The sequence below is a fragment of the Maylandia zebra genome, linkage group LG16 (assembly GCF_041146795.1).
Source record: "Maylandia zebra isolate NMK-2024a linkage group LG16, Mzebra_GT3a, whole genome shotgun sequence".
Lineage (NCBI taxonomy): Eukaryota > Metazoa > Chordata > Actinopteri > Cichliformes > Cichlidae > Maylandia > Maylandia zebra.
In genome coordinates, this window is record NC_135182.1 from 16,575,754 (window position 1) to 16,715,779 (window position 140,026).

At 40.5% G+C, this 140,026-nt stretch overlaps 7 protein-coding genes across 15 annotated transcripts; 4 read left to right on the top strand and 3 right to left on the bottom strand.

The window, feature by feature from the left end:
• Nucleotides 1-228: 228 nt before the first annotated feature.
• Nucleotides 229-15,425, bottom strand: LOC106675481 (uncharacterized). 3 transcript variants are annotated; one of them, XM_024805475.2, is made up of 9 exons: nucleotides 15,100-15,425; nucleotides 11,911-12,243; nucleotides 11,566-11,829; nucleotides 3,820-4,146; nucleotides 3,472-3,738; nucleotides 1,316-1,642; nucleotides 968-1,234; nucleotides 673-792; nucleotides 229-502 (listed from the first exon to the last, which is right to left on the bottom strand). In XM_024805475.2, exons 1-9 carry the CDS (start codon nucleotides 15,140-15,142, stop codon nucleotides 432-434), a joined length of 2,019 nt encoding a protein of 672 aa, XP_024661243.2. In that variant the 5' UTR covers nucleotides 15,143-15,425; the 3' UTR covers nucleotides 229-431. The 3 variants fall into 3 exon arrangements, with proteins under 3 accessions (XP_024661243.2, XP_076730970.1, XP_076730971.1); XM_076874855.1 differs by lacking the exons at nucleotides 11,566-11,829; nucleotides 11,911-12,243; nucleotides 15,100-15,425 and adding exons at nucleotides 6,486-6,699; nucleotides 7,195-7,253; XM_076874856.1 differs by lacking the exons at nucleotides 229-502; nucleotides 673-792; nucleotides 968-1,234; ... (1 more) ...; nucleotides 3,472-3,738; nucleotides 3,820-4,146 and adding exons at nucleotides 9,887-11,089; nucleotides 11,261-11,392.
• Nucleotides 15,426-15,601: 176 nt separating this feature from the next.
• LOC101478308 (amyloid-beta A4 protein) lies at nucleotides 15,602-33,344 on the top strand. Of its 3 annotated transcripts, none has more exons than XM_004551341.5 (18): nucleotides 15,602-15,798; nucleotides 21,210-21,377; nucleotides 21,466-21,595; nucleotides 21,694-21,806; nucleotides 22,063-22,253; nucleotides 22,333-22,553; nucleotides 22,731-22,898; nucleotides 24,896-25,029; nucleotides 25,453-25,527; nucleotides 26,343-26,501; nucleotides 26,697-26,825; nucleotides 26,927-27,026; nucleotides 28,718-28,785; nucleotides 29,085-29,223; nucleotides 29,324-29,377; nucleotides 31,065-31,156; nucleotides 31,246-31,392; nucleotides 31,470-33,344. In XM_004551341.5, the coding sequence occupies exons 1-18, from the start codon at nucleotides 15,739-15,741 to the stop codon at nucleotides 31,569-31,571; spliced, it is 2,250 nt and encodes a 749-aa protein (XP_004551398.1). In that variant the 5' UTR covers nucleotides 15,602-15,738; the 3' UTR covers nucleotides 31,572-33,344. The 3 variants fall into 3 exon arrangements, with proteins under 3 accessions (XP_004551398.1, XP_076730969.1, XP_004551399.1); XM_076874854.1 differs by having other exon boundaries at nucleotides 21,697-21,806; XM_004551342.6 differs by lacking the exon at nucleotides 22,731-22,898.
• Nucleotides 33,345-33,399: 55 nt separating this feature from the next.
• Nucleotides 33,400-41,332, bottom strand: gabpa (GA binding protein transcription factor subunit alpha). Of its 3 annotated transcripts, none has more exons than XM_004551344.3 (10): nucleotides 41,195-41,332; nucleotides 38,785-38,862; nucleotides 38,549-38,693; nucleotides 38,347-38,431; nucleotides 38,030-38,254; nucleotides 37,726-37,920; nucleotides 37,581-37,637; nucleotides 36,386-36,511; nucleotides 35,800-35,992; nucleotides 33,400-34,133 (listed from the first exon to the last, which is right to left on the bottom strand). In XM_004551344.3, exons 2-10 carry the CDS (start codon nucleotides 38,859-38,861, stop codon nucleotides 33,911-33,913), a joined length of 1,326 nt encoding a protein of 441 aa, XP_004551401.1. In that variant the 5' UTR covers nucleotide 38,862; nucleotides 41,195-41,332; the 3' UTR covers nucleotides 33,400-33,910. The 3 variants fall into 3 exon arrangements, with proteins under 3 accessions (XP_004551401.1, XP_004551402.1, XP_004551400.1); XM_004551345.3 differs by having other exon boundaries at nucleotides 38,785-38,865; nucleotides 41,195-41,326; XM_004551343.3 differs by having other exon boundaries at nucleotides 40,821-41,325.
• Nucleotides 41,333-43,592: 2,260 nt separating this feature from the next.
• On the top strand, nucleotides 43,593-49,843 carry u2af1 (U2 small nuclear RNA auxiliary factor 1). Its single transcript, XM_014410175.2, has 8 exons — nucleotides 43,593-43,724; nucleotides 45,221-45,308; nucleotides 45,531-45,597; nucleotides 46,546-46,595; nucleotides 47,420-47,518; nucleotides 47,615-47,748; nucleotides 49,329-49,421; nucleotides 49,514-49,843. The coding sequence occupies exons 1-8, from the start codon at nucleotides 43,681-43,683 to the stop codon at nucleotides 49,653-49,655; spliced, it is 717 nt and encodes a 238-aa protein (XP_014265661.1). The 5' UTR covers nucleotides 43,593-43,680; the 3' UTR covers nucleotides 49,656-49,843.
• A 1,133-nt stretch (nucleotides 49,844-50,976) lies between these two features.
• LOC106674481 (cystathionine beta-synthase) lies at nucleotides 50,977-61,892 on the top strand. Of its 2 annotated transcripts, none has more exons than XM_014410176.3 (15): nucleotides 50,977-51,059; nucleotides 53,639-53,927; nucleotides 54,696-54,802; nucleotides 56,448-56,582; nucleotides 56,675-56,754; nucleotides 56,824-57,028; nucleotides 57,510-57,601; nucleotides 57,753-57,872; nucleotides 57,950-58,034; nucleotides 58,117-58,222; nucleotides 59,494-59,571; nucleotides 59,676-59,810; nucleotides 61,149-61,257; nucleotides 61,354-61,438; nucleotides 61,753-61,892. In XM_014410176.3, the coding sequence occupies exons 2-15, from the start codon at nucleotides 53,641-53,643 to the stop codon at nucleotides 61,875-61,877; spliced, it is 1,749 nt and encodes a 582-aa protein (XP_014265662.3). In that variant the 5' UTR covers nucleotides 50,977-51,059; nucleotides 53,639-53,640; the 3' UTR covers nucleotides 61,878-61,892. The 2 variants fall into 2 exon arrangements, with proteins under 2 accessions (XP_014265662.3, XP_014265663.3); XM_014410177.3 differs by lacking the exon at nucleotides 50,977-51,059 and adding an exon at nucleotides 52,147-52,260.
• Nucleotides 61,893-62,693: 801 nt separating this feature from the next.
• On the top strand, nucleotides 62,694-76,465 carry LOC101479719 (cystathionine beta-synthase). Of its 2 annotated transcripts, none has more exons than XM_004551347.5 (15): nucleotides 62,694-62,756; nucleotides 65,730-66,050; nucleotides 67,270-67,376; nucleotides 68,082-68,216; nucleotides 68,354-68,433; nucleotides 68,512-68,716; nucleotides 69,500-69,591; nucleotides 69,800-69,919; nucleotides 69,997-70,081; nucleotides 70,164-70,269; nucleotides 71,943-72,020; nucleotides 72,132-72,266; nucleotides 72,803-72,911; nucleotides 73,008-73,092; nucleotides 74,916-76,465. In XM_004551347.5, exons 2-15 carry the CDS (start codon nucleotides 65,737-65,739, stop codon nucleotides 75,038-75,040), a joined length of 1,776 nt encoding a protein of 591 aa, XP_004551404.3. In that variant the 5' UTR covers nucleotides 62,694-62,756; nucleotides 65,730-65,736; the 3' UTR covers nucleotides 75,041-76,465. The 2 variants fall into 2 exon arrangements, with proteins under 2 accessions (XP_004551404.3, XP_004551405.3); XM_004551348.5 differs by lacking the exon at nucleotides 62,694-62,756 and adding an exon at nucleotides 64,132-64,282.
• A 38,205-nt stretch (nucleotides 76,466-114,670) lies between these two features.
• sik1 (salt-inducible kinase 1) lies at nucleotides 114,671-125,112 on the bottom strand. The gene is made up of 14 exons (XM_004551350.6): nucleotides 124,804-125,112; nucleotides 124,099-124,294; nucleotides 123,869-123,985; nucleotides 120,970-121,033; nucleotides 120,613-120,774; nucleotides 119,986-120,110; nucleotides 119,765-119,888; nucleotides 119,456-119,676; nucleotides 118,940-119,089; nucleotides 118,738-118,848; nucleotides 118,398-118,623; nucleotides 118,065-118,319; nucleotides 117,745-117,934; nucleotides 114,671-117,630 (listed from the first exon to the last, which is right to left on the bottom strand). The coding sequence occupies exons 2-14, from the start codon at nucleotides 124,249-124,251 to the stop codon at nucleotides 117,114-117,116; spliced, it is 2,415 nt and encodes an 804-aa protein (XP_004551407.2). The 5' UTR covers nucleotides 124,252-124,294; nucleotides 124,804-125,112; the 3' UTR covers nucleotides 114,671-117,113.
• Between the last annotated feature and the right edge of the window lie 14,914 nt (nucleotides 125,113-140,026).

A 140,026-nucleotide genomic window follows, 5' to 3' on the forward strand; every position in this document is an offset into this window, starting at 1 on the left:
AAAGTATTGACTCAGGGGGCTGAATAATTACGCACACCCCACTTTGCAGTTATTTATTTGTAAAAAATGTTTGGAATCATGTATGACTTTTGTTCCACTTCTCACGTGTACACCACTTTGTGTTGGTCTTTCACGTGGAATTCCAATAAAATTGATTCATGTTTGTGGCTGTAATGTGACACAATGTGGAAAAGTTCAAGGGGGCCAAATACTTTTGCAAGCTACTGTATAGCTCAGACTTTACTCTTTACAAGGAAATCTGATAAATGGCATACAGAGAATAGACTCCTCCCCCTTTAGCTTCCAAAATAGATGTAGTTTCCATGAGCAGGAACAAAAGATGAAAACTAGATTTCGCAAACAGCCACTATTGCATCAGCAGTGATTAATCACCTCCTTTGGTTCAGAATAAAGTACATTCACATCCTCACTTAAAGCTCGTCTGAGTTTGATTTTGTCTGAGAGAAGTCACCATTTTGCACATTTCTGTCACTGGGAAATCCTTCACAAAGAGAAAATGAAAGATTAAATTATTGGAGAGACACAGTAACAAAGTCAAATGTCAACAAACACTAGCAAAACTGTTAGTGGCTGATAAAAAGCTGCAGCAAGAGCAACAGAGTCACTCTGGTTTAACCAGTAATGCAATAAATGTAGCATAAGGAAACTCACTGTGAGACGTTCCACGACAGTACCAAATCAGCAAAAATCCAAGCGCCAACACAACAGGGACCCCTTTAAATAATATCCTGAAAAGGGGGTCCAGGCTGGTTAATGAATATAGATAATTCCCTGGAAAAAGAAAAAAAAATACAATAACTGATATTATGAAATGTTCCACAGTTGTGTGTATCATGACTATTACCGTCTTTGCATTTAATGTCACAGCACATTTATTGTAGTAGAAGTACCAGGCAACACCTCAGATCAATCTTTGCTGAAATAACAATTTAAAATGAATAATTACCAGATGGGCATGTGACATTGACTTGACATCTAGGCTCTGAGAGGAAGTTGCTTTCAGTCTCGAGTCTACTGTGAAAGTAGTGGACGTCAGTTTCTTCATCCAGGCTGTATGTGGTAGAGATGTTAGTCGTGGTTGAATTTGACAGACACGTTCCATTGTTCAAAGTCCACTGAATGTTAGGCTCTTTGTAGCAGTGAAGCTTTACAACACATTGGTAAACGTTTCCACCATTTGGGCGAGTCTCACTGTGCTGACAAATATGTGTCCCTGGTGAGAGACGATTTTTGTTAAAATAATGAAATTACATGAGTATTCAAAAATTGCTGGTAATCACAAATTACAACTTACCACAAACCACAAGATTCACAACAAAACGTCTGTATAGTGGAGAATAAAAACGACAACTGTATTTTCCCTGGTCTTCTTTTGTGATGTTTTTTAATAGAACAGAACAATTACTGCTGTCCTTATGAAAAAATGTTTCATATCGGTGTGACAGGTTGTCTTTAAAATCTAAGGTCCCATCATTATATCTGAAGATCAATTTTGCCTCCACCCCTCTCTCCTCATCTTTTTCCACTTGCCACTTGAAGTCCTTATTCAAATCTCTATTAGGGCAGTCACATGGCAGGAGCACATCGTCTTTCTCAAAGCCTTTAACAGTGACGCCTTCACCTGCAACAGAAAAGATGACCAATCATAAGTCCAGTTATAAGAATCACAATGTCAGTTTTCCTGCTGCATTAAATTATCAAAAGTAAACTTGACAAAATAGGAAAACACAGAACTTGCTGCTTCTCAAAAGTTCAATAATCACAGAGAAACTGAGGAACAACTTGTGGGCTTTACAGCTCTGCTGTTAGAGTCATTTTCAGATGAAAGTATTTCTCGTGGGAATCCAACCAGTGACTCTCCACTGTGCATTATATGTAGGATTTTCTGTATCTTCTAAAAGACTTGGCATAATCATAAAAACACAATTCAGTGATTTGAGTTCATCAATAGTACAAAAACTACACCTACACCCCCCCCCCCCCCAATTTTTTTCCACATGTCGAGGAGCGTGTCAGGCTACATTTCACTGTGTGTTATACTTGTATAACTATGCATGTGACAAATAAAGAACCTTGAAAACAGCACAAAGTCAAGTGTTCTGAAGTGGCCGACCTCTTATTTGCAACCATCGATTTTATTTATTGAAAAATCTGGGCAGAAACATTTGGGGAAAATAGTAAAGATACCAATAAAGAGAACAAGAAACATATCTTTATATTGTTTTCTTTCATTGAAGAGTGTGGAAAGAGTGAATAAATGAAAGAATGCAGGAAATAAGTTATTCAGTTATGTAAATGATAATAAATCAAGTAAAATAAAAGTTTGTTGTGATTTCATATCAACTGTGTTTGAGTTAATGCCATCAGTCTGCTGTAAGTTGCCAGTTACTGTTTCACTTCTGGAGTTTATTTCTTTGACACTACAGAGGTGGTTTGTTATATTTATGTAGGTTATAGTGAGTATAATAAACTAAGTAAGTAACTAATAGTTAAAGCTGTACTAGTTGTTTTCACCTAGTTCTTGTGTAATGTTTAGCTTAGTACATTCCTCCCTGTGAAATATTAACAATCAGCATATTTCACAACTGTACATTTCAAACAATCATCCGGCAACTCCACATTTTTCATTTACCATTCACACAATCACTCATGTTTGTGTTTGTTACTCTTGTTTCACTTTCTGATAAATCTCCAGTACATCTGCACAGTTCTTTGTGCTTCATGTTTTCCATCTGGTATTCTTTTACACTTCCTGTGATAACTGCCTAAATACTTTTATATTCAAATTATAATCCCTTCCATCGTGACAATTGCAGCATGGAATTTTGCAACGTGTTCTGGTTTAGGCATGAAACTAAGATATGTTTGCACAACCACTCCTTGTTAGAGATTTGAGCCTCACTTTGTTTGCATTTCTTCAGATTAAATAAAGAAAGTAGGGCTGCAGCATTCATCGAGTATTTCGAAGAATTCGATAATTTAAAAAAAAAAATTATCGCCACAAATTCTTTGCTTTGATGATGTAGCGCGCCACTGTCACCATGGAAACCCACATTTGCGACTTAAACCAGACCTGCAATAGAAACGTATTTAGTAGCAGCGTTTGAATAAAAAGTCTGACCACATTAAGCCCACACAGCCTCCAGCTTTAAATAGAAAGCCTGGTAACACTGATATAACACTGATAACAGCAGAAGTGATGATGACCGCAAAGAGCAAAGGGGCGAAGCTGTTACCGAGACGAGGGCTGTGGAGACCGCACGCTTGAAGTACGGTGTGTACTATAAGTACGAGAAGTGCGGAAGTGAGAGGCTTGTGAAATGGGACGGTCTAGCCTTCGTCGCGCTGCCCAGGTTGCCTAGCAACCATGATACTAACCGGGAGAAACGTTTCATACAGCATCGTTTGACAGAAATGATGATGAAATAACAATTTAAAATGAATAATTACCAGATGGGCATGTGACATTGACTTGACATCTAGGCTCAGAGAGGAAGTTGCTTTCAGTCTCGAGTCTACTGTGAAAATAGTGGACGTCAGTTTCTTCATCCAGGCTGTATGTGGTAGAGATGTTAGTCGTGGTTGAATTTGACAGACACGTTCCATTGTTCAAAGTCCACTGAATGTTAGGCTCTTTGTAGCTGTCAAGCTTTACAACACATTGGTAAATGTTTCCACCATTTGGGCGAGTCTCACTGTGCTGACAAATATGTGTCCCTGGTGAGGGACGATTTTTGTTAAAATTATGAAATTTCATGAGTATTCAAAAATTGCTGGTAATCACAATGTACAACTTACCACAAACCACAAGATTCACATAAAAACGTTTGTATTTTAGAGAATTAAAACGACAACTGTATTTTCCCTGGTCTTCTTTTGTGATGTTTTTTAATAGAACAGAACAATTACTGCTGTCCTTATGAAAAAATGTTTCATATCGGTGTGACAGGTTGTCTTTAAAATCTAAGGTCCCATCATTATATCTGAAGATCAATTTTGTCTCCACCCCTCTCTCCTCATCTTCTTCCACTTGCCACTTGAAGTCCTTATTCAAATCTCTATTAGGGCAGTCACATGGCAGGAGCACATCGTCTTTCTCAAAGCCTTTAACAGTGACGCCTTCACCTGCAACAGAAAAGATGACCAATCATAAGTCCAGTTATAAGAATCACAATGTCAGTTTTCCTGCTGCATTAAATTATCAAAAGTAAACTTGACAAAATAGGAAAACACAGAACTTGCTGCTTCACAAAGGTTCAATAATCACAGAGAAACTGAGGAACAACTTGTGGGCTTTACAGCTCTGCTGTTAGAGTCATTTTCAGATGAAAGTATTTCTCGTGGGAATCCAACCAGTGACTCTCCACTGTGCATTATATGTAGGATTTGCTGTATCTTCTAAAAGACTTGGCATAATCATAAAAACACAATTCAGTGATTTGAGTTCATCAATAGTACAAAAACAGCACAAAGTCAAGTGTTCTGAAGTGGCTGACCTCTTATTTGCAACCATCGATTTTATTTATTGAAAAATCTGGGCAGAAACATTTGGGGAAAATAGTAAAGATACCAATAAAGAGAACAAGAAACATATCTTTATATTGTTTTCTTTCATTGAAGAGTGTGGAAAGAGTGAATAAATGAAAGAATGCAGGAAATAAGTTATTCAGTTATGTAAATGATAATAAATCAAGTAAAATAAAAGTTTGTTGTGATTTCATATCAACTGTGTTTGAGTTAATGCCATCAGTCTGCTGTAAGTTGCCAGTTACTGTTTCACTTCTGGAGTTTATTTCTTTGACACTACAGAGCTGGTTTGTTATATTTATGTAGGTTATAGTGAGTATAATAAACTAAGTAAGTATCTAATAGTTAAAGCTGTACTAGTTGTTTTCACCTAGTTCTTGTGTAATGTTTAGCTGAGTACATTCCTCCCTGTGAAATATTAACAATCAGCATATTTCACAACTGTACATTTCAAACAATCATCCGGCAACTCCACATTTTTCATTTACCATTCACACAATCACTCATGTTTGTGTTTGTTACTCTTGTTTCACTTTCTGATAAATCTCCAGTACATCTGCACAGTTCTTTGTGTGCAGATTAAATGTGAACACAAAGTGCAAATCCCCCGTTCACTTGAGGGCACGTACACAGACATGCCGTCGGGTGCTGAAAGATGACATCTGACAGATTCCTAAGCTGCAGGTTCCGTCACTCTCAGACCAAAATTCACTCACAGTTAAAAAAACAAAACAAAAACAAAAAACAACTTTACGTAATTTTACACATTTCTTATAATTTAACTCCAAAGAGTCATGCTGACAGATTTCTTTCTTTGTTACAGGAGCTTTTTCTTTATATTGAAAAACAGTTAAATATGCAACTTCTTTACACTGACAGAATAGGAAACTTCACCGATCCAGCCCGCTGACACCAAAGTGGGCTTTTTGTGGCCTGCAGTGTAAAATGAGTTTGACACCTCGAGTTTGGACATTAATGAATACTAAAAGCCTATGAGTTTGAATTGAATATAACTTTGCCACATTTAACACATAAGATTAAACAATCAATACTAATAAAAAAATTGAATAAAATAAAATGAAAGAACTAAACACAAATTTTATGCCTTCCTATATAGGTTAGACTTGAACTCAACCTTTTTTCTTTTTCTTTTTAAACACTCTAGGCTGTTTAAACAGTGGTTTAGTGGAATGATATGGTTGATGAAGAACACATTTCCAATCACGAGACATTAGCGGTAAATGTCTATAGAAAGTTTTGCCACTAAAAAGGAAAAGAATGTGCACTGCTGTGTTTTGCAAATTTTATGAGTCCATTTTTTTTTTATCACAGATAAGGCGTGGACTAGAAATGTTTTGCAATGAAGCTCTGTTAGTCTTTTAGTCCAGGGTTAGCTTTAATCTACATCTGAGAAACTGGGTGAACGAGTCAAGGTTGAACTAACCTTGATACGGCTTTTAGGATGTCATTTGTTACAAAATGTATTCCTTTGCATTTCTATCCATTCAAGTGTTTAATGTTTTGACTATTAGATAAGAGCTGTGCAAAGTTAATATAATTATGCAACTGTCTTAATAAGACTAATAGGAGATTATTTGACATTGGTTGGATGTGGTTTTCATAGGATAATAATGTGTGTACAAAAAAATATGTGTGAGATATTTTTAATCCAGCAGCTCTGCAAACCTCTCTTATTTACGTGTCACAGAAGACAAGTTTTTACTGTACACTGACTTAAAGATTGACTGACTTTGTTGATTTATACTGAGCAGTGTCAACAATATTCTACAACTGTGTTAGGGTTAGAAATTTAACACTAAGTAGTCCTGATTTTCTAACATTGAAAAATCAACACTGGCATTTCTGTGCACATTTTCAGGAAAAGACATATATCTCTTTGCATTTAAATAATTTGACTGACATGGAGACGTGCATACCTGCAGACACCGCAAAAAACGCGGAGAGAAGGAAAAAACGCATGATTCCTCCACGGGTAGACTGATGCTCGAGGTAGTTTGTACTTCCCAGCATGTGATTTATAATATGTGTGTTAGTCTGCTCTTCTAACTTTTATCCTCTTCTCCGTGCACCTCGAAGCACTTGAAAGGTCACAAATCCCCACTAGGGTCCACCTGTCCTGAACCATGGTTGCTGTTCATTGATAGGGCGGCCAAAACATTATCAACACCCAATAATCTCACCACACGTCAACACTTCTCAAACACTGTCAACAAAACCGCACATCGGAAACTTTGCAGAAGATTTGTAGCTGAGTTTTTGCATTTTATGTAACATTTAAAAAAGTTCGAATATGAAGAAACCTTTTGCTTTTATCATATTCATCCAAAGTAACCTTTACAGCGCAGTCTGAATATCATCACATACATGTTTGCACAGTGTGCCATATCAGCTCATAGACAACCCCAAACCGTGAGTACTGCCATGTGTATAAGTTTCCTACTCCTACCCATAACACCAGCCGAATCAAAACACTTGTACAGATTTGCTGATGTGAGGTAGCAAACTCCTCTAAAGCGTAAATGCACTGAAGCTTACACCTGTTATGTTTAAATCATGGCGACAAACGCCCTTTCGCATTTAACCTTAAAAAGCATCTGACCACTTTCCCAGTCCAAACTGCCTTACCCAGGGTGGAAAGTCAGTCTTTTTCCAGATGTGGTTTCATTTCTACATGCTAGCCACTTTGCCGCTTGTGCTACTTCCTGGTGTTCTCTACATCACTTGAAACGTAGCAACTGGCATGTGGTTTAACGGTGTGTACCGCCAGATCTTTAGGAGAGACCGGGGATAGTTGTAACATTTTTGACATTTCTGGTTGTAGCTTGGAGCTCTTTTAAGGTGTGGATTCAAAATGTAATGCAAAGTATTTACATGTCTCTGCTATTAAATAGTGCAGCTATTTTCTCTGCAGCACAATTACTTATTGCATGGTGTGGTCTCAAACACAAAGAGTGAAATATTACAACTAACCCCATTGTCTGGGTTAGTTGTAACATATGCTGGGATGAAATGTAACACAATGAAATAAGGGTTCTGACAAAATCTTAACATCTAACCTTTTTTATTCAACACCAGAATACACTTAGAACTATTTATGTAGCTCTGTGTGTGTGTGTGTGTGTGTGTGTGTGTGTGTGTGTGTGTGTGTGTGTGTGTGTGTGTGTGTGTGTGTCAGAATGCAGAAATCTAGCTTTTGAACATATTCCAACCCCCAAAAAAGACAAATTATGGAATTTTCAACAATTGAATATTTCATTCATTTTGGTTGGTCTTCCTTGAGTTTGGCCTCATTGGCTCAATGGGCATTGTAACCTACAACTCTTGCACCAACTTTTGAATATAACAATGAAGCTGAAAAAATTTAGTTGTGCATCAGTTGTGTAGTTGTGCAATTCCATTGCAATGTCCATGAGAAGAATTACTTTTTTTCATGGCTTACATTGGTGTGGTTTGCAAAGTGCTTCAGAAAGATGAGGAAATCTGTTTCTTGCACCCACCCTGATTTATTTCCACTACCAATACTTCCTACTGGCCCATCTCTGACAAAGTGGTCTGCATAACGTATGCGTCGGAACACAAACATTGGAGGAATTGTGTTGCCAGTGGCATTAACCGCATATACAAAGGTGACCAGTGAACCTCTCTCTGCTGATGTCATTGCCCTAACTTGTTTAAAATAAGTTAAAGTAATAGTGTGGTAAGTTGTAACATCTGCATTATTGTTACAGCTGACCCAGACTCCTATAGCCATGAACTAACTAATATTACAGACAACTGCTAAAACATTAGCACTAAAGACCTACACAGAATATATCACCATATAGAAGGTCCTGAGTTCGATTCCATCATCAGGCTGGGGTTTTCTGTGTAGAGTTTGCATGTTCTCCCCGTGTTTGCGTGGGTTCCCTCCGGGTACTCCGGCTTCCTCCCACCGTCCAAAGACATGCAGCTTGTGGGGATAGGTTAATTGATTAATCCAAATTGCCACTAGGTGTGAATGTGAGCGCGAATGGTTGTCTGACTCTGTGTGTTAGCCCTGCGACAGACTGGCGACCTGTCCAGGGTGTACCCCGCCTCTCGCCCTATGACAGCTGGGATAGGCTCCAGCGCCCCCTGTGACCCTGAAAAGGACAAGCGGAAGGGAATGGATGGAGTTTAACTGCAAAGTAGATAATGCTATTAGAAATTGAAATACATTTTTTAAAAATTACTTTTTGGCATAAAAATTACTTTTCTTCTTCTTAAATTGTCTGTGTTTGCCAAAATTTGCTCATTTTTCACATGTGATAGAAGAACTGAATTGGGCATGTATAGAATGAATCACATCATTTGAAACTTGATGTTTCCCTGATTGGAGAAATTGGAAGTGTTACAACTGACCCACGTTACAACTATCCGGTCTCCCTATAGACGTGTGGTATCTACAGATTAACTGAGCCTCAGAGAGCGAGAGCAAAGACTAGAGCAATTTGCTGGTCTGGAGCATTCAGGTGTGCTCAGACACACACCTGAAGAAACCACAAGACTTCTGGAGGAATGTCCTTTGGATAGATAAGACCAAAGTGAAGACGTTTGACCGCCTCATACTCAGTGAAAAGTACAGTGATGGAGGGACAATCAATTCAGCTTGCTTTGCACCCACAGAACCTGGGCACCTTGAACTCCTCCATATACTAGAGTCAAATGTGAGGCCATCTGATTCCAAACACAAGAGGAAATCTAGAAAGGAGTGGTTTAAAAAGAAAAGAATAAATATGTTGTAATGGCTCAGTCGAAAGTTCCGCCCTCATCTCGACTCACTGGCTGTGGCAGGACCTCAAAAGAGCCATGGACGAATGACTCCCTGCAAACCTCAATGAATGGAAACAATTTTCAACAAACAGACGGTCAAATATTTCTTCATGATGTGAGAGACTGATAAAGTCACAATGATAAACTGGTTATACAATCTTTTGAATCTTAGTGTCTACTTAAAAATGAAACGGTTTAATATCTGAGGTTTTATTTACTTCATTTTAGAACCATCTTTTTTTTTTTATTATGTCCTGATGTGATTGTGTCACATGACTGTACATTAGCTACAGCAGGCATCCACTGCATGATGTTTCTTTGTCACAACTAGAACAATTTTCAGTGGATCCTGCAGTTTTCCATGCAGGACTTTCATGTGATGGAGTACTCTGAAAGTGTGCTACACCGGACAAAAAAAAAAAACAGGATCTGTGTTCTTCTTGAAGCATGTGGTGTGCATGTGTTCATTAAAGAGAAAAAGGAGAAATGAAAGCTCTTAAATAGACAAAAATTACCCATCATGCAGTTTAAAAAAAACAACTTTAAAAAACTTTATTGCTGAATTTAATTTTACAAATCAATCTTGAAAAAATATAGAAAGGTGTTGCAAAATATCTGACCAGATCTCAGGTAGATTGTGTGGATGTAAATCACACTCAGTTTCTATTGTCAGTATTGTGTGAACAACACTTCAACCTTATTGTATGTGGTTATTAAACATGTTAGAATTGACATTAAAAATCATACGTCAATATATCAGGATACAAAACTATACAGGGTGTTAAACAAAAACAAACATTATCAGCAACTTTGTAAAAAACAAGACAAAAATGTTTATTTTACTCTTGTTTATACACTTTTCTTTTTGGTGCTGAAAAAGGCCACACATTCACATTTCATTACACTCCATTCTTCAGATTTTGGCGTACTGTCCTGACTGCGGTCACAGTTTCAAGGCTGATGAACTAATTCCCAAAAAGCCAGAGCTGCACGGCGACTTAGTACAGTGATGTTTCACAGTTGAGTTAAGCAACATCATTTACAAATTTCTTGCATGGCACCTGAATGGGTTTTTTTCTATTAACTATACATTATACACATTACCCTAAACCTACTTGTTTATAAAAGTGAAAAAAAAAAACAAGTATTAAAAAAAAAAAAAAAACATTCACAGTGCTCCATGTACCAAAAAGACAGTTACAGAAGAACAAATTACACCTTTCCATGTCATCAAAGAAAAGAAGCCTTTACACAGAAACTTACGTTTGGTAATAAAATATATACATTTCATACATAACAAATTAGTATTTAAGTACATTGAGATAAACAACGAGAAAATATTTTGGTACAAATATTAGACTTAGGGAAAATAAAGCCCATAACCGATTAGTGCAGCAATGTCAGAATAATGTTGAGTAAACTAGTTATGGTACATATATAAAATATGTAAATATGGCACTTAGCATCTGTTATATATAATTCAGAGTTTACAAGGAAATCTGATGAATGGAATAGTCTCCTCCTCCTTTAGCTTCCAAAATAGATGTACTTTCCATAAGCAGGAACAAAAGATGAAAACTAGATTTCGCAAACAGCCACTATTGCATCAGCAGTGAGTAATCACCTCCTTTGGCTCAGAAGAAAGTACTTTCCCATTTTCACTTTGGAGCTCGTCTGAGAGAAGTCACTATTTTACACCCATTTTACACATCTTCCCTCACCGGAAAATCTTTAACAAAGAGAAAATGAAAGATTAAATTATTGGAGAGACACAGTAACAAAGCCAAATGTCAACAAACACTAGCAAAACTGTTAGTGGCTGATAAAAAGCTGCAGCAAGAGCAACAGAGTCACTCTGGTTTAACCAGTAATGCAGTTCACGTGGCGTTACGAAACTCACTGTGAGACGTTCCACGACGGCACCAAATCAGCAAAAATCCAAGCACCAACACAACAGGGACCCCTTTACACAATATCCTGAAATAGGGGTCTGGGTTGGGGTCTTTGCTGGTACCTGACATTGAACTCATCGCTGGAAATAAAAAAAATTATAATAATTGATATTATGAAATGTTCCACAGTGACCTGTATAATAAGTGTTACTATCTTTGCATTTAATGTCACAGCACATTTATTGTAGTAGAAGTACCAGGCAACACCTCAGATCAATCTTTGCTGAAATAACAATTTAAAATGAATAATTACCAGATGGGCATGTGACATTGACTTGACATCTAGGCTCTGAGAGGAAGTTGCTTTCAGTCTCGAGTCTACTGTGAAAATAGTGGACGTCAGTTTCTTCATCCAGGCTGTATGTGGTAGAGATGTTAGTCGTGGTTGAATTTGACAGACACGTTCCATTCAAAGTCCACTGAATGTTAGGCTCTTTGTAGCTGTCAAGCTTTACAACACATTGGTAAACGTCTTCGCCATTTGGAAGAGTCTTGTTGTGCTGAAAAATATGTGTCCCTGGTGAGAGATGATTTTTGTTAAAATTATGAAATTACATGAGTATTAAAATACTGTTGGTATCCACAATGGATGACTTACCAAAAACCACAAGATTCACATAAAAACGTCTGTATTGTGGAGAATTAAAACGACAACTGTATTTTCCCTGGTCTTCTTTTGTGATGTTTTTTAATAGAACAGAACAATTACTGCTGTCCTTATGAAAAAATGTTTCATATCGGTGGGACAGGTTGTCTTTAAAATCTAAGGTCCCATCATTATATCTGAAGATCAATTTTCTCTCCACCCCTCTCTCCTCATCTTTTTCCACTTGCCACTTGAAGTCCTTATTCAAATCTCTATTAGGGCAGTCACATGGCAGGAGCACATCGTCTTTCTCAAAGCCTTTGACAGTGACAGGAATGCCTTCACCTGCAACAGAAAAGATGACCAATCATAAGTCCAGTTATGAGAATCACAATGTCAGTTTTCCTGCTGCATTAAATTATCAAAAGTAAACTTGACAAAATAGGAAAACACAGAACTTGCTGCTTCTCAAAAGTTCAATAATCACAGAGAAACTGAGGAACAACTTGTGGGCTTTACAGCTCTGCTGTTAGAGTCAATTTCAGATGAAAGTATTTCTCGTGAGGATATGTAGGATTTGCTTTATCTTCTAAAAGACCTGGCATAATCATAAAAATACAATTCAGTGATTTGGGTTCATCAATAGTACAAAAAGAGCAGAAAGTCAAGTGCCTATAGCTTAATAAAGTGTTATATTTATGTAGGCTATAGTGAGTATAACGAACTAAATAACTAACTACTAGTTAAAACTAGTTGTTTTCATGTAGTTCTTGTGTAATGTTTAGCTGAGTACATTCCTCCCTGTGAAATATTAACAATCATCATATTTAACAACTGTACATTTAAAACAATCCACCCGGGAACGCCACATTTTTATTTACCATCCACACAATCACTCATGTTTGCTTTTGTTGCTCTTGTTTCACTTTCTGATAAATCTCCAGTACATCTGCACAGTTGTTTGTGTGTTTCATGTTTTCCATCTGTTGTTCTTTGGCACTTCAAGTGATAACTGCCTAAATATTTCTATATTCAAATTATAATCCCTTCTATTGTGCCAATTGCTACATGGAATTTAGCAACATGTTCTGGGCATGAAACTATACATGATTGCACAACCACTCCTTGTTAGAGATTTGAGCCTCAATTTGTTTGCATTTCTTCAGATTGAATAAAGAAAAGACATCGAAAGAAAAGAGCTGAAAGAGCTGATGATAACCAGACGATGTAAACAGACAGCTCTGACCTGACAGTTCAGGTCATCTCCAATAAACTAAAATAATTAAAACAGTCAAGGCAAAGGTCTTCTGTGACTTTTTACTGGATTTTACAAAGTAGGCGTGTTTGTTTCTGTATCTATAAATAATCAAATTCTTTTAATCAAAGTATTTCTCGATTCTGATGAGAAAGGTTTCAGATTTTTTGGGGAGAATGTATATTTGTGCATTCAAATTGCATCTCTGAAGATTCGCATTAGGTTTAGTCATTACTAAATACTAAAAATGTATGAGTTTTATATATATAACTACATGTAATTGTACCATATTTAACACATAATTTGATTTTTATTATTGATTGTTTAATCTTACGTACAAATTGAATTAAAACAAATACTAAAATGAAAGAACTAAAAACAAATGATTGCCTTCCTATACAGGTTAGACCTGAACTTGACCTTGTTGTTTTAACACCCTAGGCTGTTTTAACAGTGGTTTACGGTTGAAGAAGAACACATTTCCAATCACGTGACATTAGTGAAAAAACTTTCTATGAACATTCGCTGCTAAAAAGGAAAACAAAGTGTAACTTTTATGAGTGTTAAAAGATGTGAACCTTAAGTAATCTAATAGACTTTACCACAGCAGCCCAGTAGTTACTCCCACTTTAGCTCATAGCTAAAAGTATGATTTAAAAAAACAAAAAATGATTGCAATGTCTTTGATAAAGGAAGAGCTAAAGCTTTCATAAGTCTTAAAACTTAAGTTTCACAGATTAAGGCATGAACTAGAAATGTTTTAGTCTTTTAGTTCAGAGTTAGTTTTAATCCACGTCTGGGAATCTGGGTGAATGAGTCAAGGTTGAACTGACTTGATACGTCTTTTAGGATGTCACGCACTACAGATTTTATTGCTTTGCATTTCTACCCACGCAAGTGATTCACCTTTCTGATTTTTAGGTAAGAGCTGTGCGAAAATTAACATGATTATGTAACTGTCTTAATAAGACTATTAGAAATTGTATGATGTAGTTTTCATAAGGTGATAATGTGTGTACAAAAAAAAATGTGTGTGAGCTTTTTTAATCCAGTTTTGATTATAAAAGAACAGCTTTTCAAACAGCTCTTACACTGTGGTATTTTTAATTGCTGTAGCAGAACATGTAATTGAATTGTTTAAACTATTTATGATTTGGTTACTCATTGAATGTGGTCTTAACTTCATCTAGTTCACACATTAGTACTTTTGGCTACTCCCCAGGTGGACGGATCTGTGTTTGATTTGGCACAAATTCTTCACTGGATTTTCTGATCCAGGCTGCCAAGAGTGAGCTCCTGCAATCAAACTGGGGATCTTTGCACATAAAGCAAACATGTGGAGCACTATCATTGTAAGTGTGATAGAATTGCTCCACCCAAGAATAAGTCTCATAACATCTTGACCAAAGATGTCTTAATGGACCGTTGATGCGACTCAGAATAAACAAGCAAACTGGGAGTGTGTTGCTGAATACCTCCAAGAGGGGTCAAGGGAACCCAGCTATGAGCTGAAACAGGGAGGGAAGCATAAAACTCACGACTAGCATTAAGTCTTAACTTCTTAAGTTCAAGAGTTTACTTTTGTGTTAAAAGCTGACATGAAAGTGTGACCTGGGAACGGACAACCGATTAACAGATGAAGGTCTTTTAAGCATTTACAGCAAATATAATGCAGAATTAACACTCAAGAAACATCGTGAAGATTTTTTGTGTTAAATCAACACTTTTGAAGTTGAAGATTGACTGACCTACTTAATTGATTAACACTGAGCAGTGCCAATAATATTTCTACACCGGTCTTAGCGTTATAAATTTAACACTAAGTCGTGCTGATTTGCTAACATTGAAGAATCAACACTGGCATTTCTGATGTGTACCCTTTTTATGAGAAGAGAACGACATAAATCTCTTTGCATTTAAATGTTTTGCTTGGCATGAAGACTTACCTGCGGACACCACAAAAAACGCGGAGAGCAGGAAAAAACGCATAATTCCTCCACGGGTGGACTGCTGCTAGAGGTAATCTGTACTTCCCAGATTGCGATTGATAATCTGTGTTAGTCTGCTGTCCTGATCTGCTCCTTCTGACAACACTTTCTGATGCTACATTTTCGAGAGCTCTGTAACTTCTGTGCGCCTCGAGCCAAACCACTCCACTTAGACGTCGTGTTATTGGGAAATGAAAGTCCTCTCCGGAATACCGTCACACTACGCCTATAAAAGGAAATCAATCACTAACGCGGCGAAAGTCTCGCCACCTACTGAGGACAAAGAATATTAAAACACTCGTGGGTTTGGACATTAGAGACTTGCAGCATAAATGTATGAAACACAATCTTATTTGAAATGGGTGATGTTGTAGTTGTTATTGTAAAGGTTCTCAATGACCTGTAAGCGCGTGCGCACACACACACGCGCTCCCTCCGCCCGCTCCCACCAATCCAAACACATCCTCCAGCCTCGCGCCGTCACCGGGAGCTGGATCAGCAGGATCAGGACTGCGTCGACGCATATTCCGACATTTCTCTTTGTGCAAACGGACAAATCGTGAACATAACGGCGCTGCTGGACACCGGGAGGACGGTATGGGGGAGCACGCGGCGTTTCTGCTGTTACTCGCGGCGACCTTGACGCTTTCATCCGAGGTGAGTTTAGCGGAGAAACCGCAGCCTGTGGCGGCTAACCGTTACCTGGGCCAGACTCTTATGCCACCGTAGCTGTCAAACACTAACCCCGACACCCCCTCTCCATACACACACCGTGTTTAATCTTCATAACGACTATTAAAAAATAACATATGCAGATTAGATGGAGTCATAACAACACGGCGTGGCTGCTAATGGATGACATAAGAGCTATTAGAAGGTGCTGCTGCCAAAGATAACGCGATGTAAGGGCTTGTGAGCGGCCCACGCAGCCTTTAATCCTATAAATGGATGTCCTCTGTTTTTAACAGAGGTGAAAATATGCCCTGTGAATCCACCTTAATCGCAGACCTGCAGTGTACACACACAGAGTCGCTGCGCAAAATAAACCACCAAACCAGGAATGTCAGCAATGCTACCGCGGCCTACCGTTAGATGTCAGTGGTTGGTATCTTGGCCCTGTCATGTCGGATGTTATTAATCACGGAGTGTTTTTTTTTTCATTCTTCTACTACTCATTAATGTTTGATTTTTACGTTAAGAGAAGTATTAACAGTTTAACCGCTACGCCTTTCGCCGGGTTATAGCACCGAGAAGGGTGTAGGGAGCTAACGGTGGCTAGCTTTTTTCTAGAAAATGACAACACAGCTGTAAATGTCAAGTCCACTGTTAAATACCTGGACGGATTTAAACCCAGTACCATTCTAGAAAAACAAGAAGGGTTGTGTGTAAATAACCCAGCTGTGTCCGGTGACACCAGCCTTTTATTTATTTATTTATTTTTATATAGCGTAGATAATATCGCGCTGGGCCGCCTGGTCCAGCGGAGCTGCGGGGCGGTGAAACTGCTGAGGAGAATGGAAAAAGGATGCAGCCTTATTAGTTTCACACAAGCAAGATGGCGCCTGCAGCTTGGTGTTCCTCTGATGGACCACAGAGGAATATGTTGCCCAGGACAGCTGGAAAAAAAGGATGAATGGGCACCTGTAAATCAATTAGTGCATTTTTCCTCATTGTCACGTTACATTCACGGCGAAGGGGTTGTTTTTCACGCTGCAGGCTCACCAGCCCCTGTGTGTGGTGCAGTGAAAATGTCTCCACAGCAAAATTATGCGGTACACACTATCGACACCATACCCGTGTCTGTCGTGACATTTGAGCTGCATTTGTTTTGTAACGTTGAAATCAGCATTGTGCTGCCTTTTACGCACCAAGCCTCCGGCGATATAGAGATTATAATTTTCCACGAGGTTTGTCACGGTAAGCATACCGAGGATTGTTTTACTCTCTTGCCAGTTTAGTTTACCCCAGCACACACAAGCCTATTATGCTGTAGTGATTTCGCTTTCTCTATTTTTGTTTTATTGTTTGTTTTGTTTTTTTTGTCGTAATGTGAAAATGATATACAAGCCCTGCAGCACCAAAATACATTAAGTTATTTTAGGGTAATCTTGGATTGGTTTACTAGTAACATGCGGCTTTATGAAAAACTGGTTGAGGCTTAAATATGAAAACAGGCAGCGTCACTTTGAAAGACATAAATAAGTAATGGAGTATATGGTAGTGCTGTGATAACGCAAATTTGATATCAATGTGATACCAAGTAAATCAAGGGCCAGTGTTGCCTATACTTTTAACCAGGGAAGGCAGTGTGTCATGATTTATCAGAGTCAGAGAGACTTTATTTATCCCCAAGGGGCAATTAAGATACAACAGAGCAGCATGACGTTTAAGAACGCAAAACTGTTCAGCTGACTGGCCGGTCGACCACACGAGCAGCGACCCAGAAGGAGGAGAACTCCCCCCAGACTGAGCTCCAACAGGAAATCAGTTTGAGAAGGGAGGGGGCGGGAAGCGGGGGGTGGGTCTGTGTCAGTGTACATGCGTACGTGTGCGTGTATGGGCTCAAATTGTGGTTAGAAATATTTTGTACTTGTAAATCAGGATTTGTATGTGTAAAAAGAATTTGTGTGTGCGTAAAAAAAGATTTGTGTGTGGGCTTAGCCAAAAAAATATGTGTGAAACTGCATTCAAGTTGCAAGTTACAAGTATGAATTTTGACCCTATTTTTCTTCTGTTTGTCCAATGTCATGTCAATCACAAATTTAACTATCCAATCAGAGAACAGATGGGTTTGGCTATTGGAGGGGTGCTTTATGGAGCTTCAGGTCCTTGAAGGGAATAAATGCCCTTTTACATGCTAGCAGTGCAGCACAGCGTTTTCCTTCATCACCACGAAGGAAAACAGTCTGTGGTGGTCCGAGTTTTGTGTCACAGGTTTACGTGCTTAATACAGGGACCTCCAGAGCCTTTTCAACAGCGTCAGAGTCAGAGATAGAAACGACAAGGAGCAGGTGCATCTAGTACAGGTAGAGCTGCTGCAAAAACCCACAGAGCTCAGCAGCCGGGTCAGCCCTGACTTTGTGTTAAACTCATCCTAAAGTAATAATGGTATTTCTAACCACTGATATACCACAACTTTATCCTTTCAACAGCTACTGAAAGTTAGGGGACCTAGCTTCTATCGGATATTTACATAGAGATCCTCTAGCTTCCAACTGTATTACCCTTCAAGGACCTGCAGTTCAAAAAAGTGCCCCTCTGACAGACAAACCCATCTATTCTCTGATTGGATAGTTAAATTTGTGATTGACATGACATTGACCAACCAGATGAAAGGAAGAAAAATAGGGTCAAAATTCGTACTTGTAACTTGAAACAAATCTTTTTTACGCACGCACAAATTCTTTTTACATATACAAATCCTGATTTAAAAGTACAAAATATTTATGACCACAATTTGAGCCCATATGCGTGTGTGTGTGTTTTCTCCGTGTTCAGCCGAGAGAAAGTCTCCCTTTACTCGATTAGGCAAAAGTCCACAATCTTTGGTCAACACGGGTGGCCTTGAAGGAGGTGGGAGAAAGTCACAAAAACAGTTTTGTTATCTAAGGGAGAATTTTGTTATTCCTATCAGCTTTTGCCTTGAGCATCCAGCTGGTGCCAGGGGGCAGAATGAGGTGAGATGGTAGTTGTTTTGGTCAGTGCGAACAAACTGCATCCAATTTTGCAGTTGGTCTAATGTCCATCACTGGCCACCAGGTCTCTCAATTCCCGTTGCAGTGTCACCTCAAGATCTTATCCATATTGCAGAGCCATGAGCTTCTCCAAGATCTTATCCATGTTGCGTTCAGTAAACACAGTCTGAGTACTCACAGCCCTGCCCATTGTCTATCATGTTGGCCAGCCTTATGGGAAACGTCTCCGCAGGACAATCGGGCTCTCCCAAGCCCCGGCTTCTCACCGAGAAGAGGTTGCTTTATGATCTAAAGCATCATCAATCTGCAAATTGTACAATGCAATACAGTTTTATGTGTATAGCAAATTTAAAATCAGAGGTACACCAAAGTGCTTCACAAAATCCAGTAAAAGTACCGGTAGTAGCAAAATACAAATGCAAATAAGCTAGCAGGTAGAAAGCATTGATTAATTAAGCATACAAGGTAAGCAGATATCAAAATAAAACTTCAAAGGTAAAATCAATACAAAACATTGTTCAACAAAACAGAAGAAAAGGGGTTCCATGAGAGTATACTTACAAGAAGCGTACTCTAGATAGCCAGGAAGGCTAAACCAAATAGATACGTTTTCAATTGAGATTTAAAAGTCTGGATCGAATCAGACACGCAAATAGCTTGAGGTAGATTGTTCCAGATGTTAGGTGCAACTGGAGCGAAAGCACGGTCACCTCTGGTCTTTAGCTGTGACCTAGGTTGCACCAAGAGCAATAAGCCTGTTGATCTCAGTGCTCTCCTGGGAATATAGAGGCTGAGAAGATCAGTAAGGTAGCTAGGTGCAATATTTTTTATGATTTTAAAAGTAAGCAATAAGATTTTAAAATCAATGCGATATTTAATGGGAAGCCATTGTAGGTCAAAGAGAATTGGGGTAATAGACTCAAACCTACCAGTTCCATTTAAGAGGCGTGCCGCAGCATTTTGAGAAAGTTGCAGTCTATGTAGAAGGGCAGATTGGAGACCAGTGTATAGGGAGTTGCAGTAGTCTAATCTAGATGTGACAAAGGCATGAATATGTTTTTCAAGATCCTCATGTGGTAAGTATGGCTTGGCTTTAGAGATTAGACCTAGTTGGTAAAAACTAGGTTTAACTACAGAGGACACAAGAAGGTTTTTGAACACATTTTGATGACCACTAAATCATGATTTTCACAGCTTTCAGCTTTTCATGTAGTTTGAGACTGCTTTTTTGGGGTGAGACCTGGAATGCACATCTGCCCCTCTCTGAAGTGCTTTGGGTGAACTTCTGTTGTTTAAACGTGCTATAAGCTGGAATAAAGTAAATGTGACAGTCAACACAAAAAGTTTCAGACATTTTTTAAAATTAATATTTGAGCTTTATTCTTACATTTCCAAAAGAAAATATTTTTTTAACACAATTCAGTGGGCTGTATACTGAACTCGGAGGGTAGAAACAAAGTATCGATCCTATTGCGCTCGTATCGATCCAATACTAGTACCAGCGTTAGTATTGATGCTACAGATATTTGGAGCGAGACACCCACCTAGTATATGGGGTGAATAGCTATGAGTGGAATGATGTGCCCTTCAGCAGATATTAAACCACACACATCCTCAGTTGATATGCCCCAAGAAGATGTAATTAGAAATATAAATAAGTGAGTAATTGGGTAACATAATGCAGACCAGGCAGAACAGCTACTAGAAACAATGGGTTATGACATGCATATTCACAGGAGTCTAATTATGTGCTGTTATTCACAGGCAAACGCATCATAATGTCAGAATTAGTCATTTAATAATTGGCAACAGTTGGCTCAGAGGCTAGCGTTTTGTCAGTGTGCACCATCAGCTTTTTTGTGTTATCTGCCAGAAAATCAAGGCCTCACAAAGGCAAAAACACATAGAGACTTCCACCAATTGTGTCCCAAACAAAAAGGATGGAAAAATATGCTGATAGCAGTATCCTATGAAATCGACTGCCAAACCCGGTTCTATGGAAAGACATTATTTATACCTTATGGGGGGTTTTTCGTAGCTAGAATTTAATACCTTGTAGATTACTTTTATTTTCCCTTCTGAACACTCCCATTGTACTTTAACTAATGGAGTAAAGCCAGACTTGACAGACAGATTAAGAAAACAAAAAATGTGCTGTTCTATGGCAGTAGTATTGTTGAGGAATTTAAAAGCATTCATCTTTATGACTTACTAATCTCACTACTTTATATTTGAAGTATGCAGTAGAATGACTTCAGAGGAACTTGGTACATACAGTATAAGCTGCATGATGAGATATTTATGGATAAGCTATACTTTAGGGAGTTTGGTAGTTTTCGTTATTGTTCTGTTTTATACTTTTTCTCTGTCCAGGTGCCAGATGATGACTCGGTGGGTTTGCTAACCGAGCCCCAGGTGGCCATGTTCTGCGGGAAGCTCAACATGCACATCAATGTGCAGAGCGGCAAATGGGAGTCCGACCCTTCTGGTACCAAGAGCTGCATTGGCACCAAGGAGGGCATCCTGCAGTACTGCCAGGAGGTATTTCAACCGAGTAAAACAGCACTGCAGAGAGAGAGAGGTATGAAGTATTGCAGCAATAACATTCAAATCTCCCATGTTTGCACAGGTGTACCCAGAGCTGCAGATTACAAATGTTGTGGAGGCCAACCAGCCTGTCAGTATCTCCAACTGGTGCAAGAAGGACCGCAGGCAATGCCGCAGTCATGCACATATTGTGGTGCCACACCGCTGTCTGGGTGAGCTTTTTTTAGTCCCTTTGTTACTGAGTGTGTTTATGCATGGTTGCATCTTTAAAAGTGTACAATACATGCAAAAAGGTGTATTTCTGTTGCAGTAGGAGAGTTTGTGAGTGACGCCCTGCTCGTTCCCGACAAGTGTAAGTTTCTGCACCAGGAGCGTATGGATCAATGCGAGAGCCACCTGTACTGGCACACTGTAGCCAAAGAGGTGAGGAGGGTGGCTTTTTGTGTCTGTTTGCTTCCCTCATTGTCCTTCTGTTTCTGTGGTAGCGCCACTGTATGACTCAGTGCTGTCAGCCTTCCCTGGCACTTTCTTCTGAGTTATTCTTGTCCTTTTCTGTGCTGTTTATATTCAGTAAGCCATAGTTCAGGTTTCTGGGTTTGCCGCAATTAGCTCTCATAAGGATTAAACCGATTGAACATTATGGTGTTTGATTTTGGATGCTGTGTGCTGTTAAAATTAGTACTGCGGAGACCGCTCCATGAATCTCCACGACTATGGGATGCTGCTGCCATGTGGTATAGACCGTTTTCGAGGGGTGGAGTTTGTGTGCTGCCCGGCCTGGGCTGAACGGGAGTCAGACAGCGCACAGCTTCAGGGGGAGGAATCCGATGTGTGGTGGGGCGGAGCTGAGAGCGAATACTCTGATAACAGGTACGATCACAGGTGGACTTTGACTCGTTTCTGTGCACGCCTGTTGATACAAAGGCTGAACCACCCGTTCTGACCGCAGCATGACCCGCCCAACGGACATACAGCTGGCCGCCAGGGAGGATGACGAGGATGTGGACGAAGAGGTGGAAACGTTTGAAAGGGATGACAACGGGGATGGAGAAGAAGATGACGAGGAAGTCGATATGACGGATGACCGAGATGGCGATGAGCCCAACGCTAACATCGCCATGACAACAACGACAACCACCACCACTGAGTCAGTTGAAGAGGTCGTTAGAGGTGAGAAATGAAGCAGTTCTGCCCTCTTCTCACTCTCCTTAAGTTTTTTTGTTTGTTTTTGGTTCATGGTTTGATTTCCATCATGTGTCGCTATGTTGAGTTACTTCTGTCTCCCATAAAATTCCAAACCTCACCTTTTGCATTCATGTTTAATTTGCCTATGTGTACATGTCTCAGCGGTTTGTTGGGCTCGTGCTGAGTCAGGCCCATGTCACGCCATGCTGGAGCGTTGGTACTTCATGCCTGAGACGGGCCGCTGCGCCCCCTTCTTGTTTGGGGGCTGTGGGGGCAACAGGAATAACTTTGAGTCGGAGGAGTACTGCCTCGCTGTCTGCAGCAGCTCGTGTAAGTCCCGGGACTGAAGCTACAATCTGAAGTGTCCACATCAGGAGCCTGATTCCTGTCCTCAGGCTGCTACAGACTGTTTCTCTGGCTCGCTCGTTCTTTCTGTCTCTCACTGACCTTATCGTCTGAGGCCTGTTAACCTTTCAGAGCACTGACAACTGGCTGTAGTTTCATTCATTTCATCATTTTTTCCATCAAGATAGAAACTGTATTTTTGAATTGGAAAGCAAAAGTAGACACAAGAAGAAGAAAAAAGAGAGCCACAACATTACAAGGCTGTGAGCAAACCTAGTTCAAAAGGACCAAATCATTGTTAGTTCTACCGGAGAAAAAAAAGTCTTTCAAAAGTGAAAATGTGGCACACATACAGTGTACCAAATAACTGCTGACACTCTGGGGAATATTGCTCATTTTGTTTTTTAGGTAAAAAGAGAAACCCCCCCCCTAACTCTAACATTAACCCTCTCAGGCTCAAATTAAACCTTTTGTTGCTAATGCACAACCAAGTCCTGCAGTGGTACTTCTGAGTAAAAAAAACTCATAAAATATGTATGTGGGGTAATCAGAATGTTAGTTGCAAATCGGCAACGCCTGCCTCGAGAGAGTTTAGCTGCTGCCTTTGTTATAGATTTCACTGTAGCACACACGGTTCAAACACAGCGTTAAACAAACACATGTGGGGTTTTTGGCTAAGAGTGCAGCTCAAATGTTTACATAATTTTCAATAACATTCTTTTGTGTTCTTAACAGGTGTAGCTTGCACAATAGTGTACTCACCTGTGGTAGCTCGATGTTGAAATACATCCTTGCTGGCGTTAACAACAGATAACGTGGCATGTAGATTTTTTTTTTTTTTTTTTTTTTTTGGAAATCCTATTTTCCTAGTTAGTTTTAATGTGTGAAATCCTACAAATCAAACTAATTTGCATTGAAAAGTGACTTTAACATTATATAAGTAATATTGTTAACGTGTCAGCAGGCTTCACAGATCTGTGATTTCACTGCTTCTTTGCAATTCAGATACCTCTTTATGAGAACTCCCTTATAAGTCAAACCCACATATGAAATATGAAAAAAATAAATTTCATTATTTAAAAAGGCTGATTACTCCCTGAAACCTCTGGACACTGTGGGTTTAAGCAAATCACTAAAACAGGGTTAATTCTGCTTAATTAGAATGATAAACGAGGGATTAAATGAAGATAAACTGCAGTTTTATTAGTGCGTGACTCAGTGCCAGCAGTGTTTTGTTTTTCTTGTTTGTTTGTTTTTGTTTAGTTTAGTTTAGTTTTTTAAATCCTACTGGCCAACGGGAGAGTTTCCATGGTGCAGAGTGGCCATGACACAGTCGTTCACCTCCAAACCATTTAATCACTCATTGAATCATTTCTAACCCGCACCGCCGTCATAACAGTGTGAAGACCCAACGGTGAATGCCACCTTGTGTCTGCATGCGTTTCTATACCCGTGTGTGTCTGCATGCTTCACACTGCAGTGTGTGTTTGTAAAAGAAAAAAAAAATTGTGCCTGCAGCTCTGTAGTAGTGAAGATTCCATCGGTGTGTCTTAACCAGATGTGTGTTGGTGGTGTGTGTGGAAAAAGGGAATGCACTCTTTTAAGTTTTAAGCTGGTTTCCGTTTCCTCACGGCGAAATCATCAGCGATACAGTCGGCCCTCATCCTGACTGAGCAGTCCTTATCTCCATGGTCCCACATTCAACAGACACACAAAACTGTGGGAAACACTTCACTTTCTGTCCCCTGAAATCCTGCTTATCTCTTATGTAAATATTTACATAGAATTTCCATTAATTTTCTGTGTGTACCTAATCTCTCAAGTCCCTAACCCACCCTTTCATCAAACAAGTGGAATTGTTTATAACTGAATGCATTGTGGGTTTCCAGCTGACCGATTTCAGTGTTTTTCCTGCATTTAAACATCTGTCTATCTCTGTTCTGCTCTGTGTTTAATTCCCATCTCCCCGTACTCTCATCCAGTACCAACAATGGCCCCCAGTCCTCCAGACGCTGTGGATCGCTACCTGGAATCACCCGGTGACGACAGCGAACACACAGACTTCCAGAAGGCCAAAGAAAGCCTGGAAGCCAAACACCGTGAAAAGATGTCCCAGGTGTGTGTTTGTGTGTTTTCTTATCGTAAGCATTCCTCTCAATGTGATGTAGACCAGCGGTCTCCAACCTTTTTTCGCGCCACGGACCGGTTTATGCCCGACAATATTTTCACGGACCGGCCTTTAAGGTGTCGCGGATAAATACAACAAAATAAAACTAGTACCGGTACCGAAAAACAAAAAAAAGATGACACACGTAAAAAGACCCAGGAAAACCGAGTTAACGATAAAAACGATAACAAAATAACGCTGAAAACCGATTAAAACCCTGAAAACCATACATTTCACACCTGAGCCTCAACTCTCGCGGCCCGGTACCAAATGACTCACGGACCGGTCCGAGGCCCGGGGGTTGGGGACCGCTGATGTAGACCATGACAGAAGCTTAAACGTCTTGCTTTTTCTTTCAATCTGACACTTCAGGTTATGAAGGAGTGGGAGGAGGCTGAGAGGCAGGCCAAGAATCTGCCTCGTGCAGACAAGAAAGCAGTCATCCAGGTAGGAATCAGGCCACAGTGTCTGCTGTAAATGTCTAATTGCCAAAAAGAGTTACATTACATACATATACATTACATAACTGAGATTTATATTATCCAGGACAAATTTGGCAAAAGTTGAAGAGAAATAGAATTTAGAGTTTCTTGGTTACGGGTGCATTTATAAGGGAGATTACATTTAAAGCCAGTTAAGTGAGTTATTATATCTTAATTAACCCTAATGAATTGAATGGATTTAAATGTCCATGGAGTTTGCGATGGGGAGCTAAAAATAAGATTTAATAATTGTAATTGACGATGTGTCAGCTGATATTCTGAAAAGGGTCAGCGAGAGGTTAAACTTACACTTGAGCAGTAAAAGGACGATGGGGTGCTGTCGTCATCCCGATGGGTGGCTGGGCGAGCAGCATGGACATCCAAGTTTATGAACAAGACAATTCAAGAATGAGGCAACGTAAAATTTGAAAATTGATACCATATGTGCATCTACTAAAATACTTGACCTCAAGGTCCACATGTCAAGTCTTCTGAAAATCTTGTAAATGTGATAACTCAAGAAGGCTGAGGAGTAGCATTGGAGGTCGTCAGTATTTTTAACCCTGTAGAATACATTTCAGATAAATAAATGATGATGGCCAATATCAGCCTGTGATACTTGTTAGCCAATATATCTGCCAGGCCTGAGGTTGAAAGTGTATCATTGTATTTAATGGTGGAAATAAGACAGACCTCTTCTTTCCAAACACATGTTTCTACCGTAATGCAGTGTGGGTATTTGTTCATATACCGACTGTGTAAAAAGTACTGTATCTGCAGCACTTCCAGATAAAGGTGGAGGCTTTGGAGCAGGAGGCAGCGGGGGAGAGGCAGCAGCTGGTGGAAACCCACATGGCCCGGGTGGAAGCTCTGCTGAACAGCCGCCGACGCCGGGCTCTCGAAAATTACCTAAGCGCCCTGCAGGCCAATCCTCCACGGGTACGTGCACGTCCCCACACACCTAACAACATCCTAATAACAGGAACGCTACATTGATTTAATACTCTAAATTGGTGCCAAACAGTTTCGATCAATGAGTCTTTTGAAGTTGTTTATCAGCAAGGCGCACATGTTTAAGAAGCGTATCCAACGTGTTATAATTCCACTTATTACATAACCCTGTGCCACCACCAGCCCCGTCAAGTTTTGAGCCTGCTGAAAAAGTACATCCGCGCAGAGCAAAAGGACAGGCAGCACACGCTGAAGCATTATGAGCATGTCCGCACAGTCGATCCCAAGAAGGCTGCTCAGATCCGCCCTCAGGTATCTGGATCAAACAGTCAAAGTCTTTAAGCATCATAAAAATAAGTTACGGCTTTTAAAATAGACACAATCACAAAGTGGGGTTTTTTTCTCATCTCCAGGTGTTGACTCATCTTCGTGTCATTGATGAGAGGATGAATCAGTCGTTGGGTCTGCTCTACAAGGTGCCAAGTGTGGCAAATGAGATCCAAAACCAAGTCGGTATGTGTTTATTCATGTCTTATTCTTAAAAGTCAAAGGTTGAGGACACTCATCACAGTAAATCCCCGAAACATCTATTACTGAGAATTCATCCAAATGTCATTTGTAGCTTCCAGTGCCTCACTGGTTTTAGGCAGTTGGTATTAAAATTAGGTCATAGGTTGCGAAATCTATGAAAGTATTCTTGTTGTTTTATTCACATGCTAAACGCGATTGCTCACTCAGCAAGAGGTACAAGTGCTCAGCAGACATAAAGGGATTATTTTGACAGTCCTATTAAATGGCTGTTTTGTTGCCTTCAGAATGGGAAAAACCTTCCAGCGCTATATAAATACAGGCCATTTGCCATTTACCATTACCATAATAGCATGTTTGTTTAATTGTTGTGAAAGCCGATGACTAAAGTTTTTCACTTATATTTTATGTTGTTTGTTTGTTTGGTTTGTTTGACGGGGCAGTTTACCTGCTGGGAGAAAGTCTTTCTCAATTCGTTCCTAAGGCATGCTGTTCAGGCATGGGTCAAAGGGACCATGCTGGAACAGAATGTAATATTAAAAAGAAATAAAGGCGAGCATGGTTCATCGAAAGACTGATAGCTTAGTTTTGATTTGCGTTTTAACCAAGAAAGGTGAAGCAGAGGAGATCTCATGTAGATATGCCAGTTACAGCATGAGGTGTGTACCAACTCCTACAGATTATATGTAACTGCAAAAGCCTGTATTTGACAATGGCAGAAATGTGAATATGCCTTTCAACATTAGTGTAGGGCAAAGCATAAGTCCAGCCACAGTGACAGTAATATTCAACGGACAGAGTCTCAGCTCATAAAAGAGAGTGAAAAAGTCAGATAATAAATGTTGCATCTTTCATCGGGTTTTTTGCAGTTCCCCTGTTTCACCGTTGTAGTCCACTACAGATGGCTACATATCGAATCAGACCAGTTTTGGCCGTTATTAAGAAAACAAGTGTAATTGCGTTCATCAAAAAAAGTGTGGGAAGCTTGTCTTTTAGGCCCCAAGGTCCCAAGATTCATTCCCTCTACCTGTCCCAAAGGGTCATGCGGAATTTGGAATTTCCTCCTGAAATAAGTGAGAATCAACTAAAACTTGAGGGACTGCTCTAACTTCATGAATTTAAGGCAATTTTTAAATTCCTCGGATGCAAATGTTTCGCCTGAGTATTATTACCTTTGTTTCCAGCATTATCCAGTTACTTTTACTGAGGTATTCATTTTTTATTGACAACAAAGTTTATAAATTTTGGTTGTTTCTCTGTTTTTATGTATGTTTATTTTCTAATTGCAAGTACTTAACTGTTGTTATGTATGTGCTGCTACTTTGGGCAGCATATGTAAAAAGAGATTCTGAGATCTTATGTTGTCCTGATTAAATAGAAAACTTGAGATTATACAATCTGTGTTATGCAACAACCATCCAAACCACACTTATTCAGTACCCTTTAACTCCCTGTAGTGTGAATTAAAGCGATGCTTTTAACATGTGTTTGAAGTCCACTGATTACAGGACACTAAAACACTGATAATGCAGTTTCATTCCGCCATGATTACTTTCACCACTTTAGGCTATTGTGTAGCCTTGATTTGTTTTTCCCTCTAACCGCCACATTCCTTTCTCGGATTTGTCATCACTTAACCATCTGCTTCATTCTCATTTTGTTCCTTTTCTTTGTAGCAATTATAATGCAGCGAGTTCAGGCGGAGCTGTTTCAGCAAGTCTCTTCACTGCAGAGCGATGGTCGGGTGAGTCAAGTTGCACCAACTCACAAATGCAAAGTCTTCTTTGTGAACGTGGACATTCTGGCATAAATATTGGAATCACATAGACTGACATGACAAAACAAAGTCACTGTAACCACTGACGTGATGGGAGTAGTGTAATTAAAGCGATTAACAAAGAAAATGATGTTGTGATACTGCGCCTGTTTAAATGAGGTTTTATTAGTGATCTTTTCCACATAGACATCATAATTTGATCGGGTTATAAATAAAAAGCCACCCAAACGCCACGTATCCTGATTAACATTCCTCTGTGTTTGCAGATGGATGGCAGGGTGAGTTATGGCAACGACGCTCTGATGCCTGATCAGGCCTACAGCTCGGCTCCTATGGACCCTGGCCTGGATGGGCTGGGGTTCATTCACCCTGAGAGCTTCAATCAGCCCAACACAGAGAACCATGGTAACACACACTACATTTTGTGACATAAATTGAATTTTATTAACTTTTTAAAAATGTGGTTTGATATTGAATATTTTTGTTACACGCTGTATTTCTGTAGTTGAACCCGTCGATGCTCGTCCAATTCCAGACAGAGGACTCCCCACACGGCCTGGTATGTATGTGAAGTCCAAACGGAAACACAAGTACATACTTACATCCTCACTCGTATACATTTACTGCATATTAAGGACAGGTTTCAAAATTCAGGTCGTTTCTAACATTGCACTTGCCAGACCTCATGCTAAGAGTCAGTCGAAACAGCAGCACAGGTGCAACTTGTGCTCCTCTTAAGCAGATGAGAGAAGGAGACTGAAGAGAGAAACCTCAGGGAGTATGAACATAATATAACACTGGCTATATTCAGTTTCACTCAATTCCTGTTATTTAATAAGCACCAGTTCAACAACAGTTGTTATAAGGTGCTTTATACTATATGAAAAAGAGCCTAATATATTAGAGAGAATCCCCTGTGAGGACACACATGATGAAGAGACCTCTGGCAGAACCAGGCTAAAGGAGGGGGAAGCGTTCTGGCACGATTGGTTTGGGGATGAGGGAAATGAGAGGAGGAAGAAGAGTGGCGTCTAAAAGCATCGGGAGCGAAAAGCTAACCTTAAATGAGTGATTTTAAACTGTTAGTTGGAGAGCTGAAAGACAGCAATAAGTTATTACAGTTTCCTGAGTCTTTATAATTCCACTAAAGCTTTCAGGCTTTCTTTAATATTAGGTTGTAGCCTTTTTGATCCTTTTGGAAAAAAAAACATTTAGTGTTTGATAGAGAAGTGTCTCATAGATAAACATAAGTGAGCTCCATAACGGCAGCGACATCATCACCAAGAATCGGAGCACCACAGTGTGACAGGAGACTCACACCTAATGATGGTGGGATCATGAGGTGAGAAGAATATCTGAGAAATTTTAAAAAAGGTGGTACCCTGTACTCCTGACATTATGGTAGTAACTCATATTTCCCATAAAGAGGGTGAGACAGAGTAGACCGTGACTCACATGCTGTGGTGCTGATTGTGGTTTTGCAGTCTTACTGCACACATGTTCTCATAACACTAAACACACACAAACAAGATACTGGGCAGTAAAGTGATTGAAATACTCTACAATGTTACATTAATAAGTGGTGTGCATATGTCCATATCAGTGTTGCAACATCTGCACAAAGCTGTTGTAATCCTTTCCTGTAAATGATTTGTATTTGAATCACACGCAAGTTTTCTATCAGTTGCTGTTGGTGAAGGATTAATGATTATAATTGGATAATAGCAGTTGACACTTATGCCAAATAAAAACATCTCAAACTTACAAGGCAGGTCTATATCCAGTTTCGAGATTCATTTGAGATGTGGTTGGCTCCTGGGTTTCGATGAGACTCTTTTAAGTGTCCTTTGATCCACCAAAAATTGTTCAACTACTTGATAGATTAATACGGGGGCAAATAATCCCACGTACTCTGAGGACTTTACAGGAATCCAGTGTCAAATGAAATCACCTCCTCCCGCTGTTTGTGTATTAAAAGACAGTTTGGGGTTTTATTTCACCTCTAAATGTCTTTCTACTGCTTCATTTCCTATAAGACTAAGGATAAGAATCTTTTTTTTTTTTTTTTAAATCCCAGAGGGAAATTCATATGTCTTAAATAGCTCATCTGCTATTTGGATGAGAATTAAAAGGTCGATGGCTGTGGGTGCAAATGATTTTCTGTTTCTCTCTGTTTTAGGAGAGATGCAGAAATCCATGTGCTCGATTTCTGGGATTAATTTGGGTGATTGATTCTGTGGTTTCAGTGTCTGCCCTGAAGCCGGAGGAGATGCCAGAAGTGCGGATGGACACTGAAGAGAGGCAGAGTGCTGGATATGAAGTTTATCATGAAAAACTGGTAGGAAAACCCAGCAAACCCAGTCATCAAATATCATCTCCTTCAGGGATTTATGACTGACTTACTATTATTATTTTCTTTAATGTCAGGTGTTTTTCGCTAATGACGCTGGATCCAATAAAGGCGCCATTATCGGGCTGATGGTTGGTGGGGTGGTCATAGCAACAGTCATTGTCATTACCTTGGTGATGCTGAGGAAGAAACAGTACACTTCAATTCACCACGGCGTGATCGAGGTAAAAGGCTCACCAGTTTCTGCTCATAGATCAAACACGGTTCGCGTGTTAGTAACTCCTCATCCTCTTGTCCAAAGGTGGATGCAGCTGTGACGCCAGAGGAGCGTCACCTGGCCAAGATGCAGCAGAACGGCTACGAGAATCCCACCTACAAATTCTTCGAGCAGATGCAGAACTAAAAAGCTGCACAACAACATTTCCCCCACAGTGTCAGCCTGCGCTCTGTTCCATTCAGCTCCTTTGCCCTCAGCCCCAGCACCTTCAGCGCCCTGTTCAGGAGGTGAAGGGTGCGAGGATGACTGCATAGCCTGGTTTGTGTCTTTGAAAGTAAGGAAAGGAGACATTTTTGTCAGGGGTTTGGGCCAAAGAAAACTGATATGGAACAAAGCCTCCTTAAATCCCTTGATTGTACAGAGCTAAGCATTACCCAGCAGCCCAGTTAGACAAAGGTATCCTGTTACACCTACACATTTCAGTCAGCCCCTGGAGTTCTCATAGCATTTGTACTGGAAAACCCCTCGTCGACTGTTTATACGACATCACGGCAGTAAGACACCCACAGCCGAAACTTGTAATTTACCAATTACTCCCTCACTGCTCCTCAAACCGGTCCGACGAGAGCTCTCAGAGCGACCCGTCGCACGAATAGTGTTTCAGGTTTATTTTTCAAAAAATGAGAAAAAAATGAAGAAAAAAATACATAAATATATACAATCAAAAATATGTAAAAGCAGGAAAAACTTTTTTTTTTTAAACGTGTAATATATTAAGACAGAGATTAGCTGTAAGTATATGTAGTGCATGGCAATATTGATGACTGATTAAAAGTATACTGTATGTGAAGGTCCTCAGGACGAGGAGGGGAAGGGGGGGGGGTCCTCTCCCTAGATATTTTAGAAGGATTGTACATTTCTGGCGTCTTCTTTGTGACATGAAGAAAAAAACGAGTATTCAGAATCCGGTCTGCTTTGTCGTCACAGACTTGCTTTAACTGAATCTTGGCTCTTTATTGCTCATCTCCATGCTTCACTGTTGTGTTAGCTGCATGGGCAGAAAAAAAAGCTCTATGTATGTAATATATGAAGTGTAATAGTATCCGAAAGGAAGATGATTGTGTTACTTGTTTGCGTTCTATGCACTCTTGTCATTTTTGGGAGTTTTGATTATTGCCACCAAATATTGCTGTTACAGTCTCTGATGCCAACTGTCGCTGCACTTTGGATTTTTCTTAGAAAGAGGCTCGAGGTTCAAACCTTTTAAGATGGAAAGTTTTTATGAAAGCCTATCATTCCACTGTCTTTGCTGTAAATAATTCAGATGACGACACCTTCCTTCACTTCCATTCCCACTGCCAGTCATTTCTTTCCCAACCCCCCTTCCCTCATGTTTATCCTCTCCTTCTTGCTGTGTCAGCAATATTGTACATTGCGGCACTTTGGGACGTCGTATGTGAGCATTTCATAAATAGGACTGTTTGGGCGTGGGGAAATCAGACATTTTCTCCTCTCTGGACACATTCCTCCACCAAATGTCACATTCTATTTTTCTACATCACCAATGTATACGTGTACAGCGCTTCTGTTTGTCCTGTGCTCAATATTTCAGCTCCTGTCGAATCTGTAACTTATTAGGAGGAAACATGGCCCTCTCTCTAAATTATTAACCATGAATGTGACATATTGTGCATTTCTATGAGAAATACAACACATATCACCTGCACATTGCACCCACACGTGGATAGACACTGACTGAAGCTCTTAATCAGGCAAATGTTTCAATTTGTATTGATGCTCACTCTGGGTATCTTTGGAGCCTAGTGATGAAACAAACTCTTTGTCCCTCTGCTCATTGATTCAGTGACCTTTCTCTGTGTGTAGTTAAATGAACAATTTGCTTAGAAAAAGCTTTCTACACTCACTATACCATCAATAAAATTTTGAATGTACATAGAAGCATTTGGGTGTCTGTCAATGTGAGTCTTAAAAAGAGAAACTTCTCACACAGCTATTAAGAAAATGCTTGCCACTTTATTCCCCCAGTGGACAAAAAGGGTCCAATAATTCAGGGAACAAACACTAAATAAAATACAAAACGGGTCCTCTATAAATGGAAAATATGAAAATACACTTGCCCTTGTGGCTATCAAAAACATGAAATACCGGTATATACAGTGGAAATGGTCCTAACTACAGACAAGGAACACACAACACAAAGCTCTTAACTGGATTTTTCAGTCACACTCAAGCATTCAATGACATGCACGCAACAATCAGTAATCAGAAAGACATTCTCCCTTCATCCTGAACACTCTTCTCTTGGTTAGAGTAACAGAAAAGCTAAAAAAAACTTCACCTGTCTCAGTCTAACTTGAATCAAACTGTAATGACAATAATAAAGGTGGTAATCCACGCTGATCAGAGACCAGCTTTGCATTTCTGTGTCTGAGAGACGTTTTTTATCAGCAGTGGAGCGCACGTTTTGTCCGCAACACCTGACAAGCGCTATAATGTGACGACCTTCAGCTGTCCTTGTCTAGCGTCGTGGTGGCCAGGGTCACTGTAGTGATCGGCTGCCCGATGCCGTGCATCTGCATGCGAGCCAGTTTCTTCTGCTCGCACTCGGTCACCAGGCTGTTGAGCTCAGCAGCGCTGTAGCCAATCAGAGTCCTCAGGTCACACACAAACTTGTAGACAAAGCGCTTTCCCTGCACCTTGCAGATCATGTCCCCGTCGTAGTAGTATCTGAATGAAAATACAAAACTCAGAATCACACCAAAGTATATCAACTGATGAGAGACAACAGATATGCAGATGGCTTTCAACAAATGAATAATGGACAATACATCAGTGTATCCGTTCTTTTATATTACAGCAGCTTTACATTTTAAAATATCAGAATAATCAGGTTTGTTCTAAGTTCTCTTAGTAGCAGAAAGAACCTCTCTTCTTCCTCTTCATATCCTCCTATCTTGGATCGTCACTCCTGCCTACAGGCCATCACTACTAGGGTGACAGTCAATCAGCTAAATATCAATGGCAATAAAACTTATCCTGACTTCACAAAATAAACCATTTTGTTGTCTCTAAAGATGGTTGTCAGGTCCACACTTCCCAAAGCGTCAAAAGTCTTAAAGTCATCTTGAACAATACTCTTTATCGTCCACATCACATTCGGCCTACTACCACCCACTTAAGATTTCTAGACTTCTTTCTCAACACAGCACTCAAGTCCTGGTTGCCTCCCATTTGGATTCCTGCAATACCACTCTCTCTGGTCTCCCAGAAAATCTCCTTAATCAGCTCCAGACGGTACAGAACTCTGACCATATTACAGCCATTCTCATCCAGCTTCATTGGCTCCCTATTCCTCAGCATATCCAATGCAAGATTTTCCTTCTCGGTGACTTGGCAGCCCCATATCTTTCAGACCTCCTTCATCCTTACACCCCTTCCCTTTGCTCAGCTTGAGCTGCTCTCCTGCTGAGCGATGAGTGCCAGAGCCTTTAGGTGTGATGCACTTTGTCTTTGGAATTTACTTCCACTTCACTTTTATCGCCTAAATTCTTTGACACAGTTCAAATCGCACCTCAAAACCCTGCTATAACTAAGCTACGACCATTTCATTTATAAAGTGGGCATGTTGCACTACATGTATAAAGGCTCATTTACACCATGGTGCCCTGCTCTCAAAAACCTGACAGATGTCACGCTGTCTGTGAAGCTGGATTTAAGATAAGTGTTTAAAGTTTTGAGCGCCATCTTGTGTCAGTACAGAATGTGTCATCTCCAGGTTAATTGGTTAATTACTGCTAATAGACTTACAGTAGTTTATTTTAGCTAACTAATAAAAAACCCCAAAAAAACCCAATAACTCAGTCAGAAAAAAGGGCACTGAAACTGAAAATAAGGGGATCACTCTTCTGCTGTCCCTGGCTGCAACAATGACATTTTTGTTAAGAAATCAAGGCTCTACTGTCCACTTTCACTCTGTCTCTTAAGCAGTAAGTGGTTCTCCGTTGTTTGGCTAGCTACACTGACAGGAAAATCCCCCTTTTAGCTGTAATGTTCAGGCTTGCAAAGGGTGTGTTTGAAGGGCGCCAAAAAATAAAATGTACTATTGTTTTTATTATTGTTATTACCACATAAGGGAAACAGTCAGCATCATCGGCCTACTACTGGAAATATTATGTTTTAAGAAGACTGCTGTCTGCGTCTGCAGGAGGAAGCCTTGCTAACTTGCAGCTACACTCTAAATCGACTTTGTACTGGAAAGTTGGCAGCATGTTTAAAGTCAATCTCACTGCACCAGACATTTGTCTGCGGTGCCTGTGAGGTAATGGCTTATGTCTGGCTCCAAACTTTAGATAGAGTGCCACAAAAAGTTGCCATTAAACAAAAACACACAAACCTGAGGGCTCGACTGAGCTTCTCATAGTTCATGGTAGGCTTGTTCTTGCGTTGCCCCCATTTCTGTGCCACGAGCTCAGGCTGGTTGAGTTTGAACTCTCCCTCCTCGCCTACCCAGGAGATGCAGTCTCTTGCGTCCTTGTCGGTCAGCAGCTCGAGCAGAAACTGCCACAGCTGGATCTGACCATTGTTACCTGACAACAGAAAAACAACACAAAGTATTTGAAAAAGATTATTCAAATAAAATGTGTGTATCTGTAATAAAAAGACAATTTAACAGCCACAACTGATTAGAACATAACATTAGAAATGGTAATAGGAGTATTTTGTACCATTACTAAATCTGCCAATTCTAAATGTATTCAACTATTTAGTCTAAAATAGCGCATTAAGGAAGGTTTTGTCAGACAAAATGGCTAAAAACGTTGCATTTTCAGTTTGAATGCAAAGCAACATTACTGTCAGATTGTAAATTTAAAAACTAAAACCTAAAATTGGTGACAAAACTATCCCTGAACACTTTTGAAAACTTTCTGACTTTACAAAAAGTGAGTTGCCTAGAGAGCGGCTGTGTGCGTGTGTCCTACCTGTACGGTTCCCAGGTGAGCTGCGCTCCTCCCCTCCTGAAATGCGAGGTGCTCTGGGACCACGGTTCTGTTTCAACACCTTTATAGCAGTGGGTGTGCTCACTTGAGCTGGGATTATCTGCACAGCTGGAGGAACAGATGGGAAAACTCTTCATTAACATGTGTTTTGGATCTGAATCTATTTAATAAATAACTTCCTGTTAAATATATGGATTTTGTCCAGAGTTTAACGAGCAGAACTATGTGGAGGGCATGGTCATGTATAATCAGACAAGATAACCCAAACAACCGAGGGAATTTACAAAGTTTAAACATAGCACAATAAAGTTGATTATCTTTATCTGGACGTTGGTGATGAAATGTCTCTCACTGAAAACACAATGTTCCCTCTAATTTTTCACGTGTCTGAGCGAACACACAAACTCCCTGAGCGGTCCCTTGGACCACTGTGAGCAACAGCAGACTTGTACACTGTGGTCACGCCAGCATCGAATCCATCCAAGTTACATGGTTTATTAAAATAATCAAATTACAGCATTTACATTTATGTTAGACTGGTTTTAATTAACTGCTTTAGCCCACTTACAATGAAAATTAATAAATAAATCTTGTCCATGACCTGTTTAGTATGTTAACACTATTGGAACTCCAATTTTGAAAACAAAATTTTCTTTCTTCTTTTTTTTTTTTAAATAAAGTTGACTTGTATTATGAGTCAGTGGTCTGGGACAGAGTCCTGTAACTCTGTCTGCAAAATACAGTATATAATGACCAATGTTGGGCAATTAATTATATAGTTCTTCAAAAAAGAGTTATGCAAACAAAGTTTTTTGCAGCTGTTTACCTAAAAATGCGGCCAAGGCGGGGTTTTTTTTTTTTTTTTTTTTTTAAATAAACATTGCAAACTATTTACAGAACATCGTTCTAATTCCATACGGGAGCAGACAGTCACTTACTGACTAACACTGCAAAAGAGAATTGTCAGAGTATTAATTTTAATTTCAATTCAGGTTAGATTTTATTTTGTGCGCAACGCAGATTTTCTGTGCGCAGAGACCGTGCCAGCAGTGCGCAATTGCGCACACGCGCAGCTTAGAGGGAACATTTGTTCATCACTCATCCATTTGAGTTCTTCAGTGTAAGGTAAACAGTTATTTTAATTGTCTTTTGGATGATTTTTCACGCTAACACTTACGCTGATCAATCGTGACGGTGGCGTCTCCTCCAGACTGGTCCTGGCTGGCCAACACGTCTGAAATTAGCACAAAATATTAGTTTCATTTTGGCATGAAAACACATTTTATTCCATCAGCTGAAACAAACATTTGAGTCAGACCTACATTTGCGAAGGAGTTCCAGGTGACTCCAGAGTATCTCTCCATTGGGCACTTTCTGAAGGAACTCCTCCTGAGTGAAAGTGCAGAGGTCTCGCCCCTGGATGTGAATGCTTCCTATTTCCATCTCATCAATGTTAAACTCTTTCATTACCCACACAGCCCAGTGGATCACCTGATCAGCAGACCAGAGCATAGGGTCTGAGGAGAGAAACCTCACACATTACCAACCGTGTTTGTGTCTTTGTTTGTTAGCACAATAATGATTGTTTTCCACTACAATAAGGTAGTTCATTCAAGTATTCCTCACCATACGGTATGCCCAGGCGGACTTGCTCTTTCCGGTAGCCTTCGAGAGCTGCGGCCCAACGTGTAACCTGCTCTGAGGTCTCATCAGACAGGGAAGACCGCTCTACAGCAATAAGCTGTCCCTCCTCCACCAGAGCACCCTCTTCCCCTGCTGCATCTGGATCAATCACTACTTCAACTGTTTCTACTGGCTTTACAATCTCCAAGATGTTCAACCTCTCCTCTCCTAGAAACAAAAGTAAAAACAATGCATTTTAAAATGTACTCTCTCTTTACTAACTTGAGTACTTGATATGAAATGTGTCACGCTTTTGGTACCTGGTTTGGTTATTATCTGCAGGCTGAGCTGCACTGTGCCATCGGTCTTTACTCCCTGATCGAAGAGACTGTGATCAGGGTGGAGCTAAGAGGAAAAGAACAGATAAAGCGAGACAGCAGTGAGAAACAGTTCAACCCAGGACCAAACAAAAATCATTTAATCATGAACAGATTATGAAAGGTGTCATTATCTAATTCTTACCTGAATGTCCTGCAAACAAATTTCATAAGCATCCAATGAGATTTGGATACGAGGCTCCAAAAGCTTCTTCAGATTACCAATTGGTTCGTTTATGTCGATATCTTGCTGAATCAAGTCTGACGCAGTGATGGTCTGCTCCTCAACACTACAAATCAAATAACATGAGACAGAAATGTAAAAACACAGCTGCTGCATGAACAAATTAATTGTTTTATTTATGCAATCATCTCTCTCACCCTTCTTCCAGGCATGCCTGTTTCTCCCGTTCATCTATCTCGATCTCTATCATCTCTTCTGGCTCACTTTTAGACATTCTGCTGGGAGATAACGTTTTACCAACACGAATATAAAGTGACACATTAAACAAAAATTACTGTCAACCAGATAATCAGCATAAAAGAAAAGAACCAATAAACTCTTAATTAGGTAGCTGGTCACACTACCTAATTAATCACTTAAAAAATGCTAAAATTAAACTAAAACTATAATTAGCTTCTATCCTCCTCCTCACTGTTAAATTAAACAGCTAATTTTAATTAGAAAACCCAAAAATCTATCCAGCACATCAAATTGATGTTTGTAGTGATTATTAATGGCATTCCATCCATCCATCTCCTCTTGCTTATCCAGTTTACGTTCACAGCTGGGCGGGAGTCCAACCCAGGTGATGGTGCTAACCAACACAACACCATGCTGCACTGACTTATCAATGCATGTGCTTTTGTTTTGGGTTTTTTGGAATAACTTTATAACATGAGATGCACCATTATTTTTTTTTCCAAAGTAGGCCTCTGGGGGTCACTACACATGTAAGAAGGACTGGTCCACATATATTTATATGGGGAAAGAGTCTTTGTTACCTTAGTTACTTTTAGACAATCCATAAACAAAAATATATTTTAATCAGAATTTAATTAACCCATTTGTAAAGACTAATATTAATTAAATTTATTTTTAAATCACAAAAATTATATTAAACAGCCAAAGTTGGTGCAAGCAAATTTTGGTTTTGTAAAACAAAATTATAACAAATACAGTATGAAATCATTAAACAAAATTTATCTTTTTAATCAACTAATAAATAAATCAAGTAATATTTTTTACCTAAAATTGTAAAAATAAATAAATAAAAAAGTTGATTTTTGATAGAACTAATAATCATTTAAAATACTAATTTAAAGTTAAAAAGAACTAAATAAAAGTGGATATTTAATTGATCTTTTATTCTTCTACTAAATTTCTAAACTTACTTTCTTAAAAATATTTAAGTAAAAATAAAGTGAAAATAAACATAAAAGTGGTTGTTTTGATATAGCTTGTAATCTTCTAATAAATTCCTAAAATAAAACATACTTGAAAAACGATATTTAATAGATCTTTTAAACTAATAAATTATTAAACGAATAATTACGTTCTTTAAAAAAGTTTAAAAATAAATATGAAACTAGGTATTAACAGGGCAATATCACTACAATAACACCTTTCTGTTGTAATTTCTTTAATCGAAGTAATACAAACAACTAATACATACTACAGTGTAAATAACTAACGACTTCACTGTCGTGTAACTTAAAGAGCATACTGTGCCTGTTAAATAAAACAGGGCACTTTGATGGGGGTTTTCTACCATAAAGGCCTCTCAGCCTCGACTCCTCATTGGCCGTCTACAACAGTTCAGTGACTGCTAACGTTAGCCAACTCGAGGGCGAGGCTGTGGCTTCTAAAGGCCAACTAGTAGGCCAGTAGTTACAGAAAATAGTAACCACGTATAACTACACGTCCAAAAAACGTGTTGGAAAAATTCACCAAACTCAAATTTATGCGTTAGGCTACACGTGTACAGTGAAGCAGGCCTACAAAAAACAAGTTAGCTCCAATATAGCAACGCGGGGCGAGGCAGCTGCATTACACAACCATCGATCCCGGCGTGCTAAACAACCGTGAAAATATCCTATAAACTCCGAGTGCTTCGTAACTTCAGCAAATCTTTGTTAAAGCACACTTTAACTCTGCACGTAGAAAACTTTTAAAACGGAAATAGAATAAACGGAAACAAAACAGCATAGGGCAAATGGAAAGGAGCCGGAAATCCTGGCTAAGGTTTTACAGCGTTGCAAGACTTCCGAGAGCAGCGATGATCGATCCAACGACAAGTTTTAGAGGAAAGCGACCGAGATACACTGAAACAACGCTCGTTTAGACGTGTAAATGGATAATAAGGAGAAGAAAGAACTAAAAAAATCTGTTTCACCGCGTATGGAATTATACCCACCCTGAGTTTGTGGTTGGACGGTAATCAGCACCGCGACAGTACGCAGCTTCTCCACTGTGCTGTTAGCAAAACAGCTAACTAGCGACTGCTATAACAACCAACGTTATTTCTATTTTCAAGCCGAAGAGGAAGCAAAAGTCCGAGGGAGCCAGCGTTAGCCTAGCCTTTGTGGAAGTTGGCTAATGTGGGTTTCTGCCTCGTAGGTGGGCGGCCTCTTCCCAGCAGGCTGACTAGGAATCAACAACACGCTAGCTAGGTTAGCTTTGCTGCTTGAGCTACATAAAATAGCGGGAACACCCCAGATACAACAAACGTGACGACGGTGTGGTACATTTTCCTCACAACAAGCATATATGTCTCTGAAATAATCATACCTCTTAAAATTTAGACCTTCAGAGATGTTGATGTTCTATTGTGGAAGATAATCGGCAAAAAAATGCACACAGTCGAGAGATATCATGCAAGTTTTTAGCCAACTACACTCAATCTGAGGAGGGGCGGAGACTAACCGGAGAGACTGTAGTTACCTTAAAGTCTGTGTAGTGGAAAAACCGCCAGCTAAATGTTTCAATAGTAGCTGGACGTGCCTTTCTCAGCTCCAACTTTGTGGCAATTTAGGAACAAATGTCTAGTCCAGATGTATCCTGACTAGATAGCATTAATGGCTAAATAAAACTGCCTTTTAATAGGACCAACTGTAAATATAAAGGTAGTCTCTTGAAAATGTTACCATAAATTTAATCAGTTTTACTGCAACCATGCCCTCCCGTAACTGATTTTTAGTTTTTCTCCTTAATGTATGCTACAGACTGTTTTCAGTACTGAAAAGCATGTGAAAAGCAAAAGTTTTGTACTGGGCTATTTCAAATATTTGCAACAGTTCCTCTGGGCAAAGAAATGAGCTGTGTGCATCCCCACATGATCCTCTATCTCAACTTCTTTTTCCTTTTAGGAGTAGGCTGAATTTTCCGCCTTTGACACACACCACCTCTGTAAAAAGCAGATTTCTACTAAGATTATGTTATTCTCGCATTTTTTTTTGGTGTTCTCTTTTCTAACATGTTGGGGTTTTTTGCTTTAAACTTCATTTTAAGTTGCTATTATATTTTTATTTCTGGTTATTCCTACTTTTTATTTTGTACAAAACACTGTGACTGTCTGTCTGTGAAAAGTGCTACATTATAAGTAAATATATAAACTTTTCAGGGTCTAGTTTCAGTTTTTTGTCCATGCCTATATTGATGTGCATTATTATCACTGATGGGATTATAACTAATAGGAAAGCTAAATCATTAAAGTTTTATAGAAAAGCGCTATACAAATACAGGCCATTTACCATTTACTTTGATGGGTATAGACCCTACATGTGTTTTTGCTTTTCTTTTTTTTCATAAAGGAGCTGCAAACATAATGCAATGGACCAGCCAATCTATCCACTAAACATGTGGTTATGTTTCCTTTTGATTCCCTGTAATGTTTTGACATGTAAAATATAGAGATTACTAAATAAATATCTTCTGATGAAGTCCATAGCATTCATGTTTCCTTATTTTATTTGTAAAACATTGCAAGTCGGTTTTGTGTATCACTTTCATGTATTTCAAGGCGCTGGATGTTGCAGTAATTTATCATTTTGTTTTTTTAATGATGTAATATGAAAATGTAATCAAGAAAGCTAAATCGGTAAATTATTAAACCATTTCTAAGGAAAACAAATACACACACGTACATGTGAACTATTGTTAAATCCTTCATTTAAACAGGTTGATGCACTGAGAATGAGATCTCCTTTTCAAAAACATTTGTGTACAGAAAGAAAAAGAATACAGGGATTCAGATGCAGATCCAATGAAATCAGAGACTTGTTGCTTGTTCCATTTAAATCTAATTTTTGATTTAATAGTAATCAAAGAGTAGAGGTAATCAGGCAATCTTTGCAGTATAACTTTGGAAATAAACATCACACAATGCTACCATCACATCTTTTCATATTATAGCAAGGTTGAATAAGAAAAGATTCTGCTTTGATAAATTACAACTGTGAGACTGAATCAAGAAACTTGAAGATGGATGCAGAAGCATGTATATTAGCAATATTACCATAATAACACAGAGACAAAATTGTGACTTGTAAAGCTATGTGATGACTAATGATTGAAAAACAGAATTTGTTTCAAAATATGAATCCAATCTTTCCTTTTGATTTTCTTCACAGGTGTTCCACATAGGTCTTAAAAATGAGACTAGCATCCAGGCAGAGTCTTAAACATCCATAAGAATCAGTAGTTTCATTTTGTTTCAATATGGACTGGCTGGATACTTTTAAATAAGCATGTGTATAATATAGACCTTATTTTATCAGAATTTAAAACAAGTTTAAGTTGATTAGTAAATTCTGAAATATGTCAACTCTAGATTTGCTAGATTAAGGGTCGAATTAGCTGGATATAAACTAAATAATCAGATGTAAAATCTGTAAGAGTATGGGGCTTTTGTACAAATATAAATGATTTTTCTCTGTTGAGGAATATTTTGGGAGTTTCTAATCTTAAAAAAAGGGGCAAGAAACAAAAGAAACTTTAACTCTTGAGCCACACATAAATAAATAAATTTTAACCGTTCATTGTACAGGGGATAATTTAACTTAATGATGCCACCATTATGCAGTTGAGCACGTTTTACATTTTAAATTTAAAGGACAGTTCCCTATGCTGGTAAAAAAATAATTTTACAAAGATACTATGAATGGGTGCCTTATAAACTGTTAATTTTTTTTATTATTAGCGCAGACAGAGGTTAGGCTTTTACTTTGGAGGCCCTTTACCGGAAATACAATTGTTGACGCTACAAGCGAGCCAAGATGGCGGAGTACCTAGCATCCATTTTTGGGACAGAAAAAGATAAGTAAGTATTTAATGTTAACTTGGTAATTTCAGTATTAATTTTCATCTGTTTATCCTATGACTACTTTTTGCTGACAGGATTTGGTCTTGTGGTATTTACAGCATGCAGCTGGCTAGGCTTCTGTGGCTTTATCTGCTAGCGCGATATGCTAGCTTTCGCAAGTGAAAAACCGCGCGTGCTAAAAGCTAGCTAGCAACATCTGGGTGATGAACAGTGCTGAGCTGGTCAGAAAGCAATCACAGCGGGTAACTTTAAATGAAAATATAGTAAATTCATATTCCAAGTTGAGCGTGAGTGGTGCACAAACTAGACCCTTTATTGGCGTTAACAAATATCATACTTTGTAAAACTCACACGTGTTTGAAACAATGGAAACCTCCAACGTACTAGAAGTGCTCATTAATCGCATTTAGGTAAATGAACTTCGTCTTTGTAATTTGTCTAGACCGCTATTTTATTCATTGCACTTTTTTTTCTATTGTCCTCTTTCCGGGTTGTAACAGTTAATTTGCTGAACCGCCAACAAAAAAGCGTTTTATGCCCAATGAAGCAACGTAGCCTCGTAGAAATGTAAAGCAGACATTGAAATGAAAACGTGTAAAACTTCATGGGTTGTTATTAAAAAATTTTTTAATAATAATACTGAGTGAAAACGGTTCAATACTGAGTAAAATGATCATGTAAAGTGAAAGTGGAATGTGTCACTAGCAGTAGTTTGGGTGTATTAGAGCAGGGCGATTATGAAGAAATTGAGCTGATTTTTTGTACAGTAGAATTTTGAAATTTACCATTTAAGTAAATGGTACAACTCGAAGGTGACGGAAACGTACTTTTTTCAGTATTATAAACAATTCTGAAATATTGGGCCATACAGTCATCCGAAACAACAGTTGAAGAAGAGTGTGCAGGCAGGAGTGTCAGGGGTGAGACCTGCTATGATGCATGGTTTGGAGATAATGGCACTGACAAAAAAACAGTTGAATATGCTAGATTGACATTGAGAATGACCTTGATGGACAGGATTAGAAATGAGTATATATGTAAAATAGGATGACTCAAGTTAAGTGATTTGGAGACAACGATAGAGAAGCAAGGTTCAGATGGTTTGGACGTGGTGAAAATACTGGACAAAGGATGTTGAATATGGAGCTGCTAGGAAGGAGGGAAACAAGGAAAACAACAGATAATTGATGAATGTAGTGAAGGAGGAAAGGCAGATTGAGGTAGGAGCAGCTGGAAGAAGATACAATGAAATAAGAAATAATGTCAGTAGTCATGTAAACTACCAGGAGTTCACAGGGTTTTCCATACTTGTTCTTTTTAATGTTATTTGTTATGTGTTGCATGTTTTCTAGTCCCATCTAGATCTTTTAGGGTATCAGTTTGTTTGTTTTTTTTTGTATTCAGAAATATTAATAAACATTGTTTTTATGTTTACCTCACCTGAGAGTACAGCCTCCCATTTTTCAGTGCTCTTAATATATTTTGTTTTACAGGGTGAACTGCTCTTTTTATTTTAAAATTGGTGCCTGCCGACATGGTGACCGCTGCTCCAGATTACACAATAAGCCGACATTTAGCCAGGTAAGTTGCCGATCCTCGAGTTTTATTTCTAGTATTCAAATTGATAAAAGAGCAGCACAGACCTCACAGAAATGGCAGATAAGAGTTAATAAACTGCGCACAAAATAAAAGTGTACTTTACAATCACAATTTTTGATTTTGGGATTGGCTTGATCTGCTAAATATTGTAATTTGATACCCAATGTGTATAAGTGCTCATCATCATCAACGTTTGTGCTTCAGACGATTGCCCTCCTGAACATTTACCGGAACCCCCAGAACAGCGCCCAGTCTGTGGACGGCCTGACCTGTAAGTAAAAAAAAAAAAAAATAGGCCATTATTATTATATATTAAAATATTACTATTATTAAAAATGTGGTCTGTGAGTGTCTGAAAAGTTATTTATTTTTTATTGACCTTTACCCATGTTGTGTCTGTTTGCCACCCGTGCTGCTGCTGCGAGTAGACAGCAGTTGAGGTTTAAAGTGACACAATGAAGCGAAGCTTATCAAGCCCTTTCTAATGGTTTTATTTACATAGTTAATTAAAATCAATGTGTTAGCTGTACTTACAGAAACACGCCAACTGAAAAGTGTCTTCTATCTGGAATATAGCAACAATTACACTGTGTATAGATTATTCATGTCTACATCTTAAGCACTTATTCACTGGATTTATTTATTCTGTTATTTATAACAAACTGTTGGTTAGCTGTTTTTTAATCTTATTCGACATTTGTTACATTTAAAGGTTAGCTTGGTTTAACCTGTGTTGTTTGGATCACAGACAAATTAGACATTAGAGTCTGAGGTTTACTCTGAAAGAGCGTTCTGCGTACAGGGATTTTAAGACCGATATACTGATAATGACATTTGCTGATATTAAAATCTAAAATATTTAAATATATCTGTGGATATGTTTTATTTACTTTCAAGCATATAAAGTATAAACAGATTTCCCAAACAGATGCGAGCTTTCCCTGGCTCTGCTCAGATCAGTTCCTAATTTCTTGCTCCAAGCATAGGTTGCCAGTGCCACTCATGACGCTGTTTAAGGGTGTTTCTCAAGTCTCATTTATCAGATATTTTGAATGCTAACTCACACCTATTAATTTAAAGAAATGCATTTGCACGTTAATTACGTTTACCACCTGAAAACGAGCAGTTAATGTGAACTGACCATTGATGTCATTGCAAGCAATTATTTTATGCAACTTAGTGTTTGTTGCTGAAACTGTGAATTATCTTTAACCACTAGGTACCATCAGTGACACGGAGATGCAGGAGCACTATGATGAGTTTTTTGAGGTAATTCATTCCCTTGTGAAGTATTTCTCATGTTGTGCCTCTCTGCCTCAAACCATGACCGCACCGCTTTTCCACTGGTGCATTTGTTTCTAACCGTGTTTGAGGTAATTAATGAAGATCCATTCTCAAGAACTAAAAATAAAAGATGCAAAGTTGTTGGATTGGTGTGACATCATGCAAAATATAGTTTTTGTTGGGCAATTGGATGACAACTGATGTCATTCTGATGTCTGTATGGTGAACGTCAACCAGCAGTTAGTTTGCTTAGTCTAAGATAAATACTGGTTATTATTATATTTACATGCTTCCAGCTCCCGTTTCTACTCGATGACAGCTTGTACTTTTCTACTTCCTTTTTCTCCCTCCTCACGCTCACAGACACATAACGGGTATGGCAGTCCATTCTCCCTGCAGCACGGACTACACTGCCCATGAGGCTACATTCTTTAGGGCTATGCCTGTAGCATTCTGTAGCTTAGCACAACAACAACAACAAAAAGGCGCTCTCTCACCCAGGAAACACACAGTCGCAGAGAGTCTGTAACCATGGCAACCATAACGCTGCCACCTGGAACCTAGCTGTCAAACAAAACCCAAACAGTCCTGACCCACGACAATATGAAACAGGAAAATACCGCCGTGTAATCCATTTATTTCAACAAAGTAACTATATTCTAAATACCACCTTTTTAAATGGTAACTGTAACGGAATACAGTTACTCATATTTTGTATTTTAAATACGTAACGGCGGTACATGTATTCCGTTACTCCCAAACACTGCGCACATAACATCAGACTTGACTTCTCTATCATTTTCTCACAGGAGGTGTTCACAGAGATGGAAGAAAAGTACGGCGAAGTGGAGGAAATGAACGTATGTGACAACCTCGGTGACCACCTAGTTGGAAACGTGTATGTGAAGGTGAGTGTCAGGCTTCCATTTTCCCTGAAATGTAGTGAAATTTGGCTTTGATCCACTGACATAACTTTTCTCTTCGACTGCCATCTCTCTTTGTAGTTTCGTAAAGAGGAGGACGCTGAGAAGGCTGTGATAGACCTAAACAATCGGTGGTTTAATGGACAGCCCATCCATGCTGAGCTGTCTCCTGTCACAGACTTTAGAGAAGCCTGCTGTCGCCAGTATGAGATCGGGTGAGTTTTACATCAAAGGAAACAGCTTACAAGCTGTATTTAACCCCAAAAGGCCTTACAGAGGGTCCAGAACAGGAATATCCAACACAGTCAGGGTGGGCCAGCTTTCTGATACAGAGTCAGATTATAATAGTTCGGTAAATTCACAGCTAGTGAGCAGATGCCTGGTGTGTGTCGTCGTCCCCCCCCCCGTTGCATTATTATTCGCTCTGTTTAGCCAGCTGCTTCAGCCAAAACCAACACAGTATTTCCAGTTGTTTAATGTTGTGTACCACATGTAATAAAGGACAGCTTCAGACTGTGTCCTAAACTGTTTTTTGTTTTTTCCAACATCAAGTTCATTTGCAAAACCAGCTATGTGTTTCCAGTAGTTCAGTATTTGTTTTATTGAACTAAAGTGAGGATGGTAGAAATATGAAAAATGTTTTAGCAGTGGTGAAATTCTTGTTCAGTATAGGTTTGGCCAGTTTTGATTATTTTACCTTGTTTTATGTATTTATTTATTTATTGTAAAAAAAAAAAAAAAAAAAAAAAGTGCTGGAGAGAAACAGAAACTCAGATCTGTTCGGCAATTTCTGATCATTTAATCAGCACAAGTAAGACCTATTTGCCAATTAGCTGATTCATTTTAGAGGTTTAAAGTTTAAAGCAGTGTTTGGTATCCTATTCATGGTGCGCCTAATGAAAGTCACTGTCACAGTCCACTCATGAGTACTTCTTTTTTAAGTTCAAGGTAAAGTTTCTAACTAGAAGCTTCTGTTTGTTCCTGGGAAAAGTAATTAAATTAATTTTTATTTATAAAACGCCAAATCACAACAATAGTTGCCTCAAGGCGCTTTATATTGTAAGGTAAAGTCCTTAAAATAATACAGAGAAAACTCAACAATCAGATGACTCCCTGTGAGCAAGTGGTTTGGCGAGAGTGGGAAGGAAAAACTCCTTTTTAATGAGAAGACACCTCCAGCAAAACCAGGTTCTAGAAGACTCTATGGAAGAGCTAGAGATTAATAATAACTAATGATTAAATGGAGAGTGGTGTATAAAGTCATAGTGATTGGAGAGAAAGAACGGGGAATGAAAAGGATACACTTAATGCATCATGGGAATCTCCCAGCAACCTACAGCTATTGCAGCATATCTAAGGGAGGATTCAGGGCCACCTGATCCAGCCCTAACTATATGCTTTAGCAAAAAAGAAAAGTGTTAACCCCAATCCTAAAAGTAGAGCAGGTGTCTTGTCTCCCGAATCCAAACTGGGAGCTGGTTCCAGAGAAGGGGACCTGAAAGCTGAAGGCTCTCCCTCCCATTTTACTTTTAACTACTCCAGGAACCACAAGTAAACCAGCAGTCTGAGAGTGAAGTGCTTTATTTGGGTGATATGGTACTATGAGGTCTTTAAGATGAGATGGGGCCTGATTATTCAAGACCTTGTATATGAATTATTTTAAATTAGATTCTTGATTCAAGAGTGAACCAATGAAGAGAAGCCAGTATAGTAGAGAGATGGGTGAAATATGTCCTCTGGGTTCTCTGATTCTTGCTGCCCTGGTTTTCATATGCTTTGTGTGCTCTCTCCACAGGGAATGCACTCGTGGTGGTTTCTGTAACTTCATGCATCTGAAACCCATCTCACGTGAGCTGAGGAGAGAGCTCTACGGCCGTCGAAGGAAGAGGTACAAACTTTGCATGTCAGGCACGTCGTTAAACCTTCGGATGTTTCACATTTTGTCACGGTTCCTAATCCTCTACTTCCTCACACCTACAGCCGCATCAGGTCTCGGTCTCGGTCAAGAGACAGGCGGTCTCGCTCGAGGGACAGGGACAGAGACAGGGACAGGGGTCGAGGAGGCGGCCGTGACCATGAGAGACGTCGCTCCAGAGACAGAGAACGTTCGGGGCGATTCTGAACTTCGAGCAGTGACTACTTGCCCTCCCTGTGTTCATCCCTGTCTTTTTTTAAGTTTGTACCCTTGCAGATCTGTTTTGGGACTAACTGAAAGGTAGCTGTTTCGAAGATGTGAATCCACTGAGGAGTTTGGTTTTTCTTGATTTCTGAAAATGACTTTCACTTCATTAAATTTAAATTTGTACCAAACGATAATGATTACTGAGTCTCATTTCATATTTCATAGTAAGCATTCATTTCAAAATCAGATATAGCCACTGATGAGTCATTATTCCTCACATGTAGTGTGTTGTTGAACTTAGTCGTGAAGAAGTTCATGATCTAGGATAATTTCTTAGTTTAAAAATTTAAAAACAGGATTTTCTTGCCCACTCATTTCTGCTGCCATAGTTACTTCCATTTCTATTACATGTGATTCAAGATTTTATATCTCATATAGGCTGTAGACAGAAATTGGATCATTTGTTTCATAGGCGGATAAAACAATATCCGGCTGTGTAAAATGTAAATAAAAACAATGCAATGATTTGCGAATCTCATGAGAACATTTATTTGTTTGTTTGTTTGTTTTATTCACAGTAGAACAGAACTGAATGTTTAAACTACAACTGAGGATTAGGGCCACCGAGGGGAAAAACATGGGTATGTCCTTTTTCTTCTTTTCCAGAATTCTGAGAAAAAAGTCAGAATTCTGACTTTAATCTGGAAAAGGAGAAAAAAAAGAAAAGATGTGCCCACGTTTTTGTTTTTTGTTGGGCCTAATCCTCTTCCGTGGGGAACTGAGACCAGAGGCCCATACTATGAAGCACTTTTGTTTTATCCAGCTAATTTCAGGATTAACTCTGCGTTTCCTGCACATTTAAGGTGGTTCACTTCTTAAAGGAGGAGTGTCTCCATGGAAACCTATGTTGTGACCATAACCTGCTCTGAAGCCGGTTGTAGTTTTAAGATTAGAGATCCGCTGGTATGAAATCACCCTACTGACCAATCAGCTCTCTGGAAAATAATTTAAAGTATTATCGCTCTATAAATACACGATGTCAAAATAGAGCATTTATTTGTGTTTGCTGACATCAAATTTGCCCAGATTCTGGATTTTGTTCCGCTTTAAACAACAAATGCATAAAGATTTAAAATATATATATATTTATTATAATCCCTAAAAGCATAACGCGACTTTACGATGGAGTTGTAATTTCAACAATATTGAATTCTATTAACCTCTTTCCCCGTGCTTCTAACCTCTTATAATATAGTTTTATCTCTCTGAAGTCAGTCGCACCGCTTGTGATTGGTCAGATTCTGCTAACGCCACCCCTTTCATGTGAACGCGCAGGGAAACCCAGGGTTAATCTATCGAGTTGATCGTGTGGCCGCTCATTGATTTGATTTGTGCAGGTTACAGGTAAGTTGATTCAGATAATGTGAAGATATCACCGAATGTGGCGAGCTAGCTTCGTTGTCCAGGACCCAGATGCTGGACTTTTGGGAGAGGACTGTTGTTCCATTGTTGTTTCATAGAGGATAAGTTGCTCGACAGTCCCGGGTCTTCTTTGTTGTATTCGTCATCATTATTTTTCATAATGCTCCAGATGTTTTCATTTGGTGAAAGGTCTGAACTGCAGGCCAGTTCAGCACGTGGACTCTTCTACTGTGAAGCCATGCTTGTTGTATAGATGCTGTATGAAGTTTAGCATTGTCTTGCTGAAATATGCAAGGCCTTCCCTGAAGAGGAGGGGGACATGTGCTCATCTGATCACAGAACAGTTTTCCACTTTGGCTCGGTCCATTTTGAACGATCTTTGGCTCAGTGAAAACAGCAGCATTTCTAGATCACGTTCACGCACTTTCTTTACACGATGGAGCTTTTGTGGTTGGTACAGTGAACTGCATTCACAGAAAGTTATTTCCATGTCTGCTTTTAATGCATTTTAATGCATTTCAAAGACCCAAACATCACAGATTTTCATACAGAACTTTCTCCAGATTCTGATTTTTTTTTTTTTTTTTTGACGATGCACGGTAGCAGCACTGTGAACAGCAATGATGCCAGAAACGTAGTATATATTCTTCATGCCACAATATATTTTAGGAGAGTGGCAGTTTTTGTGATTTTAAATCAAACAATCATTATGCGGTTGAAGCCCGGACCTTTAAATTCATTTAAATTAGGAATGCCCCATTTTCAGAGGCTTAAAATCTGTATCGATGTAAAATTACAGATTAAAAACACGTTAATTTGAAAATTAAGAAGTTATATACATGAAAGTTCTCAGAAATGGCTTCTTTGTAACAGTCAAAACCACATAAGCGTGAAACTGAAAGCCCACTGCTAAACCCTGCTGTGTGAGAGACTTCTTTGTATGTTTGGATAGTAACGGTAGAAAATATAGATACATTTTGAAGTAAAAACAGTTCTATAAAAAGCATCCTGCGATCGCTGAACATTCATTGTAAGAAGCGTCCACGCTGCATGCTATTGGACATAAATGCTCAGGGGCAAGACCAATCACTGTGCGCTGATTGGCGGATAGGGACCTGAAAATAAAGCGCAGAGAACTCAGGTGTCCATCTGACAGCTGCAAGGGTTCATGTCCGGCACACAGGTGAGTGCACTGCCCTTTTCGTGTTGCTCAATATGAATGGCTTTAAACACAGCAGAGATTCAGTACTCTGGTGCACAGCTGTGGAAAGACTGGTTTTGTTCTTATTTCCAGGCTTTCCTGAACTCACTTGTGCGTTATCAGGAAAAACAGAGCCCAAGTTTACCTGCTGAGATGTTACGACGTTATTACAACGTTGTTTTTTTATGCTAGTCGTGAGCTATTGTTATGTCGGGAGAAAATATGAACACATTTAACTATATTTGACACTATTTTGACACTATTGACACTATTAAATTTAAAGGCCTTTTATCTATTAATTGTCTAGCTTGTAATTCCCAAAAACTGAAGTTGTATAATGTGAAACGAGGAATGGCTATCACTTTTTAAATTATTAAATAAATCGATTTGTTGTTTACTGAAGCAAATGCCAATCAGGGAGAATGTGTATCATAATTTTTCCAATTCATATTCATGTTTTGATTTTGATTCTGGAGCAAAAATGTGCTTTTGCTTGTTAGCCAGATGTCTAAAGCACTGCACTGTGGACAGTGTTGGGAAGGTTACTGTTAGGTATTTTAGTACCATGGTAGCATTTACTGGATATTGTTTTATAGTGACATTATACAGGAAAACTCTGTCATTCAATAAGGCCCCTTTGTTTTAGTTATTTTTCTCTTTGACCCAAGAATTGATGTGTGAGAATCACAGGCTGGTACAAGGTTGAAATACCACAGAGATCACTCCCTCAGCTACATTAGTTTCTTAATCTTTTAGGAGACGCCTGTTGAAGGCCAAATGGTTTGTTTCAGATTTCACTAATGTAAGAACTCTTTGTTTTGTGCCTTGAAAATATGTCGCTGAGATAATCACAATTGTAAAATACTCATATTTTGTATTTTAAATACATAACGGCGGTACATGTATTCCGTTACTCCCCAACACTGACTGTGGCGCTGTGATATAAATGAGCAAAAAGTATAAAAACCGATTAAACACTAGAAAATTATGTAGGACCCCCCCCCCCCCCCCCCCCCACCCCCCCCATATAAATAAATTGTACCAGACACATATTTTGTGCGGGTCAGTGCTGCTGCCTCACAGCAACACAGCTTAGGTTCAAGCCTGCTTGCTTGCTTGGGCCTGTCTGTGTGACGTGTATGTGGCCAGACTGTACCAGTGTGGGTTTTCTCCCACTGTCCAAAGACAAAGTTGGATAAATGGAATGTGGAGACAGAGACAGAAGAAGCAACAAATTCTTAAAATTATAATTGGAGGATATCAACCCAACTGTTTAATGCTAGTTGTCTTTGAATTAATGCATGGTTAGATAAAATAAAAAATACAGCTTGATGATAATATATGTCTCATCCCACTGCAGCCATGCCCTCTGTTTCTGGTGCTGCATCCTTGGAAGAAGTTCCTTCTCCTTGCACATCTGCAGCTAACCCAACAAATGCAGAAGTCACTTGTGCTACAGCAGCTGTGAACAGTTGTGACAGGTTATCTGCTGATGGTGAAGATAAGGATGAATCATTCACTGAGAGTCAGCTGGAGAACACAGACGAGACTCCTGATGAGACGAAGTGGATCCGTCCTGATTTGCCCAGCAGATGTACTTGGAAGCTGGGCGCGCCCATGTCAGAGTCGCCTCATAGCCACTCAGCATGGTAAGAGTCTGGAGAAATAAAGAGGTCGCTGTGTCTTTAAATAAAACTAGTGACTCTGTCTACTTACTTTTTGCAGCAGAGTTGAGTCACCAGCAATATTTAATTCTGATTTGACAAACAGATGTCACACATACACTGATGTGTCACTTTATTAGGTACACTTGTTCAACTGCTGGTTAATGCAAATATGTAAACCGCCAATCACATGGCAGCAACTCAGTGCATGTAAACACGATCTAGATGACCTGCTTAAGATCAAACAAAGCATCAGAATGAGGGAAAATGGTAATGTTTTTCCACCACATTCAGACGGCAGGGTTAGAATTGGATGTAAACAACATGAAAACATGGCTCCATCTTGCCATGTATCACATGTATCAGTGGTTCTGGCACTTTGTGTTGGTGGATTAGTGTACAGGGGTTTTTTTTTTTTTACACTTTTCCCTCTTTAGTGTTTGTAAAGCTCAGATGATCTCAGCTCACAGGTCACCACATCTCAATCCAAAAGAAAATCTTTGTGAGGTGATTGAATTGTGTGATAGTATCATGTCGACATGGGTCAAAATCTCTGAGGAATGTTTCCCGGGTTGGTTTTCAAGCCAGTTTTGAAAACCAACCCAGTGCTTGCAAGGTGTACCTAACAAATTGCCCAGTGAGTGTATGATGTGATGATATTTCTGACAATTCCACTAATTTTGGTTAAACTCTCATCAGATACATGAAATCCTGTATGGTATCTCCTAGTGTTTGTTATCTCTTACATTACAGCACCAAGCCCTCTGACATCCTCCCCAGCATTCTTGAGAAAATTGGACACACACCTCTGGTTCGCTTGAACAAAATCCCCAAAGAGTTTGGGCTCAAGTGTGATATCTGTGAGTAAAAGATGTGACAAATTATGTAAAAGTAAGAAGATGATTTAAAAAAAAGACTTATTTTTGCTTACGGTTTTGCAAAATCTTTATTATTATTCTGCATTCAAGCAAATAAGTCTAATTGAAAGTTTGCTTGTAAAAGCAGAGGCTTGAATATTACACAACAGGGTAAGCTAATTAAATAAATAAGTAAAAAAGAAAGGAAAAGGAAACTTAGAGAAAGGTTCACATTTTTCATGCTTTAAGTTTTAGTACTATACAAAACAGATTTAAACAGAATTAACCTTTTAGAATATAAAACATGACATTAACCTTAATAAATAAATAACATGATCCTTAACCTGACTGCTATCCATGTACTTGTACTGCAAAGCTACAACTTTAATCCAAAAGATATGGGTTTATGGATATTTATGGATGTGAAATGTTAAGTTTTCTCTCTGAATAGTCCCCTTCGCTCACCCCAAAATGACGTTGATATGTCCTTGCAAGAAAATGAGCAGGAGTGCAGTCTTCTTATTTTCAGGATAGAAGATGCTTTAAATGTCCTAACAGCAGCTTTATTGTTCTCCCTCCTAAGCAGCGAGAAAGCTGATAAGTTTACTGTGTTTAGTGGGGTGAAAAAAACCTCTGCTTGGATGAGACTGTAGTTGAGCAGCAGCAGATTACAGAGTGACATCTCACCTGGCTTACCATATTTGTGTAAAAGAATGTCTTTTAGGGGATATGTTGTTAAGTTGATGCATCCGAGTGGAAGAGGTGCCGTTGTTTAATCTAGGGCTGTTGAACCCAGTGTGTCCCTCTTGGCTTCCTGCTCAGCTGTTAAAAAGGGAGCGTTGAAGTATCATGTAGCTGGTGGCCTTATGTTTTTTCACTGTGCAACTGTTGTTTTCTTGTATGAGGGGGCAGCTCGCTCCCCTGGATGGAGAGGTGAGACTGAAAGACTCTTTGTTCTGTCATCCAACAGAGTAAAAAGAAAACCTTTGCAAATAAAATGCAGCTCTAAACTTGAGAAATAATAGAGTTTATATTTGTTCTGGTACCTTAACAACATGTTGTTGCTGATGCAGTAGCTGGCAGGCATGTCATTATCCCTGTGTTGCTATGAGTTTGCAAAAGAGCAGATCCAGATCTCACACTCCACAAATTGAATTTCCTAATTCCTTCAAACACAGTCAGTCAGGATTACAGAGGGAGATCTGACATGAACTGTTCTCTGTGGAAATAAAAGACGTGGACTGGCATAGACACGCACTTTCAGCAGGACAAATAAAAGCAAAGTAAAAACTAGATTCTCGTGGGAACCAGAATCTAGTTACAGATGACAGAAGCATGCTTTTCATACTTGTTAACCTTTTAGCGGGTGATTGGGGAGCCATCTAAGTTTAGAGTTTTATATAGAGGTTTTATTTCAAAAGCTTTAAGATGTTTCCTCTCAAATTACCAACCATAGATGGGTCGTCAGTGACCTGGTAAAGGTTAATAGATTAACTATTATTCTTCTCTCTGCACTGGTTCAGTCCTAGTTATTTACAATGCATATTAAATTTGTCACGCATTATCTAATGCAAACCTTTTGGATTAACTTTGAACACTCCCTGATGCAATATATCTTTTTTTGTTTTTAATGGGTGACTGTGTTTAGTGGCCAAGTGTGAGTTCTTCAATGCAGGAGGCAGTGTGAAAGACAGGATCGCCCTGCGCATGGTGGAGGACGCCGAGAGAGCCGGGGTCCTTAAACCAGGAGACACCATCATCGAGCCCACCTCTGGAAACACGGGTACATCAGTTTGAGCGAATGAGCTGACGGCTGTATTATAACTATATAATGAAGGAAAAAGGTCATTTAAATAAATCTTGCTCTTTGTGCAGGTATTGGCCTCGCCCTCATAGCTGCAGTAAAAGGCTACCATTGCATCATTGTGATGCCTGAGAAGATGAGCATGGAGAAGGTAAGTAGCTCTGTTTCTTCTTTTCAATGTGAGGAATGTATTGAAGTCTCATCCTCTCCTGTGTCCTAGGTGCATGTCCTGCAAGCTCTCGGGGCAGAAATTGTCCGCACACCCACAGCTGCAGCTTTTGATTCACCAGAGTCTCATATACGTACGGCCTGGCGTCTGAAGAACGAGATCCCCAACTCGCACATCCTTGACCAGTATCGCAATGCAAGCAACCCCCTGGCTCACTACGACACCACGGCTGAGGAGATACTGGAGCAGTGTGATGGTTCGAGCTGATAGAAACTCTGATTTTTGATGCATCTTCTAGCTTGAAGTTGAATTTTTTCAAGAAGTGACCCCCCACACCATTAAACCACCACCACCTTAAACCATTAACACAAGAGGATCTTATCTTTTATGCCAAATTTTGACCTTACCCTTCGAATGTGGCAGCAGAAGTTTCCCATTCACTCCTGTCAGTGACACCCAGTGTGGTCTTCTGCTGCTGTAGCACAAGATTTGTCTTGTGCAAACAGAGATGATCTTTTGCAGACCTTAGTTGTAACAAGTGATGATTTGCCTACAATTTCATGGTGTGTATTTTATATTTCCTGGAACTTAGATCTATACGTCAAACTGACATGAATGAAGGAAGGCGTAAATAGTTTTTCCTGTAACTGCGAATCCTCATGGAACAGGTGTTTATTTGAATCCCAAAAATATATGTTTTTTGTAGTTTGGAAAAGAAAATGTGTTTCTGTTTTTAGGTAAATTGGATATGTTGGTGGCCGGAGCCGGCACGGGCGGCACACTCACTGGTGTTGCTCGAAAGTTAAAGGAAAGATGTCCAAATGTCAAGGCGAGATTCCCAACCCACTTATCTAGAATCTGAAATAAAAGTTTTGTTTTACTGAAATTTATATTAATCAGTGAAGCAATCCGTATATTGGCAGCTCCAACCCTGCACCGTTTGCAGCCTCTTTCCTCAGTTCTCATCTCTGTTTTTTTAGATAGTCGGTGTGGATCCTGAAGGCTCTGTTCTGGAAGGCTCAGAGGAGAAAAGTGAAAAGGTTCCATTTGAAGTGGAAGGTATTGGATATGACTTCATCCCCACAGTACTGGACAGATCTGTGAGTATTTTTGTTAACGTGCACATTTGTAAAGTGAGTATTTTTGCTAAACGCCCGTCTCTGTTGAATCTGCACAGATTGTGGATGTCTGGTACAAATCAACCGACACAGAAACGTTCCTTATGTCCCGCAAACTGATCAGAGAGGAGGGTCTTTTGTGCGGTAAGTTCATATCAGTGAGTTGTGGTATGTTATGAGCAACCTCAGTTTGCTCTAAATGATCGATTTGCCTGTTTTGCTGAAGGTGGCAGCTCTGGCTCAGCGATGGCAGCAGCTGTGAAGATGGCTCAGCAGCTGGAGGAGGGGCAGCGCTGCGTGGTCATCCTGCCTGACTCTGTCCGCAACTACATGTACGAGACACAATGGCAGATACACTTTGAATCCAGTGAGAGTCTGGAGTGCTCACAGGCCTTCATGCCTTCAAAAATACAGTTGTGGGCAGACGTTTACATGCACTCATCATGCCCATGAACATCAATACTTTTTAAATAGGGGTGACGTTAGGACTTTTCAATGGTCATTTCACAAGTTTGCTATTTCCATTCCAAAACCAGTTTGGATGTGTGTTTGTGTCCTGCTGGAACACCTTAATGTGTCCAGGTTTTATCAGGTCAAGTTTATCTAGCTGTTAATTTGATGTAAAGTTTCAGAATTTAGAGGTAGTTTTCCTTCTTCATTATTTGTGCATCCATACACACTACTGGGCGCAAAACACCCTTGAGCATGAACAGATGCTATAATCTTCTTTGTTGTGAAAGCCTCCGCTTTATTCCTACAAATACACCTCTTGTTACTGGCCGAATAGCTCAGTTTTTGTCCCTTCTGATCATAAAACGTTGCTTCAGAAGGCATTTGGCTTGTCTATGTGGGGCAGCTGCTCTTTTCAGTTGAACTTGAAGCTGCTGATTTTGGGCCAGGGGCTGGTACGTATACTTTTGATCCTGCGTGGATTAGAGAGAAAATGTATTAAAATTTCTGCTTCCATTCTTGTTTTTTTTTTAGATGATTAAAGATGTATGCTTTATAATCTTTCCCCATTTAAAAAGAACATTTTAATGAAATCTTTAAAAGCCAGTGAATGAACATATGTACCAAATTTAACCACAGACCATCCAACAGTTTTTAGCTTTGTCCTCAAAAATGTGTAAATGTGTGTAGAAATGAATCAGTCCACTGAACAGTTTAGAGATCTTCATGGTTTCAAAGAGTTGGACTCTCTTCCTCTGAGCTATGTCTGGCTAAAAGCAGTAATCATGTGGCTCCCACCAGCCATTAGTTAGACAAGAATTTAACATAAAAGCACTTTCTTTTGAAACCCTTTGTGTGGATGTTTTTCCCATTATTAAGGACAGAACAGCAGTGACAGGAAATGAGAGAGGAAGAGACACATGTGTTTCAACTAGGATGCTTTCTTTCTTTCTTTTATTTTTACAGCCATTTCCTATCCCTAAAATAACCAATAAATCCCACAATAAAGCTGTCAGCATTAAAAAAAGAAAAACTGACGTAAAGCAGTGATGCAGCTGATAAATAACAGATTGTCTAGAGTCAGATGTGTTTTAGGTGGAACCCTGGCTGAACTTTAGCACACTTCTTCAAACTCACCCGTATCTACCCGCAGGTCAAAGTTCCTGAGGGATCAGTGGATGTGTGAGAAAGGCTTCCTCTGCTTGGACGCTCAAATGGACCCAAAACCCTGGTAAAAAACAACAAAAAATCCGCAAATCAGCTATAGCTTATACCCCTCAGAGGAGGTATGACGGGGCAGGTTGGTGTTAAAACCTCTGTTTTTCCGTCTTGCAGGTGGTGGAACCGGACTGTTCAGAGTCTACACCTGTCTGCCCCCCTCACCATCACACATTCTGTGTCCTGCCAGAAAACCATTGAGATCCTAAAGGAGAACTCACTGGGTCAGGCACCAGTCGTCACTGAGTCAGGGTATGTCTCTTCTTCTCAATATCAGGTTAGTATTATAAATGCTCTGTTTGGATATGACCTTGTATAAACAGGAAGAGGACAGGAACTTCCAGCATAAACACAAACAGTGGTCTCCATGGAGATTTCAGGGAAACAGATCTCATCCTCTGTATCGTCATCTTCGCTCGTGCAGAGCAGCTAAATGCTCGGCAGATGTTCCACAGGTCGTAGTTTGATCTCAGGATTTCACACTGAAACGTGGCTCTGTTCTCGAGTTGATGGTGGAAATTGAATTTCGGGATGACATCACAGTGTCAGGAAGAGATTCTAACACTTTGTCTGTGACCTTTGTCTTGTCTGATCTTTTTGTCTTATTTTCATCTTTATATAACTACCCAACTGAAATATTTTTAAACATAAATAATATGAACATGTGAAGCTTGTATTTCCCACAGCTTTTAAAACCTCAGTGATTATTTATGTTTTTATTAACACTTCCAGCAGTGTTGCTCACTTGTAGTCAGAGATGTTAAACTTTGCAGGGATGTAGTTTAAAGATGTGTGTGGGCAGCTGGACGTCTGATGGGTATATACACATACATTACAACCCTGTCCCTCCAGTGTAAATCCCCATGTGAGGTAGCTTTATTTGAGTGTGTAACCATATAAGTTGGATCTCGTCTCAAGATAAACTCTAGTTAAAAACTACATTGATTAATCATCCAGTTTGGTTACCCATTTTTTAATCTTGACATTTGGTGGACATAAGCAGGCAGAGACACAATGGGTTTGTCGCGGCCTTTTACGTTCCAAACACCAAAAAAGTCCAAGAAAAGGCCGTGGGTGGCAACGGGAGGTTTGTTTTAGAACGCACTTCTGACTCCATTGTTTAAAAATCATATGTGGTTTATTTCGTGCAAAATTATAAACAATAATCAACCAAATAACTTCTTAAAACTTAAAATTAAACGAAAGCTAATTTAATTTGCTTTAACAACTTCAAAAGTGGTCAAAAAAATCATTTTCTAACCCTCCCGTCTTCCCATCTGACATTTGGCAAACAAAAAACGAAAAACCTCTTTACCACACCCATCCAGGGTGCTCTTAATCTCTTGATTAATGGGAGGGTCCATAAGCTAATAAACCAATCACTTTCCAAAAGCTTCTCCAATAAAATTAATTACAAATTTACATAACAAAACCAGGTCAGAATATTCTTACACCTTTAAAGAAAAAACAAAAATGAATACAAATTGCATTTTGCATTTTATAAACATTCAACAAAAATGGCCACAACAGGGTTAGTCTTCTCGTCACCTGAGTCTGATGGGAGTTTGTGGGTTTTGTGTATTTCCACAGGGCCATCCTGGGAATGGTGACTCTGGAAACCATTCTGTCCTCTCTGTTGGCGGGGAAGGTTGAACTTTCAGCGGCTGTCAGCGCGGTGCTCCTCAAAGCCTTCAAACAGGTCAGTCAGAGAATGCAGAGCTCTTCATGGCGACCTTTGATGACATAATGAACGTTTTTACACGCTTGTTTAATCTTCCTCCACTTGTGCTTTCAGGTGCACCTGACAGACGACCTGGGGAAGCTTTCCCATATCCTCAAAACTGATAACTTTGCCCTGGTGGTTCACAATCAAACGCAATGTGAGAAAATCCATTTCCTAAATAGTGTTTATGCAGGACATTTATGTGCAGATCATTATTATAATGAGCTGTTTATTGCATGGTTGATAAATGTCATTCACAAAGCTTCATTTTGGTTGTGACACCCAAAGACACTGATTTACAATCACACATTTGCATTCTCCTGGATCATGTTCACATATGGCTCTTTCTTTCCATCATTGAGCTAAAACCTGTATTTGTGGACGACATGGGAAACTTTGTTCATGAGCCTGTGCAGTAAACAAACCACAACAGTCTTCTGTGTTTAACAGGAGTTTTGTGTCTCTGTGCAGACGGGGTCGATGGGTCGGCCCTCCAGAGGGAGATTTTATTTGCTGTCGTGACAGCGATTGACCTTCTCTCCTACATCACCAGACACGAGGGGCAGGACTGCAACCATCAAAGTCAGGCAGTGTAACCCAGTGACTGTGTCCTGTTTAACGTGGATTTTACTTCCTGTTCATTGAGGGACAGCAAACGATCACCTGTAGTGTCACTGAAATAATCATAATAATAATGATGATGATAATAATAATAGAGCTCCAGAGAGGACAGAGAAGTTGTAAAGCACTATTCAGAGCTATCTTTGTTCTTTTTTTAAACACTGTGCATCTTGTAATGAGTGAAAAATCTCCAGTTAAAGGGCAGCTTAGTTTTTTTTTGGAGGGACGTTACCATCATCTTTCTGGAACTGACTCTTTTCTCTTACAATACAGTAAAAATATTTCTATTCTTTCTTTTTTTCCTGCCACACATAATGTCTTTTTTAAGTGTGGTGCCTTTGTGTTTAGTGTTTTTTCTTTTTTTGTACATGTTTTTTGTCACGGCTGGCGGAGTGAGCCGTGTGGAGTGGAGGAAAAGGAGGACCCAAAATGCAGCAAACTGATGATGCGAGTGAAGTTTATTTACACGGTGGCAGTGGCAAAAACAGGAAATGAGTAATGACAAATCTAAACTGGGAGAAACTAAAGAGCAAACCTGAAATCTACAAAAAGGGTGCGGGGCAGAGAGACGCAGAGACACACGGAAGAATGCAGACGAGCCGACAACGAACACAGACCGACACCCACTAAATATACACACACAAGGTAATCGGGTAATCGCACACAGGAGGGAAGAACAGCTGATCTGAATACACATGATGACCGGAGGAGACAAGCTGAACACAATGACAACAGAAACAGACTTTCAGAACAAAACAGGAAATCTAGAACACGAGCCTTCAAAGTAAAGCAGGAAACAGACTGATTTGCAACACAACACGGGGACATGAACAGAGCACCAAGGACAGACACAGGTAGGGCTGAATATACATCAACTTCAGGTTCAACCCTAAACTAATACAAATCAGAATAAACACAAAACGCTGGGTCAACGACCCAGGACCATGACATTTTTATCAATTTGCTTTATTTGCTCCGTGTAAGTCACTTAGCATTAGCCAAGAAGTTAGTTTATACATTTAAAAACTAGCAAACCAACATAACCTAAATTTGACTAAGAGAAGCCTACGTTGATAAAATAGTTTATTATGTTGTATAAATGAATATAGATACAATTATGTCCAGAAGTATGATATAAACAGAGGCATATTTTGTTTCTTCTGTGTACCTCACAATGCAAAGCATATAACATCATGACAATGTTATTGGTCAGTTGCAATGTTGATCATGGACCAATATTATGATGATGATGCAGAAACGGCACCAATAGGAGATATCAGATGTTGTTGGTGTTGTGCCAAAAAAGCCAAACAATGATTTCTGCTGTTCTCGTGTGCTTTTATGTCTAATATTTACTTACGTTGTAATTAGACTGTAGTGAACGGGGTTTATTATGTGGTTATATAGAAAATAAAGAAATAACCTGTTTTGCAAACATTTTATGACTCTGCCTTCTTGCAACTGCAGTATAATCAATCTAGTTCTTTTTGGTCTCTCAGCGTGTTCACAGAAATTGGATTTTTTTATTTTATTTCAGCTGCCCTCATGGCCGGATCACTCTTGAATAAAAACATTTTTAATGTTGGTGAGACATTGAAATTAAAAGGAAATATAACAGTGAATACACAAAAAATTGTTATCGCTGAGTCAAAATGACTTGATATTATATGTTTGGCATATCTTAGATGCCAGCAATCATTTATAACTGTTTAAATTCCAACAATCATCTTTATGGCAAATATTGGAAATCAGTTTTTGACACACTACCAGCACACAGGTTTGTGTCTTTCTGCAGACAGGGAGTGCAAATGGTATGTTTTAATCTGATTCAATTTATCTTGAATTTCTAAACAGCGGAGGAAGATATATTCGTTCATGTGTATGGAGGTGGGCGTCACTCCATGCCTTTCTGTGAATGTTATTGCACACCACTCCTTTAACTGCAGTTAGTAGGAATTCAGCATTTCAGTACACAGTTAGAGAAACATGTTGATTCCTGTTTTTATCTCCAGGCTGCGGTTATGCTGAAACTAGGACTCACCTGTGTGCTATCAGCAGAAAGCAGAGTTCACTTGTTACAATGTTATTACAATGTAGCCCACTAGCAGCAACTCTCTGTGTGTCTTATTTTACATTCTGATTTAGAACTCCAGCTCTTAGGTTAATTTGTGTATTACTGAAGTTTGGATTCCCCTAGGGCATATACTGAAATTCTATTGGAGGGAGGAAACAAGTCCCGCCCACTCCGGTTGAACCTGAATGCAACAACACAGGAGTGGGAAAAAAAGCCTGTTGTTTCTTCTTCTTGTTGTTTAGGAATGAAAGTAAAAGTGATTGTGGTACCAGCTTGATAATGTCCAACTACTTTCTCATGGTCTTGGTGAGTAAATGTTTTAGTAAGTTTTTAGCTAAGCTGATTTAGCTAACTGTATCAGCCAGCGAGAGTTGGGTGTGGTTTCCTCACCTGGGTCATCCTTAAAATGCAGAAGTACATCTGTGCTGTGTACTTTTAGTACTTTTATGTTGTTGTTTTTTTAAGTGTTCAGTGTTTTCAGTAGTGCAGTATATGATTTAATTCACAAAATAAAGTATGTAATCATATTCCATGGTTTACAAAGTGAATGAAATTGTCATTATATTTATTCTGAAGATTAAGCAGAAATGTTGGGTCCCTATAGCCACAGATGACTGTAACATTGTGACTGTATATATTAATGGTTTTATTATTATGCGGGCTGGGCGTTCTTGGAAGTCTTTTGAAACTGGAGTCGGAATATGTATTTCTTCTTTAGGCTGTGTGTCAGGCAGGACTAAGGTCCTAAACGTAGGACTCAGGAACAAGGCTACGATGCAAGAGAGACAAAGGGCAGGGATAATATATATATACACACAGAGGGTAATGAGGGAACAGACACACAAAGAGAGAAGGAACAGAGGAAAAATGAAATAAACAAACCTAGCAACTCAGGCAAGTAGGAGACAAAAGGCACAGAACACAGGATCATATCAAGCACAAGGAAAGTAAGCGTAACCCCACAACCAGAAAGCTGAAAAACAGCACAGAATAAAGGATCATACTACTACTGCGGTCTGGCCGGGGCCTGTCTGTGTGAAGTTTGTGAGGCCAGACTGTGTCTGTGTGGGTTTCCTTCCACTGATTAGACGTGCTTGCTAGGATAATTGATGCTTCTAAATTGTAGGTGGGGGTGTTATAGTGTGCGGTTGTCTTTTTCTCTGTGTTGGCCACGTAATGGACCAGCGACCTGTGTCGGCCAGTGGCAGCCAAAACAATGTGTGGGTGGACACAGAAGGAGCAACATATTCTTAAAATTATGTCTGGAGGACATCAATCAAACTGTGTCATGCAAATTGGCTTTAAATTAATTTAAGGTTAGATAAAATAATGTGTAGCTTATTTATTGAGTTCAATTCCACCATCAGGCCTGGGTCTTTCTGTGTGGAGTTTGCATGTTCTCACTGTGTTTGTGTGGGTTCTCTCCGGGTACGCCAGCTTCCTCCCAAATTCCAGAGACATGCAATTAGTAGGGATTAACTGGAAACTCTAAGTTGCCTGCATATGTGAATGTGAGTGTGAATACTTGTCTGTGTCTATGTCTTAGCCCTGCGACAGGCTGGCGACCTGTGCGTGTACCCTGCCTCTCCCCTAAGACAGCTGGGATAGGTTAAAGTGCAGCTTTTTCTGATACAAGTCATTGATGAATGAGTCAAATTAAGTGGCCACTAAAACAAAAGGTCTTGCCAACTTGTCAGTAACTTTTGAAAGCTTGATGTAAATGTGGTGTAATATGTGTCCCATCTTGCTGCAGATGAACCATGCCCACTGATTTTGGTACAAAGTCCTTGGAAGAAGTTCCTTCTCCTTGCACATTTGCAGCTAACCCAACAAATGCAGAAGTCACTTGTGCTAAAGCATCTTCAAGTGTGTGTCAGGCTACAGCAGCTGTGAACAGTGGTGACAGGTTACCTGCTGATGATGAAGATAAGGATGAATCATTCACTGAGACTCAGCTGGAGAACACAGACGAGACTCCTGATGAGACGAAGTGGATCAGTCCTGATTTGCCCAGCAGATGTACTTGGAAGCTGGGCGCGCCCATGTCAGAGTCGCCTCATAGCCACTCAGCACGGTAAGAGTCTGGAAAAAATAAAGAGGTTGCTGTGTAGAGGAGAGAATGCTCTGAGCTTAAGCTCAGTCTTTAAATAATGAAACTCTATTACAGCTGTAAAAGAATGTTGATTCACAAACAGATGTCACACATACACTCATGGGCAAACATATAAATAGTCAACCAGACAGCAACAACTCAATGCATGTAGAGATGATCAAGATGATCAAGATGATCAAGATGACCTGCTGAAGTTCAAACTGAGCACCAGAATGAAGAACGGTGACTTAATTGACTCAGAACTATCAGAAACTGCTGATCTACTCAGATTTTCTCACACAATCATCTCTGTGCTTTACTGAAAACGGTCAAACAAAGACAATAATATCCAGTTCTCTGGGGGGGAAATGCCTTGTTGATGACAGAAGTTAGAGGGAAAAGACTTGTTACAACTAAGTTATCAACATATCAAACCTAAAACAGATGGGCTACAGCAGCAGGCCACACTGGATGCCTCTCCTGACAGCTAAAAACCAGAAACTGAGGCTACAGTTCACAGGGACAACTGGACAATAGAAGGTTGGAAAAACTTCACCTGATCTGAATTTGGCATAATCAACATAAAAGCATGGATCCATCCTGCCTTGTGTCAGTGGTTCAGACTGCTGGTGGTATAATAATTTGGGGGGTATCTTCTTGGCTCACTTTGGGTTCCTTAGTATAAACTGAGCATCATTTAAACCCCACAGCCTCCCTGAGTACTGTTACTGACCATGTCCATCACTTTATGACCACAGTGTACCCATCTTCTGATGCCTGCTTCTAGCAGGATAGGACACCGTGCTGCAACGCGCAAATCAACTCAAACTGGTTTCTTGAACATGATGATGAGTCCACTCCACTCAAATGGCCTCCAGTCACCAGATCTCAATCCAGTAGAGCATCTTTGGGATTTGGTGGAACGTCAGGCACCTGGTCTGCAGCACCAAATGGGTCATGTCACCCATTTGATGCCATAAAGAATTAAGGCATTTCTGAAAGAAAAAAGGGCGTTAAACCCAATGATAAAAACGTGTACCTAACAAATTGGCCAGTTAGAGCATGTTGTAGTGATACTTCTGATACGGTATTTCTGGTATTTTGAAATTAAATTCTCACGAGATGTAATGAACATGACATGCTGTATGGTATCTCCAAGATGGTAATGACTGTTAATTGTGTGTTATCTCGTACATTACAGCACCAAGCCCTCTGGCATCCTCTCCAGCATCCTTGAGAAAATTGGACACACACCTCTGGTTCGCTTGAACAACATCCCAAAAGAGTTTGGGCTCAAGTGTGATATCTGTGAGTATGAATGTAAAATGTGACACACCCACACATGCCTGGATATCAGTACAAGCAGAATCCATAAGCTTCTCTGCACACAATCACTTTGACTATTTTTACTTTCAGTTTCTGCAAAATCTTCCAAATAAACATTAGAATGATTATTATGCATTTCGTGCAGATTCATTATGTGAATGAATCTGCACGAAACTTCGCTTGTTTAAATGGGAGAAGTAAACAGCAGGGCCTTGAATGACTGTGGCACAGCCGTAGAACAAGCAAAATAGCTGAGAAGGGAGCGTTGAAGTATCATGTTTCCTACTGTGAGACTGTTGTTGTTTTGTATGAGGAGGCAGCTCGTTCCCTGGATGGAGAGGTGAGACTGAAAGACTTTCTTTCTCTGTTGGATGAAAGAACAAAAACACCTGTAAATTAAATTGAGCTGGAAAGCTGAAAACTGTTTGCGCCACCTGTGTTTCACACTGGCGGCCCATCTCAAAATCCAGGTTCTTTGATCTTTTCAAACCTACGTTGATGATCCGAACGCAATGTGCCAAACACATTTAGCTTTTCCAAGATGAGAGTATAAATTCTCTATAGGCTCCTCTTGTTCATGCGTTTCTTTTATCTGTTTATTTATTCATTTCTGTTAGTTTAATTTCAGTTTTTACACATTATCTGTGTAGTATGACAGTATTCTTTTTAACGGGTGACTGTGTTTAGTGGCCAAGTGTGAGTTCTTCAATCCAGGAGGTAGTGTGAAAGACAGGATCGCCCTGCGCATGGTGGAGGACGCCGAGAGAGCCGGGGTCCTTAAACCAGGAGACACCATCATCGAGCCCACCTCTGGAAACACGGGTACATGAGTGTGAATGAACAAATGGGTTGAAGGCTCAGTGTTTGATACAGTTTAACATAAACCAAACTGAAGTGCAGTATTGTAGCTCCATGATGAAGGAAAAAGGTCATTTAAATAAATCTTGCTCTTTGTGCAGGTATTGGCCTCGCCCTCATAGCTGCAGTAAAAGGCTACCATTGCATCATTGTGATGCCTGAGAAGATGAGCATGGAGAAGGTAAGTAGCCCTGTTTCTTCTTCTTCTTCTTTTCAGTGGGAGGAATGTATTGAAGTCTCATCCTCTCCTGTGTCCTAGGTGCATGTCCTGAGAGCTCTCGGGGCAGAAATTGTCCGCACACCCACAGCTGCAGCTTTTGATTCACCAGAGTCTCATATACGTACGGCCTGGCGTCTGAAGAACGAGATCCCCAACTCGCACATCCTCAACCAGTATGGCAATTCAAGCAACCCCCTGGCTCACTACGACACCACGGCTGAGGAGATACTGGAGCAGTGTGATGGTTCGAGCTGATAGAAACTCTGATTTTTGATGCATCTTCTAGCTTGAGTCTAATTTTTGCTGTACATGTTTAATTCAACAACTGATTTTGAGGGTAATGAAAAGAAACACATGGCTCTGCCACTAAGTCTTTTCTTTCTCTCCCTTCACTCATTGAAGTAGAAAGTCTGAGCCTGGCTCTGAGGAGCAGCGTTAATTTTGTTCTCAACAACCATATTTTTTTTCCTGATGAAAACAAGAACGAGAAAAGACAATAACCAAATAAAAACGAACGCACAAAAAAAGTGTCAAAATTATGTTTTGACACTTTCATCAACAAAAAACAAAGTATAATGAGAATTTCTGGAGACATGAGGTGGGACGAGTTTGGAAGTGATCCAATCAGAAGTAATCTTTTTGTGCACTGAGGTTAGACTTGCACATTTGATCTGCCCATGGAGGCGTGTGAAACAGCACATTTAACTCCCGTTCCCACTGTTTCTCATGAAAACATGACAAAATGTCGACGGTTGGGAGGAGACGAACAGTAAACCTATGGACAGATTCCACATTATTTGCACAAATGTATTAAATTACTTTTAATCATACAAGAAACATGCCTGAAACACTGAGCTGTATATCAAACTGCACGAATATATGAAGGCATATAGCTTGTCCTCTTTGTTAAACCTTGAAAATTCCTCTAATCGTTCATATTAGCTTATTAGGCATGAATGTGAAATTATATTATTATTAAAAAAAAACTTTTTTACAGCTTGAAAAAGAAAATGTGTTTTTGTTTTAGGTCAGTTGGACATGTTGGTGGCTGGAGTCAGCACAGGCGGCACGCTCACTGGTGTTGCTCGAAAGTTAAAGGAAAGATGTCCAAATGTCAAAGTGAGCACCACACAACCTATCAGTCCACAGTCTTTAATGAATGGTTTTTATTTACTGTATTCTTCTTCTTATTATTTCTGACTCACACTGATGCATATCCATCAGTGAAGCAATGCATGTATTGGCAGCTCCATCAAACATTACTTGATAACTGTTTAACCCTGCAGTGTTTGCAGCCTCTTACCCAATTCCTCATGTCTGTTTTTAGATAGTCGGTGTGGATCCTGAAGGCTCTGTTCTGGAAGGCTCAGAAGGGAAGAATAAAAAGTTTCCATTTGAAGTGGAGGGAATCGGCCTTGACTTCATCCCCACAGTACTGGACAGATCTGTGAGTATTTTTGTTAACGTGCACATTTGTAAAGTGAGTATTTTTGCTAAACGCCCGTCTCTGTTGAATCTGCACAGATTGTGGATGTCTGGTACAAATCAACCGACACAGAAACGTTCCTTATGTCCCGCAAACTGATCAGAGAGGAGGGTCTTTTGTGCGGTAAGTTCATATCAGTGAGTTGTGGTATGTTATGAGCAACCTCAGTTTGCTCTAAATGATCGATTTGCCTGTTTTGCTGAAGGTGGCAGCTCTGGCTCAGCGATGGCAGCAGCTGTGAAGATGGCTCAGCAGCTGGAGGAGGGGCAGCGCTGCGTGGTCATCCTGCCTGACTCTGTCCGCAACTACATGTACGAGACACAATAGCAGATACACTTTGAATCCAGTGAGAGTCTGGAGTGCTCACAGGCCTTCATGCCTTCAAAAATACAGTTGTGGGCAGACGTTTACATGCACTCATCATGCCCATGAACATCAATACTTTTTAAATAGGGGTGACGTTAGGACTTTTCAATGGTCATTTCACAAGTTTGCTATTTCCATTCCAAAACCAGTTTGGATGTGTGTTTGTGTCCTGCTGGAACACCTTAATGTGTCCAGGTTTTATCAGGTCAAGTTTATCTAGCTGTTAATTTGATGTAAAGTTTCAGAATTTAGAGGTAGTTTTCCTTCTTCATTATTTGTGCATCCATACACACTACTGGGCGCAAAACACCCTTGAGCATGAACAGATGCTATAATCTTCTTTGTTGTGAAAGCCTCCGCTTTATTCCTACAAATACACCTCTTGTTACTGGCCGAATAGCTCAGTTTTTGTCCCTTCTGATCATAAAACGTTGCTTCAGAAGGCATTTGGCTTGTCTATGTGGGGCAGCTGCTCTTTTCAGTTGAACTTGAAGCTGCTGATTTTGGGCCAGGGGCTGGTACGTATACTTTTGATCCTGCGTGGATTAGAGAGAAAATGTATTAAAATTTCTGCTTCCATTCTTGTTTTTTTTTTTTAGATGATTAAAGATGTATGCTTTATAATCTTTCCCCATTTAAAAAGAACATTTTAATGAAATCTTTAAAAGCCAGTGAATGAACATATGTACCAAATTTAACCACAGACCATCCAATAGTTTTTAGCTTTGTCCTCAAAAATGTGTAAATGTGTGTAGAAATGATTCAGTCCATTGAACAGTTTAGAGATCTTCATGGTTTCAAAGAGTTGGACTCTCTTCCTCTGAGCTATGTCTGGCTAAAAGCAGTAATCATGTGGCTCCCACCAGCCATTAGTTAGACAAGAATTTAACATAAAAGCACTTTCTTTTGAAACCCTTTGTGTGGATGTTTTTCCCATTATTAAGGACAGAACAGCAGTGACAGGAAATGAGAGAGGAAGAGACACATGTAACTGTAAATGTTACACGATGTGTCTTTATAAAGTCGGCGTCAATAAAATATTCAAGTTTCCAAAGTCCAAAGACTTTAATTCCAGTTTTTCTATTTGCTTTAAGGACTGACATAATGAAAAAAGCAAAATACAGCAGAGGCTGATGGGAATGCCAATTTGTTTTTATGGTATTTGAGGATTTAACAAAATGTTTTTGAAAAAACTTTGGCCTCAATCTCATGGTGCTGGATTTAAAATAAGGGCCTAAGGCATGAATGTGTGCACCAAATTTAACAGTACACGAGCCAATAATTGTTAAGCTAACTTATAAAACATTTCAACCGATGTTACTGCTTTTAAACATGCTAAAGAAAAATCAGTAACCTCTGCAGTTAGACATCAGTACACAAACACACTTTCTTTTTTATGTGGATTTTTTTCTACAAGACAAAGGTGAGAGAAAATGAGAGATGGCTTTCAGCTGTTATGTTTTTTCATTTTTATTTTTTACAGCCACGTGTCTTTCCTGTCCATAACTGAAATGCTGCAACCATTACAAAACAGATTTTCTAGAGTCAGACATGTTTTAGGTGGAAGTCTGACCAAACCTCAGCACACTTCTTCAAACTCACCGATTTTTACCTGCAGGTCAAAGTTCCTGACGAATCAGTGGATGTGTGAGAAAGGCTTCCTCTGCTTGGACGCTCAAATGGACCCAAAACCCTGGTAAAAAACACCATAATAACAAAACACCCCGAATCAGCTATAGCTTATACCCCTCAGAGGAGGTATGACGGGGCAGGTTGGTGTTAAAACCTCTGTTTTTCCGTCTTGCAGGTGGTGGAACCGGACTGTTCAGAGTCTACACCTGTCTGCCCCCCTCACTGTCACATATTCTGTGTCCTGCCAGAAAACCATTGAGATCCTAAAGGAGAACTCACTGGATCAGGCACCAGTCGTCACTGAGTCAGGGTATGTCTCTTCTTCTCAATATCAGGTTAGTATTATAAATGCCAGGCCTGAGGCTTCCTGAGCCTTGGTCCCTGTGGGACATGGGACAAGTTCCTGCCTTCCTGTGAATGTTGGTACTTGGCAGTTCTTGGTTGCCTGGGGTCCTGTCCTTGACTTGTGCCAGGATGACTGCCCTCTAGTGGACTTAACTACTCATTGCCTCTGGTCAATTGATTCAGCTTGCTAAGATGTGTGTTGTAGTTTAAAGACGTGTGTGGGCAGTTGGATGTCTGATGGGTATATACACATACATTACAACCCTGTCCCTCCAGTGTAAATCCCCATGTGAGGTATCCTTATTTGAGTGTGTAACCATATAAGTTGGATCTCGTCTCAAGATAAACTCTAGTTAAAAACTATATTGATTAATCGTCCAGTTTGGTTACCCATTTTTTAATCTTGACATTTGGTTGAAATAAGCAGACAGAGACATGATGGGTTAGTCTTCTCGTCACCTGAGTCTGATGGGAGTTTGTGGGTTTTGTGTATTTCCACAGGGCCATCCTGGGAATGGTGACTCTGGAAACCATTCTGTCCTCTCTGTTGGCGGGGAAGGTTGAACTTTCAGCTGCTGTCAGCGCGGTGCTCCTCAAAGCCTTCAAACAGGTCAGTCAGAGAATGCAGAGCTCTTCATGGCGACCTTTGATGACATAATGAACATTTTTACACGCTTGTTTAATCTTCCTCCACTTGTGCTTTCAGGTGCACCTGACAGACGACCTGGGGAAGCTTTCCCATATCCTCAAAACTGATAACTTTGCCCTGGTGGTTCACAATCAAACGCAATGTGAGAAAATCCATTTCCTAAATAGTGTTTATGCAGGACATTTATGTGCAGATCATTATTATAATGAGCTGTTTATTGCATGGTTGATAAATGTCATTCACAAAGCTGCGAGGGCTCCACTTTTTTGACTGACTAGGCTACGTTCACACTGCAGGCGAAAGCGCATCAAATCCGATTTTTTGACCCTATGCGACCCATATCCGATCATGCTATGACAGTGTGAACGGCGCAAATCCGATATTTTCAAATCCGATCTGGGTCACTTTCGTATGTGGTACTGAATCCGATACATATCCGATGTTTTAGAAAGCGACTGCTGTTTGAACGGTCAAGTCGCATTAAATCCGCCTTTTACGTCACCGACACAAGACTGAAGCCAATTATCAGCGCCAGAGAAGCGCCCGAGAAGACATCGCGAACGCTTCCTGGCCATCCAGTGTAGATGTCAGTGAAACTGTTGGGAAGACAACGTAAACATTTTATTTGTACTGTATAATCTGCAGATTCTGACAGAAATCTACAGCTATCCTTTGAAGCACCGCTCCTCTCTTAAACGGCAATAAGGATCATTATTAGGTTATTTACATTATTATGTAAATTACAAAATAACTTAAAGCAAAAATTGGGAAACGTGAAGACCGAAGTCTTTATATTAAGGGCCATCAGTCAAACAATACTGTTGCTCTGGGTCTAAACAGAGCGCGTTGTGTGTGACATCTTCTTTTGCGCATGCGGGCCGCTTTGAGCGTTCACACTAGAGAGCGTTTGCTGTCGCATTTTATTTGTAGTGTGAACGAGCAGACAAAAAAATCGGATTTGATCAAAAAATCGGAATTGAGCATTAAGACCTGCAGTGTGAACGTAGCCTAATGGACCAAAACCAAAGATGTGTTAGGTATGGCTGTGTGCAGGCAGGAATAGGACCCAAGGTGCAGACTCTGGAGACAGACGTGAACTCAAAAAGGCTTTAATTTAAGACTCAAAATATAACATGACTGAAAAAACTCAAAACAAACTTAAACTAGAAAAATGACAAAACACACAGCAACGTAAACGGTAGATCACGACACGGACACAGAGAAACACAGGGCTTAAATACACAGAGGGAGCAATCAGGGAATGGGTAACAGGAGGGAAACACAGCTGGGGCAAATCAGAACTGACGAGACCAAAGAAGCATAAACTGAACACACTGAGAAAAGACAGAGACCTTCAAAGTAAAACAGGAAACACATAACACAGACTGAACAAAGACACAGACTCACATGCAGGCACTACAAAGGGAACAGAGACGTGGGAACAGGGCAGACACAAACACTGACTGAACACGGGGATATAGGAACTTAAGATACACATAGACGCGAACTAGACAAGGGGATGCAGGTGATAGGGGAGACAGAGCAACTAAAGACGACAGAGACATAAGCCATAAGACGGAACTCAAAGAAACCAAAAACTAGAAATTATAAATAATAACATAAACTCAAAAACCCTGGGTCGACGACCCAGGCATCCTAACAAGATGTTGAATTACAGTCACACAAAAGAGACCCAGAGGCTGGATTAATCAACTGTTAAATGAGTGAATTATTACTCCCCCCCCTAAAAAAAGCTGATATTTTATTCACAATAGAACTGATTTTAAATTTGATGTCTGAATGAAGTTGGGACACGTCCGTGTTCGACACTGTGTAACATTGTATTATTATTGTAACGGTGTGTCTCAGTTTAAAGATCTGATATATTTTCTATATTGTAAATAAAATACGTGTTTATGAGATTAGCAGATCTGTGTCCATCAGCAGTTTTGTGTCTCTGTGCAGACGGGGTCGATGGGTCGGCCCTCCAGAGGGAGATTTTATTTGCCGTCGTGACATCGATTGACCTTCTCTCCTACATCACCACACACGAGGGGCAGGACTGCAACCATCAAAGTCAGGCAGTGTAACCCAGTGACTGTGTCCTGTTTAAGGTGGATTTTACTCTCTTCTCACTGAGACACAGCAAACAATCACCTACAGTGTCACCGAAATTATAAGATATACAGTCGCAGAGAGGACAGAGAAGTTGTAATTATATTTATAGCTGTTGTTGTTGTTGTTTTTTGGGATTTGTTGACAGTTGAAGCAAAATAGAAAATAACATTATCTTTTTTTAACTTTAATCCTGTCAGTGTTGTTACAAGTAATCTGAGTGTATTCACCTTGCAGCTTTAAATGCTGTATGAGGGACTTTACCATCATCTTTCTGGAGCTTTTTGACTCTTTTCTCCGACTTGTGCGAAATGAATGTGTTCCCTTCACCGTCAATAATGCAGCGACCGGCTTAGGTCTGATATCTACATTTAATCTTTGAATGGTGGAAAGCAGGCCTACAGTCTCATTTCTTACAGAATAGTTCAGTGTTTATATTCTTTGCATTTTACTCCTACTATTAAAGACTTGAGCCATACGGAAAGTGTGGGGCCTTACAGATTCTGGTTTGTTTTGCTTTTCTGTGACATGTTTTCATTAATTTGCTGTATTTCCTCTTAGCTAGCAGGTACCTAGAAACCTTCAAACCAGGTACCTGCAAAACAGAAAGTGATGATAAATTCAGCTCACTGTTTTACTTACTTACTTATTAAGCTTAGTTATAAGCTTGTTGCACAAAAAATGCTTTTGCAGTGTAATTAAAGTGAATAGAGCTTCAAGGTTGTCCAACTTTTCTCTTTAACTAAGTTTACGGCACAGCTCATAAAACAGGGTTTGTGATCTGGTGTTGCTGCTTTCTACATTTTACTTCATTTAAAGGAGGAAACAACCTCAGTTTAACGTTTCAAACTTTTTTTTTCGTTTTGGCTAAATTGTCACTTGTGGCGTTGTTATTGAGGGTAAGGGCTTGCATTTCAAGCTTACATTAAATACTGTGAGGACACCTGATTATCTGTTTGTCAAGTTGCACCGTGGGAAATGTAGGCATCATGCAGTGAAAAAACAAAAGGTATCGGCTTCTTCTGCAGAGATACTTTGAGGCCTTTTCCGCTGTTTATACAGCGCTATTAGCGTGTAATGATAAAGTAGAGAAGTTATACTTATTTTATTAATTATTTTTTTCATTTGCTGCTCAAACATTAGTTCAAATGTCTTAGAACAAAGTAGAAAAGGGACAATGTCAGATTTTGTTTTATTCATTTTCTTATTTTTTAAAGTCCTTGTGCTCTTGTGCTCCAAAACATGTTTGAGGATGTTTCTATTCTACTGCTTAATCTGACACTAGATTTCATTTTTGTCTATAGTCGATTTAAATAGAAGACATGCATAAATGCTGGCATGTGCTTTTTTTTTAATTGAGCATTTCTCTCACTTCTGTGCATAAACCTAATTTTACTCACTGCTCTGCGTTGAAGTGTAATGACTCACTAAACCACAGGGAGGGAGTATTGGCACAGGTAGACCAGCTGTGCAGCTCTCTGTATATTCAGTTCCTCCTGGACACACACAGATTGTAGGAGCGTCATCCTTCTGACCTTCAGCCAGTAATGTCAATAATTCAAGGTGTAACAAGGTGTAACTTAATGCCCTGCCTTGGATTTAATAAACTATCTTGACAACAATTAAAGCTGAGACCAAATGGCAGCTTTTTAAAATTGTTTTTATTGTATTTAATTGTTATTTTTGTTTTGAAAGCTTTTATTGTACATAGATAAAAGTGCAAAAAGACCCAAATAAGAAGGAAATGACATGAAAGTCATGTCTGAATGCTGATTTAAAACAAAAAGATGCAAAAGTGGATAAAGGAACATGCCGTATTTAAACTTTCTACTTATTGTTGACTTTTTTTTTTTCTGCAAAGCTTTTATTTTTCTCAGCCGTGTTTTTTCCAGCAGCGAGTCTGGTCAAAGAGAAATGTGCTGAAAGTCTGCTGCTTCCTTCCTTCATTCTCACCTGTCGTTGTCAAGGAGCACATCACATTTAAAAAGCAACACACTGTGATGTATCTGTCATGTCACTGCACCATTATTTCCTGTCTTGTAAAAGACTTCGTTTTTAAACTAACAAGGTGACCCTCACATCAAAATGACCATTAACACCATCACTCTAAAGAGCCTCACTCACTGTCACACTCTCCCTGACTGTCCTCTGCACATCACAGCCTCGCCTGATCTGTCATCACCAGCAGGCAGAGGCAGTATCCCATGATGACGCTGGTCTCTTTCACACCAGGCTGTATCCATGTGCTTACACGTTGATTTCCAGAAACTCCAACTGGATTAAGTGACCCCCTGAGTGTAGAAAAGCCTTCTAAAGCAGCTATAACAATATTTTGTAGGTTAAAATGACATGGAAAGTGGTTTTTCATGGTAAAAGACACATAATTTAAACTTCTTATCATCAAGCATAAGGAATAAAACCACATACTTTGACTTTAGTAAGTTATAGTGCCAGAGGCACACAGACAGACGGGCTTTCACACTTTCATTTCCTTGTTTTAAATCTCTTCAATCTTTAAAGCCCTGCTGAGTTTCTTTACCCACTCTAACATAACACTACTGCATGCCGATGTGGGTCTATTTAGTTTGGAAAGATGGTTGTTTAGATCCGGCTGGTTTTTGACGTAAAGAGAAAATGAAACCATTTTCAGAATCAACAGGTTATCCAAAGTGCTGCAGATTGCTGCCAGTGTGTGACTGGCGACTAAAAACAGTCGACGCATTCGAAAATTAAGCATGACGCACTTCCAGCTCAGGTCCTCTCTGTCTTTCAATGCTTCTTTTGCCTGCTGGGATAATTGCAGAATTGGAGGTTAATTATTTGCCCTGGGCCTGCAGGCTTGAAGCTACTAATCAGGAAGGGCGTGTTTGAAGTCACAAAACAGACTTTTAAAAGCAATCAAAGTTTTAATGTTACACCACAGACAGAGGGGAGCTCTGGAACACTTAAATGACCTTAAACGCAGAACCTGACTTAGTACAATACATCTGTAGAGAGAGTTTGCAGTTTACTTTTCAAGGCTATTACAATATGCCTTAATTTTAGGGGAGCGAGACCAGTAAGCTAAAAGACAAAAAAATGAATATTGAGCAAAAAAGGAGTTCAGCTTATTGTTGAGGTCCTCCAGTTCTCATGTGGCCCCTTGGGAAAATTAGTAATCCACTATATCCAGCTAGTACGTTTACCTTCTTTGACTTTTTTCTGACATGGCTCTTTATTGAATAATAATAATAATGACAGGAATTACAAAGCCTCCTTTATAATTCCTAATAGTTTAAAAAGGTCTTAGTAAATTAAAATGAATAGACGTGTTCACTGCCAGACTTACATCCATGCATAAAATACAAATTAGCCTGTTAGCTTAGCATAGCACTTAGACCAAGCAGCACCCGAAGCCAAAGTCGGACGCCAAAAACAATGAATCCTTGAGGAGGCTGGCTTAAAAAGCCAGTCAATAAAAGATGGATGCAACCAACCTGGCTTGAGATTGATAAGTTGTTATCCAAATACCATAACTTACAAAACTGACCACATTTTCCATTTAATATCAACAAAATGCTTCTATAAACTAGAGTTCATGCTTACACAGGTCACACAGCGAGGGGGCAGTAGGTTGTTCCCCTACAGACATCTGTACAACATGTTCTATACAAAAGATGGACATACTGTAGCTTCTGGTTCTTAAAGGTGCCTTCTGCATTCTTTTCAACGGCCACCTGGGAGCAATAGCTGTGGTTGAAGAACACTTCTGGTCCTATGGAAGTCTGTGGGGGAAAACAGTCCTGCCCTGACCTTTGTAAGCATTTTCCTCATGAGTTTGTGGGTTCAGTTGCACATTTTGGGTCGCGCTGGACCGAAATTTTGGTCCATTTGGTAAATCGTGGTCATACTATGTTCCAGATTATCTAGATATGCTCCTTGGCTCATGAACTGTGAAGTCATTAGCTAATTGGTAGGCACGTTTCCCAGTCCGACCGCCCCTCTCTCATCACATCTGGTTTCAAAGCATTTTTATAATGTCTCTGTATAAGAGCCAGTAAAAACAATGCAGCTTAAAGGCAGTAACTCATTTTCAGGGGGAGCCACTTCAGTTTTTGCACTAAATATTATTAATCCCCACTGGTCAACAAGTCTGCAGTAGTCTTTTATTGCTGTGTACCCCTTTATGTTAGCATGATGATCGGTTTTAAATAAACCATGACGACTAAAAGAACCAGGCTTAAAGCTTTAAAATGCCCATGATGGTAGCTACGAGCATCATATATATGCGGTCTGTATGGTTTGCTCATGACAGGTAGATAAGAAGTGTGATACCACTCAAGCATTTGTATGTCAGATATGATGCAACAACCAGCATGCAAAGCCTACAAATGAGTGGAAAACTGTTTGCTGAACAATAACAAATTGCTCCCACAAGCATCTATAAAGCTCACTAATGAACACATTTTTATCTTGTTTGTACAAAAAATAAAGTGTAGAAACTCCACGCTGTGGCCTTGTGGGCGTGGTTATTTGTTACGTGCTGCGACGCTTGTTGGCTGGGAGCAGCTGTCGGGCAACTGAGACTCCAGGAAGGGAGATAAGATCTCGTAAAATAGCAAACTGACGTTTATGTCTCTGACTGAAAAGCTTTGCTTCGGGTAATTAGCTGCACAGTTCATGGTTTGGTTTGCGAACAATTGGCTACAATAGGCATGTGCACAATCACTAAACCTCAGTGGGTCTTGCAGACCAACAAATATTCAAATAAAATGGTATTACTCTGTAGGTAATACCTACATGAAGAGACTGAAAGTGTACTGTAATCATTCAGACATGTTTATGTTTGCCATTTAAAAATAAAGACGTGAATAGAGTAAATGTGACTAATATGAGGTCGCAGAGAAAAATTAAATACTAACGCTGTCTATAACATTATGCGTCATTATCTGTAATTACAAACGTCATTGCACACAAATGATGTCACAAAGCACTCCACAAGCGCTCGGGTGCACTGCCCCCTTTATTCTGTGCATACAGGATGTTGTCTGTGCGGTGCTGTTTGTGAGGCACGAGCAGGAAGACGTGCAATCGTGAACGTGTCCTTTCCTGTCATTTCTTTTTTCTCTCTCCATATGTCACTTCCTTATCACGGCTTATCAGGGCCACTAAAGGGGGGGGGGGGGAACACAAGATTTTTACCTTTAAAGTGCCAAATGCCCATTGTGCTGTAGTTCTTGGTACACAAACACTATGACCTCATCCAAATCAGTGTGGTGCTTTCTTCTGAATAGACCCAGTTCATGATAAAGTGGGTGATTCACACTAAAATCACAAGTATTTCTTTGTTACTAAATCCAGTTGAAAAGCCTCATGTAATTAGGTCATCTAATGTTGGCATAGTGCACACCAAAGAGATGTGCAAAGCGATGAGTTGCCTTGATGAAATAATTATATTTTCTGAGTTATTCCTGGCAAATTTGCCACTTTTCTCTTCAGTGGCCCTAATATGCCATTGTACTTAAACAGCTTAAAGACAACAATCTTTTCAGAGTGAGCAAAAACACATTTTCTTCATAATGATTAGAAATGTTAAATCAGCCTGTGACCTTCACTCAAATGCCTCCATGTTTGGAAAATACAACATTACAATCTTGGTACTCGCCATCTCTGCCTTTCTCACGTCTGCATCTTCCCCATTTGGTCGTTAGCCCTCAGCCACAAAACCACTGAGGCTGACCCTCATGCAGGCTGACCGCTTTACAAGCTCACTTGAGATACATTTGCAAATGCAGAGTATTACTGTTATAATCACATTATCACATGCAGTTCTGGGAAAACTAAGTATATCCTTATTGCATCCATAAGAATTAAGAGCGTAAGCAACAGCCATGTGTTTCTTATCTAATGCACTTGAATAACTGACCATCATCAACTGTGAGCACCTCAATAAAAGCATTAGTTTTGACAGTTTTCTGTTCTGGAGCAATGCTATAATCTTCCTAAGAAAATTCACTCAAGCCTCAGACCCAGACAGAGAAACTGCAAAAAACCCAGGAGCTACATCTCAGACTCTACAGGCCTCAGTTAGCATGTTAAATGTTAAAGGTCACAACACTACACTTAAAAAGTCTGAATACTTATGCTGTGTTTGGAAAAGCTGCCAGGAGGAAGCCTCTTTCGCATTAAAAGAACACGGCAGCATGGATTAGGTTTTCCAAAACTGCATCTGAACAAGACGTCTGGAAAACCTCATACCAACTTTGACCCAGCCAAAGTCCAGATGAGCTGTAAAGAAGACTGCAACCAAAAGTCTGATTGCATTTTCCTTCATTTAGGTGTGCTTAATATAACAATATAAACTGACAGTGTACCTCATGTACCATGCCTCCATACATACATACAAACACATTTCACTGATTATTTTGGGCCCATTGTTCCTGCACATCTCTTATCGCTCACTGACTCTCAGCTGGTACTTTTAACCCTCACCCTGTGACCCTTGGTTCCCAGATGGTTAAAGACTGTGACTGATGCCTTATTCACTTGGCCCTGCATTGTCATTAAGTCTCAAGTTAACGTCATGTGGTTGGTGGTCATGCCACTGCAAAACCTCAGCTGGAAAGAAGGCAGGTTTAAGTCACTTCTGCAATGGCTTGTTTTTTGTTTTGGAGATATACCAAGAACCAGAACACAGACGTCAACTTACTAGCTAGCTACGTAGTGTATTATTAATTTCTAAAACTTCTGGAATATGATGTTTTGTTTTGTTTTTTGCTTGTTTTTTTGTTTTGTTTGTTAATGTGGTTCTGTTTTTACTAAAAGAAACAGCGCCTTTACTCTTGCCACTGTTCATAAGCTGAGCCACACAGCTTCTTCCTGTCAGAAACTGAAAGGTCTTCCGTGAGAAACCATGAAGCTAACACATCATCATAAGTGTCTGTAAATAGTGTGAATATATTTTGAAATCACTTTTACACTTTACACCTAACTTGGCAACATCTTCTCCAAGAGCTTGTTTGCTTTCAAGCATTTGGACCTAGTTAATCACGTTAGTCTTATAGACAGAAGAATGTAGAATTTAATATTAGATGTGCAGTCAAAAGCTCACAAAATGAAGAAACTAGCATGACAGTAGAGTTTGTCATTACTGTTAAGTGCAACACATCCCATTAAACGATGCATGTGGTTTAGGCCGACTGACATATTTTTTAAAGACTAATATTGAGAAAAATAAGGGGTCATTTAAAAATCCAATATATCAGCTGGTACTTTTTGGTACATTAAAAATGTTTTAATGTAAAGGAGACGTCTGCTACAGATAGGGTAAGATGGATGCAGATGATCTGCTGTGGAGACCCCTGCAAGGAGCCGGAGAAAGGAGAAAGGAGGAGACACACAAACATTGAGTTTTCCCCAGCATGAGTCCTTACTGAGCTAATAAGACAATGCCTTTTCATAATAAGGTCGTTTCACCTTCACAACAAGTGACTCCTTGACGATCTGGCTCTATTCAGATCAGCTGGTTGGTGTGTTTGCAAAAACTGCAGGGTGCCCCCTGGTGGACAAAATATCCAACAACAACACTGGTAACATGGCTGAAGGGTGTTTCTCCCACAGCTTTTTCACTTTTTATTAAATTATTTTCCTTAAAAATACCAACACTGACATATTGGCAAATATACTGTTGGGCTCTAGCATGTAATATGAAACATACATACAATACATACATGTATTATGAGAGGAATCCACACAGAGATGTAATTTAGGCAATGTTAGCCTGTAGCTTAAACACAGATGTGCCATGTATGGTGTATATGTATGGTATGGAGCCACAGAATATATTAGTCTTATAATAAAGGTGATCCAGCCTGTTAAGTCTAAATCAGACTATCAATATTATAAGTGGTGTAAACATTCAAATCTATAATCACTTATGCCTACGCTGTGCTACTTATGACTGTTTGGATATTCCTTTAAATAATACCATGTTTTTCTTGAAAATGAAATTAAACACTAAAAATAAGAAAAATGCTATTTCCTTTTTTATGGAACAATTCTCAAATTGGGGAAAAAAAAAACAATTATCTTGCATAGGCCTAATTTAAAACGGAGTAGATATTAATCTGTGTTGGTCAATTTGAATGCTACCTGTGTTTGTGCAAATGAGTCCTATTAAAATTACTGATAAGAAATAAAACACACAAAAACCCAATAGTTTTAAAAATAATGAAAATTTAAAAAACATAGGCCACTTTCAGTTTAATTTGACCAAAGTCCAGCTGCAGGTCATGCACATGGGACAGCAGCAGGGTTGGTTGATGCACAGTTAAATTCATGCACAATTAAATTCTTTATATTCAAATTTTCATAACAGATAAAATTAAATAGCAGGAGTCATGACTAGCCATTTATGTGTGTGCATGGGTTCGGATAAACTAATGAAATAAAGTGATAGGCATAAGCAATGGCACATTTAAGCTGACAAAAAAAACTAACTTTATTTTTAAAACTTGCAGAGGTTACACCCTTTAACACTTGGAAAATTTAGACTTCCTTACAATGATAAATAAAATTATAATTTATATATTATTCCTGTTCATCTAGATTTTAATCAGAGCCACAGCAGAAGCTTCATGCAGCCCTGCAGTTGCAGGTTAGAGAGCCCTACCCTAGACTGCATAAGCGCTGATCTCACCTGTGCAAGGTTACATATTATGCTGTATAACCTGCATACAAGACATGGCTCCATAGTTTTGTTTCCCCATATATGACAAAGCATATCATCTCTCGCAGTTGAGTTCAGAGATTGTGCTGCTATGAAAAAAATGCCTGTCTGCTCTCTGTTTAGTGTGCAGGGAATCAGATGGAGGATGCTGAGATATGCAGGAAAGACGTAATCGATGTGCTTGTCAACACATGCTCGACAGTGACACACACACGGAGAACACACACTGAGGTGTGAATGACATGTCTCTGTCTAAGTGGCCCAAATTGAATCTCATCATTTCTGAGCCGGTGCACAGCTACCGGCAGTGATGGAGGACTCTCGTCACTGGCCTGTTGCCTTCAGTTATGTCACTTAGTGAGATTCGGGACTCAAATCCCTCAGTGCCAGTGCCACTAACAGTCCTGCTGGTACAGCACATCACACCTCCCGGCCACCATTATCTAACCCAGTAGAGTGAAGTCACCGGGTCACACACCTGCAGTCACGACCCCTCGCCAAGAAAGTTACACTTGCGTCAGTGCAGCAAATGGTGCAACCTCTAAGCTATTATCATTGCAAATCCTTTCTGGGAAATCAATAAAGTTGAAAATAGCACAGTTAAATGTTTAATGATGAAGAATACACCGTGTCCAGAGAGCTACTGCAGCACTCTGGCTCAGTCCCCACAGGTTTGCAAGTGCACATTACAAATAAATCTTGAAGGACTTTAAGGAAAATTCAGTGAAAAGGGTTTCATGTGAGATTTACAAAGAACTATAAAATTCAGCATTTTAATCCAGACCAATGATGATTCATTGATTTAATCCACTGAAAACGTATGTTTGGAAAACTTTCCCAGAGTCTTGAAAAGTAAATTTTGTCTGTGTCACAAATGTATGAGTCAAGAGATCCAAGCAGGAGAAGCAGACAGCGGTAGCTAGAAACCATTTTTGGCTTTAGGACGATTTAGTCCAATTACTGTTAAAGTTCAGTGAATGCCATCCACGGGGACTGAAATCCACACGTAACACAAACACTGTGTGGTCTCTTTGTATGTGTAAATGCAAAGAAAGGGCAAAGTTAATTTTTATTATATAGGTGACTGAATATTTCCACTGAATCCCCACGACCTGAACTCAGGTAAGAGGCAAAAGTTGGATGGAACGTTTGAATTCTGTATTTTCAAACTATTCATTTTTTTTGTTGGAATTTCTTGCCACAAAGGCTTCGAGTTACACATGAATTATACTAGGGGTGGGCAGTATAAACGATATAAATTTGGTCAACGGTAGAGATTTTGACTATACCGCTCTACCGCATGTTGATGGTGTCATCAAGCGGCACCTGTTTTGGTCAAAAGCATTGCAGCGGCTGCAAACAATATCATCTGCAAATTATGCCGGGCAACAGTAATAGCAAAGAGAGGGCTGGGGCCCTGGCTGGGTCTTGGGGGCTTGGGTCCTGGTTGGCTCAACCCTGGTGCAGGGTGCCGCCGGTGCATCGAGCCACCTGGGGGGCTCTTCAGCTGGTGGGGGAGGCTGTTATATCTTGCAGGAGGTCTCTTCTCTCCAGGAACTGACTCTGCAGGTGGGGAGAGATATACTCAGCCTGGGTGTCTATTGTCTTGTGTAGTCTGGAAGATAAGTGGATGGGTGCAGTTTTCTCTGTGGTGGGGTCGGGTGGGCTGCCCCAGGTTCTGTGTGGCTGGGCGGCGCTGCTGAACTGCGCCCAGTCCGGATGGGCCTGGACCCCTTTCCCTGGTGGGTTGCAGCGTGTGGGGGTGCCTACTGGAGTCAGCTGGGAGGGGGCCAGCTCCCCCGCTGCTCTTTCCGGGATAGTGGCACGGTTTCCCGGGCCCGGGCCTCTGGATGTCTGGAGTTTTGATCTCCTCCATACCTGCTTCATGCCCTGGAGGACGGGGCTGTGGCTCCCCACACCCTCTAGCAGATCATTACATGAAGGAACCTTTTAACTACAAGCGCGCTCATGCTCACAGGTGTACACACAAACTACACCCTTTTTGGCTGCTACCTCAAAGCACACTGTGCGCTGTCGATCTTGCGTGCTGCACAATAATGTTTAATATTTAGTATTTACTGTTATATTCACATAGATCATCGTGATGATGTTGTTTATTATATTGCTCTCTTTTTCTTTGCTTGTTTTCTCTTTTTTGTTTCTCAACATGTGATCCAGGTGATTGATATATGTACTTTTTGTCTGTTTGTTTTGTTGGTTTTTGGTTTTTGCCCCTTATCACCGCCCCTCTTCCCCGATCTTTTTCTTTCCCTTTCTTTCTCCCTTTTCTTTTCCCCAGTCAAGTCTGTCCTGTGTTCAGCAAATGAAAATAAAATAAACAATAAAAGGAAAGGTGACTCAAATAGACCAATACGGCAAGGCTGGGATGGTCCATTTGGTAAAGTAAATCAGTTGGGCATCTTTCTTTGCCTTTAGACAACAATTCTGATGGCAAAAGAACCAAACGGGACAGGCAAAAAAAAAAAAAAGTAATAGCAAAGAGATGAAGCACTTTCGGAATATGGGGAAAGCCAAAAACGGCGCTTTCTCCACTTCCGTACCATTGATTCATTAATGCCGAATTCTCTCTCTATTCCCATGTTGTTGCAGTATATTAATGACTAACCTCGTATTGTGGATGAATAATCTCAGTTGTTCTCCTGACTGAAGTTTGGCCCGTGTATAGCATCCTGCCATGCAATTGCATTTGTCCCTAACAACTAGAAACCCTCACGTCAACTTTTATTGAGTGGAAAAAAAGTTGGCGTTCATCCTTCAGCTTCACTGTGCTAATGTTATGCTAACATAGCTGTTTTGCTAGCAATCACGTAGGACATCATTATATACCAGCTAGTCCAACTTCAGTAACCCTCCAAAAGTCACTGCTGTTTAGTTTTCTGTCTTCATTCATGTTGGAAGTGATAGCAGAGCTGTACGTTTTCATTTTTTCAGAAATCTCTCAGTCAGAACATGGCATATCATGTTTAGGTGGAAACCAGCGAGCTAACTTCCTGCAAACTTCTAACTCCGTTGAATTTAATAAATTCTGTTTTCATGGATGCCTGGATGTTAAACTTAATTGTTACACCTGGTAAAACAGCAACGCTGATCATTTTATTAAAGATGAAAGAATTTAGACAGTTTTTAACTCTCAGTGTGCCGCAGTGTTCGTTTGACTTTGGGACCTAAAGAGGACGGAGTTTTGGAACCAGATTACTCCACGCGGCTCCGTAATGCTCCAGCAATCCATCAAGTGGTGCGCCTTCATAGCTTTCCAAAGTTGTACTAAAACATTTTTGATAGATTTCTGCGCGCTGTGTACTACATAAAATCGGTCCAAAGTCAGTAAGCACAACCAGAATTCATATATAAGGCACACTGTCGATGTTTGAGAAAATTAAAGGATTTTAATTCAATTCAATTCAATTTTATTTATATAGCGCCAAATCACAACAAAAGTTGCCTCAAGGCGCTTCATAGATACAGAGAAAAACCCAACAATCATATGACCCCCTATGAGCAAGCACTTTGGCAACAGTGGGAAGGAAAAACTCCCTTTTAACAGGAAGAAACCTCCGGCAGAACCAGGCTCAGGGAGGGGCGGCCATCTGCTGCGACCGGTTGGGGTGAGAGAAGGAAGACAGGATAAAAGACATGCTGTGGAAGAGAGACAGAGGTTAATAACAGATATGATTCAATGCAGAGAGATCTGTTAATACATAGTGAGTGAGAAAGGTGACTGGAAAGGAAAAACTCAATGCATCATGGGAATCCCCCGGCAGCCTACAGTGGGGCAAAAAAGTATTTAGTCAGCCACCGATTGTGCAAGTTTCCCCACTTAAAATGATGACAGAGGTCAGTAATTTGCACCAGAGGTACACTTCAACTGTGAGAGACAGAATGTGAAAAAAAAATCCATGAATTCACATGGTAGGATTTGTAAAGAATTTATTCGTAAATTAGGGTGGAAAATAAGTATTTGGTCACCTCAAACAAGGAAAATCTCTGGCTCTCACAGACCTGTAACTGTCATGATCCTGGGTCCTTTTGACCCAGCGTTTTGTGTTTTCTCTTCGCGATTTTGGTTCTGTTCTTCCTCTGGTTAGTGTTTACTCTGTTCTGCCCGTGTGTTCCTGTATCTAGTCCGCGTTTCTTAGTTTGTGTCCTTTCATGTGTAAGTTCCTGTTTTATTGTGAAGGTCTGTGTCTTATGTGAGTGTTTTCAGTTTGCCTCCCTAGTCTCGTCATGTTAATTACTCCCAGCTGTGTCCCCACCTGTATGTAATCCCCCTGTGTTCTCTGAGTGTATTTAAGTTGTGTCTTCTGTCATAGTAGTTGCTGGTTCGTCTGTGTTGTTTCCCCTCGGTCTCCCTGTATGTATTTCCCCGGACCTCCCTGCACCGTCATTCTTGGTTTGTGTTGTTAGTTTACCCAGTTTAGGTTTCAGTTTCATGTTCCTAGCGCCTTTGTTGTTTGCATTTTTGTTGTTAATAAACACTCACCTGCACCAGAGCTGCCGCCTTTTGGTCCTATATATATTCCACACGGCTTGCCCCCGCAAACCGTGACAGTAACGTCTTCTGTAAGAAGCTTTTCTGTCCCCCACTCGTTACCTGTATGAATGGCACCTGTTTGAACTCATCATCTGTATAAAAGACTCCTGTCCACAGCCTCAAACAGTCAGACTCCAAACGCCGCCATGGCCAAGACCAAAGAGCTTTCGAAGGACACCAGGAAAAGTATTGTAGACCTGCACCAGACTGGGAAGAGTGAATCTACAATAGGCAAGCAGCTTGGTGTGAAAAAATCAACTGTGGGAGCAATCATCAGAAAATGGAAGACATACAAGACCACTGATAATCTCCCTCGATCTGGGGCTCCACGCAAGATCTCATCCCGTGGGGTCAAAATGATCGTGAGAACGGTGAGCAAAGATCCCAGAACCACACGGGGGGACCTGGTGAATGACCTGCAGAGAGCTGGGACCAAAGTAACAAAGGTCACCATCAGTAACACACTACAACGGCAGGGAATCAAATCCCGCAGTGCCAGACGTGTTCCGCTGCTGAAGCCAGTGCATGTCCAGGCCCGTCTGAAGTTTGCCAGAGAGCACATGGATGATACAGCAGAGGATTGGGAGAATGTCATGTGGTCAGATGAAACCAAAGTAGAACTTTTTGGTATAAACTCAACTCGTCGTGTTTGGAGGACGAAGAATACTGAGTTGCATCCCAAGAACACCATACCTACTGTGAAGCATGGGGGTGGAAACATCATGCTATGGGGCTGTTTTTCTGCCAAGGGGACAGGACGACTGATCCGTGTTAAGGACAGAATGAATGGGGCCATGTATCGTGAGATTTTGAGCCAAAACCTCCTTCCATCAGTGAGAACTTTGAAGATGAAACGAGGCTGGGTCTTCCAACATGACAATGATCCAAAACACACCGCCCGGGCAACAAAGGAGTGGCTCCGTAAGAAGCATTTGAAAGTCCTGGAGTGGCCTAGCCAGTCTCCAGACCTCAACCCCATAGAAAATCTGTGGCGGGAGTTGAAAGTCCGTGTTGCTCTGTGACAGCCCCAAAACATCACTGCTCTCGAGAAGATCTGCATGGAGGAATGGGCCAAAATACCAGCTACTGTGTGTGCAAACCTGGTAAAGACCTATAGTAAACGTTTGACCTCTGTTATTGCCAACAAAGGTTATGTTACAAAGTATTGAGTTGTATTTTTGTTATTGACCAAATACTTATTTTCCACCCTGATTTACGAATAAATTCTTTACAAATCCTACCATGTGGATTCATGGATTTTTTTTTCACATTCTGTCTCTCACAGTTGAAGTGTACCTCTGGTGCAAATTACTGACCTCTGTCATCATTTTAGGTGGGGGAACTTGCACAATCGGTGGCTGACTAAATACTTTTTTGCCCCACTATATGTCTATTGCAGCATAACTAAGGGAGGATTCAGGGTCACCTGGTGCAGCCCTAACTATATGCTTTAGCAAAAAGGAAAGTTTTAAGCCTAATCTTCAAAGTAGAGATAGTGTCTGTCTCCCGAATCCAAACTGGAAGCTGGTTCCACAGAAGAGGGGCCTGAAAACTGAAGGCTCTCCCTCCCATTCTACTTTTAAATACTCTAGGAACAACAAGTAGGCCTGCAGAGCAAGAGCGAAGTGCTCTAATAGGGTGATATGGTACTACAAGGTCATTAAGATAAGATGGGGCCTGATTATTTAAGACCTTGTATGTGAGGAGCAGGATTTTGAATTCAAATCTGGATTTAACAGGAAGCCAATTAAGGGAAGCCAAAACAGGAGAAATATGCTCTCTCTTTCTAGTCCCTGTCAGTACTCTTGCTGCAGCATTTTGGATTAATTGAAGGCTTTTCAGTGAATTTTTTGGACATCCTGATAATAATGAATTACAGTAGTCCAGCCTGGAAGTAATAAATGCATGAACTAGTTTTTCAGCGTCACTCTGAGACAGGATATTTCTAATTTTAGAGATGTTGCGCAAATGGAAGAACGCAGTCTTACATATTTGTTTAATATGTGCATTGAAGGAAATGTCCTGGTCAAAAATGACTCCAAGGTTCCTCACAGCGTTACTGGAGGCCAAGGTAATGCCATCCAGAGTAAGAATCTGGTTAGATACCATATTTCTAGGCTTTTCAGGGCCGAGTACAATAACCTCAGTTTTATCTGAATTAAGAAGCAGAAAGTTAGCGGCCATCCAGGTCTTTATGTCTTTAAGACATTCCTGCAGTTTAACTAATTGGTGTGTGTTATCTGGCTTCATGGACAGATAGAGCTGGGTGTCATCTGCATAGCAGTGAAAATGTATGCTATGTCTTCTAATGATACTGCCTAAGGGAAGCATGTATAATGTAAACAGAATTGGTCCTAGCACTGAACCCTGTGGAACTCCATAATTAACCTCAGTGTGTGAAGAGGACTCTCCATTTACATGCACAAACTGGAGTCTATTAGATAGATATGATACAAACCACTGCAGTGCAGTACCTGTAATACCTGTAATTTTAAGTGTGCCTTATAGTGTGGAAAATACGTTATACAGAAGAAAAGAATATATCGCGATATATATCGTTACCGCACATGCCTCAAATTATACCGTGATATGGATTTTAGGCCATATCGCCCAGCCCTAAATTATACTTTGCGTTAGATTGTCATACCTTATGCCGTAAATGGAACCTCATTTTAACCCAATGCCACAACCTTCTATGTAACATGATGTAATTGCATGTTGGGTTGACTCACAGCATACTGACTTGATTGGCGTGGAAGGTTGCGACATAGGGTTAAAAGTAGTTTGGTTACCACGTAAGTTAAGACATGCATTTCTTGCAGTCTAAATCTAGCTTTACACTGAAGTCTAAAAAAAACCTCTTTAACGTTAGTAAACCTCAACTTTCTGGATGATCTTATGTTTTACTTGTTAGCTTCAGGTCGTATGCATGAAGTGCATTTCTTAAACTGAGGTATTGATTAGGGTCAGAAAGGAGGAACACCCTGTGCTTCAAAACCTCAAGATGGTGACTATGAAAACCCTCATTTTGAGGCATCATCATCATCACCACACTAACCAGTGGGTAACATCATGGCTCATCTTTTGTTCTGTATCTGACAAAAATGCCCTTACAGTCCAGCATTATTGTAAAGCCTCACAGAGAAGTAATAAGCCAGCTGTAGATTGCATGTTTTTGGATGACTGAACACATTTTTTTTAGCCCAAATGCACTTCTAATTCAATATATCTGTCATTATAATGTAGTTATAGAGCACAGCCTGTCTTTTTTTAACCTACTTGAATGTTTCTCTTGCTGGGATCCTTTGTGACGACAGCTGGCACAGAATTTGGTTTGAAAATGAAAGTGAAAGATCCGTTCAGCTTTAATCTTTTTACCACCTTGACAGCTCTTAAACAGAAACATCTGGTTTTCCACTTGAGCGTTTTGCCTTTGTACGCAGTGAGTAATACTTCTGTGTAACTGCACCAAGGTCAGACTGACTGCAGAGCAACTCTGGTCCCTGCTTTAAGTGACTTTTCCCCTTAAGAACGCTCAGTTTCCTCTCAGAAAAGGAGTCCCGGGATTCCTGTTAGGAAATGCCACTCTGGCCAGGAGGAACGCAGCCCAGTGGAAAAGAGTGTGAGAGGTTTTTATTATAGACTGCGAAGTAAGAGCAGACATAGCTGACAGGAAGAAACCATGTCCTAGTTTTAACTTTCTCATTCTGCGTCATTCCTCCGTCAAAACATATAAATCAGAAATTCGTCGTCCAACGAAATGACGAAAGACCCCTGCTGCGACTCGTCGTGCTTTTGCCACACTGTGTAGTGGCTAAAGTATTTTAGCCCTGCACACACAGCTGGAATGTATACTGATTGACAAGCAGATAGCCAAAGAATTACTGAATCAAAGAGAGGAAAAAAAGTCAAATGAATGGAGGGTAGAGCAGCCGTTTGCTCTGATTTCTGTTGTGCGTCACACTCAGGCCCCTCAGGGAAAGTGTAGCAGTTTGAGGCTAACCTTTGCATTTTATTGGGAGGGATACAGTTTACAGTTGTGCTGGTTGCCAGAATCTGTTTATTGTTTCCCATATGTTTTGACAAAGTCCCTTTGGAGAGACTGAATGTTGAATCCCTCACCTGCTGTTCATGCTGTGATTTCTCTCCAAGCAGCTGAATCCTGAAGAACTGAGATTTCTTAATCATTTACATCAATACAACCTAAAGTTCTTAATGACCACTGTGCCTGGAGGGCATCACAGTCCAATATGACCTCGAAAGATAAAAAGCTGCACACATCTACCCATATAGATTTGTTTTTACACAACACTATCCCCAAACATCTGGGAGAACCCACTGTGAACCCCAATATATATATAGCCCCCTGTGACCCTTTAGGCCCCTGTGACCCTGAATTTGATATTAATAAAATGCAGTCCTGATCAAAAGTCTAAGACCACTTGAAAAATGGCAAAAAGTCATATTTTGCATGGTTGGATCTTAACAAGGTTCCAAGTAGAGCTTCAACATGCAACAAGAAGAAATGGGAGTGAGACAAAACATTTTTTTACGCATGCAATTTATTGAAAACAACAGAACAGCATCTGGTGGACAATGACTTAAAAGTCTCAAATGCAATAAATTAGAAGCAGCATGGAAACACAATAAATACAGCATCCATTTTAATCATGGTAGTACAGACTGATCTGTCCAGTGCATGTACCAAACTCAGCCCCATTCTCATGCAAATAGGCTTCATTTGCATCATCTCTTCAATCTCTGGGTTTGAAGATACAAAAGGTTTAATATGTTTAACTTGGTTGGTGACGTTAGCCACTGTTAATAAGCTGGGAGTCACCTATTTCGCCCACTTTGCCTCACCTATTTTGCACATAATTGGCACGAACATGCGTGAACCTGTTTGCTGGGCGATTAACAAAGGATGACTTTGTGTAATTAGGTGGTTTTGCTTATGAGTAACTAGTAATATCATTTGTTTTTCAGTGAGTAACCTTTAATGAGTAATTAATGACATTTTTGGAGTAATTCTTAAGGCTGGATGTTACCTTGGGAAATGAATCACAGCACAGATATAGCATACAGAGTGCTGACGTCAAAGATGGGAATAAACCAGAAGCTAAAGAATCCCTGCTACACTGAATATGCCTGATATCATTTATTTACAGCACATATATAATTCTTTAAGCTGTTAAAAGCATGTAAAGGAGAGAATTAGGTCTTAATACATAAGATTAAAGTATAATCAAGAAGATATAAATTCATAAAAAGCCAAACAAAGCTGCAGTGGTGAAACAGACACGACAGCTCGGACCTATCTGTGAACCAGAGAAATGCACAAAGTCAGTCTTAACTTGTTTTTATCACACGAACTCCAGACAGAAATGGGAGAATCAAAGTGGGAAATTATTAAAATGTGGCACAAAACAGGAATCTTCTTCTTCATCTGTTCTCCCTATTGTTCTGTGCGCTTTAGAGGAAAGCACACTTTGTACAAGGGAGCTTGTACAAGTCAAAGATTAGCTACTGTGCACATTTCTCCATGCAACTCTGTTCAGGTGATCTCTTATAAAGTTCAGGGCTTCGGTGCACAAACATGGTTCTCTATAGCAAGATTGGCATAAGCAACATCTGGCCCACAAGCTGGTAAAGTGGGTCCAGATTACCATTACGCCATAATCATAATTTGCAAGCACTTTCCGTTCCTTAGGTAGATCTGTCCTTTGTCGCCGTCTGCTCATAAGTTTTATGTACAGTATTTTCCAGGAGCGGCCGAGGGGTGGAGGGTATCCGGTTCTGTGGTCTCAGTATCACATATTTGCTTTTTTAAGATGATATGTTGACCTTCACGTTGCACTGGCTCGGTTTGCAGCCGAATACGACGTGGCTGGGTTGAGAATTAACGCTTCCAAGTCTGAGGTCACGGTTCACAGCCTGAGAAAGGTGGAGTGACCCTTTTCACCCCGGGCTCGGGAGTTCTCACCTCGTTTGGGTGTTGATCACGAGTGGGGCAAGAGATTAACGGACTGACTGGTATCATTGCAGCTGCTGCACTAAAGATGAAGCTGTTGATTAACTGGTTGATCTACATTCCCCTCCTCGCCTGTGGCCACAAGCCGTGCGTAGTGACCGAAAGAATGCGATTGCAGATACAAGCGTCGGAAATGAGCTTCTTCTAAAGGGTTTCTGGGCTGACCCTTAGAGACGGGGTGAGGAGCTCAGTCATTTGGGAGGAACTCTTGCACATCAAAAGGAGTCAGTTGAGGAGGTTTAGACATCTGACAGGATGCCTTCAGGTTGCCTCCCATGTGAGGTAGTTCAGGCATGTCTAACTGGGAGGAGACCCAGAGGCAGACGCAGGACACGCTGGCGAGATTATGTCTCACAGCTGGCTCATGTCCCTTTGGAAGAATTTGAGGGGGTGAGGCAGCAGAGTGGGCAGGGCTTACCTTGCAGTACAAACCCAGAAAATAAACTGATGAACAATTGTGCAGTAACCTTTATGCACAAAGAAGCTCCGTGTTTAATCTGGTCTGGCCCTCTCAGTTGTAGTTTTAGCAGCATCTTTATTAAAAAGAGGGATGATACAAACCGGCACAGTCATGTTCTTGGAGCACACACACACCCATGATCTGCCTGCCAAGCTAAATGTGGAATTGTAAAAATGATGGGTGGGAACACTTTCAGCGCTTTCTCTTTCCTTCTAATGTAACAGTGTCGAGAGTGCACAGAGTATCTAAAGAAAAAGATTACTGGGGCAAAGAAGCACAAGTGCAGAAGATCACTGGCACAGAGACACACACGTACGCGAGCACAAAAACCCCGCCGTGCCTCTGAGAGGAGTTTGATGCTGATGTGCAGTGAAAGGCAGAGGTGGTGCATTAGATGGAGCGTAGAGCTGCTGTGAGTCAGCCTGTGCTGCTGCCGTGTCAGCTCGTCCAGACAGACACTGCTCTCCGGGCTGTGTGTAGGTGTCTCTCAGGGGACAGGCTTTTCTGCTACGAAACCCAGAGTTCGGGCCAGTAGTCGCTGCAGCTTTTCAATACTTTATGACATGCAAGGGCCAGTATTAAAAACATCTTTGTAAGCCAGCCGTGCCTGTCAGGTAACGCAGTGGAGCACTTCATAGGAGGGTCACAGTGCTCCAGAATTTTCTTTTTAAAAAAAAAAGGGTTTAAATCAAACGTCCATTAACAGATTATTCTCAGCCCTCATTACGTCAGAGTGTATATTCGCAATATGTGCTTTAGTCAGTTTTAAGCTTCGTTTCTACCTGTTATTTAAATAAATGGTTTCCATTGCTCATTTACAGTCACCGCTGCAGTTTCGTCATGCTTGCTGTCCTCCTGAGCAAAATGCATTCATGTGTGATCAGCAGCTTGTTGATTCTTTTTAAAGATTTCCATAAACTACAGTTAGCTGATTAAGCTACATTTCTTATAAACTCTCAGTGTGGTCAGAATCAACCGAGGCACTCCCAGTTTTTGCTTGATCAGTTTTTATTTAGGGTTAAGTGGGCAGACCTATTGGATTTTCTGTGGTATAAGAAATAAAACTTAAGATTAGGATGAAACTGTCATCAGAACTCCTTTTACGTTTCCATTTCCCTGACATGTATTTTTAGCTTGTTTTGTAGTTAATTCAGTGAAACTTGCAAGGCATACAGAAAGTAGATTTTCTAATATATCAAAGTGTCTGTAGCTCTGATTGTAGAGAGGGTCAGCCACTAATTACTCGGTCATGTGAAAAACTCTTTCCATAACTCTACACAGTGCTGTAAAAAACTAAGTACTTTGATTTTTTGCTTTTGTAACTATTCTGTTGTAGGTTTTGTTAGAAGCATGAACCAGTTTCAGCCAACCTTAAGCTGCGGGACAGATGGTTTCACATTTGACTCTAGAAGACTTTGGTGTACAGCAGTTCGTGGCCACCTCAGTGACATCACCCATCCTCCACCGTGCTTGACAGTTGGTACAAGGTGTTTGTGCTGATATGCTGTGGTTGTTTTTCACCAAATGTGGTGCCATGCGTTTTGACATCTCCATTTTAGTCTAATCCCTCCAGAAGTCTTGAGGATTTATTCAGATGCAGCTGTGCAAACATAGGCTTTACTTGCATGTTAATAAAGACCAGTAGACTTCTCTTAATTAATTCTAACCTTACTTTTACAACCAGTTACTTGTTGTTTTCAATGTGCCCATTAGAAGCATGCCCTCTTAACTCTTGGTAGTTAGCATTTGCTGTTACTCAGAAAATATAGATATTTTTTGTAATAAAATAACCGGATGCATATATCTTCCACTCCATAGAAGATAATGTTTTTGTAAATAAGTGTAGAGAACGCCTAAAGATCATCAAAGACTAAAGAAAGAAAAGAAAACCCGTGAAAAACTGCAGATAGTATCAGAGGCTCTTTATATTCCTTTTTTCCTCCTCATGCCGTTGACCCCATAACACTGACATTTGAAGGACCGGCACTAAAAATACTGGCTGCAGTGCCTCTTAAAGTTTATCAGTAACCTCATTCTGTGCCGCTTGCTATCAGTCACCTTGGCTACCACGGGCTTATGTAACGTCAGTGGTTTCTGTTTTCACCAACACAGCTCAGACGCAGGGATCTATAAGCTTGGTTCCGCCTGAGTGAGATCCCTCTGCAGCATGTGTCTGCTCTCATGCAGGACCGCTATTAAACACGCCAGGAGCTGTGCAGCAGGCTGCGTGGCGTACAATTGATTTGATGCAGCAAATATTAGATCTCAGTGGGGAAAAAATTAAAGACAAATACCTGCACAAAAGCTGTGTGTACATGTAAATAAAGGTTTGTGTGGGTTTGTGTTAGATGCCAAGGAAGATGCTCGTTGTTGTTCAAACTTGGGAGCTTTTTCCATTTTGGGAGCCCCCATCCTCCCATGTGTCCGTTCCGCTCTTACGTCAATGCCTCCCGACTGCGTCTGAGTGAGAGGGTTTTCCCGCTCGATGCCCCCCGGGAGCTGCTGTCGGGCCTGCATTTTCACAGCCCAGTGGTTTTTTGTACAGGCTAGAGAGAATAACTTCAGTGGAAACGGTGAGTAAACTTCCTGACTAGCCTGCCAGCTTCCTTGTTCTCCTTTGTTAAGGACCTGGCATTTTCCAGGCAGGTGTTTGTCCAGTGAAATCGTGGACTAATTTGTGATTTTGTCCACTAAGTGAAACGCAAACTGAACATCAACAGGATATGCGATCACTTCCCCTCGCTCCTGTCACTGGGGTTGATGTCATGAAATAACTTTCTCCAGCTGAGGTGGGAGCTGAGTTTTTTAAATACAGGCGCACAGCAAGGCAGAGGATTTAAAAAAGTGTCACACAGTCACCTTTAAAATCCTCTGCAAGGATCTGGCTATGTGACACTGAACATACAGCGGTCGACGAGGAAATGAAAAAAAATGGAGCAAATGGAAAAAGACAAGCAAATGCCTCAAATCTCTCAGCTCAGACTTAATTACCTTGACAAATACAACAGAGCCTCATGACTGCTGGGCTTTTTGTCTCAAACAATCAGTTCCACTAATGCCAACCCTTGCCCCCGTGCTCAACCCACCTCCCTGCCCTCTGTGCGGCTGCACAAACACACATGACCCATTTAAAGAGGCTCACACACTCTCTCTGTGTCATACGCACACACAATCTCTGCAGTCTTGTATAACCAACAGTTCTGAGAAATGAAAGGCAGACTTGTAAACATCTTGCAGACTGTTGGCTCTATTGTGAAGCTGGCGTAGCTGACGTCAGCACAGGACGATGACTTCATGCGTTTGCTGCAGCCCAGGGGGTGACAGACAGAAAGACGGAAAGGTGACACACAAAGACACACAAGCAGCCGGGCAACGAGTGGAGAGGGTGCGTGGCGGGCTACTGTGCTCCATGATAATAATAACTAAATAGTTGGAGTTCATTTGTAATTATTTGGTTTGGAGCAAGCATATACTCATTTTCGCGTGGCTTTTTATTATATTATATTATATATAATTAAACTGTTATAATACGCACCAACAAAGAGCAAAAATCACAGTAGCACGCACAAAGTCATGTGAAACGTGAGGATCACTGCATGCACTTTGAGCTAAAGTGTTTCTTACTGGGAGCTCTAATCAAAAACATTGTTCTTCCACCAGCACACAAATTTGTTTTGAGGTTGAAGTTGAGGGAAGAGTATATGAAACATTAAATATGACCTGCATTAAGGTTCAGTGTGTTGTGATGCACAAACCGTGGCAAATAATCCACAGCAAAACATGCAGATTGTAGATTAGAGGTAGGCCTTCCTTAAAGTGTACCCTGCCCTACCGTCCTTTATTTGACTCTAATGGGACCATAGTTTACAAAATGTACATTATGCTGTACTTAACACATCTTGAAACTTGTGATTTGGTCCTCAACCTCATTAGGAAAATGTTTGCTAAAGTTATTGAGGAAGTATTTCTGCTCTTGCTCTTAACGAAGGCGGTCGCACTTTTCTCCTCCTCCTCCTCTCCCTTAGCTTTCCTGCTTAGCCTCTTATGTCCTTGTCTAGTCTCGTGTTTTTTGTATTACTTTTCCCTGGAACACTCTCTGTTCTCTAAAACCTAAAAGAGGAATTATGGATTTGATCAACTGGTCCCTGAATGCAATTGACACCCCTTTCTCAACGAGAAGTTTGGGCTTGGGTGAGCCTGAGTGCTGAAGATATCTACCTTTTCGGAACCATGGTAACAGGGTTCTGGCTGATCGGAGCTGGCTTGGCCCTGACTTATCGAAGAATTAAGAAAGCGGAACCGGCTGTTCAAACCCCCACAAGGCTGCCCGCTGGGATTGAAACGATGGGAAGAGGCGTGAGTTTCTCAAAATGGGTTCATTGAGTGCAGCACGGATAAGATCTTGGAGAGGCTACGGCTGCTGTGAATACTCAGAATAAAATCTCTGAGTGCAGACTGGATTAAATCTTGGAAGGGCTCGCTCGGAATAACACCTCTGAGCGCAAATTGGATTACATCTTGGGAGGCTCATTGTGGTCGTGAGTTCTCAGAATCGGCTCTTTGAGCACAAGAATGACAACATCACAGAGCGCAAGTTTGATAGCATCATGGAGAAGCTCACGGCTCTCCAACGGGAGATTGAGAGACCAGTGTTGGACTGTTAGAACAGCTTTGAAATTCATATGAGCTGTTCGCACTAAAGTAAAAAGCACCATCACTTCATGCGGATACCCTTTCAGCGCCAGCTGCGGTCTCAAGGCTGGAGCCGAACAAAAACTCCCTGATAACGACTGTGTTTAGTCTGTTCCTTCCCATTCTGTGCAAGGCCACCTGGGTTGGCTGGAAGACTGTTTACTTAGCCTGGCAGGGCGAAGGACACTGTCCCAGCTGAACTCTGGACACGCACACACATACATATACACTGATATGCACACACTCATCTCCCCTCCCTTTCCAAACGCCTTCGATGCTTGTTCCCTCCTGGGGAACACGGCGGGTCTGAGCCCGCGTTGGAATGGTAGCGCTGGGCAGGATGGCTGCTGTGTTTGCTTCGGATTACTCCTCACAGCCCACCCGACCCTGTGGCTTGTCACGTGTTCCATAATGTTGTGCTGTGGACATTTATGTGCTTTTTTGTGCACAGGAGTTTTTTTGTTTCCTGTTCTCATGCTGACCTCCCAGGAGCCCAGCATGAGTAGAGGTGTCTTTTTTCCTCTTGTACTTTCCCATTGTAGTGCATATTTCAGTGTTGTTGTTTTTTTCTGTAACGCTACCGATCTCCGACCTGTATCCCCATGTGATGTCTGTGTTGTGTGTGTAAGGTCGGGGGGGGGGGGGGGGGGGGGGGGGGGGGGTGTTCCATCGACCTCTGTAGAAATGTGACTTCTTTTTTCATCTACAGGAGTCGCCCCCCATGATTGACTCTCTTACTACTGGAAATAATATGGTGGGGGTTCAACAGATGAGGCCTAGAAGCAAAGAAAGACTGCAATCTAGACCCTCTGGAAAGCTTTGTTAAATTTGAAGGAAAGCTAGATTAATTAAAAATTAAAAATTAATTAAACTAAAGCTAAATTTGAAAGGAAAATTTTGGACTATTTCTATTTTCATAAGTAGAAACTCTTTACTTTTACTGATAAAGACCTCACACATGGCCATTCATGCTGCCCCAAAGTAATTAGGTAATAGATAAAAATTTAAATAATGGAAAAGTTCATGTTTTTTTTACAATCTGCTGTAGAAAGGGAGCTTCAATGGTCTGGCTCACTTAAGATCAGAGTGGGCTGTAACTGGTCCGTGATGTAAAATGAGTTTGACATCCCTGGAATATGGGTTTAAGGCACTTTAGCTCTGGATTTACATTTCAGAAATTATCTCCATCTTTTTTTATTTCACAGTATGTGCTAAAACAGTCTACTTTTGGATAGTTCACCCTAAGAGCAAGGGGAATGCTAGTGAAGTCTTAAACTTAAAAGACAACACACAGCAAAATCTCCAGTGTTAAATTAACACTGGAGAGTGTCTATATGGGTCCACACCTCTGAGTGTTAAATACAACACTGTTGAGTGTTAAATTAAACATATAACACTGTCAAAAGTGTTAATTTAACACTCAACAGGTACAACAGTGTTGTATTTAACACTCAGAGGTGTGGACCCATATAGACACTCTCCAGTGTTAATTTAACACTGGAAAAGAATTGCATTTATCCACAACTGCTGCACTATCACCCCTGTAATTGGTGTAAATTTAAAACTTATTGAACCTCTGGCCATAGAAAATATGACATTCTTCCACAATGAAAACAGGCACTCAAACAACAAATGAAAACAAACAAATGCTCCCTATATTTTAGGGAGCAAGGAGCAGACGGCTGAGTTTATTAAACTGGTGACGCAAATCTTAAGGCTAGACCGTCCCATTTCACAGCCTCGCACTTCTCGGTCTTCGAAGGAACCACATTTCACGTGGCTTTATGCGCATAGCCAGTCTATGTAAGAAAGTATACGAACATAAGCATCTACAGCAGCTCTTTGTGGCTGTGCAAAACAATGATTCTGAGTTTTATGCCCTTGTACACAGTGGCAAATGGCTAATGTGTAAAACGTAATATTTCTTTGCTAATTAATACTATCTTCAAAAAACAAATCACCGATACAAATCCTAAAAGAAATAGAGGAACTGACAGAAATAACATTTTATATACAATTTGACAAAATAATAAAAATTTTAAAATGTGGTAGGAACTCCAAGAAAAGAAGAAAGTCATTATAATATTATTCTGGGTAAAAGATTGCTGTTTGAACTAAATTTCAAGACAAATGATCCAACAGTGACATGTTACAAATACAAATCTGTCACTAGGGGAAAAGTCAGGAGTTCAAATGTAACTTTTCCAAGCCTAAGCTGTGCTGCCACATTCTTTGTATGTAGAAGAAGTTTTCCCTTGGTAACCATCGCAAACAAGCCATACTTATTTAGTGTTTTTCGAGTGGTACTGTCACGAAAGTTAAAACTTAACATGCTAACCGAGGCCATTGCGCAACCTTTTGCACACAGTTTTTCAGAACTATGACAGCTTACATTCATCCATTTCCTTCTGCTCAACAAATTCAGGTTCGGGGTTGAGTTTAAGTTTGTCTCAGCTGTCAGTGTCTTAGGTGAGTACAGGTCACCAGAGAACTATTCTTGCTGACATTCACACTTATGGGCATTGCCAGTTAACCTTACAGACTTACAAGGTACAGGGAGAACATGTAGACTCCACACAAAACCAAGACCTTACTGATGTGAGGCAACAATGCTAACGTCTTCCATGGCACCACTATGCTGCACTTTATAGAGTTTATAGGGTTAATTCCATCATAAGTCCTATTGGTCTGACCGCTTCAGAGACTACAGACAGGCCTCTTTGTGCAGCAGTGTGGCGCTGGGGATGGCAGGTGACAAGCATTGATGATACCCATGATGCGTACATGCGTTACGATGCTTCTGGTGTTACACGCCAGGTGTAACAGGAGCAGGAGTCTCATTGACGCACTCGCTATCTGACCTCAAGTCCTCCAAGTTTCCACAGAAGCACAACTTCTGACACTCCTGTGTCATGACATGAACACGAGGTGCAGCAAGTCAGTGTGACTCTGTTTATCGATTTCCTCATCGTTTCTCTTACGTAAAGTCCTTGCAGAGAAAGACGAAACTGCCGGAGTAGGAAATTACTCAATAGAGAATTAAATAAACCGGACAAAAGGTCAAAGAATGCAGTGAATCACATGATGCACAACACATCATGTGGTTTTTACTGGGACTGTTTTATCACAATCACTATTTATCACTTTACTGTGGTGTCATTACCAATTCATCTCACAAGCATATTTGTTTGGGGGACCACATTTAGAAGCCTGGGGTATTCTCATGAGTTTTCTTTTTCAATGAAAAGGGTTGATGGGTCACACCGTAAACAAAGAGGTAGTGAAAGTGAAAATAAACACTGACTGGGAAAAAAGATTCAAAAACTCCAACACAAGACCACATTACTGCTGTGATACCGACACCTAAGGACATTTTGGGTGCATTTGCGCATTTGTATAGCGCTTTTCTAGTCCCTAAGGACCCCAAAGCGCTTCACACTACATTCAGTCATTCACCCATTCACACACAGGCGATAGAAAGCTACATTGTAGCCACAGCTGCCCTGGGGCGCACTGACAGAGGTGAGGCTGCCGGACACTGGCGCCACCGGGCCCTCTGACCACCACCAGTAGGCAAACATGGGGTTAGTATCTTGCCCAAGGATATTTAGCATGCAGCCAGGAGGCAGCCTGGGATCGAACCACCGACCTTCTGATTAGAGAAGGCAGAGCAGTCATTGAGTCGACCTGCTCTGCCACCTGAGCTACAGCCACCCCAATGTTTAGCAATGTTTGATATGCTTTACAATAGTAAAGTGGTTAATAGGTGTACAGAATGAAAGTACACCCACTACTAAGGTTTAATATGTTAAAGCATAATAAAAGTCATATATATTACACTGTGTCAGTATTCTATTAAACACAAATTAAGCCAAAATGCAAAGTATTTTAAAGCAGTGCATGAAAAGCTAAGCCCACACTTACTGTTTTCATAGGCCAGTAAGTAGCAGCTGAGTGCTGGTAATCAAATGCACTTGATTATGTGATCATCAGCTATTGCGAGCACGTCGATTAAAAGTTTTATTTGTTTACTGGCCGGTGTGTGGAAACTCAGTGTCACTGGGGAAAGACATCAGCAGCGATTGGAAGGGTTATAAGATCATTCATCATTCTACAGAAAGTGGAAAACATTCAAGACAGTTGCCCTCCCAGGAGAGGACGTCCCAGTGAAGTCACCCCCGGGTCAGATTGTGCAATGCTCAGAGAAACTGCAAAAAACCCAGAGAGCCTGCAAACCCCAACTATCAGCACAGTGGTTGGAAGAGTGATGATTTGGGTTCGTTGTGCACAGGATCTGAGCACATTGCAGTCATTGAGTCAACCGTATGTGAGATGTGAGGCCATCTTTTTGCCAGAAGAAGCTTAGCTAGGTGTAGCTACAGGACAATGATCCAAAAACACAGCAGAAACTATAACAGAATGGCTGAAAAAGAAAAGAATAAAGGTGTTGCAACAGCCCAGTCAGTCCTGTGGCTAGACATTTAAAGAGCTGTGCTTAAATGAATGCCTGTAAAGCTCAATGAACTGAAACAACTTCGCAAAGAAGAGTGAGCCAAAATTCCTCTGTAATGACATGACAGACCGATAAATTTAAAAAGAAAACAATTACTCCAAATCATTGCTGCTAAAGGTGGTTCTACAAGCTACTGAATCACGGGAAGCGCTTCAATTTGGCGTTTCGGCTCAGATTTGTTTAATAAGTAAGGACACAGTAATATGTCATGTGTTGAGGCTCTAGTTAGCAAATACTAACAACTAAACTAAAGAAAGTGCAAACTTTCACCCAGGCTGCTCACTCTCTGGGTAGTATTTACTTTTAAGGAAGCAGAATTTATTTTGCTTTTTGTTTTGTTTTCAAACATACCATAATACGTTTTCAGTGTAGTCAAAATCAGATAAGGGTAGCATGACTGATGTTTGCTCTGATTACACAAACATTATGTAGGAGTAGGTAATGAATAACAGGTATTGATTTGTAGATAACTGGACATGAATACCTGGAACTTATTATACTACAGCAGGGGTGGGCAACTCCAGGCCTCGAGGGCCGGTGTCCCTGCAGGTTTTAGATGTGTCCTTGAACCAACACAGCTGATTTAAATGGCTAAATTAGCTCCTCAACATATCCTGCAGTTCTCCAGAGGCCTGGTAACAAACTAATCATGTGATTTAGGTGTGTTGACCCAAGGTGAGATCTAAAACTTGCAGGACACCAGCCCTCGAGGTCTGGAATTGCCCACCCCTGTACTACAGTATATTTCTAAGTATAGGCAGCTTCTTCTTTCTCTCAACAATACCTTCTATAAAGATGTAAGACACTTTGGGGTCAGCTTGAAAGAAAGCCAGATGAGAAATGCAAAAGTGAGGTCAGAGGTCAAATGTGACATGGTATTTGGATGCACTATAATGCCCTCATAGCTGCATGATTTCTTAATTGTTGTCAGTATTGACAAAGGCAGTGGAAGTTCAATGATAGTTTTTAAAATAAAAGACATTTTAGGAATGTTTGACCTTATTTGACCTTGAAGAAAAGGTCAGAGGTGCAAGGCAACGTGATAGTTAGAATCCCCGTATATATCTCTATGTTGCAAACGCAAGCAAAAACAGTAGGAAACTTCATTTAAATGGATCTATAATACTGTATTTTCACCTGGATCTTGATCTTGAAGGAGAGGTCAGAGTTGATTCAAGACTTTGTATTGTGTGCTATTTTGTTTACGCACAGAAAGAATGACACACGCACAAACGCTAGCAAAAACCTAAGCTTTTCATTAACCCCCTGCAGATTACTACAGTAGTTCAGATGGTGAATGTACATGTGAAGCACGTCAACACGATGAGTTTAGACTTCCTCTGTTAACATGTGCACAGACAAACATTAGAGGTCTTTGGCAGAGATACAAGCTTGGGTCAGTTTACTGTTTGATGTGAGGGATTTGGTAATTAAAAACCATACAAAGCATAAAAGAACTTGAGCAACCTGAGTGTGTGTTTGTGACTGGGAGAGAGGCTAATTCAGCACACAGCTCAGTGTGAGCCAGTATTGGAATGTAATGCCTGTAATGGAATGCTCACACAGACGCCAAAGCCTGCTGCACAATATTAACGGAGCCCGACGTGCGTCATAGCTCTCACAGCTGACAGTCTCTTTCACTGTGTGTGTGTGTGTGCTATGCTCTTCCCTTTAATCTCTCTCTACTGTAGTGTCACACCAGTCTTGTGCTGATGTATGAGCCTCCAAATCAGAGTACTGGGTGGCGTCTCCATAGTGACGAGAACAATGGCAGCGCTGCACATTAACGTAATGCGCGGGGTGAGTGCTACGTGGAAGATTAGAGCTATGAATGGAGTGTGAGATAAAGAAGGCAATTAGTTATGTGGTGTTTTGGTTCCTCAGGCCTCATTGAAGATATAATAGCTCCTGGTCCTTTTTCGACTTTGTGGGGTGATTATGATGACGATGATTTTCAAAGCTAAAAAGTGAAGGCAGCTATTCAAGTTATTATAGTAGACATTTTGAGAAGTTGTGCACAAGTTGACATTTAAAGAGTAGTTCCTCATTAATGTGGCTATTGTGCCTCGTGGGTTGGCAAAAAACGGTTCACATTAAGCATAATAGATATTGTTTTTGGAGTCTGAGTGAAAATGAACATGGACATTACCCAACTGGAACAGCCATTTGGTTATTTTTTCAACTGGTCTCAAACCTACATGGATGAATACGTGTCGTCTGAGCCAGTCACTGGAGACATTCATCAGTGCAAGCTGGTGCAAGCGAATTTCAGTGTTCTTTGTACTGGAAAGTGTACCAAGAGTAATACAAAAGCCAAAAATGTATTGGTGAATGTAGGCGGATTAAAAGACAAAAATATTTGAGAACTTCCCTTTTCAGATGAACAATAGGGCACAAAGGCAGGTGCAACCATTGCATTATCCTACTAATAACAATCTTTCTACAGCTGTTAGCTGGTTTATCGTGTGGGTTGTTTTAAAGGTCAGACCTTTACCTTCTCCCATAATATGACTCAAAATCTTTACAGAAAACTAAGCTCCTTGTGTGTTCTTTATTAATCATTGAATGGAAAAAGAAAACGTTGATGTGCAAAGTAATATCTGGCAAAATCAGTGGACTGATTCCGCAATTAGACCATTTATGGGAAATGATACAAAAAAGAGGAAACATCTGGTGAGCAGCAGTTCTCAGGGTGAGAATGCCTTGATGATGTCAGAGGTCAGAAGTGAAAGGCCAGACCGCTTCAGGCTGATAGGAAGGAAACAGTAGCTCTAATAACCAAGATATGCAGAATCCATCACTGAATGCACAACACCTCAAACCTTGAAGCAGATGGGCTACAGCAGCAGAAGACCACACTGATGGCATTCCTGTTAACTGAGGACAGGAAACTGAGCCTACAATTCACAAAGGTTCACCACAATGGAACAATAGTACATTGATTTCCAACATTTGGGTAGCTGAGTCAGAGTTTGGTATGAAAACACCATGAAATCATGGCTCTATCCCGACTTTGATCTTCTTTCCTCCCAACTGTAAGGTGATACAGGTATTGTTGAACACGTTGATTGTCTTGTTTTTGTTATTTGCAGAAGTATATTGTGTATCACTGTGAAAGGGAAATTATACATTACATGCTTTTATTCCATCACACCTAAGTTATACTAAGTCATTATTGTTTGCCTGAGCAAATCATCACTTACAAAAGGGGTACAGAATTCTACTCGCCATCTTCTCCTCTTAAATGTCCCATATGAAACTGGTTTTGCACTGGCTCCCCAGTAAATTTATACCTTGGTACTCTTAGAACCAAATGAACATCATTTCACAATATCACAGTCTGAGGATTGATGCTGACCATGTAAATCAGGGGTGTCCAACTCCAGGCCTCGAGGGCCGGTGCCCTGCAGGTTTTAGATCTCACCCTTGGTCAACACACCTGAATCACATGATTAGTTCGTTACCAGCCTCTGGAGAATTTCAAGACATGTTGAGGAGGTCATTTAGCCATTTAAATCAGCTGTGTTGGATCACGGACACATCTAAAACCTGCAGGACACCGGCCCTTGAAGCCTGGAGTTCGAGACCCCTCATGTAAATAGACTAGTTTGTGTATATCTTTTTAGCATTTCTATTATCATTTAGATCAGAAAACAACTTGGGGTTCAGTGTCTTGCTCAAGAATCCTTTGGCATGCAGACTGGAGCAGCCGGGGATCAAACTACCGGTACTAACTTTCCAATCATGGAAAGTTAATCCATGAGTCTAACAGGTAGTCCTGTTCTACCTCCTGAGCTACAGCAATACCCTTATGACCTCAGTGTACAAATCAGCCATATCAAATAGCACAAATATTCTCAAAATTGTTTCTTGAACATGGCAATATGTTGACTGAACTCAAGTGCCCTCCACAGTCAGCAGAGCTTAATCCCATAGATTACTCATGGAATGCGGAGCAACACGAGATAAGCATCATCTATGTAGCGCAAGTATGGGATGTTATCATGAAATATGCAGAACAAAATCCCAGACTGAAGTCTGAAAATCCCATTTTCCAGCACCTTGTTGAATTTATGCTACAAGAAATTAAAGCAGTTCTGACGGCACAAGGACATCCTATCTGGATACGACCAATACCAACACAACACAATGAATCTTGATTGTTCTGATAGATCAGTGCGTGTTTAAGGTGACACTTCTGTTAAGACATCTGTTCCTCCTTCATCACCTGTTTATACTTCTTCACCATTTTTGCTGCGGCTGCAGGCAGTAACTGAAAAATCCAACTGAAAAACTACAAGTTTAATGACATTTAGGTGTTGTTGTGAAATGTTGCTTCAAAACATACTTCTCTGTGTGTTATGCCTGTGACATGACACACAGAGAAGTAAACTATAAAACCGCCCTGCAACTTCTGTGCTGTCACGCTTCATGATTAACAACCTGTCCATGTTAACAAAAACAGACATGAGGGTTCCTTCCTCGCCTTTGTTATACACTTCCTCCTGTTCATTCTGGTCAAGTCGGTTTTTACAGCCTGGAATCATCATCACCATCAACAACATCTGACAAAGTCTCTCTTTTTTTTAAAGGAATGAAAATAAGATACTCCACCAGCGAATGGGATCAAATGCCTGGTTTGAGGTTTGACGAGGATCATTAAAACTTCAAAGAGCAATGTTATAACTCATTCAGGCTTGAGAAAGTGTCAACCATTATTGTGAGGTCGACAAAATGAGTTGATATTGGCTATACACTTCAGTGAAGCTATAAAAAGTAAACCAAATGAAAGAGACAAGACTATTAACCCTCTAACATCTAAAGCCTGATTATTCCCCGTTGCTGACAGACATGGACAGCAAGAGACACGATGGCCAAGCAGTCATTCCTGATGTACTTCTAAGAAGTCTACTTGAAATCTGGTGCCTGTGATTCAAGTGCAGTTGGTGCATTGTAATGTAAAATCTCTATGGATGAAGACTTGACTATTCTTAATTTATAATTTGATTATATATTACATATGGACAGCTTATGGAGAAGGGTTTAAATGATGTGATACATGATGTGGATGACATGTTGATAGAATGCTGACTTGTTGAAAAGTGGAAAGGGAGCGACAGTGGAGTTCGCCAGGAATGGAAAAAGATCAAAATTTATTAATTCATTCACTTTAATTGATTTCAAATTCAATATTCAATTCATATTTCACAGCATCACATCACAACAACAATCACCTCAAGGTGAATGTAGAGACCCTACAATATTAAGAGAAAAACCTCACCAATCAAACCAAGCACTTTGCAAGAGTGGGAAAAAGAAACACCACATCAAAGAATAAAAATACAGAATGAAAAGTACAGGCTGAGGCTGAAATGGATACTTCTCGTTGTTTTAAACCAGGGGTCCCAACTCCAGGCCTCGAAACCCGGTGTCCTGCAGGTTTTAGATCTCACCCTGGGTCACCACATCTGAATCAAATTAGTTCATTACCAGGCCTCTGGAGAACTGCAAGACATGTTGAGGAGCTAATTTAGCCATTTGAATCAGCTGGTTTGGATCACGGACACATCTAAAAACTGCAGGACACTGGCCCCCGAGGCCTGGAGTTGGGGACCCCTGGTTTAAACACTTGGTTTTACTTTAGCATTTTGCATGCTTTAACTTCATTCGTCTCAGAGACTGGTTACCGGAGCACAAACAAAAGTAGCCCACAAACCAGTTATACTATATACTTTAGACACTTCTATCTGGCAGCAGATAAGACCATCTGCTATCTGCTAAGTCTGTAGCTGCCAGCAGACTGCCAGTACACTACCACTGCTGAACCAGTGGCACTCCACTGGGGGCAAGCAAGGCAGGCAGTGCTTGCCCGCTGAACTCTAAAAGCAGACAACTATTAAAACTCAAGTGAATGTGATCTCTCTCCTTTCATCTCAAACAGTGTTCTGTCATTAAGGAGATTGATGGTAGACTACCAGGCTAAACAGGCTGCTGCTGGCCCTGGTTTCACTGCTCTGAGATCAGTTACCATCTGGACATTTGTAGAAACAGAGCTAGCACAAGCAACTAGATGAACTTCAGTGATTTAACATTGTACGATTTTATATTAATCATAGGTGACAATCCTGTATTTTTGGAGAAAATTAAAACTGCCTTTTGTGAGAAATGTAAATAATTTCCAATGTGTGTAAGTTGAAATTATTGTTTTATTTGTTCCCCGATTGCAAAGACTTGGAAAACCAGTTAATAAAAATAAACACTGACTAACTTGTCCTGGACCTCCAGATTATTTTGCATTACGTTAGTTTTGAGTTAGTTAGTCATGAGTTTTTTTCCCCCAGAAGAAATCTGCAGTAGTTTCTTTTCTTTCTCAGTCAACATGTGCGTACTACTACTCAGGCTTATAAAATAAATTCAGCATATTGTTTTAAATTCCCAAAGCTAAGCTTGAAAAGTTTTTTGTTACTGTCTCTTTTTCCTGATTAAAGGCTGAATGATCTGTCCAGCCAACTCTGTTGTGCAGAGTCATGATGAGCACTTCCTGTGTTGTTTATTTACCTTGCACTGAGCTTCCAAGAGTTCCACAGATCCTCTGGTGTTCATGCTTGTCCTGCCAGAGAGCTGAAGTACTGGCAGTGACGCATGTGTACAGTTTCTCGCTCACGTACACATAATCAGGAGTGTGCTAATCTTTCAGCAAGGGGCGAGATCTTAAAGCTTTTACGCTGCCTTCATACCAATATTTCTTTGCTTTTCGTCATGTTCTGGGCTTTTTGTTTACACCAAACATTAAACTTTATAGTTTCTTATGGAGTGTTTTTTGCGACTTTAGTATCATTGACCTTTTGAGTATGAATTTCTCTTTAATAGTCAGAGATAAACTTCCTTCCCTCTTATCAGTAGCTCATCCTTAGAATGGGAAGTTACTTCTCATTTCATTAGTATGATTACACTTTTTCAGTATCATCTCCTTCCCCACCCACAACCGCCCGCCCTGCTGCTTCTACCCATGCAGATTCTTGGAAACCTTTTTGCTCCATGTACTTTGACTTTTGACAGCTGGCTTACTCAAGAAAATGCCTGTGTGTGTGTGTGCATGTGTGTGTTTCTGAGTAAGCAGGAGGTGACATTGGATATGTTCCTTGAAGTGCTTCTCCTACAATTCCTTGTAAATTTCAATCTGATTGTGTGGAAGGTCGCTGCTAAACGTGTCACATAGTATACAAGAGAGGAAAAATGTTTTGTCTTCCTGCCTTTCCGAAACTCCAGGACTGTTTACATCTCAAGATGTGACTGTGGATCAAACAATTAAAAAAATCAAGCCAACAGCAAAGTGCTAGAATCTACAGTTCCTCCCATGGCCTGCTGATACTGGAATCCAAAAGCAAGTAAGATCCCACCATGGTGTTTCAATTGGGTTGAGGTCTGGACTTTGACTAGGCCATTGTGTTCATTGGTGTGTTTGAGGTCATTGTCCTGTTGCATGAACCAGTTTGGCCAAGGTTTGGATGGCAGACAGATGGCCATTCCAGTTTTAATTAAGCCAAAACCAAAGTGCCTGAATCTGCAGTTCCTCTCATGGCCAGTCGATACTGGATCCAAAAGCGAGTAAATCCTCATAGACTCCCTTGTTAACAGGAATTTATGCTACCAAGTTAGTTTTCAGAGATGTTTAGCTCCAATAGAAATAGGATGCACTTTCTTTTTAACATGACTGTATGCAGAGTCAATAATAATGAGTTTGCCCTCCAAAAAGCCAAGTGTGTGTAGCCTGATGGCAGGGCTATTATGTGTAGACAGAGTACAGGTGTCTGTAAATTTAGAACAGAAAAGGAAGTGACAGCAGAATTCACCACAAAGAGGAAGACGAAAAACACCCATCAAAGATCAAAAATGCAACATGAGAGGTGGTTTTCATTATTTTTAACACCAAGTTTCACTTCACTCTAAAGAAGTTATTTGTGTAATATAATTCCTGTCTTCTCCACGTGCAGAGGCTGAACACACCAACCGCAGCCTGAACAAGGGTCACCAACAGCCTGCTGATGATTGTACAAAGCAGCTATGGACTGTAAAACCAGTGCTGGTATCTTTAAACTATCCAACTAGATGACAATAAATACCATTTAGAGACTGGTACTACTATGGTTTTGCCCTCTATGGACAGCTTCCCCCCTTTGTGCCTTTGTTTCACTATACATAACTGAACCTCTATCACCAATATACACATAACATTACAGTCATGGTCATTATTTCATTGTTTCGTTGTTGTTAATATTGTTGTTAACATGTGAATAATTCAAAGGCCATTTAAAACATGTAAAACGTAAGTACTTCCACATTTGGAGTAATATTTTTTTTGTTTTGTATCAGATGACATGCTGACCCAAATTGCAAAAAAGCAGACATGCTGTTCTGCTCAAACCTGCCTATGTGATATGTGATCATATCTCAGGATTCAGCTGTCGACAGCCGCTTAGTCACTGGCAGCTGAGATCCAAGTGCTCTTTACATGACTTGCAAAGAAGAAACACTACCTGGGTGTGTTGGTCGTTGTGATTTCCTTTGTAAACTGTCGAGATTTCCACAGTTCCTGTTTTCACGATCCAATGTCTGTAGACTTTTTCTACAGCTAAACTTAGTGATTATTGGTTGTGACACAGTTTTGGCCCACTCTTCTATCCACAGCTTTTTAAGGTCACGAGTTTTTAGTCAGGTTGAGGTCTGGACTTTGACTGAACCATTGCTCCATCTTGATTTTCTTTTTCAGCCATTCTGTTGCAGATTTTCTGCTGTGTTTGAGGTGCTCACACTCAGCAATAATCAATTGTAATCAATAGCTGATTATCAGCATCTGGCTGCTACTTATCCCTTTAAATCCCACGTAAGCAGTAAGTATTTTTCACAGGACTGCACTCAGTACTGTGGAAGCGTTGTTTTTTCATATGACTTTATGTATTCAGTTTTACTAACATGACATTACATATTGGGACTATTCTATTGACCAATGTGATCGTGCATGTATAAGCATGGAAAAACCCAAGGCATAAACACTTGTCTCTTTGGGGACTGGGAAAATACAGCAGAGAGAAGCATACTGCACCAGAGATGTACTGTTGAGATCAGTGAGGGACAGAGACACACATACACATACACAGGTACATGTAGATAGAAATTCCTTGATTTACCAGCGAGATTATTACTACATCCAGTGATAACAAATCACAATGCAGTACAGCCTGACTCAACACGTGTTGAGGCATTCATCAGACTTTTACTTACTCCTATCGATAAAGAGAAACCTATACAAACAATTTGTTGTAACAGGCTGGTTAAACCTGTTCATCAAGCCCCAAGTGAAGCAGCAAAGAAAACAATAAGTGGTTTTGTTTCACAAACCACCTGTTTCATTCTTTTCAAGCCGGTCGTGTCACTTCCTGGTAAGAGGAATTTGACTCTGGTGAATAAACGGTGCAAAGAAACCCTGTAAGTGCACAATATCAGAGTTAATGTCAAGACTGAGTATGTCTTTGTTTGGATACGACGGAGCCCTGAGATAAAAAAAACACAAAAAAAACGACCTCCAGTGAAGATGACTACCGGTACAATTATATTGTTCTCCAGTTCAGTTGTATTTATTTAACAGCAATTCATCAGAACAGTAATCTCACAGCGAGCTTATATTGTAATGTAAAACTCTTTAATTCCAGTAGCGACAGTGGTGAGGAAGAACTAGTTTTTCAACTGGAAAGACCTCTGACAGCAGCAGTCAGAGGTCGCACGTCATAAATGCTGCAGATGGTCACACAGTTGCTGTGAACATGTTGCAAAAATCTTATTAGACAAAGTCACTTGTGCAGCAGGCAGCAGCTGATGACGGATGTGTTTGTAGCAGCTGGACATCCAGTTCCTTTCAGGCTGAGCCCTCACGAGCAGCTCCCCGACAGTCAAAATGCCAAATGTCCAACCATATGCTACACGTGTAAATGTGAGTGACCCCAGATGGTGTAAATCTGCACATGAAGCGAGCCGCAAATCCACGCATTTCCCCTTTTTCTGTTTTCTTTCTGTCTGGTTTGACTGGACGGGTGGAGGCGGGCAGCAGGCTCTGGCTTCTCTTTTTCAGTTTCGTCGCTTGACTCCCACATAGCCCTTCCTGTCAAACATCAGAGCCCTATCCCGTCTTATGTTTATGAATAATCGACCAGCAGGAGGTTGATCAGGGCCCGATGCAGTCATCGTTGACATCATCGCTGTGCATCACACCATTACGATGGGGTGCTAATGCATCATCATCAGTTAGTGGAAGAGGGTGAAGCATCTTAGTGTCAATGATTCTGTGATTAAGACGTTTGTTTTTCACTTCTAGTTTAGTATATGAATATTGAAATGCTAGAAAGTGAGTGTGCAGCCACTAAATGTTGCTTAATTCCAAGGCAATGCGACAGATCTAGAGACGTTCATTCTCCATCCTGATGGCCTGAAGGTGTTTTCTGAATCTCTGAGAGTTTAACCTCAAAGTTTAAGCTGTAATCTTGAATCAAAGAGATCTAAATAAAAAAATTTGTCATCTACAGAAATGTAAACAGTATAGAGGGGGTTAAAAAACACATCCTGCGGTTTAACAAGAAGTCAGACCACAAAAGAAAATGTTTAGGAAGTGAACTTTATTTAAATAAATAGCCACATAAATAAACAACTTTCTTCAACTAACATTTCTTCTCCTTCCTTCCTCCCTCCTTCTTTTCCTCTTTATAACCTCACACACACACACACACACACACACACACATCCACACGCATGCATCCATACACACAAAGACGTGCTCATGCTCACACAGTCAAGTAACAAATCAGGAAAAAAAAAAAAAAAACATGAAATACTTCTTATCCAAAGTTTATCACAAGGGTAATTTTACAGGTTTGCATCGAAAGTCTTGTGTTTCAAAAGATTTGTGATTTTTTTTCCCATCATGAGAAAAAAACGAAAGAAAAAAAATCAGCAATAAGAAATATGAGTAAAGTGCAAATCTTGCTTGTTTAGATAGCAAGTTCAAAGGTCAAAGAAAATATCAAAGGGGACGTCTGAGGAAATGTCCTGTAATGGAGCCATCGATCGTTTTTTCTTCAATGTGGGGATCAGAGAGGAGGGGCTGGGGGTGGGGCAATCTGACTGCAGTTTGTTCAGGCAAAGGCACAGGTGTTGAAGTGAGTGCAATAAACCGAAGGGGGGGGGGGAGGGGGGGGGGGTCAATATAATTTCAAAAAAGAGCCGGGCTCGAAAAGACACAGCTCTCACCTACAAGATGTTTCACAGACATGAGACAGCTAACTACACTCACATTAATACACATCTGTTACAGCTTTCAAACACCTTAACTCGACTGCCTGCACATGCAATTCAGTGCAGGACATCTGTGTCTATTTCAAGCTACTACTGAGCAACTGAAGAAAGTTCCACTTCCTGCACATTATGGTATTGCTATGTTCTGATTGTTTTCTTCTTCTTCTTCTTTTTTCTTTCTTTCTTTCTTTCTTTTTGTTTTTTTTAGAAAAGTACAAAATAAACACTACCATGGTCCTCATAGTAACAGCTAGAGATACCCACAATACACGTAGCATTAGGATTTGGTGGCAGCGGGAGTTTTTCTTTTCTTTTCTTTTGTCTCACAGCAAAAGGCTAAGGAGATCGTGTGAAATTGGTTCGCTACACCACCACGCTACATCTTGGAGACAGCATTCAAAGAGGAAAGTCAGTAGTGTGTCTTTTGACAGATCCTCTATTTCTTGTGCTGTTGAGTCTTTGGTAAAACCCAAATTCTTCCTTTTGGATCTACAAGCATGCTGTGTGAATAAAAAAAGCAAAAAAACAAAAAAAACAAAACAAAACAGCATTTTGAAATGCCTCGAGCCTCTTCTCTAAGTCACTACAGTATCATAAGAAGTACCTCTTCTAGTCAGCTAGCTAGCACGGCAAGATGAAACACACACACACAAAAAAAAGAAAGACGAACACAAAACCTCAGGCAAGTACACGTGGAGTTTTTGACCATCCTATGTTAAGCCTCATTTCCATTGGTTTCTTTCATGTAAAATATTGCACTGTTCCCACAGTCTTTGTTCCGTACGAAAAACCCTCTTTCTCTGATATTCAACTTGCTCATTAGCGTTTAAAGGTTTTTCTTAACCTTTCCAAATTGTTGCCTGAGGAGGTAGTAATAGCATCTAAAAAGAAAGGTGCTTATCAGACAAAGGAGAGGGAGGGGTATGGATCCACACATGTAGGGTGCTACCAGGCTGACTGATGTACCTGCTGTGCTTTAACTCAACCAGCGAAACACCGTCTTCGCTCAGTTTTGGCTGATGAGGGTGTAGTAGTCTTTTTGCAGCTTGAGGTAAAAGCAGCGTTTTGCGTCACTAAAATTAACAATCTTGCACAGAAAAAACAAACGGGGAAAAAAAAAATCACAGTTTCAGTAAAAATAAAAATCGTCTCCTTCGGTGTGAGTAAGCTTAGGTTACTATACTGCGTGTTCACTGCACTGCTACAGAGAAATGTCTCTTCAGGAAGGTGAACAAAGTGGGGAGACTGAAAATAATATGAATTTTGGTCTTCTGTCCAGGCAAGTGAAAAACACTGAGAGCGCTTACACAAGTGGCAAAAAAAAAAAAAAAACAAACAGGAAAAAATGGAAGAGCGAACTTTCCTGTTAAAAAAAAGATCAAAAAGTAAATCTAGACAGCATAAAAATATGAGAGTGACTCAGCAACGTCAGCTATTCAAGTGAGTCCATCGGAGCCGAGGAGAGTCTGTCAGTCTGTTATTGCTTCTCTGGCTGTTACGAATCGAACACTTCATCCAGAGTTTGGTTTATTGCTTAGTCTTTAGCTTATACGATTAGAAAAAACACATACACACAGCGAACACGTGTGCAGACACATTCTCACGTGTACCCCATAAAGACAAATTCGTCACTTGCGTCTGCTTTTTTTGTTGTTCTTCACTTCTGCTCTCTTTTCTTCTGCGCTCAGCATCAAGTCTTTTTTGGCTCTTCCACCAAGAGAACATTCGCCGGTCTCGCTTGGCCGATGATTTACTTCACCATCACACAGCTGCTGAGCTGCTGCTGCTGCTGCTGCTGTCCAGACATACCCAGCTCCTGCATGTCGAGGTCTGTGCCAGAGACCGAGCCCATCCTCCACATGGCTGATTTGGACAGGATGGGGAAATTGCCTTGTGCTGCAGACTGTTGACGGAGGCCAGTGTGGTGGTTAGGGTGGGGTTGCTGACTGATGTGTAGACGTGCCTCGAGAAGGTAGGCAGCAGAGGCCACGGGGGACAGAGAAGAGGAGTAGCAGGGTGAGGATGAGCAGCCTGTGGCGGAGGTCTCGAGGGTCTGTTGCCAGGGACCCTGCTGCAGACCCACTGAAGCCTGCTGAGCAGGCAGGACGGGTTGAGCAGGGTTGTCAAACATGGAGGAGGAAGCAAACACGGTAGTAGGCGGAGGAGATGGTGACTGTTGGTGTGCCAAGAAGAGCAGGGGCTTCTGTTGAGGTCCTGTCTGAGGGGCTTGGATCTGAGGCTGTGGTTGGTGCTTAATCTGCAGCATTCTGGGAAATGAGATGAGATTTGTTATCAACAGCTCGACTTGGGGTTCAATTGTTTGTAGTTTATGAAATTAACAATCCCATAATGCTTTGTGCTCCTGCAATAATGTGACTCACCTTTGCTGGTGCAGCACCTCCTCCAGCATGCTGCGGTGCTCAGAGAGAGCTGGACCCAGTGACCCCCGGCTACCGCGGTTACAGGAGGGTGATGGGGCAGCCTGCCTCGTCAGACCCTTGATCTTATTCAATCCCAGAAGTCCTTTAGTGCGCGTGTTTTTCCTCAGCTGCTGGCGGAAAGCTTTGAGGCCTGCGTGAAGGCATGGGAAACTGTTATGCAATGCAGCGTTGATCCTACTACATGGTACGTGTGAGAAAACCTGAATACCAGCTTAGGCAGGTGGCATACAGGAAATGATTTCACGATCATGCGTGTGTACCTTGTGTGAGGGAGGTGTCAGAGGCTCTGCGACCCTCCTGGAAGCTGGCAGGGGGCAGGCTGCCCTGGGCCTGGGGCAGGAGGTGGGAAGAGAGAGCCAGGGGAGCTCCAGCAGACAGCAGAGCTCCTCCCTCAGCCCCCGAGGCCCGAAGTGTTGCCACCCCACCTACAGCAGCTTGCAAAGTGGGGGCAGGACTGGAAGAAGACTTCAGGCAGCTGTCAGAGGAGGCACCGTCTGAGGGGCTGACCACGATACCTAAAGAAACAGGAGAGGTCAAGACTCTGCATCGCTATAAGAATGAAGAACATGCGTGCGCATGTATATTATACTAACATGGAGGGTTGCACTGGTGGAAACGGGCGGAGACCTCAGCCAGAGTGTGTCTGCGAGAGGTGGTGGTTGGAGGGAGCAGGGGCCCAAGAGTTTGCGTCGCCTCCTCCTCCTCCAGGTCTCTGGGTCGCACCTCTTCGCTGATGCTTGTCTCCAGCAGGCTGTTGGGTGAAATGGAGCGGTTCCAGAGCAATCTGTTCAGACTGGCCTCCACTGGAAACACTACACGCTGAAAAGGAAGGAGGTTGACTGTTAGCCACTGACTGCTAGCAGGGCAGGGTGCAGCTTTTGCATTTGGTCTATTAATATAGATGCAAGAGAGCGTGCTATTTAAGAAATTTACCTGAAACAATCCAGCTTGGTCACACTCTACCTCTGAGTACACAGGGGGGGTGTTTTTGGTTGGAAGTGAAAACGCTGTTGTTCTAAAACTCTCAGTGGACTCCATGATCACCTAGAAGGAAGCAGAAAGCACAGAGATTATTAAACTTCATGCAAATAAGAATGGAGATTGATAGTCAGCTACATGCAGCTATAGTGCTGACCTCTGGGCTTGTGGAGTCGGAGGTGCTCCTTGGTCTCTGGCTCCATGTTCCACACTGGCGGCTCAGCTGCTGTGCACGATGCTCCCGCACTCGCTCCAGCAGCAGGTAGTAGATGGCAGAGAAGTGGTTGTAGCTGCTGCTCTGCAGAGACTGAAGATAAGGTCAGAAGATTAGTCATTTTGCCATTTTGTTTACTTTCTGTGGCTTGTAATGACAGTTTATAACCAGTGCTCTCTCTTTATAGCTTTCTTTAGCACCTCTTTAAAACTTTTAAGGGAAAGACAAATATAGCTGCATATATCTGCATTTATATATTTGGAGATGACAGAGTGAGAAATCTATATTTAAATACAGAATAAGGTCTTTGAAGGAATACAATGTAGGTTCAACTTAAGAGAGAATGAAAACTTAGCTGCAGCCTACCCGCTGCCTGTAAATCCGTAAACTGAGTATTTTTACTGTGACTGCAATACTTTCATAAAACCACTAAACACATTTTGATTCTTGTTCAGTCACCTCGATAGTCCTCTGACGGTCGATGCCCAGTGTGTTCATGATGCCCAGCACGGGTTCGCTGTAGTCGCCCAGGTTGGAATTGTACTCGGTGAGGGGATGGCTGAGGATCTGGTGGGCAGCTGACGGATCCGCCATCATCCAGCGGTGTTGCTTGATCTGAGCAATGCTGATCCTTTTGGCTGGATCCACCACCAGCATTTTACGGATCAGATTCTCACAGTCTAAAGTACGCAAACAGTGAATGAGTCTCTGTATGTAGTTTACACCGTTTTAGTAATTTGCGGTAACTGTTGTTGGGATAATTTATACCTTGTGACATAAAGAAAGGGATTCTGAATCGTCCCTCGGTGACTCTCTGCCGGAGCGCGGGAAGGCTGGCTCCGTCGAATGGAAGAGAGCCGCAGACGAGGACATAAAGCACGACACCGAGACTCTGCGAAGCAAAGAGCAAAAAGGAGAATGTAATCACGATTATGTAAATGTCATCGCTTCCTCTGTCAGTAATGCCGTATTACATTCCCGGAGCTTACCCAAATATCCAGCTGAGGCCCCTCATACTCCTTCCCTTCAAACACTTCAGGGGCAGCATAAGGCGGGCTGCCACACCATGTAGACAGAGGCTCCCCTGCATTGTAGAAGTTTCCAAATCCAAAGTCTGCACACAGACACAAGTGTAGAACAACTTTTTTTAATCAAACTTGTTTGCTTTCCATTCCAGCTTGAAGCGCTGCAGGCCCTATAGCGCAGATTTAGTACTGTTCATGGTGTGTTACGTAATTTATCATCATGAGATATTCATCAACACTTCAAAGTAAGCTCGGGTTAACATATCTTCTCATACAAAAGACTGACTGTTTTCCTGTTTCTGATAATTTGGCTCTACAGTTTCTTCATGTAAAAGCGTGTGATTGTGTGCTGAGCTCATTTCCTCTGGTTGATGCTTGTCTTAGTAAAATGGGTGAATAATTAACATTTAATTAGCACATAGATGGCACAACAATGATTTAATTAGAATCCCAGAGCACCAAATACGTTCTTCAGGCGTAAACTGAACAGAATACAGAAACAGCAAGTAGGTACAGAAGGACGTTGTTGCATTAAAAACCATTAATACTGCATCTTATCACCAGCCAACACTAAGAATATGATCGACCTACCGGCCAGTTTGATATTCATGTTGGCATCCAGCAACAGGTTCTCAGTTTTTAGGTCACGGTGAACGATGTGGTGCCGATGGCAGTAGTCCACCGCGGCAAGGATCTGCCAGAACTTCTTTCGTGCTTCATCTTCACTCAAGCGGCCATTTGAGGTTAGGTGGTCTGCAGGGAGAGAGGATCCAGACTATCAGGATCAGACTCTTAGGAGGGTCTATTATGAGGTTACTTCCTTTTTCCATGCTTTTATTTTGCCAGTGGCCTTTTAATTGTCATGGAGGGTTAAAATTAACCTCTGTGTTTCTGGGTGTGCTATGTACCTTTGTGAATGCAAATGAAAAGGCTTAAGGCTTCACTCACCAAACATCTCTCCATTCTTTGCATACTCTGTCACAATATACAGCATGTCTTTGGTCTCCATGACCTAAGAGAGAAAAAGAGAAAAAAACAATGAGTGTAACTGTGTCATGGATAACCATATTTCAAAGTTCAAGTTGTTCCCAGTGTTTCATTGTAGCACATTCCAGCATTTATAACCACCACATTCCTCATTTGCAAATGTCTCCATACACATAAAATTAAAAAAACACCAACACCCTGTTTTCCATTATATGCCCTGTTGCATAAGTAAACCGTCAGTGACTTCCCGTGCACATTTTCCTCATGTCTTAAAACCCGTTTACACACGTCAATACAGACCCAAAAAGGAATGCGTAACATTCAGACTCAAACCAGCTGATCCAATGCTTGGGAATGTTTTTCTTGAGGCTGATACCAGCTGGCAGTGGATGCTAGTGTTGAATTTCAAGCTTCCCCCTATCTCTTTATATCTATGAAAACAGAGCGGGGCACATTCACATGGGCTGTTCACATGGTGTATCAGAAACACTCAAAGTGCAATCACTCAGAGCTCAATGCACTTTGTGGGACGGAAAGACGTAATTCCCGGTTCTTTCCTGGAGCTCACACAAGGCCTCCGTTTCCCATGAGAGCCCTCAGGGACAGAGCAGTTGAGCTAAAAAGGTTGCACAACAAAGCAATTATCGTCAGATGACAAAGTCCTGTCTGGATAAAGCTGCTGGCCAACTCCTAAATTGAATGTCACCAAATTCCAGTGAATGGCGGAGCTTAATTCTTTTCAGCCACCGGGTCCTTTAGAAAACCAGACAACGGTGATTCAATACACCAAGGTCCCCAAGCGGGCACAAGTCTTTATCTGCGAGATAGGGCAGCTCCCTGTCACCTTGAGGTGCAGCTGACGTCACTGTTGCGAAGAACAGCCATGGCGCGTCAAGGGCCCCTAGTCACCCCCGAATAAAGATAAACCCTTTAACATCCATATTGGACTCCTCGTTTTCCATAAGGTCAATTTAAGGTTGCTAAAAGCTGCATAATGGGAGCATAAAATTAAAAAAAGAAAAAAAAATCCATGAGATTCCAGTGGAATTTAAAGCGATAAGACGGGCGGTTTATGCAAACAAACAACGAGCGGGAGAGAGACTTCAATGACCTTTCAGTTTAGAGGAATTGTTTTGGTTCCCGTGAGACAAAAACAAAGTGGAAGCAGCAGCTGATTTATCGTGAGGTCTCCCAAAAAACTGCAGGGATACTAGAGGATGTAATCTACAGATCACAAGATGGTCTTATGTCAGTACCCTCCCTTTGTGCAGGAAGGAGAAAGAGGAGGTGACGAGGGTTGCTAACAACCATCTGACTAACATCACCTTGAACAACCCAAGGCCAGGAAGAAATTAACAAGGGACAGAGGACAGACAGCACAGCAGTGATACAACACCACAAACCTACAGATTATCATCTCGCTCTATCACAAAACAAAGACTGTCAGATCAAAAATGGTCTTTTAAATAAAATTGGTTTTTTTTATTATCATTCTATCTTTTAAATTAATGAATTCCATCTCATGTTTTTTCCACATAATCTAACTGAAGTGTTAGGCTTCGTTCATGGTTAATCTGTCTTTACACTCACTTGACGCATCTGAATAATGTATAAAGCATGAATGCCTTTAAACTATTTTGCATATTGGTGTGTGTCAGAAGAGACGATCATGTACTGGGGATTTCAATTTCTATTTTATTTGTGCTTACACATCTTAAGTGATGCATTTTTCTGTCTGCATTATGGTTAATTTGTTGAGTGGTTGGATGTTTCTTTTTCTTTTTAACATATGAAAAATTTTGATATCCTCTTTGAATTGTTTGTACCATCAGTGTGAAGCATTAAAAATGTCTGTGTAGTCTTGTGAGATGAATAGAAGGAGGTTTCTAAATTAAAAAATAAAAAAAATAGTGGACATCTATGATGTTCGATTTCTTTATTACGTTTTTTCTCTTATAGAAATTCCTAGGAATAATATTATCCCCTTGTTTCTGCAGTCTAGACATGATTTCATGGTAAGAGCTGCTCAGCCATTTAAAACCAGATACAAACGAATCCTGAAAAGTAGCAAACAACAGAGAACAAAGCAAAAGGCAGAAAAAAATCCAGAATGAAAAAAAAAGAGAAAGGGCATTGTGTGTCTGTTTGCATGGGTGTGTGTTTGTTGCCAGACGCGTGCCGCGGTGCTTGCGAGGTCAGCTGAGGGGGGAAAAGCGGATTCTTTCGACTAAGTCTTCAATTTGATTAGCAGTAAAGCAGCGCTTTGCTGTGGGGTAGCCTTCACGTGACATGCACACACATTGCAGTGGTTTAAACAGGTGCTAATTAGGCTTAAAGTCCAGACCTGTGGATGTTTTGGTAATTAGTCGCCTGCCTGCTCTGTTTCCCATATCTCTGCCATCACCTCTTCCTTCAAACAACTGAAGAAATCTTAGAAATGCAATGCTCTTAGCAGCGGCTGGTACCGATGACTGTTCTCTCTCTAACAAGCACACATACGCATACAGGGAGGTCAAAGGGGATTGCACTAATGCTGTTCTGCAGTACTTATGACTCAGTATACTCTGAGAATCGGCAAGCTGGTTAAAACCAGGCAACAAATGGTCCTTAAAGGCAGTGCTCTGCAGCGCACCAGTGCTGTTTAAGGGAAAATATTTTTTTCCTCAATTTGCAAAGGCTTCCTTCCACACCAGAGCATTTTACTCAAATGCTCATGCATGCATTTAGACCAGCTCCCTGCAGACCAGCATACAGTCCGGCTACCGTGAGGGCGTAACACAGGTTGAATTACACACGCAGCATTCTGCACTGCACACAACGACATTTCGGAGAGCAGAGAGAGGTTAGCCACAATACACACCTGGTAGAGCTTGATGATATGAGGGTGGTTCAACAGCTTCATTATCTGCACTTCTCTGTAGATCTTTTCGAGGTTGGAAGGATTCAACCTGGTTTTATCGATAATCTTGATTGCCACCTTAAAAATGGGGGGGGAATCGTGGTTAAAAATTGCAAATTTCAAAAGAAAGGCCAGAAAAAAAGCTGCAAGTAGAAATTAATAATATTAACAATGATATTAAAGCAGCTGACCTGTGTTTTAGTGACTTTGTGCCTGGCCAGTTTCACCACTGCAAAGTTCCCTTTCCCCAGGGTCCGGATGATTTCATAGAAGCCGACCTGCAGCGGCCTCCCCTGGGCAGGGCTCGACTGAGCTCCCCGGTTGGTTTCTGTCATGATTACCATGGCGTACCAACAGACTGGGGTTACAGCACTGTGATAAACGAACCTGCAGAGACAGCGGTGCACATTACTCATTTTATTGCATTTGTGTAAAAATTCACTTGCTAGAAGCTTTTGTTCCGCGTGTAACGAGCATTTGGTCCTGACTGTTTGAAAACACAGACGAATTAAAATTATTATATGATCACTTTATCGAAACATTGTTGGTGTAATAAACGAGTTAAGCTGGAAATACGACTACAATCTCGTTACAGGTGTACAAATACGTGTAATATATATAAACAAGCCCGCTGATATTCATTCATTGGGTACAAAGAGATCTACACAAATAGGTTTCACTAACCTATAAGAAAAAGCGACACTTTCACGACCATTAAGAAAAAGAGGCTGAATAATACGTAAAAAAATAGTATATATATACATGTAGAAAACTAAAAAAGAGAGAGAGAGAGAGAGGCAGAGAGAAAGAGACTTTGGCTGAGTTGTAAAATTACCAGTTTTTCTATTAAGTGACAATGAGCCAGTAAAATGTGAGTTATCGAGAGTAATTCTTACCTTACAACGATAATAACCACCTTCTCTCACACTTCAGGCAGCTCTCGGAGGAAACGTCAACCATTCCACAAACAGAGCTCCGGATAAACAACGAGACAAAAAGGAAAAACTGCGGGCAACACGCGCGGGGTAACTTTTTCCTTTGACTTTCTACAACAAGTCTTGAGGCCGGGACCAGGCTGCGGCCGGTGTGTGTGCCTGTAAGCTCCGCCGGAATGCAGAGCTGAGGGCTTCGGCACTCACAGGGGGAACTCCTCCTCCTCCTCCTCCCTCCTCTCCTCGCCACCATAACAAATTGATACCCACCTTATTAACGTCACACCCGCGTCAGAGCTTCGAGCTGGGTGCAAGGCAAGGCCGGACCCGAGCGCAAGGAAAGGGTTGCTGGGCAACCGCGCGGCTCGGGCGCACGGTGACGCGAGTGCTGATGGAGGGGTTGCTTGGAGATGGGGACGGTGACGTCAGTCGTAAAGATGTGTCACCACGTGATGTTTCCCTCTGCCGGGCTCGTAGCTCGCGGGCTCTCTCCACAGAGCGGCTGCGCGCGCGGCTCCGACAGGAACAGAAACAGAAAGCAACTGGTGTTCGTCAGCCGCGCGGTCTCTGCTGCTCACGGAGCACTTTAGACTCTGCTGGGCTCGGAAAATACAAACACAGAGCCAATAAGTGCGCCATTACAGTAATTATTGTAAATTCAAATAATGCAGTCAGACTTTGAATGCGTTATTTTAATTTACAGTAATTACTGTAAGCCGATTAGGCTGAATTTATACACACACACACATGTGTGTGTGTGTGTGTGTGTGTGTGTGTGTGTGTGTGTGTGTGTGTGTGTGTGTGTGCAAACCATAACATAGTAAAGTACATTTAATAAGCAAAGTCAGTTATAATAAAAACCTTTGCTCAACACTTTGACCATTTGACTTAGCAGGTTAAGGAAATTTAATCGAATTTAAATACAATTTAGAAATAGTTTGAGGTGATGGATCATTACATGTGGCATGATCCACATAAAATGCTGGTAAACCATTAGTAAAAATGGTAATGGGTTCTGAAAGTTTGAAATTATTCATTTGCTATGAATCAAATTATGTGAGCTACAAGTAAAGCTTTTTTTGTTTGCTTTTTCTTTCTTTATGAACTTGTGGGTGGCCGATAGGAACGCCACGCTGGATCTTGGTGTAAGCTAAGCCCCCCCCCCCCAATTTATTCTGCTTCTGGATTGTTTGTGAAACATCGCCTTTCCCTGGAAATGATGGACACAGACCAGTGGATGTGTGCTGCCGAGTTTCAGCAATCAGAGCAGCTGTGTGTGTCTTCCTTTCCTTTTCCCTTTGAGTTGCAGCTTAAAGCTTACTGAGGGATTTTCCTGCAGACGTGCACTTTTGCCAGTCAACATGGGGGGAAAAGAAAACAGCTGAGGTCATTAGTATAAATCCAGGTTACATCCAATGCAAGTTAAAGATGTTGTGGTTGAGTGTGTTTCTGCTGTTGCTATGCAAAGTACTCCTGATTACCAAGCAGTCAAACCGAGAACATATACAAGATGATGGCCAAAGACAAAGTTAGAAAAAGAGTGGCAGAACTTAAACAGAAGGAGAAACCTGCAGAGTCTATGTTATATTAATGGACATGTAACGCCGCATAGTATGCTCAGAATAAAAGCCGGTGTAAAATACCAAATATCGCATTCAGTAGAGATGTAGACTCTTCGCTCACGCAATCTGAAATGTTAAAGGAATGCAAATCACATGCAAAATGTCCCAACTGAAAGGTCACACAATATTTTGATGCACACTTGCAACAAAACCACACAGCCCACTCTGCTTCTCATCACGCCAGTTTCATAACCAAATGTCTACCTGATGTTATTTGAATGTGCGCCTCACTTGCATGTTGCAGTTGTTGTATTTCCTGAGTGTGTGCAAAGCAGGCAGGCACAGTTATATAAACTGTGTCGTGCTGGTGCCAGAGCTCCCTTGTCTGAGCGCATCCTGATGTTTCACATGAAATTTTTGGATTTAATACGCGTACAACGGTGGCCACATGACAGTATATTAAATTCACCTTTTTATTTGTCGAGATTCTGGGCTCACACAAGTCACAACGTCAGGAAAGGTTTGACCTTATAAGAGTGATGAGATTGGCATTTGAATCAAAAGGTCTAATTTAGATCAATTCAGATCAAGTTAACTTTAGTTTGCTGTTCAGACTGGCTAAAAAAAAAGGGTGTTAAAACAGAAAGAAAGCTGCACCTGACACAACTGTCATTGTAAAACCTTACAACTTTTTCCTAATTTCCCACTTATTTGTAGAGTCAAGGTGCAATGGGTTCATCCATATGCATATAACTTTAGTGACTTTAAAGGAGAATAATTGTGCATGCATTCATAGAAGAAACAGCATTGCAGAAGTAAGGTAAATGTGCATATATATTTACATGCTAATGATGGAAATCATTGCGTGAGTGTTCCTCCTATATGCTGCTATAAGCATAAGTGAGGCCCTTTATTTGCTGCCACTTCCACTGGCACGTTCTCAAAGAGAAACAACTTCCCTTTCTGGAAATGACGTGAGTGGGATCCCTTTTGCACGCGTGAGGCTCGTTTTTTGTCTTTCACACACACAAATACACACACACAAATACACACACACAAACACACACACAGACACTGCAAAGTTTCTCATGATCTGAGTTGTCACAGTCCACATGCTGTTTTTTCATCAGTGTGGCTTTGTGCTTGCGTGTGAGTGTTTATCGTGTCAACATTGATGCTGTTAAGGTTGAGGTATTTCCTGTGTGTGCACAACAGAATTTGTTTTAATTCCTGCTATCAGTCGTTTGCAAAATATCAGCAAAGGACGCATATATGTTTGACTGACTAATGATTTTCTTTTATCTTACTGATATCGGTTCTTTATCTCAGTGATATCTGTTATCGTTACATACTGAAACAGGTGACTAATCAGGCACATTACACTGCATGGTGTGCTGCCGCAAAGATGAGGAGCCACGAATTTAGTTGGGTGGTTTCTCATGTGCTCCTGTTGCCCTTTAATCAAAGGTGGGCGCGCAAAGGTCAAGGTGAAGGGATATTTCACTTGCTTTTAGCACTTATTTCAATATTGCGGACTGACGGTAAACAGGGGGTGTATGACAGGAAGTCATGAGTCACAGCTTCAAACCCGTGGATTTTCTCTTCTGCAGCATGCTGAGTTATTTAGGTTGCACCCTCTCACTAAGTGCTCTCTAGATCACCGGAAAAATGTGAATAACAGCAGGAACGCGAACTTCAAAGAAGGTAAAAGATGTGATTCCCTCAAAGTGAAGATCAAACATTTGCTTCTGTTAATCGGTTGTCGTGCCATCACATCTAACTAAATTTAATAACGTTGAAGTGTCCCCGGATGCTGTCTTCAAATAAAACATATCGAGGTCCAGCGTGGTCTTCAAAGTCAGGATCACAAGACAGCAGAAAATCCTCTGATAGCAAGGTGTGTGTCTACATCATAAGATTAAGCCCAATGCTGGGGGAGAAAACAAACCACACATATTTCAGGATGATTAAATATGAACACAGGCCACAGGTACTACTTTTTTCAAACCTTCAACATCCAGTGAACATCTCGCTGTGAAATCACTTTTCTAAAAGTTTTACTATGGGGTATACTGTCCCCTTAAAGACCTCTCACCACACACCACAGAGACTTCAGTGTGACACATCACAGCTAACTGTAACACGGTGCTCACAGAAATGTGTTTTGAACCTCACATTGCCCATCTAAAGAGTTATCCCGGCCCTTTCCGAATTTTACATGATTTCCCAGGTTTGCTTTCTAGGCTGGCAGTCTGGGTCCAAAACAGCGTAAGTGTAAAAACAGAAGAAAATACTCACAATTCTACAGGGAAGCAATCAATTGATAGCAAAAGCTAATTTAGAACAAGGTTGTTTTAGACTGCAATTTGCATTTGAATGAGAAGTACCTTTACTTTGTGCTGTTTTTCTTCCAAACTTTTAAGCTGTTGTTTTATTCTCCTCCACTTCATGTAAACTATTTAAAGATAATGCATATAGTAGGTTGTATTTTATTGAAGACTAAAGGTCTAAAGCTATGCTAACAGCTTATTGAGATAGCATTTACTCACAGGGGTCCATGCTATTTAAACTATGCTGATATTTTGGGAGCTATCACGCTACCTATGGATTGTATATAAAAGACAATGTACCAAAGTGCCTTAAAATTGTATTCTTTCCAATGGCCGGTGGGGGTGACTTCTCTGACTGCAAATGCTGGAAAGCATAGCAGCCTGTTGGGAAAATCACCCTTCAGCCTTTGATGACGTCAGAGAAATCATGTCTTAATGAATACAGTGTGATGCTTATTTTGTAAGTTATGGTCACTATTAGAGTTGATGCAGGGTGTTGTCTTTGGTCGGGTCTCTCTACAACCCCTGTTCTGAAATTTTTTTTAATGCTGTGTAAAAATAAGAATGCACAACATTGTTATATTCACAATACAGCATACAAAACATATGAAATGTTTTAATTGAGACAGTTTACTATTTCATGAAAAACGTTAACTCACTTTGATTTAAAGGCAGCTTCATCTCCCAAACACAGTTCAGAAGGCTGGAAAAGTAAGTACTCCAATTTTAACATTTAGATGAACTAGAAACGGGTCAGTAATCTGTCAAAAGAGTATCTTTGAGAGGCAGAGCTACTCAAAATTATTGGTTCACCCATCGGCAAAAACAATATTAGCAAACTGTGGAATAAGAACAAAATCTTCAATACAAAATTTATATTACTTTAAATATCTCATTATCTGTAGTACATAATATTATGAAAGATTCATAGCCTGGATAAATGTCTACGTGTATAAGAGGCACGGCTGAACATCAGGTAGTACTGCATTAAGAACAGCCATGACTCTGTTGTGGTAATTACTGCATGGACTCAAGAACACTTCCAGAAATTACTGCCTGTGAAATCAGCTCACTGTGGCATCCACAAATACAGATTAAAGTGCAATCCTGCAAAAAAGAAAGAAAAAAAGCCATATGTGAAGATGATCCAGAAATGCTGCCATCTTCCCCGAGCCTATGCTCGATTGAAGTGGACTGAGGCAAAGTGACAAACTGTTCTGTGATCAGACAAATTTAAATTTGAAATTCTTTTTTCAAAGCCACACCGGACTAAAGAGACCACCTGACTTATTAGCAGCTCTCAGTTCAAAAGCCTCTCTCATCTCTAATGGTATAAGGAATGCATTAGTGCCTATGCTGGGCAGCATGTTCATCTGGAAAGGCACCATCAGCTTTGAAAGGTAGATACAGGTTTTAGATTAACATGTGTTCCCATCAAGAAGCTGTCTTCTTCATCCTTGCATATTTGAGCAAGTCAGTGCTAAAGTGCATCTATTACAACAGCATGGCTTCACAGTAAGGGAGTTCGGGTGATTTCACAGTGTATTGCTTTTTCTGTGTGCTTACCATCTTAGTGGTGCAGTTGTGAGCACTCTTGTCTCACAGGAAGAAAGTCCTGATTTCAAATCCACAGGCTGGCCGTGTCTGTGGCTGTACATATAACTCATCCTGTGAGGACTTTTTCAGACTACCCAAATAACCAGTAGTTAACCTGTCAGTTCACTAGTACAAAGTCTGCGCGATGCCTCATTGCACCAATTTGTGGGAATGGGCAGGTTATATTACAGCAAATGAACAGCCATCCCGTTTCTTCCCACTTGCAGGCTCCAATGAGACAGCAGCACCCCTGCCTAAACCAAAAAGAGTATTTACAGCAGTGAGGATGCAACTAAAGCAGACCTTCTGCTGCTTCATAAATTAGATTTGAAGAAAAGGAAAAATTGAACAAAAGGAGAAAAAGGAGAAGTAGATGCATTGCACGCAAAGTGATCGCTACACTGAAATGTTTCCATGTTAAATGTCATGCGCGACATACAAATTAGTGAAAGGCCGTTGGCGTTGTTGTTTTTCGACTGATACTCAGTGGTCACAAATGGCGCACAGTGGTATGTAAACACCTTTAAACTGTAATTTCACTCCCTGTGAAATTTCATCAAAATACAGAACACACGCTGCGCTGTTCTGAATGTAGCCGTCCTGATTGCTTTCAATTTCTCTCAGGTCACTCCCCTTCTGCCCCCTCGAGTGGCTCTCAATAACTGCCTCCTGCATCCATGTCAAACGTCTGGCATGAACTGAACAGCAGCTGGCTTTCGTAATCACCACAGACACACTCTTTAGCTTTTGTGTTACGGTCACACGTATGAGCCAACACCTGTCGGAAAAGCAGCAGAAGCCGTTTAGCTGAAGTTTGCTGTGAGATCTCGTCTTTGATAGCCTTAGATGCTAAAACATGCAGCTCTTATCGTCCTGCCTCTTTTCTCATAAATATGGCAAAACCACAGGAAATAATAGGCCTGTTCTTAAGGCACATGTGCAAAACATTTGGGAGTTCACAATAACTTGAAAGCTTAACTGTGTAAACACACATACATGTGCGCACACACATCACTGACAGACGTCCACAGCCGATGCGCTGTTCGCTGACCCTGACCCATTTATTCATTTATTCGGCTCCTTGTTTTTGCAAACTTCAACAGTCTGTGAAAAGCTTCTTTGTCTGATCATTTGGTGTCATTGTATCTTGTGGAGCACAGGGGTTTCATTCTTCTTTGGCAATTAACGCTGGTCTGTCTATGCTTGTTGACTTTGGCAGGCAGAGGCTGTCCTCGTGAGCTTGTGCGTCAAGCTATCATCCAGGAGGTCCAGGACTAGCTCTGCTCAAACAAACAGTTTCAGTGATGAGGGCCTTACAGATCTCTGACTCGCTCAAAATCACGCATTAGTCCACATTTCTCTCTGATTTTAGAGTTTGTGGTTGTAATTCCCATAAAAATGATGTGGGAAAAAATCATTAATTTGAGCTTGAGTTGTTTATCCATTTGGAAGTAATCGAGTTCACAATGAAAAATCCTCTCATTTTGGTGGAGATATTCTCAGTATTACAGAGTTGTCTTCAAAATTTCCCATCAACTTGTGATCTGTTATATAGTAAATATATTATGGTAATCAGCTGGATACTTTCCCACAGCAGCAGTTCAGTGTTACAGGCCCCGAGGGTGCCTGGAGCTACAAAATGCTTGATTGATGCGAATGGCTTTTGCAGCATTAACAATCATACAGGCGAATATAGCCAAACTTTTTTTTTTTAACCCTTGTATGGTGTTCGGGTCTGTGAGACCCGTGTTCAGTTTTTTTCAAAAGAAAAATTAAACAATTAATTATTTTTTCACGTGTAAATGTGTTGTGTCTTTCCACTCACTCCACTTGATTATAACTGATTTATTTATAACATTTTATATAAAAGAAAAACGAGAAGCACATTAATTCATAAATGTGATCTAACAAAGGTAAAGGGAAAAAATTAACCATGTTTGCTGTTCATATGTCTTGTAATTGGGATGAAGTAAACATCTGTTGAGTAATTTAACATAAAATTGTTTGATAGTGTTAATTTGGAAAGCCAAAACTCTAGCGGGTCCACCAGACCCATGAACACTGGCTGAGTAACAAAAATACGAACACCACACAAGGGTTAAATGTAATACTTAAAGCATTTGCTGGTTGTGAATGGTGAGGAGGGAACAGCTAACTGAGAAGCATAGTTAACAAGAAGATATTTTCACTGAAGTGCATTTTGAACATCGTGCACATTACCAACAGGTAACCACTAAACTAGAACAAACATCAACCTCTGGAGCTGAAAAAATAAGACAATGTGGATGTAACAAACACTGCAGTTCCTCTTGTGGCACTTCTGGTTCTTTGTTGTTGTTGTTGTTTTGGGGTTTTTTGGCACCACGCTATATTTTAACACGGGAGTCTTTTTGGAACAAGTCTTGAGTGGCCTCTGAAAAAACTGCAGTTCTGTTTTGGCTTTATTTGCCACGTGGTGTGGACATTGAGTTTCCACCCAATAGCCCTCAAATTACTGCATAATTCGAGATGTATAAGATTCCAGATTCTGTTAAATTTAACATGTTACATTTTGCTCATGAAATAAAATTACATTGAAAATTTACATGTAATTAAACCATTTATAGTCAGGTTAACACTTTATAACATGACCCATAACTAAGGGCGTAATTCCCCTGGTAATTATTCCCAATTATTTCTTTGTTTCCTGACTTGTTACCCCCTTACTCTAGCATACCTGCCTTCAGGTATTTGTAGGTAAATATAATTAAATTATTAATTTCCAATAAAATACTTTGAAATTACATTTAATTACATGGCAATTACATAGACCATTTGTCAAAGGCAGTATTATAAATTCTTAAAAAATGTAAATACTTTATTTATTTATCCCGAACACAGATGAATGGTCAATGGTCTGGACTTAAATAACATAATTTAATCTAATCTAATCATTTAGCCTCATATGAAAGACTTGCTGTTCAGTGTCTTTCCCTAAGGCAGTCCAACACATGGAATTAGTGGGCAAACAGCTTCACCACACACTGTAACCCCAAGCACATTAATAGCATAATTATTGTTTAATGACTACTGTTCAGGAAAACCAATAGTTCCAAGTGCTTCGTAATGACAATTAAAAAGCAAATGGTAGTAATATTCATGCTAATAGAACATTAGTTTGTGTTAACCAAGTTCACCATGGCAATAAAGTGTTGTCATAAACCTGGATTCAACTTCTGGGAAAAGTTGCCCAATGCAGCTCACTGAGGTTTAGTGATTCAACAATGTAATGTTAGCAGTAACCATAAAGGGTAACCATCAGTCTTTTATTTAAAATTGACCAGAGGACTAAAAGAACAGCAATTTTTGTCAATTTTTTGTCAGTTTTTCTTTCTCTTTTGGTTTTTAGTCGTGGTTTTCAATTCAGTTTGGTTAGGTAGTTTCCAGAGTGAGTTTCCTTATTTCATTTCAGTTTTTATTGATTAAAAAAATGTAGGTTTTGTTTTTTTGTTTATTTTACATTTTCCAATGTTAGTTCTAGTATTTTTTTTTTATGTTGAACTATGAATCAGTATTTTCCAGCAGCAAGAAGTAAGAAGTTTAGACTCACACACACACAACACAAACATGTTTTTATGGCAGTTGACTCACAGTCATGCTTACATCTCAAGTCCCAATAAACAAATGCGTCAAAGTCTCCTCAGGGTCAAACCTCACCAAAATAAGTATCTAATCTCCATTAGATTTTTTTATTCAGTTTTTAAATGCATGGCTTTATTCTTATTTTGATTAACAAAAATGTTTTTAACACTTTGTTTTAGTTTTTACTTTAACTATAATAACCTTGGTAACCACTTACCAATATGTATCTGGACTGTGGGTCAGGAAAAAGGGGTTAGATAACTGATGCAATGCCCTGTGAGAGCATCCTGGGTAGCTCATTATGTTTGTCATTGTTTATAAGTCATTAAAACGTTTTAAAGCTTTTATTACTGCAGAGTTTAGGGATGTTTACTGCAGCTGCATTGGAACCTTATTAATATACACCTTTTTCCCATCTGCACATATCGCTGTCATGCAAACCCAACGAAAGGTTTGTGTAAGAGGTAAGAGCTGTGGTTTTAGTTAGTTTCTTTGGTCCAGTGGCAGCAGTGTGCTAGGTAAATAAGTTCTGCTGCAGTCTTAAAAGTGCCACTTCTTTCATCACAGGAAGTTTTACAACACTATAATTCTCAGCAAACAGTGTTAGTTTCAGTTAGCTCAAGGAAGAGGAACCAAAAGCAGGACTAAAAACAAGCAGCGCTGTAAAGGAAAGTAAAGAAGACCTTTAATAAATTAACACACACACAAAAATTAGCTGATATTAAAATTTCAAAAAAGACAGGTAACCACAACTTGAAGAAGTAGTCTGAGGCTAATTCTGGGAATCAAAATTCAGCCAGATAACGCGCAGATACAGCTTGCTAACCATGCTAGCTAGTGTTAGCGAGTGACTTAGCGCTCTGCCCTTTAATCCAAACATGGTAACTTTGGTTTCAAAACAAGGAAGCTGGAGATGCTTAGATACTAAAATTGAGCCTTCAAAACAGAACTTTACATGGGTGATGATATGGTTGCCAAGACATCTTTAAACAAACACGGAGGAAGTAAACAAAACTGAGAGTGAGTAAAGTACTACGATAACACTCAGAGAGCACGAACCTCCACCAAGGCAGCTCGCTCTCTTGACAGTATTTACTTTGAATGCAATAATGTATTTATTGTGTGTTGTATCTATTCATTTTGTTTTCTTTGGTCTTTTTAAATGTACTGTAGGATGCTTGTAGTGCATTAAATCAAGTGCTAAGTGCAGGTTTATGTTATTTGCCCCCCTGTTGAAACCCATTTCCATTTGGGCGGGAGGGCACATGTGTGTACATGTGTAGCATTCATTTTACTGTTTGTTTAATTAGTTTAAATGTTTAATGAATATCAGGTGAAAAGAGGAAATCCCCTGCATCAAAAAAAAAAAAATGAAGAAAGTAAAACTAATACTTATTCAGGAACATGGTGCATGTATTCAAATTGTTGTATATTTACACTGTTATAACCTATTATTGTAATGTATATAAATCCATAATAAAATGAAACAACTATACACAAAAAAGTATCCCATGCCCACATGTTCTTGTCAGAAACCTCTTATTGTTTATTGAGAGCATTATTATCACATTGACCTTCAGATTAATCTATTAAACTCGAAAGAGTTCAAGTGTGACATGATATTTTCTGATCTTTGTAGGGTACTTTCTGGATGTTGAAAACACACAACATTTGTAAGACTGATAGTTACTAAGTTATAACCTTAGGTTATAAGGTTCAATTTTCAATCAATACTCAATTAATCAATAAAGTGACTTTGAAGACCTTAGTGCATGTACGGATTAATGGATTGTTACCATGACTCCACTCTACACCCCTACAATGTTTAATCAAAATTCACTGAAACTTTTTTAAGCTATTGTGTTTACAGACAGAATCGCAAGTAAGCAACATTACAAAAAAATAACCTCCTTGGCAGAGGTAAGACTTCTTTTATGATTCCTTTTATTTCAGATTAAATGATTGTACTGGTGTTTTCCATGTAATACAGACATTCTGATATCAGATGTATCTGCTAATTCATTACACTCCATTTCCATCTTCAGCTGGACACTGCCTCAACTCTAGTGAGTGCAGTGGGCAGTGGACACTGGAGAGGACAGTCAATCAATCAAATAATAACACATGTAAGCAGCTTGACAATGGCGATAGTCTGTTTGTCCTCATTTGCTTTTTATCTGTTAGACCACTGTTCCATGTCACAATGCCACACTGCTCAGTCATCTGGGTGGAGTGGGAGCCAAACACATGGATCTCTTCCTCTGTTTTACCACAGGTTTGCTGAGGTTTCTCTAGTTGTTGTTCCTGAATGGTAGGTACAGTGTCCTGGTCCCTCAGTCCTCCTGTCCTGCCTGCTCCAGGCTTTGCCTTCTCTCTGTCCTTCACTCTCTCCTCTCTGTGTGCTTGTGTGTCTGTGTCAATGTTCATGGGAAGGACTCATTGTGGGTTCCCGCCTCTGGCTGAACACACCTGCAACAATCAATCACCTGTTCTCGATGATCTCGTTAAGAAGCACTATTTAAGAGGGCGGCTGAGGTTCATTCTTCTCTGGATCGTTGAACTGTGCTGTTAGTAAAGCCGTGGCTCTTTTGTCTTTTCCTTGCCTTTATAAACTCGCAACTAATCTCATCCTTCTTCCTCTTGTATACAGACCTTCCCTGGATTTTCCCTGTCCTGGAGTTCTTGGAGAGACTGCTTGAGCTGAGTCAGTGTGGATCCCCTGTTCCCCCTTCGTACTACCTGTATATATCACCCTGGCGTTTCACTGTAAATAAATGCACTAAACTTGATCCCTCTGAGTCCTGCCATTGAGTCCACTCCATCCAGCATTCCTGACATATAGTAGCCAAACAGTTATATATTAATAATAAATAAAAGATCACACTTGGAACTCAGGGAAAAGCAAAACGATCTTCAGCGCCATTCTTTACGTCTGGTGGCTTTAACATAATCTGTTTATATGACAGGAACAAAAACCTTTTTCTGCCAAAGAATGCAGTGTATTGTGCTAACAGAAGTAAGGCTGATACAGTAATCCTGTGGTGACAGTTATCTCAAGATGTAAATACCTGGCCAGTTCCTGTATCTGTTCACCAGGCCACACAGATCCTGTATGAATGCTTGTGTGCGCAGAAGCCCCTCTGGAGATGGAGCCATGTGCGTCACACCACAGATCAGCCTATTATCCATAGCTGAAGGCGACAGGAGAAGAGGGCTAGGGGCTGTGCAGGCAGGTGATAGTATGCTTGGCAGAGAGAGTGGCAAGAGGAGGAGATAAAGCACGATGACAGGCAGTCAGCGAGTGCATGTAATTAAAAAGAGTAAAAGCAGGAAGTAAAAGACAGCATTAACCAAAGAAGTGGGAGATGGCACGGGGAGGAAAGGGTACGCAAACAGAGCGCGACGAGGAAAGCATTAGAAAGAGGTCAGCACTCAGTGGAGCAGGAGAGTGCACCTTTCATAGTGATTTGGTGATGTAATGCTCTTATTCGACTGCTCCGAAAAATGACAGAGTGAAAGGATTAAAAACAAAAGACAAAGAGAGAGTCTGGGTCACTTTTAGTCTTGTTTCTCACCACTCTGCTCATTCACACATGCAGGATTTTGTGCAGCAAGCACATCATTGTCACATATAAAAACCACACAGGCATTCACATTGAATTGTTTTCATGCACTTTGATTGATTTTCCATTAATCAAAGTTGCTTCCCTTGCTGCACCTTTTGGGCTGTCCGTGTATACATACACAACTCCCTGTGTTATCCATGTGTGTGTCCTCTGAATCACTCTCATTTTCCCTTTCTTTTCTGCCCTTTTTCACGCTCCCGAGACTCATGAGCGATAAACCTGAAATTGAATGATTTACCCCACCTGGACTTGTGCCACTCTGTGGCTGTGAAAAACAATTTGTATTCTAACAAAAATGTGCCGTGTGCGCAGTCAGAACTTACAAACAACACACATCTGGTCCCTTTAAATCAGGGAAATCTCACTGAGCATAGCGCAGCAAAATTAAATTAAAAATATATATCAAAGCTTCACTGATCCCACATTCCTCCAGCTAGCTCCACGGGAAGCTGGAACATTCTCCGGATTTATTGTTCTAGCACATGAGAGTCAGCCGGCGAGAGAGAAACAAGCAATATGTTCTGCACTCGCTGCTGCTGCTGCTGTGTGTGTGTGTGTGTGTGTGTGTGTGTGTGTGTGTGTGTGTGTGTGCATTTTCTCGCAAGTGATTGCATAAGTTTTCAAAGAAGATAATGAGGAAGCTGAAGATGAAACCGTTGTTAAGAGTCAAAGTTCATGGATGCATCACTTTCTGTTTGGCTGCTTCAATTATACAAAAATAGTTGTAGCAAATAACTTAATCATAATTGTTCATTTAAACAAAAGAACGCACAATACTTGGTATTTAGAAGAAATGAGTCACTAATTTAATTGCCTGCTAATGTTATTATCTTGTGAGACTGCACTTCCATAAGAACAGCTACAAAAACATCATGCAGCCACATAGTTTTCATTATGACACACACCTTTAGTGATTGTAGTCATTCGGGGTGGCTAGATGGGTCAATAGATGGGTCAATAAAACTCTGTTTGTTTCCTGTTGCCCAACACAGCTAAATCAGATATTAAACTGTCTTTAAACCTGCGGGCGTGCAAGTACAAAGTCCGTGCACATAATGTTCACTTGCTGATATAATGGCTGATAAGTGGTCTTTCTCATGCTCCCTCACCTAAACCGCTTCCTGATTCCAGGATTTCTTGCTTTAAAACGGCTTCAGGTGTTATTTAGTCAGAAATTAAATTTAGAAGACATCACCACTCATCCTACAAATCTTTAGGATTGACCTTTGGACATCAGCTCTGGCTTTCCTTTTTTGGCCTTGGTGCAAAAGGAGATCTCCACTTCTCCCCTCCCCTCCCCTCCCGTGTAGCCTCGTCAGGCTGGAAGCTCCAGCGCTCACATGGCTGGAGCCCACAAACACATACACGTCCTCGGCGTCATTTCTGCCTCTTAGACACCCGCCTTCACCCAGCTTAGGTCTCCTAATCCTCGTTTAGCTGTTCTTTTCTCTGACGGACTCGGCTCAAACTCCCCGCAAACACATTTTTTCTGAACCTGCCGCTCTGAAGCGACAGCTGCAAAATGAGACGGCAGAGGTCAGGTGGGAGAAATTACCCAAAGAAAATAAGGAAATGAGCAAAGTAAATTAGAGTCCGGCAAATGGAGAGGGGTTAAGGCAAATGCACACGAGCTGGGGCAATATGTGTTACGAGTAGATGAACAGTTTGATAGTTGCCATCTGTTAATATTTCACTGAGTTCTCTCTATATCTTTGTGTTTACTTCTCTCCTTTCTCTCTTTCTCTTACAACTCTCCTTTGATGATTAAAGACTATTATCCAGCTTTAGGGCCCAGCTGAGAGGCCATATGGACATTTAGCAAAAAGATCAGGAGCACAAGATGCAGCACCACCTGGAGGGATAAAACTCGCAACTTTCTTTCCATCTGGACTGTTGCAATGTCACTTCCAAGTCATACTGGAAAATCATGTCTTGACAGAGATAATGCACAGTGCATAAGTGCAGCAGGACTCAGAACTTTAGTCTAAACAGAAATACAACTATTGCTGTACTTGATATAATCATCAATAATTATAAAATAACTTTGGGCTGTATTGAGGTGAAATTTGGCAAAGAGCTGTGAAGTGACATTTTTGTTTTTTTGGATGATTTTCTTTCAATAAAATGTATCAAATCCTTCTGAATATTCCGGCATGATATCTGGTACTGGGTAGTCAACCTGGTACAGACAGCATGAGGCCATTTGTTCCCATGCAGTTCCTTTCAATCCTGAATGCTCTCACAGCTTCAGTCCCTTATCCCCTTCTCCGCCCTGCAGTCTGGTGGAGCTTTGATGGATTTACTTGTGTTATACATGAGTTTTATCGGGTTCAGCTTTAGGCTGTCGCATGTATGAAATCCATTTCATCACAAGCAAAACAATTCAGCCAACCCCTGTTTGCTGAAACTGTGTCTACTTGCAATACTTGTGGACATAAATCTGCTTAGGCAG

Excerpts from the sequence above, each read along its gene's own strand:
- LOC106675481 (XM_024805475.2), bottom strand. The coding sequence starts at position 15,142 with ATGCGTTTTTTCCTGCTCTCCGCGTTTTTTGTGGTGTCCGCAG. Across the intron at positions 12,244-15,099 it reads GTTTTTTGTGGTGTCCGCAG|GTGAAGGCATTCCTGTCACT; the intron begins GTAAGTCTTCAT and ends TTTCTGTTGCAG. Across the intron at positions 793-967 it reads CAATGTCACATGCCCATCTG|GGAATTATCTATATTCATTA; the intron begins GTAATTATTCAT and ends TTCTTTTTCCAG.
- u2af1 (XM_014410175.2), top strand. The coding sequence starts at position 43,681 with ATGGCGGAGTACCTAGCATCCATTTTTGGGACAGAAAAAGATAA. Across the intron at positions 47,749-49,328 it reads TGTCGCCAGTATGAGATCGG|GGAATGCACTCGTGGTGGTT; the intron begins GTGAGTTTTACA and ends CTCTCTCCACAG. Across the intron at positions 49,422-49,513 it reads TACGGCCGTCGAAGGAAGAG|CCGCATCAGGTCTCGGTCTC; the intron begins GTACAAACTTTG and ends TCACACCTACAG.
- gabpa (XM_004551344.3), bottom strand. The coding sequence starts at position 38,861 with ATGTCTAAAAGTGAGCCAGAAGAGATGATAGAGATCGAGATAGATGAA. Across the intron at positions 38,255-38,346 it reads GCAGATAATAACCAAACCAG|GAGAGGAGAGGTTGAACATC; the intron begins GTACCAAAAGCG and ends TTTTGTTTCTAG. Across the intron at positions 37,638-37,725 it reads CCTGGAACTCCTTCGCAAAT|ACGTGTTGGCCAGCCAGGAC; the intron begins GTAGGTCTGACT and ends TGCTAATTTCAG.
- LOC101478308 (XM_004551341.5), top strand. The coding sequence starts at position 15,739 with ATGGGGGAGCACGCGGCGTTTCTGCTGTTACTCGCGGCGACCTTGACG. Across the intron at positions 26,502-26,696 it reads TGCAGGCCAATCCTCCACGG|CCCCGTCAAGTTTTGAGCCT; the intron begins GTACGTGCACGT and ends TGCCACCACCAG. Across the intron at positions 29,378-31,064 it reads AGGACTCCCCACACGGCCTG|TGTCTGCCCTGAAGCCGGAG; the intron begins GTATGTATGTGA and ends CTGTGGTTTCAG.
- sik1 (XM_004551350.6), bottom strand. The coding sequence starts at position 124,251 with ATGGTAATCATGACAGAAACCAACCGGGGAGCTCAGTCGAGCCCTGCC. Across the intron at positions 123,986-124,098 it reads ACAAAGTCACTAAAACACAG|GTGGCAATCAAGATTATCGA; the intron begins GTCAGCTGCTTT and ends CCCATTTTTAAG. Across the intron at positions 120,775-120,969 it reads AAAGAATGGAGAGATGTTTG|ACCACCTAACCTCAAATGGC; the intron begins GTGAGTGAAGCC and ends CTCTCCCTGCAG.
- LOC106674481 (XM_014410176.3), top strand. The coding sequence starts at position 53,641 with ATGCCCTCTGTTTCTGGTGCTGCATCCTTGGAAGAAGTTCCTTCTCCT. Across the intron at positions 53,928-54,695 it reads CCTCATAGCCACTCAGCATG|CACCAAGCCCTCTGACATCC; the intron begins GTAAGAGTCTGG and ends CTTACATTACAG. Across the intron at positions 56,583-56,674 it reads GCCCACCTCTGGAAACACGG|GTATTGGCCTCGCCCTCATA; the intron begins GTACATCAGTTT and ends CTCTTTGTGCAG.
- LOC101479719 (XM_004551347.5), top strand. The coding sequence starts at position 65,737 with ATGCCCACTGATTTTGGTACAAAGTCCTTGGAAGAAGTTCCTTCTCCT. Across the intron at positions 66,051-67,269 it reads CCTCATAGCCACTCAGCACG|CACCAAGCCCTCTGGCATCC; the intron begins GTAAGAGTCTGG and ends CGTACATTACAG. Across the intron at positions 69,920-69,996 it reads CCACAGTACTGGACAGATCT|ATTGTGGATGTCTGGTACAA; the intron begins GTGAGTATTTTT and ends GAATCTGCACAG.